At 49.9% G+C, this 113,576-nt stretch overlaps 3 protein-coding genes across 13 annotated transcripts; 2 read left to right on the forward strand and 1 right to left on the reverse strand.

Moving 5' to 3' along the window:
* Nucleotides 1–13,284: 13,284 nt before the first annotated feature.
* RAB37 (RAB37, member RAS oncogene family) lies at nt 13,285–91,946 on the forward strand. 5 transcript variants are annotated; one of them, XM_005584864.5, is made up of 11 exons: nt 13,285–13,813; nt 73,442–73,552; nt 84,436–84,546; nt 86,565–86,606; nt 87,436–87,502; nt 87,596–87,648; nt 88,621–88,686; nt 89,200–89,256; nt 89,334–89,410; nt 89,618–90,746; nt 91,050–91,946. In XM_005584864.5, the coding sequence occupies exons 1-10, from the start codon at nt 13,742–13,744 to the stop codon at nt 89,721–89,723; spliced, it is 762 nt and encodes a 253-aa protein (XP_005584921.2). In that variant the 5' UTR covers nt 13,285–13,741; the 3' UTR covers nt 89,724–90,746; nt 91,050–91,946. The 5 variants fall into 5 exon arrangements, with proteins under 5 accessions (XP_005584921.2, XP_005584924.2, XP_073876474.1 ...); XM_005584867.5 differs by lacking the exon at nt 84,436–84,546; XM_005584866.5 differs by lacking the exons at nt 13,285–13,813; nt 73,442–73,552 and adding an exon at nt 80,926–81,068.
* On the reverse strand, nt 36,999–56,951 carry LOC102132100 (CMRF35-like molecule 1). Of its 7 annotated transcripts, none has more exons than XR_012426116.1 (7): nt 56,801–56,951; nt 47,432–47,770; nt 45,677–46,512; nt 41,048–41,160; nt 38,878–38,900; nt 38,411–38,548; nt 36,999–37,938 (listed from the first exon to the last, which is right to left on the reverse strand). XR_012426116.1 is itself a non-coding variant. In XM_005584872.5 (7 exons), exons 1-7 carry the CDS (start codon nt 56,841–56,843, stop codon nt 37,783–37,785), a joined length of 876 nt encoding a protein of 291 aa, XP_005584929.3. In that variant the 5' UTR covers nt 56,844–56,951; the 3' UTR covers nt 36,999–37,782. The 7 variants fall into 7 exon arrangements, 4 of the variants coding, with proteins under 4 accessions (XP_005584929.3, XP_005584927.3, XP_065388018.1 ...); XM_005584872.5 differs by having other exon boundaries at nt 45,677–45,740; XM_005584870.5 differs by having other exon boundaries at nt 45,677–45,785.
* A 1,600-nt stretch (nt 91,947–93,546) lies between the features above and the next one.
* NHERF1 (NHERF family PDZ scaffold protein 1) lies at nt 93,547–112,643 on the forward strand. The gene is made up of 6 exons (XM_045376748.2): nt 93,547–94,206; nt 105,385–105,546; nt 106,712–106,865; nt 110,224–110,264; nt 111,438–111,527; nt 111,759–112,643. Exons 1-6 carry the CDS (start codon nt 93,766–93,768, stop codon nt 111,945–111,947), a joined length of 1,077 nt encoding a protein of 358 aa, XP_045232683.1. The 5' UTR covers nt 93,547–93,765; the 3' UTR covers nt 111,948–112,643.
* The last annotated feature ends 933 nt before the right edge of the window (nt 112,644–113,576 follow it).

Raw genomic sequence — 113,576 nt, forward strand, 5'->3', positions numbered from 1 at the left:
CTATGGAGCTAAAAGCACCAAACAAACCTCCACAGTCCCCTCCTGAGCCACAGCTCTCGGCTGATGATTCTACCAGCAGAAGGCAGCTGCAGGATGGCGGAAAGTGTATCAACATGGGGCCAGACCACTAGGGACTGAATCTTGGCTCTGTCTGCCATCTGCAGGATCTTGGTGATTAACTTACTGTCCCAGAGGCTCGCTTTCATGATCTATAAAATGGGAAGAATTAGAGCCTCCTCCAGGGGAGAATTGGATAAGATTAAGTAGATAATGCTTGCAAAAGAGTCTATGACATCATGTGACACATTGATGTCACAATAAAGGTTCACTTGTTCGTCATGCATCCTTGTATCTCCCAGAAAGCACCCAATGGTGCAAACAACATGGCAGCAGAAAACTGGCATCATGGGCAGGGCCTGGGCAGCCTTACAGAGGCTCTCTCTTATTAGAGGCTGCTTTTCAATGGTCAAAAATGTGGCTCCTTGGGGTGCTGGGACAGGAGAAGGTATCACTGGGGGACTTTTCTAGGGAAGGAAATGTTGGTGCCTAGCGGCCACTTCCTGGGTGAAGCCCTGCCCAAGTCCCACCTTCCTCCTCACCTCCAGGCAGAGCAAGTGGTCATCCTCTCCTGCAGACTTCTGGCACGCTCAGCCCGTATTATTCACAATGACAGCTCCTATATTGAGCACTCAGTATATACCAGGCACTTACCGTGCACTCTTTTTTTTTTTTTTCTTTTTTTAGAGACAGGGTCTCGCTCTGTCACCCAGACTGAAGTGCAGTAGAGCAGTCTCGGTTCACTGAAGCCCCTGACTCCAGGGTTTAAGCGATTATCATGCCTCAGCCACCCAAGTAGCTGGGATTACAAACGCACACCACCACGTCCGGCTCATTTTTGTATTTTTGGTAGAGATGAGGTTTATCATGTTGGCCAGGCTGGTCTCGAACTCTGGACCTCAGGTGATCCACCTGCCTCAGCCTCCCAAAGGGCTGGGATTACAGACTTAAGCCATCGGGCCCAGCCGCATTCTTTCATTTAATCCTCATAATGACACTTTGAAAGAGGAAAGTGAACATTAGCAACATGAAATAATAAACAAAGCTGCACACATGGCACGCAGTGGAGTCAGGATGCAACCCGAGTCTGCTGGATCCGAGCTTGAGCTTTCAGCCACTGCACTGCACTGCCTCCCTCATGCACCATCATGACCCTTATCCCATGATATGATCTTTCTGCACCCGTTAGCCACAAGTGGTAGACTGTCAGTTGTTTAGAGTCAGGAACTGTAGCTCTTTTGTCTATTTATCCTGAGTGCCTAGCACAGTACCTGGCTAAGAATGAATGAATGGATCAATGAATGAATGAATGAATGAAGAATAAATGAACAGATCTTCTCCAAAGCCCCAAGGAAGGAGACAGCACCATTGTTCCTCCTAGGTCAATACAACTCAAAACCTCCATCCCCATCCAAGCATGCCAGAGGGGGAGGGGACAGGTGGCTGCATATGGAGGCTGCCTCCCCTGCAGTGCACCCCTCACCCATTCCAACACCCCAGAGCATAATCATGGGAGAAATGTTGCTTTGAGCTGAGATTGCGCCACTACACGGGCAACCGAGCAAGACTCTGTCTCAAAAAAAGAAAAAAGAAAGACTACAATAGTATTGTATTGTATTGTATTGTATTGTATTGTATTGTATTGTATTGTATTGTATTGTATTCTTTCTAAGATTACAATATAACGTACTGTATTTAATATATTGTATTTAGGAAAAAATATTATATACTATACTATAAGAAAAAGAAAGTTATCTAAATACAAAGAAGCCATCCTATGTAATATTATATATTAATATATAATATAGTTTTCTCAAATATAATATAGTTCAGCCTTAGAAATAAATGAAATTCTGACACATGCTACAACATGGATGAACCTTGAGAACATTATGCTAAGTGAAATTAGGTAGTTACAAGAAGAAAAATGCTGTGTGATTCCACTCGTATAAGATACCTATATTTCCTATGATATTCCACTCCTATGAGATACCTAGATTAGCCAAATGCATATAGACACTGAGAGTAGAATAGTGGTTGCCAGAGGCTGGTTGGAAGGGGAATAAGGAGATGTTGTTTAATGGGTATAGAGCGTTAGTTTCACAAAACAAAAAGAATTCTGGAGATGAGTTGTAAAACAATGTAAATGCACTTAACACTACTGAACTGTAGACTTTAAAATGGTTAAAATGGTATATTTTATATTACGTATATTTTACCACAATTTTTTAAAATGTAAATGAGAACAAATATATATATGTGTGTGTGTGTGTGTGTGTGTGTGTGTGTTTTGTTTTTTTTGGGTTTTTTTTTTTCTGAGACAGAGTCTCACTCTGTCTCCCAGGCTGGAGTGCAGTGGCGTGATCTCGGCTCACTGCAACCTCCACCTCCCAGGTTCAAGCGATTTTCCTGCCCCAGCCTCCCAAGTAGTTACAATTACAGGCACACTCCACCACACTTGGTTAATTTTTGTATTTTTAGTAGGGACAGGGTTTCACCATGTTGGCCAGGCTGGTCTGGAACTCCTGACCTCAAGTGATCTGCCCACCTCAGCGTCCCAAAGTGCTGGGATTAGGCATGAGCCACCGCACCTGGGAAACAAAAATATAATTCTTGGAAACTGAAAAGAATTTTGCTAAAAAGTAATACATTGTAAGGATTTTAAAGATGAGAGTAAGGAAATATCCTAGTTCATAGTGCAAAAAAGACAAAGAGATGGAAAATGATAATATCTGACTACTTGGGAACTTCAGAAAATAGTAGTAACAATTAAGGGGAGAAAAAAATTAAAGGAAGAGAATTTCCCAGAGAGGAAAGGAGACACACATCTTCAAATTGAAAGGGTAGACTGAGTACCCAGCACAATAGATGTAAATAGGCGTATGGTTATATAAATTCATGCAGAATATCAGAAAACCATAGATTAAGAAAAGATTTTAGAGGCCAGGAGCAGTGGCTCATGCCTGTAATATGAGAACTTTGGGAGGCTGAGGCGAGGGGATCACCTGAGGTCAGGAGTTCAAGACCATCCTGGCTAACATGGTGAAACCCCATCTCTACTAAAAATACAAAAATTAGCCAGGCATAGTGGCATGCGTCTGTAATCCCAACTACTACTTGGGAGGCTGAGGCAGGAGAATCGCTTGAACCTGGGAGGCGAAGGTTGCAGTGAGCCGAGGTCATACTACTGCACTCCGGCAAAAAGAGAGAAGCAGGAAAGAAAGAAAAAGAGAGAAAGAGAGAGAGAGGGAGGGAGGGAGGAAAGAAGGAAGGAAGGAAGGAAGGAAGGAAGGAAGGAAGGAAGGAAGGAAGGAAGGAAGGAAGGAAGGAAGGAAGGAAATGAAGGAAGAGAGAGAAAGAGAAAGAAAAAAAGAAAGAAAGAAAAGAAAGAAAGAAAGAGGAGAGAGAAAGAAGAGACAGAGAGGAAAGAAAGAGAGAAAGAAAGAAAGAAAGAAAGAAAGAAAGAAAGAAAGAAAGAAAGAAAGAAAGAAGAGAAGCGAAGCAAAGCGAAGCAAAAAGAATAGAAAAGCAAAGCTTCTAAAACAAAAAAATAAATACTAAAATAGACCATCCCCAAAGGCAGAGGAATTAATCTGGCAAAAGACTTTCTGTGAGCAGCACTTCAATCAGCAATGTTAGCTCCTAAGAGTACCCAGGAAGACAATGCAGTGATGTCTTCAAACCCTCGAGAAGGAGCTTTCAACCTGGAATTCCAAATCCAGCCAAAATTGAGTAGGAGCAGAGCAAACACATTTTCAGATATGTAAAGAGTCAGGAAGTTCACCTCCCATGCTCCCTTTCTTAAGCAATTATTTACGTAAATTCTTAAGTCACTTCTTTGAATACTTATTCATGAGGAATAAAGCAAGAAAAGTAAACCAAGTTCATGAGAGAGTAGACCAATAAAGCAGAATTAATGAGCCACAGAAATACTGAATCTGTGTAAGAATAGAACTAAAGGAAAATGTCAGAGCTATAGCTACGCAGCAGGCCCGGAAAACAACCAGTTCTCAGAATAAACAGATAGAACACTGTGTCAGAGAGGTTTGTGAGATGATGTAGATGAGAGCTTAGAAAACGAGCCTTGAGCATCTGTTGAAGGCCCTGAATTCAATGTTTAAAAACAAATTAGAGCCAGGAACAGTGGCTCATGCCTGTAATCTCAGCACTTTGGGAGGCCAAAGGAAGATGATTGTTTGAGCTCAAGAGTTCAAGACCAGCCTGGGCAACATGGTGAAACTCCATTTCTACAAAAAAATTAGCTGGGCGTGGTGGCTCATGTCTGTGGTCCCAGGTATTCAGGAGGCTGAGGTCGGAGAATCTCTTGAGCCTGGGAGGTCAACGGTGCAGTAAGCCATGTTCGCACCATTGTACTCCAGCCTTGATGACAAGGTGAGACCCTGTCTCAAAAAATAAAAACAAAAATAAAAAATTTGAAAAGTAAATTAGAAACTCAGGGGGAAGAAGTAAAACAAAGTCATTATCTAAATACAAAGAAGCCAATCCATATCAGAACATGAAGTCACTGAGATTCAAGAAAATAATGGAATGCATACCAAAGAGTGGAAAGCTGGAAGATATGAGGAACACAATAAAGAAGACATGCATTTTCTTTCTCAACAAGCAAAAAGAGAGGCAATCATAAACTTAAGAGAAAACAGTAAGTATATATTTAAAAAAGTGCAGATTAAAACGATGCCATGATTTTGAGCAATGGATGTATTATTAAAAAAGAGTGAGTGTAATGTGATACCTTAAATTAGATCCTGGATCAGAATTAGGAAATTGGGTAAAAACTAAGGAAAGGCAAGGGAAAAATAGACTTCCGTAATAGTGTATCAGTATTGGTTCATAGCTGTGACAAAGACACCATAATAATGTAAGATATTCCTAGCAGGAGAAACTGGGTGTGGGATACACAGGAGCTCTCTGTACTAACTTTGCAACTCTTCTACCAACAAAATAATTCTCAAATTAAAAAAAAAAAATTAAAAAGTCAGGCACGGTGGCTCACGCCTGTAATCCCAGCACCCTGGGAAGCCGAGATGGGCGGATACCTGAGTTCAGGAGTTCAAGACCAGCCTGGCCAACATGGTGAAACCCTGTCTCTACTAAAAATACAAAAATTAGCGAGGTATGGCAGTGGGTGCCTATAATCCCAGCTACTCGGGAGGCTGAGGCAGGAGAATCGTTTGAACCCGGGAGGTGGAGGTGGCAGTGAGCTGAGATCGTGCCGCTGCACTCCAGCCTGGGTGACAAGAGTGAGACATTGTGTCAAAAATTAATTAATTAATTAATTAATTAAATTTAATAAAACTTGGTTTTTTAAAAAAGTATATCTGAAAGAGGTTGGGAAATGACAGGGGAAAGAAGTGAAAAGAAGGATAGGAATGCTAATGCTTCATCTTAGACCTTGGCAACTCCAAAAATACAATCTACGGTTCACAAAGCAAGGAATGGAGGTTGGAGTCTGTTGTGTGAAATTGCAGAGTCGACTGGTGGAAGAACAGAAAATGATGGCATAACTATATTGAAAAGAATGTGCAGAGGAAACATAAGGGTACTAGTCAACAATGTTTGTAACTGGTAGACAAAAAAAATGGTGTTATAGGAACAAAAACAGACAGAGCTAAAAAAAAAAAAAAAAAAAGGAGCAGGGGCAGGGAGAAGTTTCCTTGGAGGAGAAGGACTGGGGGTAGGGATAAGAGAGATGTCTAAGACCTTCCACACCATTTAAATTTTTGACAATATGCATTTGTTACTTTTATTAAAATTTTCAAAATGAAACAAACAAAAAAATTTACCTATCCAGTTTACATCATGACAGATATGGAAACAGAATCCATCATAGCGATGATGATTCTCAAAGGGCTGAAACTTTCTGTATTAACATGTAAAGGAGCACTCTTGGCAGGCACAGTAGCACATGCCCGTAATCCCAGCACTTTGGATCACCTGAGGTCAGGAGTTCAAGACTAGCCTGGCCAACATGGTGAAATCCCTGTCTCGACTAAAAGTACAAAAACTAGCTGAGCATAGTGGCACATGCCTAGAGTCCCAGCAACTCAGGAGGCTGAGGCAGGAGAATCACTTGAACCAGGAGGCGGAGGTTGCTGAGTCGAGATTGCACCATTGCACTGCAACCTGGGCAAAAATAATGAAACTCCATCTCAAAAAAAAAAAAAGAAAGAAAGAAAGAAAAAGAAAGAAAGGAAAAGAAAAGAAAAGAAAAAGGGAGCACTATTGAGAATCTCACATATCAGGGAGATACTGATAGAGACTAATTTATCAGGGAGGGCAAAAACTACTATTAAAATGGAAATGTGGACTATAAACCACAGACGTAAGAAGGAAACTGTCAACTGAACCATGTAACTCCAAACTGCTGATCCCTGGGCTGCAGTTATGCAGGAATGGAGCATACAAACAAAGAAGGGGAGGCCAGGTGTGGTGGTTCACACCTGTAATCCCAGCATTTTGGGAGGCCGAGGCGGGCGAATCACGAGGTCAGGAGTTTGAGACCGGCCTGGCCAACATGGTGAAACCCCGTCTCTACTAAAAATACAAAAAAGTAGCTGGGCATGGTGGCGGGCACCTGTAATACCAGCTACTCGGGAGGCTGAGGCAGGAGAATCGCTTAAACCCAGGAGGCAGAGGTTGCAGTGAGCCAAGATCATGCCACTGCACTCCAGCCCAGGAGACAGTGTGAGGCTCTGTCTCAAAAAACAAACAAACAAAGAAGAGGAACTGAACACAGGAAAGTCAATATTCACACCCTGATAACTAGGACTGGAAGAGGAAACTTAGAGACACACCTTAGGACTCCATATGCAGAAACATCTCCCAGGCAGAGGGAGCTGAGGCAAGAGGCAGCTACAGGAGAGGGGAGTTAACAGCTGGCAAGAAAGCTGCCCCTCCCTGTTTGGGGGAACATGCATGAGACAGTCCTTATCCATACAAATGACCTCCCTAGCACATGGAGACAGGATTAGAAAATGTCACTTCTAAAGCTTTTAGATCAGAAGCCCTGCAGAATGAGCCACGCATCCTGAGAGATGGTCTGCAAATGTACTTACCAATGACACTTGAATGGCCCCAGATCTCAGAAAGATACCAATCCAAAATGTAATTACTATGAGAATAACTTGAATTTTAAAATTATTGTGTTAATTTAGAATGTCACAAAAAAATGGTCCAAAGGACATGAAGCAAAAAAAAAAAAAAAAATGATTAGAGCTTGAAAAAATTTTGGTATTTTTTCCCAGGAAAGATAATACTCTAATCCGAATGAAGGACTTTTAGTTGTAGCTTTGACAGGTGAAGAGCTAGAGGTCATCACCCCCACTCCTTACAATAGGAAAAAGCTGAACAAGCTCAAAATCAATGACTTTTCTTGGACCATCAGAGAACTGAGTTTGCAGGGAAACCTGCTCCTCTGAAATCTGGAGAGACAGGCGCATCCAGAAAGTCACAGCTGAGATCTACTTACCTGGAGCAGAAGCCACTGGAACCATGAGCTGGTAGGAACACTTATACGGTAATTTTGAGGAACTGTTGGAGGCTGAGTGTGGACTAATTTGAAAGTGAGAAATTCCTGGGGGTCGGTCTTAGGTGGATACCCACATTTTCATGGACTTTATCTCTAGGAACCCCACCAGGTTCTCATGGTGATGACTAGGAAAATCAAAGACAGAGAAAAATCTTGAAAGAACCCTAAGGAGGAAAAAGCAGTCTTCCTGTAGAGGGGCTAGAATGAAAATTATAGTAAACTGCTGGGCGCGGTGGCTCACGCCTGTAATCCCAGCACTTTGAGAAGCCGAGGCGGGCGGATCACCTGAGGTCGGGAGTTCGAGACCAGCCTGACCAACATGGAGAAATCCCATCCCTACTAAAAATACAAAGTTAGCCAGGTGTGGTGGCACATGCCTGTAATCCCGGCTACTCAGGAGGCTGAGGAGGAGAATCACTTGAACCTGGGAGACAAGGTTGCAGTGAGCCGAGATTGCACCATTGCACTCCATCCTGGGAAACAAGAACGAAACTCCGTCTCAAATTAAAAAAAAATTATAGTAAACTTCTCCTCAGAAAGTATGCAAGCATTGGTAGCAAAACAGGATGACTATAGTTAACAATAATTGAGTTTATATTTCAAAATAACTACAGGAGTGAAATTGGAATGTTCCTAACACAAAGAAATCATAAATGTTTAAGGTGATGGATAGCCCAGCTACTCTGATTTGCTCATTCACATTGTACACTTACATAAAAATATAGCATGTACCCCATGAATACGTGCAACTAGTATGTATCCATAAAAATTTTAAATTAGAGAAAAATAATTTAAAAAAGAAAGTATGCAAGCAAAAACACAGTAGTATAAAATATTTAAAGTGTTAGCGGGAAAAACCATCAACCTAGGATTCTATATCCAGGGAAATTATCCTTCAAAAATGAAGAAGCACTGGGCATGGTAGTGTGTGCCTGTAGTGTTAGCCCTTTGGGAAGCTGAGGTAGGAGGATCCTTTGAAGCCAGAAGTTCGAGACGAGCTTAGGCAACATAGCAAGAGCTCATGTCTATGAAAAACTTAAAACATTATCCAGGTATGGTACTATGCACTGGTAGTCCCAGCTACTTGAGAAGCTGAGGCAGAAGGATCACATGAGCTCAGGAATTGGGGGTTGCAGTGTACTATAATCCTACCTGTGAATAGCCACTTCACTCCAGCCTGGACAACATAGCAAGATACCATCTCTTAAAAAAAATGAAGAAGAAATAGATACTATAAGACAAACAACTGAGGAATTTGTCATCAGCTGACTTCCCTTGCAAGAAACGTTAAAAAAAATTTTTTCAAGCAGGACAGTAACACATATCAGAAACTTGGATCTATATGAAGCAAAGAAGGGTGTCAGAGAAGGTATAAATGAAGGTCAAATAAAAATCATATTTTTCCTATTCTTAATTGATCTAAAAGATAACTGTTTAAAGTAACAATAGTAGTCAGTATTTAATGATTATAGCATGTCGATAAATGACATAAATGATAGCAATGTCAGAAGGCTGGAAGGGAGGACTCAGGAATACTGTTTTTAAGGCACCTGCACTACACATGAAGCAGAAATAGTGTTATTTGAAGGTAGATTTAGTTTAGTTTTGAGAATATCCTGTAAACTCTAAAGAGAACTGCTTAAATTTTTTTTTTCAGATGAAGTTTCACTCTTGTTGCCCAGGCTGGAGTGCAATGAAGCAATCTTGGCTCACTGCAACCTCTGCCTCCCGGGTTCAAGTGATTCTCCTGCCTCAGCCTCCTGAGTAGCTGGGATTATAGGCACGCACCACCACACCCAGCTAATTTTTTTTTTTTTTTTTTTTTTTTTTTAGTAGAGACAGGGTTTCACTATGTTGGCCAGGCTGGTCTCAAACTCGTGACCTCAGGTGATCTACCCACCTTGGCCTCCCAAAGTGCTAGGATTACAGGTGCCTAGCCTAAAATTTTTTAAGAAGAATTTTTTACTGATATTCTGAGAGAAGATAGAATTTTTAAAAATCATATAAATTGCTCAGAGTGCAGAAGCAGTAGCATCTGTAAATGAATAAAAAGCAGTTACAAACATGGTCAATATTAATCCAAATATAGTAACAATCACTTTAAATATGAATGGCTTAATACACTAATTAAAGGACAGAGATTGTCAGAAGGGATAAAAGAAGAAGATCCAATTATATGCTGCCTACCAGAAATATACTTTAAATATAAAGACTCCAAAGTTTAAAAATAAAGGGATGGAAGAAGTTATACAATGCACTGATCAAAAGAAAACTGGAGTAGCGATGTTAATTCCAGACAAAGAAGACTTAGAACAAGGAAAATTGTTAGGAATAAACAGGAACGCTACCTAATGACAAAGGGAATTAGTTCTCCAAGAAATGTACATGCACCTGATAACACAGTGTCAAAATACATGAGGCAAAAACAAATAGAAATAAAAAGAGAAAAAGACAAATCCACTGTAGAGATGGAGAATTCAAAACCCTCTGTCAGTAACTGATAGATCTAGCAGGAATACAATACATAAAGGATATAGTTGATTTGAAGAACACTATCAATCAACTCGATCTGATTGGCATTTATAGAATACTCTACCCCATAATAACAAATACACATTCTTCTCAACCTCACCTAGAATGCTCACCAAGATAAGACCTCAAAACACATCTTAACAAATTTAAAAGAATAAGAACACACAACATATGTAATTCTAAATTAATAGTATTGTTACATAACGGACACATTCTCTAAAGAATATCTACTTTCCTTCACTTTTATTGTTTGCTCATGTGAAAGGAAAAATGAATCTTGGGACCCCAAAACCACTAAGCTAAAGGGAAAAGTCAAGCTGGGAACTGCTGAGGGCAAACCTGCCTCCCATTCTATTCAAAGTCATCCCTCTGCTCACTGAGATAGATACATATCTGATTGCTTCATTTGGAAAGACTAACCAGAAACTCAAAAGAATGCAAACATTTTTCTCTTATCTACCTTTGACCAAAAAGCCCCCTCCCCACTTCGAGTTGCCCTGCCTTTCTGGACCAAACCAGTGTACAGCTTACATATATTGATTGATGTCTCATGTCTCCCTAAAATATATAAAACCAAGCTGCCCCCAAACCACTTTGAGCATGCCATCAGGACCTCCTGAGGCTGTGTCATGGTGTGTGTCCCTAACTTTGGCAAAATAAACTTCCTAAATTGACTGAGCACTGTCTCAGATATTTAGGGCTCACACACAACAATATGCCTTCTGATGATCTCTTCTGCCTAGATAATGCCTGCTAATACTCAGCCCAAACTTAAAGATTAAAAACTTTAATACAGTATAATAAAAGCATAAACAAAGTTAATCATTGAAAAGTAATCTACAGCCAGGTGCAGTGGCTCACGCCTGTAATCCCACCAATTTGGGAGGCTGAGGCAGGCAGATTGTTTAAGCCCAGGAGTTCAAGCCTGGGCAATGTGGCAAAACCCTGTCTCTAAAAAGATACAAAAATTAGCAAGGCATGGTGGCACACACCTGTTGTCCCAGCTAGTCAGAGGGTTCAGGCAGGAGGATTGCTTGAGCCTGGGAGGTTGAGACTGCAGTGAGCTTTAATTGAGCCACTGCACTCTAGCCCGGGTGACAGAGTGAGACCATGTCTCAAAAAAAGCAAGAAAAAAAAGAAAAGAAATCTATGGAAAATAATGCAATATTTATGACATAAAGGATTAATGCCCATAATATAAAAATCAATTTTATAAATCAATAAAAGAGCACATTCATTCTTGACTTAACTTACTTTAAAGTAGTGTCTTTAAAACCCAAATCTAGCCATGCCATTTCCCTACTTGAAGTCCTTCAATGGTTTCACATTGATCTTAGAATGAAGTTCAAAAGCCTTAACAAGATCCACATGATCTGGTCCTTATCTATCTCTAGATTGGTCTCCCATTACCCTTCTCCTGTCTTTCTCAGGACTCTAGCCACACTGGTCTTTTCTCAGCTCTTCACACCTTAAAACCTTTGCATATACTGATTGCTTTGCCTGGAACCACCCCACCACCACCACCCTCTTCGACTAATGACCACTTTTCCTTCAGATCTCAGCTTAAACATCATTTCTCATGAAAGTCTTCCATCATCAATTCTGGATTGGTTCAGATCCTCTGCTATTTGCTCTATAAACCTGAACAAACAGAATAATGTTTCTGAACCTTCAGAACTCCAAACAAGACCCTGAGAAGTGAACCTTCCAAGGAATGTGAGGTTCCAGACAAAGCCTTTAGAATCTTCTTATCTATAGTAGTCAGTGTTGTTGAGGAAGCTCAGGAGAAAGTTAAGATGAGCAAGTCTAAGCTATTCATTCTGTACTTTTTTTGAGTATAAACAACTTTGAGAACTTAATAAAATCTATGGGATTCATTTCTTCTTCTGGAGATTTCTCCTCCCCCAGAAAAAGGCACAGAAGCAAAACTTTGTGTAACGTTATCAATGTTGCAAAGTTCCCCTAACATACATTCATCCATTTATTCACCTCACATTAAGAACTCCAACCATCGGATGGTATGTATTTGTCACAGGCTGAAAAAAAAATCAGCCCAGTGAGAATGTCATAAAACAAGCACATTGTTTCCCTAGCTTTGTTCATTTAATCATTGACTATCTACAGTATAGTGATTCCAGCAATAAAGCTTTATAAATGAAATTTGCTTTACAATTTAAAAGAAAATAAAGACTTTTCATATGCATTGTCTCACTCTTCCCCCAAACCCAATAAAGTGGGCATAGATTACTCTACCTATTTTGCAAATGAGAAAACATAAGTAATCCCAGGGAACACGAGTGATCTGGCTCACGCAACTCAGCCAAAAAGGAGTGAAACCCAGGAGTAAAATGTACTCTTTTAACCCTAAGCCTGGCTCTTTCCTTTCATGTTGATACTGACTCCAAGGTCCGGTGGGTGGTACTAGGACTTGTCCTTAGTAATCTGATAATAATCCCAGGAGCCACAGTCTCAGCCTCCAGTTCCCATGGTGGTCAGCCTCACGCTCTCATATTACAGGTGATGATGCAATTTTGCCAATCAATGGTCACAGCAGCAGGACTCCCCTAATGTTTAGGGGAAGTAGCCAGAGCTCTTCATCCCCTTTCCGGAGAGCGTAATAGCTCACATTTATTGAGTTCTTAGTACATGCCGGGCACTGTTCTAGGCTTTTTACATGAATTAACTCATTAAATCCTCAGAACAAAACCATGAGGCAGGTACTATTATAATATTATCTCCATTTTGTGGACACTTAGGAGAGATTAATTTGCCCGAGGTTACACAACTAATAATTTTCAGAGTCAAGATTTGAATCCTGGAGCCTGTGCTCCTAACCAAACCACCATCTGCCTCTCCTGGGCCCATTGTTCTTAACTTCTTGGGGTCAAGTATACTGGAGAGAATGTGATTAAAGCCCTGGACCTTCTCCCTAGGAAAATGCAGGTAAGCAGAATTTAGCATATTTCAGGGACTTTGGGGACACCTAAGACCCATCGTCTGTCGACCTCAGGCTTAGAATCTCTATTTATCTCATACATCCTGGAGAGAATCGTCCAGGGACAAAAACAGAAGCGCCGCCAGCGCCGCAGGACTTCGCCCCTGCAAACGTGTGAGGAGAGCTGCGCTGCGCTAAGCTGCGTGGTGACGGAGATGCCCGTTCTCTCGGAATCAGGAACGGTGAGCTCCCAGGACTGCAATGCCCTGAGAACGCAGCCGGGTCGCTGAGCCTCCGGAGTCCGGTAGCTGAATGAAATACGCAGGGATCACCAGCCGGACCCAAATCTTGCGTCCCTGCCAGCATCCTGGAGTCCTAAGAGGCAGGGATTGGAGCTGACAGGATCTCAGAACTCTGGTCCCAGGCGCACAACGGCGGAGTCGCTGTTCCTGGTGCTGAAACACTCTGTCCTGGAAGAGCGTGGCCGCCTGCCCGCCTGGTACCGCGCCGCGGCCGCTGCGGGGAACTGTCCAGTGCTGAAAACGGATGCGGCCCGTCCCGCAGGGCTCAGACCCGAGCCTGCCGCACCCAGCGGAACTCGGACCGAGCTCCTGGAAGCACTGACGCAGAGCGCAGGGAGAGTCGGAGTGGCGAGCTCCAAGTCGGGCATGGACCTGCAGAGACCCGATTCCTACCAGGGAGGAGCTGGCCCTGACTTCAACGAGCACGTCCTACATAAGGTAAATATCTCCTGTATTTCCCAACCTAACCGTTGGAACAGGCGCCAGCACCAGGAGTTTTCTCCACTCCCCTGACTTTGCTTTGGGACTTAATGAGAAACTAGCTTGTATCTATGAGTCTGGGGAGCCCTTTCTGTCTGATCCTGTTTCCTGCTCAAAATAGAGATGGGTGAGCTCTTGGGGAAGGGCTGCCTCCAGAGGCTCAGATGGTCAGAAGCTTCATTCATTCACTTAAATCATCTGTGTTCCTTTTTCACCCCTCCTTCTCCTTGCCTATTTATGCCCCTGTATGCCCCCTGGCACCTTTGCTCTCCTAACCCTTGTAGGAGACTGCATTTGTCCCTGTTACGTCTGCTAGCAGTGGCCAAACACCTGAATTTCTGGCCAATTTGTCTGAAATTAGAGAAATGGTCTGCAGCAGAGATGAACTGCCGTTTTCAAACCAGACTCCCTCATGGCTCCAGAAAGCTTCCCTCCAGCCATGACTCACTCACAGCCCCTGTAAGCATTTGCTTATTTCAAAGCACTAACACATCCATTGCTTCCTTCATTCAAGTTTCTTATGCAACTCAGTTTTCAGTAAAGCAGGTCTCCCCCTAAGACAGTTGGAGGGGAAAATAGTAGCCTCTCTCAGGATAACAGTTTTAATTCAAAATCCATCACTCTGAAAGAATCAAAGCCTTATATTTGCCATAATAAGTTATGGCTCACCTTCCCTTTCTCTGACTTTCCCATGCCCTCCTACTCCAGCCCTTATAATTTCTGCTTTGATAACGCCAGCTCACCTGTTAGTCCCTTGAAAGGCTGTATGTGATCCTGTAGGTGGAGTTTTTTAATCAAAACATCACTTTGAAGAGTCTATGAATGCAAGCTTTGAAATAACCTAACCCAACCTCCTCCTCTATCACACAGCTTTTATTTGAGGAAATTAAAACCCAGAGAGGAAAAATGACTTGTCCAAGAAAGCAAGTTGGTAAATGGCAGAGCTGATACTAAAAGCCAGAAATTACTACTCCACATGTAGTATTCTTTCCTCTATATCCTTACTAAACTTCTCATCAAAGTATTCAGTCCATGGACCAGCAGCATTGGCATTACCTGGGAACTTATTACAATAGAAAGCAGAATCTCAGCCCTGACCCTAGAGTGGCTGAATCTGAATCTGCATTTTAACAAGATCTCTAGGAATAAATATGCACAATAAAGTTTTAGGTGCATGGCTCTGTGCCATGCTGCCTGTTTCTGACACAAATGAAAGAAAATCAGCTACTGAAGGAAGCAGGTCTGTAGATCTGACAGTCCATGTATCTTCTCCCTCCAGGTCTCTAAATTACTAGGATATAGGGAAGGAGAAAAAAATGTATAACCACTACCCCAGTCTAGAAATTTTAAAGTCATCACAGTTTGAAGTAAACTAGAAGTTCTGTGCTATTTGATGTTGTAAAGTTAGCCCAGTAAAAAGTGCATGCGAGGCCGGGCATGGAGGCTCACACCTGTAATCTCAGAACTTTGGGAAGTTGAGGCTCACTTTGGATCACTTGAGGTCAAGGGTTCGAGACCAGCCTGGCCAACATGGTGAAACCCATCTCTCCTAAAAATACAAAAATTAGCTGGGCATGGTGGTATGCACATCTGATCCCAGCTACTCAGGAGGCTAAGGCAGGAGAATTGCTTGAGCCTGGGAGGCAGAGGCTGCAGTGAGCCAAAATCATGCCCCTGCACTCCACTCTAGCCTGGGCAACAAAGCAAGACTTTGTCTCAAAAAAAAAAAAAATGTTTATGCAAGCAGAGGAACATAATTACAAATCAATTACAAAATTGTCCTGGCAACTAGATAAGTGAGTCTCTCCAAGTTTATACCATCCTATAAACGTATAAATATTCATTTTGAAAGCTTTAAGATTGGGAGCTCAGATTATTCAAAATATTGATCAGATGTGGTATTTTCCATTTCAATTGCCCACACATGAGATGTAGGATGTAGTTCATGAAAACTTTTACTTCCTTTGAGTTTATTGATCACCAAATTGAGAGTGGGAACCCATTCCAACGAGTTCCAATATATTTAGAGGCAAGTGTCTATTTACTACTAGTAAAGGCTCAGTGTCATCAGCTTGGCTGTGTGAGCACCCTGAGAGTGGAAGCCAGCCTTAAGCCTTCTGTGGTGCCCAGCAGAGTGACATATGTATGTAAGGAAAGTTTTCCTTCCTATATAGTGCTGACAACCTCCTCCTAATACCACTTTATGATTGTACATGATGTTTTTTTTTTTGTTTTTTTTTTTTGTTTTTTTTTTGAGACGGAGTCTTGCTCTGTAGCCCGGGCTGGAGTACAGTGGCCGGATCTCAGCTCACTGCAAGCTCCGCCTCCCGGGTTTATGCCATTCTCCTGCCTCAGCCTCCGGAGTAGCTGGGACTACAGGCGCCCGCCACCTCGCCCGGCTAGTTTTTTGTATTTTTAGTAGAGACGGGGTTTCACGGTGTTAGCCAGGATGGTCTCCATCTCCTGACCTCGTGATCCACCCGTCTCGGCCTCCCAAAGTGCTGGGATTACAGACTTGAGCCACCGCGCCCGGCTTTTGTGCATGATGTTTTATTGTGATTCACTTAAAACGCTTTTTGTAAAGGGGCAGGGCATCAACTTATTTGTATTGTTTTAAAAATTACTATGTAGTAGAGTCCAAGGAGTTCCCACTGATTAATTAGTGTCTATTGTCCATGAGAAGCAGGGCTCCCCTCCAACATTAATTGCTAGGATAAATTTTTTTTTGAAGTGGGGTCTCACTCTGTCTCCCAGGCTGGAATGCAGTGGTGTGATCTCAGCTCACTGCAACCTCTGCCTCCCAGGCTCAAGTGATCCTCCCACCTCAGCCTCCTCAGTAGCTGGAACTGCAGGCATGTACCACCATGCCTGGCTAATTTTTTGGTTGTTATTGTTTTGTAGAGAGAGTTTCATGATGTTGGTCAGGCTGGTCTTGAACTCCTGGCCTCAAGAGATCCACTCACTCAGCCTCCCAAAGTGCTGGCATTATGGGTATGAGCCACCATGCCCAGTATGGAGAAATGATTTTTTAAATAGACTTGTTATTGACACATAACAAACACCACTTTGGGAAGCTGAGTCAGGCAGATCACCTGAGTTCAGGAGTTCAAGACCAGCCTGGCCAACATGGTGAAACTTTGTCTCTACTATAAATACAAAAATCAGCCAGGTGTGGTAACACACTCCTGTAATCTCAGCTACTAGGGAGGCTGAGACAGGAGAATCACTTGAACCCAGGAGGTGGAGACTGCAGTGAGCCAAGATCATGCCACTGCACTCCAGCTTCAGCGACAGAGCAAGACTCCATCTCAAAAAACAAAAACAAAAACAGAAACAAAAAAAAGAAAAGAAAAATGACAAACACCAAGCAATCCTGAATCTTATGTGTCTACCTTGGTGAATCATCACAAAGTGAACATACCTGTGTAACCACTATCAAGAGAAACAAATAGAGCCTTGTCAGCTTCCCAAGAGCCCCCCTCCCACATTCCATTTGCCACACGCCCTCCCCCAGAGATTATCATTATAGAGGAAGAAGTATCATCTTGCACTGTGACAGCGCAGCAGATGTTATGTAGGGTAGTCCTAGAAACTTGCCAGAGAGGAGACATTGTTGTATGATGAAACAAAACTCCAAGCTTGGAATAAGCCAAACCTTGATGTGACTTTGAGCAACATCTGTGAGTCTTACTTTTCTTAGCTATAAAATAGGAATGATAATACCTGCCTTATTATTTTTGAGCAAGGATGTTAGATAATATAATGTAAAGCATATATATAAAATATCTGGAATATAGGAAGCATTCAGTAAAAGTGGTTGTACTAGCTGGGCACAGTGGCTCCCAGCACTTTGGGAGGCCGAGGAGGGAGAATCATGAGGTCAGGAGATCGAGACCATCCTGGCCAACATGGTGAAACCCCGTTTCTACTAAAAATACAAAAATTAGTGGGTGTGGTGGCACACACCTGTAGTCCCAGCTACAGCTACTCGGGAGGCTAAGGCAGGAGAATCGCTTGAACCCGGGAAGCAGAGGTTGCAGTGAACCAAGATCACACCACTGCACTCCAGCCTGGTGACAGAGTGAGACTCTGTCTTAAATTTAAAAAAAAAGAAAAAAGTATTAGGGCATGCATCTTGGGTTCCAAAGCGGCTTCAATGGGTGTCACATTCAGTCTCACCTAAAATGATGAGCTTTGTGAGAAGAGCAGCAGCTTCATACACAGAGAACCTCAGAAACACACACACCACATATTTCACAGGCAGAAGTCTGAAGTCCATGGAAACAAACTCACACAACCCGCCTATACAAAAAGCGTGACTTCTATGCAAACATCCCAGTTCTGACTTCCTAAGTTGAATATCTTTTTTCTCTTGAAGGCAATGTATGGGACATGATGAAATTCATTTATATGAAAAACGTACGCCAAATATCATCACAGGCATTGTGTAGCTCTTGCACTTTAGCTGGTCCCGGTAGTTGGAGGCTAACCCAGGCAAGCCCAGGTAACTCTTAGAAGATTCCCGGAGGGTGGGCTGGAAACTGGGAACTGACTGAAAACATTGAGCTCATCCATCATGTGCCTGGAGTTTTTAAATAGAGTTGTTGCCACAAATCTGAATATTTGATGCGACGAAATAATTTAAAACAAATGAGCAACCTGGTTGCTCTTTTCCTCAGAGAACTCTCAGTTCTCTTTTGCCACCAGCTTCAAGAGCCATCCAGGGCAATGGTACGGGGTAGGGGCCCTACTGTGCCAGGGTCTGACCTTGAGTTCTGGGAAAATGAAAAGATTTTCATTTCATTTTCACAGAGAGGGCAAGCTTTTGCCCCAGATACCAGTGAATTAGGACAAAAGGGCTTCAGTTCAAGCACTTACTTCCTAATTCCCCATCACCAGGGCTCTAAGGAACACCCACATACCAGTCTAACTTCCAGAGGGACAAACAGTTCCTAGGACAAAGTCAGTCTCAGAAAGACCGCGGGCAGGGGGCAGAAAAACGAGAGCTGCTCATCCATTCATCCAGGGCTTGGTTCTCGTTGGGTGAAAAGGGATTACCAGGTCTCTGTCTTCCAAAGTATTTCCATTTCCTCCGACCGCTCTAACACCTCTTCTGGGTGAAAGGAAAGGCAAGCAGGTAATATCTGCCACTCTCCCCCATCTCTTGCACTTGTTCTTCACTTCCTTCTACTACCCATCTCATCATTTCTGTGTCCCTCAAAAGTCCGCGTGCCTCATCGATTCATTTAGCAAACATGCATTGGACATTTCCAAAGCGTAAAGAACTAGGCTGGTCATTATCGAGAACATAGATGCATATGATTCCCATCTTCACTAAGCTTATGGCCTAGAAGGCATGCACACAAATGGCTATACTTCTATATAATCCCAGAAGTGTCCTAAGATAGATACGGGTACCTGCAGGAGAATGACCCAGGAAGCAAAGGTCATGTCTGACTCCATTTGAAATGTCCTCTCTTATTTATGGCTTCTGATTAAAGTTAGCATCCAGGCTTGGTATGGTGGCTCACACCTGTAATCCCAGCACTTTGGGATGCTGAGGTGGGTGGATCATGAGGTCAGGAATTCGAGACCAGCTTGGCCAACATGGTGAAACCCTGTCTCTACTAAAACTACAAAAATTAGTCAGGCGTGGTGGTGCACACCTGTAATCCCAGTCACTCAGGAGGCTGAGGCAGGAGAATAGCTTGAACCCGGGAAGCAGAGGTTGCAGTAAGCCGAGATCACACCATTGCACTCCAGCCTGGGCGACAGAGCAAGACTCTGTCCGCCCCCACAAAAAATAATTAAAATTAAAAAATGAAAAATAAGTTAACATCCAGGAGATACAGAGTTCCACAAACGAACTAGCTCCCTCCCCATGGGACTGTCATCTATTAATCCTAGGGAAAGGTCTGGATACAACAGCATTGTCCTTCCCTGCCAGAAAATTGTACAAGGGAAAGACAAATAAAACAACGAAAGACCATACTCGCCATTCTGTGCTCCTCTCCCATTCTCTATCCCACAGGTGCCTCTTTTTTTTTTTCCAATGAAATAATGATAATGGTATGCAAATTTGTCCTCGAAGAATCCAAATCCACAGAAAAATCCATGCCCTGTAAGTGAAGACATTTTGTTTTCAAAGTGCACTAGCTCCTGTTCTCGAAAGATTTCTATTGTCAGCTCAGGAACAAACAAGAAAGCCAAGAAAAGCTAGCTGCTCCCTGTATAATATTTCCACTGACTTGTTTTCCTCTCTTGCTTGCTCTGAAGGCTTACAGATAAACAAATGAAGTGTATATTACATCACTGGCAATCTGGGACAGTCTGGGACTCCTTTGGCTAATAGGTCGGTCCTGCCCAGATCCCAGAGCAGGCAGCTGGTGTGGGGAGTGGTGCCTGCTAGTTCTCTTAGGATAACCTCAGCAGGAAATGATGGTGATTCAGTTCAATGCCTCAAAGTCGTTTTCCAAACTCTTCAGGCTTTCCTCTCCTAAACATCCTTCCCTTTAATTTGTGGTCCCTGGGGCCTTTTGTGAGAAAATGTCTAAGACTCACTCATGTTGCTGCCCTAATGTTTTCTCTCATAAGCTGTTCTGGGGAGGGACTTCCTTCAGTTTCAGGGCAGGAAACTCCGCCTGGCTGGGTAGAAGTAAACAGCCAGAGGTGAGCACCAGGCTGGAGAATTGCTGAACTGGGCATTTGAAGTGGATCTAAACTTATCCCAATAACGCTTCTTGCTTCCTTCCTCCTCTTCTCAGGCAAGAGAAACAGTCTCTAGAGACTGCGAGTGGGAATGGAGATCACAGCTCCTTGTTAACTCACTCAGGCAATGCAGTTCCCAGCTGGGAGTGGCCTTGGACCATCCTCCCATCCCTTAACCAGAGGAGGTTTTTCTGGGGCCAAGAGAGACAGCTCCAAGCAAACAGATCTGGAAAATCTTAACCCCTAACTGATGACACCAGCCCTCACCCTGCTCCTAAAGGGAGCAAGGCCTTGAGTGGTACAGTGAAAATAACTTGAGACATGCAGGGTTCAAGAATTCCCCTAGCACATGGTTCCTGACCTTGATGCCAAAGTCAACTCCCTCCCTTCTCATTTGCTTATTAGCACCTTCTCATTTGCTTATTAGCAGACAGTTTCTACCCATCAACATGAGGATGTTCTTTAATAATTTGTGCTTCTGCAAACGCACATGCTTGTAGGTATCTTAAACCAAGCTGTGTTTAAGTTCAAATTTTCTCTTGCTTGCTAGCCTTCTGCCCCTGGCCGCCACCACACACACACACACACACACACACACACAGGCACACACACACATGCACACATATGCACCCTTCCTCTCATGAGCTGCGGGCAGGGCCAGTGATCATCCGTTTTTGTTCTCTGTCTCCCCTTATCTTTTGTTATGAGCCTTTTAAAGGCAAAGCAGGCTGGGCGCAGTGGCTCAGGCCTGTAATCCCGGCACTTTGGGAGGCCAAGGCAGGCAGATCACCTGAGGTCAGGAGTTCGAGATCAGCCTGGCCAGCATGGGGAAACTCTGTCTCTAGTAAAAATACAAAAATTACCTGGGCATGGTGGCGGGAGCCTGTAACCCCAGCTACTTGGAAGGCTGAGGCAGGAGAATCTCTTGAACCCAGGAGGATGAGGTTGCAGTGAGGTTGCAGTGAGCCGAGGTTGCGTGACTGCACTCCAGCCTGGGCAACAAAGCAAGACTCTGTCTCAAAAAACAGACAAAGCAAACATTTCTCCTCCTCTTCTTCCTCCCTCTCCTGTTTGATTTTTGCATTCATACCATCTCCCAGCAACTCTGTTTATTAAAAATCGGAACTGTCGTTCATTAGAACAATAGCCGTAGGAGAGAGTCAGGAACTGGTAACACCTTCCCCAAGCTCATGTTAAGAAGCAGTGTAAGCTTTGGAAAAGAATAAAGCCTGGTACCCAGTCCACATGAGGCAGACACTCCCTTTCAGCCCCTGGAATCTCCCTCCTCACCTCCCCCTTGCCTTTACCCAGATCCTTCTTCCTTCTCTGGGTCCCACCTCGGGTTTCATTCAGTCATCAGGTGAGAAATATTAAAAATCATCTCTGCACTATAATCTACAGGGACCCAGTAAGACTAATAATTGTTCCCAATACATTATCCAAATAAGCATATGGTTTATTTGTGCAGCATTTTACCATTTACAAAACACTTTAATATATGCCAAGATATTTTGTACTTAACATATGCTTTTTTCCAGATGTTACTGTTAATTCCATATTAATAGGACGGGGAAACAAAGGCCAGATGGCCAGGCACAGTGGCTCACACCTGCAATCCCAGCACTTTGGGAGGCTGAGACGGGCAGACCACGAGGTCAGTAGTTTGAGACCAGCCTGGCCAACATGTTGAAACCCTGTCTCTACTAAAAATACAAAAACTAGCCAGGTGTGGTGGCACATGCCTGTAATCCCAGCTACTCAGGAGGCTGAGGCAGGAGAATTGCTTGAACCCTGGAGGCGGAGGTTGCAGTGAGCTGAGATTTCGACACTGCACTCCAGCCTGGGCGACACAGCAAGACTCTGTCCCAAAAAAAAAAAAACAAAAGAAAGAAAGAAAAAAAATGACTTGCTCAAGGTCACAGCCAGCATTGTGGAAGCCGGAATCATTACAGCAGATCCTTAGACAGCACTTGCATGCCAAGTAATATTCTAAGCACTTAACATCTCTTAACTCACTTAATCCTACAACAATCCTATTTTAATCTCATTTTACAGATGAGTAAACTGAGGCACAGAGACATTAAGAAATTTGCCTATAGTCGAATCCAAGCAAGGTAGACAGGCAGAGGGATAGAGTCAGGAGAGGACAAGCGGCTTCACCAAGAGGGTCACAGACGGTCACTACTTTAGGGCATTGACCGCAGTCCATTGTGTGGCCTTCAGCTATGTAGAGCTGGTTTTGCTCACTCACCCAAGAGTGGCTGCATCTCTCCAGTCAGGCTGATGTTAATCAGACTCACAAGACATGTATTGCCCTAGATGCCAAGCCACATTATAATCAGGAGATTGTTTGCTAAGCATGAAATCCAGGGGGGAAAATGGAACTTGGAGGATTCAAATGTTTAATTCTATCAGGCTGACATGATTTGGTAGCTGGCTACACTATAGGGACAGCCACAATCTACAACCCCACCAGCCCCTTCTACCCTTAGGTCCTCCCCCCGACCCCATCTCTGCCTCCCTCAGCTGTATATATTTAACTGCCTTGGGCTGGGCAGTCATTCTGTTCTCTCCAGGTCTGTATTTCCTGCAATCCTTTAAGAACCCCTTGCCTTTGAGCTTGAGAATTCCCTGGACTTGACCTGGTTATGATGAGGGAAAAGGAAGGGATGTTCCATCTTCAGAAACCTCTGTCAGTCATCGCGAGAAGTTGTCATTTCATACTTCTTCCTGCATCTCACTCAAGGCCTGTGTCAGAGCCTTATGGACTTGGGTTTCAGGGGCAAGAACCATGAAAGAGTAGAAAGGTGATTGGGGTCATTTCCTTATATCCCACCACCACCCATGTCCACGTGCTCCCCTTGAAATCTGATATTTCTGCCTGAGAATCCTGAGGATCAATTCACCAAACATTTACTGGGCACCACATGCCAGTCCCCAGGAACAAAACCCACTCTTCATTCCCCAAGGAGCTGAGTCCAGCAGGCTGGGTGGATCAGAGGGATGGCACAAAGAGAGATGGCTAAGGCCACATCTGACTGCAGCCCAATGTGCCACATGGACCTTGGTGCCCATGAAGGTCAAAGACCTCTAGTCTCATATGGTGGGAAGCTGGGCCCTTGGGGACCAGGTCAAATGCTTGCTGCTCTAAAGGCTGCCAACTTCTGGCTCCTGGCTGATTGACTGATCTGAGGGGCTATAAAGCCCAAAGTCACAGGATGGGGTCTCACCTCTGAAGGTCAGAGGGCTCTGAGCCCCCAACACAGGGATCCCTTCAAGCCCATGTCCAAGAAAGGAAGAGACTCCTGGTGCACTTCTGAGAAGTGCCCAGTGCAAAGATCCCTGTCCAAGCATGGCAGAGTCCAACACATAGAAACAAAGCTGGATCCCTTCCATGAACATCTCCAAAGACAGAAGCTGAAAAGCACTCAACTACACCCAAAACACCAGGATCCTAGCCCTTGGGATGGCAGCGTGGCACACAAAGAGAGGCTTGGGAAAGACAGAGGGAGAAGCCAGGTGAGCTCTGCAGGCATGTCCTCCAGGACCCACACTCTCCTTTCCCTGAAACCAGGTATCCTCCGGACGGCAGACACATGAGAACCAGGATAGCATAGGCCCTGGCCATCATCTGTCCTGACCACCACCTGTGCTGTCTACCACCTGTCCTGTTCACCACTGGTTCCATCCACCACCTGACGTGCCCCATCCATCACTTGTTCTGTCCACCACCTGTGCTGTCTACTGCCTTCCCTCTTCACCCTCATCCTGTTCACCACTGGCCCTGTCCACCACCTGTCCTGACCACCTTCTGCCCTGCTCACTGATTTTCTTAGAGTAGGAGGCAGCTCATTAGCAGAGAAAGAGAACTGGGCTTTCAGTACCAAAGAACCAAGCTTGAGCCCTGTCCCTGCTGTTAGCTAACTCTGCATCCTAGGTCATTCCATTCCAACAGCACTTTCCAACTTGCAGAAAACTTGCACATAAATCATCCCAGTTGATTTCCCCAGCACTGTGTGTAAAGAGAACAGGCGTTATTCTTGACTGCAAAAGGGGAAATCTTATGATCAGGACTCTTGATTTCCAGTGACAAAACCCAACTCAAATCGGCTTAAGCCGAAAAGAGAATTCACTGATTCCTGTACCAGAGAAACCTGGAAAGTGCAGCTGACATCGAGCTCAGCTGGATCCAGGGACTCTCAGTGACTTCAGCCTCACTCTCTGTCTCTCTCTCTCTCTCTCATTTTTCTCTCTGGCTTGGCTCCATTCACTGGCAGGCTTCTCCTCGTGAGGCCCCATCATTGACAGCAGCCCCAGGATCACATCCTCACAGCTCCCAGTTCCAGCCAAAGTCCTAGATCCAACACTTACAGGAGACTGAAATTGCCACATGCCCACCCCTGAACCAATAATATAGCCAGAGGGTAGAATACGATGGACAGCTTAAGCCCAGGTCACATGTCCACCCCGAAGATGGAGTCAATCCCACCCAATCCTGTGGATCAAGAGTGGAATAAAGTGGGCCAGTCGTGGTGGATCACGCCTATAATCCCAGCACTTTGGGAGGTCAAGGTGGGTTGATCACCTGAGGTCAGGAGTTCGAGACCAGCCTGACCAACATGGGGAAACCCTTTCTCTACTAAAAATACAGAATTAGCCAGGTGTGGTGGCACATGCCTATAATCCCAGCTACTTGGGAAGCTGAGGCAGGAGAACACTTGAAGCCGGGAGGCGGAGGTTGTGGTGAGCCTAGATCGCGCCATTGCACTCCAGCCTGGGCAACAAGAGCGAAACTCCGTCTCGGGAAAAAAAAAAAAAAACCGTGGAAGAAAATAGTTTCCAGGGAAAATGGGATGGTGTCATCTGGAGGCTAGCCATGCAAAAACAACAGATGTCCCATGGTAATCCCGGGCAAGGCTGGGTCCCAGCATTTTTAAATCTTTAATGAGAAGTGACTGAAAAGAAATGAACTGGACTTGTCACAGTCCCACCTGAACTGGGCTCTCGCTGCCTCCCACGTAGTGTCATTTAAGACTGAATAACTGGATTTGGATTATTAATGACTGGACTTGGGAAATAAACTGCTGTCACCCTATGAAGCGATCGGCTTATTGGGGCTGCAGAGCCAGACATCCCTCTATGGGTGGGACTAGAATTTTCTCTGAAGGAAATAGATGATCCAGCAGTGGACCATCCTGGGAAGAGGTTGATTGGAGAAGGGAATGAGGATTCAGGAAGCGGAGCTCAGGCAGGAATGAGGGGAAGTTCTTCCACCTCTCTTAAGGACCGTGGTTAGCTGCTATGGAGACGCCTGACTTTTTCCATTGCTGGGTAGGGCGTGTCAGCCCAAGGCTACATGAACACAGATGAGAAGTGAGGCAGAAAAGCACCAAACAAGGCCAGCTTTATGGGTATGCCACCTACAAAGTCACATAAGGCCCTGCACTTAGAAGGACCCTGCATTTGGCTTAACACTTTGCATTCGCCATCTTTAAAGTCTTAATAATATTTGTACAACGATCCCTGTATTTTTATTTTATGTAGCCATTCTTGCTGTCAGATAAAAACCCCTGCTGCAACGTCTGAGCCTGGCTCTGTGCGGTAGTTTTGAGCTATTCCCTGGGGCATCTCTGCCTTCTGATGGCCTCACACCACGCCTGGTTTTGGATGTGCCCCGAGTCACAAGGGAAGAGTCATCTTATGCTTTGGGTCAGATGGCAAAGGAGTAGGCAGCACCACAGTGGCATTCACTGTCGAGGGGTGGCTGCATCCCCAGGACAGCATCTGCGAGGGTCACAAGCAGCAGGAAGTGTGGCCTGGAAGGCAGATCAGACAGTCGCAGGGTGGATGGGCGGGCAAGTCCTCGGGGGTAAGTGGCTGTGATAGAGGCAGGGGAAGAAGCAGACAGGGGTCATGTTTGTGATCTGAGCATTGTGCTGAACAAACAATAAGGTTGTATTGGTGGCTGTTAGTGAATAATGAGAGTCATTATTTTATTTATTTATTAATTTATTAATTTATTTATTTATTTATTGAGACGTGTCTCTGTCACCCTGGAGTGCAGTGGCATGCACTCTGCCTCCTCTGCCTCCTCACTGCAACCTCTTCCTCCCAGGTTCAAGGGATCCTCCCACTTCAGCCTTCCAAGTAGCTAGGATCACAGGTGTATGCCATGAAGCCCTGCTAAATTTTTTCTTTTTCTTTTTCTTTTTTTTTGTATTTTTAGTAGAGATGGTATTGGCCAGGCTGGTCATGAACTCCTGACCTCAAGTGATCCACCTGCCTCAGCCTCCCAAAGTGCTAGGATTATAGGCGTGAGCCACCACACCCAGCCAAGAGAGTCATTATTATTAATATATTTAATTGCAAAATTAAAAACGTGAAAAACAAAGAAAAAATTTCCTGAGAATGCCACTGTTTCAAAATACATATCTTAAAAATAAAAACGGGCTGGGCATGGTGGCTCACACCTATAATCCCAGCACTTTCGGAGGCCGAGGTGGGTGGATCACTTGAGGTCAGGAGTTTGAGAACAGCCTGACCAACATGATGAAACCCCATCTCTACTAAAAATACTAAAAAGTTAGTCGGGCATGGTGGTGGGTGCCTGTAACCCCAACTACTCAGGAGGCTGAGGAAGGAGAATCACTTGAACCTGGGAGGCAGAGGTTGCAGTGAGCCAAGATTTTGCCACTGCACTCGGGCCTGGGTGACAGAGCAAGATTCTGTCTCAGAAAAGAAGAAAATGAAATTGCTGTGTAAAAAAATATATATGTGTTTATTTATACATACGTGTGAGATAGATAGATAGATAGATAGATAGATAGATAGATAGACAGACAGATAAATCCATCATAGGAATTTTGTTACACACATTCTTACCTTCATTCTTTTTCATCACTACATAGCATTCCATTGTATAGATAAATGAAAATTCATGGTTTGTTGTGAAATTTTGAAACTTCATAGAAAGGTACAAAGACTAGAAGAACAAAAAGAAAATGACACATGTACCTACCATCTACATTTACTAAATGCTAACATTTTGCCTCAAAAACAATAAAAAACAAAGGAGCCTCCTACAGGTAGCTGGGATCCACTTTGCGAGATAGCCATGGGACAGAAGGTTAATTTGGTTACTTTGTTTTTCTTTTTTTTTTTTTTTTTTTTTTTGAGACGGAGTCTCGCTCTGTCGCCCAGACTGGAGTGCAGTGGCGCGATCTCGGCTCACTGCAAGCTCCGCCTCCCGGGTTCACGCCATTCTCCTGCCTCAGCCTCCGGAGTAGCTGGGACTACAGGCGCCCGCCACCACGCCCGGCTAATTTCTTTTTGTATTTTTAGTAGAGACGGGGTTTCACCGTGTTAGCCAGGATGGTCTCGATCTCCTGACCTCGTGATCCGCCCGCCTCTGCCTCCCAAAGTGCTGGGATTACAGGCTTGAGCCACCGCGCCCGGCCTTGTTTTTCTTTTGATATGGAGTCTTGCTCTATCGCCCAGGCTAGAGTGCAGTGGCACGATCTCAGCTCACAGCAACCTCCGCCTCCCAGGTTCAAGCGATTCTCCCACCTCAGCATCCTAAGTAGCTGGGATTACAAGTGTGCACCACCACAACCAGCTAATTTTTTTGTGTTTTTAGTAGAGACTGGGTTTCACCATGTTGACCAGGCTGGTCTCGATCTCCTGACCTCAAGTGATCAGCCTGCCTTGGCCTCCCACAGTTTTGAGATTACAGGTTTGAGCCACTGTGCCCTGCCCTAGTTTGGCTACTTTGAAATCACAGCCTGGTGGGTCTGTGGCACTTTTTTAGTTATACTTCATTTTGTAGAAGAGAAAAGAGATCTGAAGGATATTCAGTGGTTGTTCAAGGGCACTCGGCAGGGAATAAAAGAGAAACCCTAACCCAAGCTTCAACTTCTGCTTATCCCTTCCTAGATTCCCAGGGTCCTTAGGCAAGGGAAGGCTTGGACTGGGAGCTCCCTCAAACCCCTTTATCACTGACCTCCAGAAATGCTAGTGAAGCCCAGGTGACAATCTCAGCCTGGCCCAGGATAAACACCAAAGCAAAATCAATGCCAATGGCAGACATTCATTCACAAAGTGGATTCAAGACCCTGCAGGCAGAGGTGCTCAGATGAAGCAGGCCCAAATGCAGTTAGTCACTGTTAATTGGGTCTTAGGTGTGGAAGAGCCAAATAACAGCATCCCCTGGGGATTTGCCTCCATCAACCCAACTGCAGGGTAAGAAGCCCAGGAAGGCAAGCCAAGCCTTGCGAGCACCAGCACTGCTCCTGGATGGACTCTTCTTCACTCTACCTCCACGTCCTCCACATACTCTCCCATCTACCCTCATATCTTATTATTTTTTTTTTTTCTTGAGGCAAAGTCTCACTCTGTCACCCAGGCTGGAGTGCAGTAGCACCATTTCGGCTCACTGCAACCTCTGCTTCCAGGTTCAAGCAATTCTCCTACCTCAGCACTTCGGGTAGCTGGGATTACAGGCACATGCCACCAAGCCTGGCTAATTTTTTGTATTTTTAGTAGAGATGGGGTTTCACCATGTTGGCCAGGCTGGTCTTGAACTCCTGAGCTCTGACAACCCACACACCTCAGCCTCCTAAAGTGCTGCGATTACAAATGTGGGACACCACGTCCAGCCTATTATTATTATTTTTGAGACAGAGTCTCGCTCTGTTGCCCAGGCTGGAGTACAGTGGCACCATCTCAGCTCACTGCAACCTCCACCTCCCGGGGTTCAAGTGATTCTCCTGCCTCAGCCTCCCGAGTAGCTGGAACTACAGGCACGCACCACTACACCTAGCTAATTTTTGTATTTTTTTTTTTAGTAGAGATGAGGTTTTGCCATGTTAGCCAGGCTGGTCTCTAACTCCTGACCTCAAATGACCCACCCGCCTAGGCCTCCCAAAGTGCTGGGATTACAGGCATGAGCCACACAACCAGCCTCTTATTGTATTTTAAACTGATATACTGTACCTACATCTCCACTGGTTCTTTCCCTTGCCACCTGCCAGACAGCTGGATGTTACAGTGCAGGGATGCAAGATCTCTGGGGAGCAGTCCTTCTTTGCTTATGATTAATTTTGCACAGGCTGTGTGAGGTTTTGAAATGAGTGCACCGTCTGAATTTCGCAACTCTTTCCACTGAACTGAGGGCAGGCACTGGGAAGTATAGCTGAGATCAGGGTCTGTGACCTGTTGCTTCTCTGTCGTGGAAACCCTCCATGTCATTGATAGAGGGCAGCATTCTGCATGTAAACGCCAACAAGTGCCAGTGCTCTGCTCTGCTCATAGCAGATTTCTACTATGCAAGGGTGCAGAATGTCGCTTCTGTATTTCTGACCTTGGGGGACAGTCTTTCCCCTCTCTTAATTCTGAGCCCCTCCTCAGAGGTATCTCCAGGAAAACAAATGAGTTTATTTTATTTGTTTATTTGTTTGTTTATTTATTTATTTATTTATTTATTTATTTTGAGATGGACTCTTGCTCTGTCTCCCAGGTTGGAGTGCAGTAGTGCAATCTTGGCTCACTGCAACCTTCATCCCCCAGGTTCAAGTGATTCTCCTGCCTCAGCCTCCCAAGTAGTTGGGATTACAGGCATGCGCCACCACACCCGGCTAATTTTTGTATTTTTAGTAGAGATGGGGTTTCGCCATGTTGGCCAGGCTGGTCTCAAACTCCTGACCTCAGGCGATCCGCCTGCCTCGGCCTCCCGAAGTGCTGGAATTACAGGCGTGAGCCACCACACCCAGCCAACACACCCTTTCTTGATGCAAGAGTTGCAGACCCTCAGGACAGGACCGTGTGAGGATGTGGTCACAGTGGACTACTTTGGGGAAGGGGCTTATGCTGGGGCAGGAGGAATCTGATTGCTTCAAGGGGCCCTTTCACAACTAATGAAGAGCTCTACAGCCCTCATGAGTGACAACCTTCATCAGCCTCCAAACAAAGAGGGTCACTAGAGGCCCTCAGGGGAAGACTCACTACACCAGCGGACAGAGACATGGTGGAGAGGATCCATGCCTGGAGAACAGTGTGAACCAGATCCATGGCTGCCAATTCTGAGTCCATACCTAAGTACCAGCCCCTGACCAAGTACCAATTGATGTGTAGGAAATGATACACACACACCAGTAGATGTTACCAACTGTCCTTTCTTAGGAAATACGATCATCTCGAGACTTGGGGTGCTCAAAGATCCTTTCTTTTATGAAGTTATGGTGACAATGGATTGTAGAAACTTTAAGCAACCCCTCACTTAACCAACTTATTAGGTCAACCAATACCTTCAATCTCTTACTGGAGCACACTGATTAAGCCTGAGACTGAGTGCGCACAGCTGGCGGGCTCTTCTCTGCTCTGATGGTTGCGGTACCTGGTTAACAAGAATGCGTTTGGGCCCATACTTGCTTATGCTGGTCGTATGTGTTAACTAGAATGATGTACTTGAATCAATTCACCCATAAACAAATGAATTGGCCGGGCATGGTGGCTCATGCCTGTAATCCCAGCACTTTGGGAGGCCAAAGCAGGGGGATTACCTGAGGTCAGGAGTTCGAGACCAGCCTGGCCATCATGGTGAAATCCCATCTCTACTAAAAATACAAAAAAATTAACCGAACATGGTGGCAGGTGCCTGTAATCCCAGTTACTTGGGAGGCTAAGGCAGGAGAATTGCTTGAACCTGGGAGGCTGAGGTTGCAGTGAGCTAAGATCGCGCCATTGTACTCCAGCCTGGGTGACAGAGTGAGACTATACCTCAAAAAATAAATAAATAAATAAAATAAAAAATAAAAGGAAAAGAAAAAACAAAGGAATTTAAACAGAAAGACTATTGACCAATAAAATAAGAGTTAAAAAAAAAAAGAGAACTGTTATCTCTACAAAAACTAAACTGAGTGCTTTGGAAAGACTGTAAAAGCCTGTCACTTTTTAAAATGCTATCAAATTAGGAATGAATGAGAGAACTGTAAAATATTGGAAAGAAATGCATAAAAATGAAGAAAGATTTTGCAGTCAGGTGGCTTCCTAAGTTTCTAGAATTTATTGCTTCATTTTAAAGAAACTGGAACTGAAACCCCAGGACCATGAGTGTGTGGTTTGTGCAAGAAAGGCAATGGGCCCCACTTTTCAGCAGACTTGTAAGCAAAGCAAAGGCTTTAGGTCTACATCAAAATACTTGCTAATAACTACACATTTAGATATTTTAAGTCAAAATAAAACATGTAGAGGAAAAATAGGCTGGGCACAGTGGCTCACACCTGTAATCCCGGCACTTTAGGAGGCTGGGGCAGGTGGATCACTTGAGGTCAGTTCAAGGCCAGCCTGGTCAACATGGTGAAATCCTGTCTCTACTAAAAATACAAAATTAGCCAGGTGTGGGCCGAGCATGGTGGCTGACTCACATCTGTAATCCTAGCACTTTGGGAGGCCGAGGCGGGCAGATCACCTGAGGTCAGAAGCCCAAGACCAGCCTGACCAACATAGTGAAACCCCATCTCTACTAAAAATACAAAAATTAGCCAGGCATGGTAGCACATGCCTGTAATTCCAGCTACTTGGGAGGCTGAGGCAAGAGAAACGCTTGAAGCCGGGAGGCAGAGGTTGTGATGAGCCAAGATTGTGCCACTGCACTCTAGCTGGGATAACAGAGCAAGACTGTGTCTGGAAAAAAAAAAGAAAAGAAAACATACAGTATATCTCTTTTATGAGTTCCTGGTTTAACAAACTTTTTCAATGAACTGGTCAATTACCAATTCCAGTGAAGTAAAATTGAATAAGAATTTACCTACTTGGTTCAGACATATTTGACTTTGGCAAAGAAAACTAAAAAGCAAAAAATAAAAAATAAAAATGTGCCTACTTGGTAGAATAAAAGGCTGATCACTGTATCTGTCCTTGCCAATCTAAAAATTTATTGGTACATGAAATCAACCAATTCCAGCAGTCTGCGCTTTCCAAGGCTAAGCAGTTGTGAGCTCTATTTTTTAAGATGTCAAGCAAAGGTAGCCTTTCACTTCACTTCAGTGCAAATTTATCTTACTGATGGATTTTAGAGGTTGCCAACTCAGTGTTTTTTTTTTCTCCCTCAATTGACTCTCAAACAGTGCTGTCTTCTGAAAGCCAATGATATGCACATAGTTCTCAAAAGGAGGCTGTCCAAACCTTACAGGCTTATCAAGAGGAATCTTTTTTGAGACAAGGCCTCACTCTGTCCCCGAGGCTGGCGTGCAGCGGTATGATCTCCGCTCACTTGCAGCCTCACCTTCCTATGTTCAAGCGATCCTACCCCTCAGCCTCTGGAGTAGCTGGGACCACAGCCATGCACAACCACGCCCAGCTGATTTTTTTATTTTTGGTGGAGATATCCTTTCTGCAGGCCTCCCTATGTTGCTCAGGCTGGTCTCAAACTCCTGGGCTCAATCTATCACCCACCTTGGCCTCCCAAAGTGCTGAGATTAGAAGCGTGAGCCACAATGCCTGGCCTGGAATCTTTAAATATTAATAATTCAAAAACCAGGAAGGGAAGCCCCAGCAACTTTAGACGGCTATAAATAATTAGGCATTCAATCAGGATTGAGTGCTTAGAAATCTTGGAGTTTGTTTTAACAGAATGTGCTTTCCTGGAAATCATACAGCAAGATAGTAAATGCTACCCTCACTCAGACCTGAGGAACCATATTTAAGATCTCTCTTTTGCAATAAACGTGCTAGCCAGCCACCCAAACTCTGCCTTAGCAAAGTCATGATGGGGCGCAGGAATACGACGGAGACTACACCCAGATACAAATCTGTAGACATTATGAAGCAATTTCCTTTCCTGACTCTTGTGTATATCTGCCTCCCTCCTCTTGCCCCAGCTACTTCTCTAGTGCGCTAAACTCTAGCTCAGGCTTGAGCAAACCGGGCTGGATTAGCAGCTGACTCCTACAGTCATAGCACCGCACAGAGAGAACCCAGACACTTCCTATCAGGACCATAAGGCAGAGATCTGCTCTGTCCAACTCTGGAATTGACTGGACTGGCTCATGACTATCAACCCATTTCTGAGAATATGAAAAGGTCCCTTTCAGACTGCCACCAATTCAGAGGGCTAAAACTTTAGATAAAAACAGTATATCCAGGGCCGGGCGCAGTGGCTCAAGCCTGTAATCCCAGCACTTTGGGAGGCCGAGACGGGTGGATCACGAGGTCAGGAGATCAAGACCATCCTGGCGAACACGGTGAAACCCCATCTCTACTAAAAAATACAAAAAACTAGCCGGGCGAGGTGGCGGGCGCCTGCAGTCCTAGCTACTCGGGAGGCTGAGGCAGGAGAATGGCGTGAACCCGGGAGGCGGAGCTTGCAGTGAGCTGAGATCCGGCCACTGCACTCCAGCCTCGGCGACAGAGCGAGACTCCGTCTCAAAAAAAAAAACAAAAAACAAACAAACAAACAAACAAAAACCAGTATATCCAGTAATCTATTCTCTCTTGTAGAAACTTCCTTGTTTTTTTGAGACAGGGTCTTGTTCTGTCACCCAAGCTGAAGTACAGTGGCATGATCACAGCTCACTGCCGCCTGGAACTCCTGGGCTCAACTGATCCACCTGCCTCAGCCTCCCAAGTAACTGGGACCACAGGCGCCTGGCTAATTTTTGTTTTGTTTTGTTTTTTTGTAGAGACAGAAATCCTCAAGCAATCCTCCCACCTCAGCCTCTCGAGTAGCTGGGACTACAGGCATGCGCCACCACACCCAGCTAATTAATTAATTATTGTATGTCTCCCTATGTTGCCCAGGCTGCTCTCGAACTCCTGGGCTCAATCAATCACCTGCCTTGGCCTTTCAAAGCACTGGGATTATAGACGTGAGCCACCATGCCCAACCTGTAGACACCTTTTTCCAAAGTTTGACTAAGGCAACTAAAATGGATCAGAATGGATCGGTCTTCCCATGCTGTTTCAAAACTCTTCAGCTCAGCCAGGTCACAACCTTCCTCCCAGCCCATGTCCACCATCCAGATGAAGGTAGAAGCAGCCCAATTCCTCCAACCAAGCCAAATTGAGCTAAATTCTAGTCTTCCCTGTGTGTCTAGCCTAATGTCAGAAGTTTCATGGCAATAATCTTTGCTGGGATCTATGATTGTATATTACCAGAAAAGATGAATTCCTTTCTATCCAACATAAGCATGTACTTATACGTTCTGGGTAGTGCTGGCTGCTTGAAATAAACTCTGAAATAAGTCCACTTCATGCACGATCGTTGAAATGGCACAGTGATGCTTTGGCCCCAAGGTCTTATATTATCACTTTTATTCTTATACCTTGACTTACTCTAATTTGGCTCTGTTTTGAGCTTTTCCATTTTAAGATCTCTCTGTGGGCGCTTCTTGCTCTGTAAATTTAAAACAGTCTATGTCAAAAACAGTCTCACTCTGACCTGACCAGCTTAGACGACTAGCTCAAGAATAGTTAAGCTTGCTTGGGTTCTGTGAAGTCCCCCAGGACAGAAAAGCCCTGGAGATTCCAGGGAATCATTTTTGAGGTCATGGGAGCAGGATCTCTCCACCAAGGTCACCAATGCCAGATATGTGCATAGCTATGAGGTGTCCATAGCTATGAGAAGTCAGGCAAACCCCAGGACACATTGATATGGACTGCTAAACATGCCCACAGCCTCCTACCCGCTGGGTCACCAGCCTGTGGTGCTCAGGCACAGCTCGTCGTCTCTTCCCAAGCCATGATGCCTTTCCCTGACACTTTATCCCCAACCCCTCCCTACAATCCACCTGTCCAACAAAATCAACCGAGGTGAAGCAATAGACATTTGTCCTCCAGCCAGGGAACATCGTAGTCCCTTATGTCTCCCCAGTTCTCAGGAGGGGAAAAAGGAGTCTTTCCACTTCACGCTTCTGGGCAGTCAATCCTGAAATTCCTTAGGCTGTTTGGCCCAGGACTTCCCTCCCAGAATGGTGAACACCGCTGCCTTTGCTCTGAGAGCTTGCCTTCTGCTCCAAATGCACTGCTTATTCATTGAGTCAACCAACAAACATTTGAGAACCCACCATGTGCCAGACAGTAACTAGGCATGGGGGATACAAGAGTGAATGAGACAAAGTCCCCACTTAAGGCAGCACACTGCCTAGTGGAGATGGGGAAAATGATAAACATAGACCCCACTAAGTAAGTCACTTCACCCAAGGAAATAAAGCAGAGCAACGAGACAGAGAGAAATTGGAGGTGGGCTGCAGGGACCACTGCCCCTTAAGTGGCCAAGGAAGGCCTCTTCTAAGAGGTAACATTTAAGCTGAGATGTGATGATAAAAAGGAGCTAACTATTCGCCAATCTGCGGGAAGAGCATTCTGGAAAGGAGGAATAGCAAGTGCCAAGGCCCTAAGAAGGGAGCAAGCCTTATCTTGTTAGAAGGACAGAATAAAAGCCGGTGTGCATGGAGCAGAGCCTGTGAGAGACAGGGTGGATGGAGATGGGGGTGAAGGGGCAGCCAGCAGCCCATGGATCCCCTGAGAACTTGCAGGCTGGGAGAGAAACCACCAGAAGGCTATAAGCAGGGAGTAATCACATCTGTGTTTGGAAAAGATCACTCTGGTTGCTGGGAGGAGAATGGACTCCACTGCAGAGAATGAAAGAGGAAGACCAGGCAGGGAATGGTTGCTTGGGCTAGGCTGGTAACCACAGAAATGATGAGACATAGTGGGGTTCAGGGTACTTTCTGGAAGGAAGACTGTCAGGTTGCTAGAATAAAGATAGTAAGTCCAGCCAGGTGTGGTGGCTCACACCTGTAATCCCAGCACTTTGGGAGGTCGAGATAGGCAGATCACTTGAGGCCAGGAGTTCGAGACCAGCCTGGCCAACATGGTGAAACCTCATCTCTACTAAAAACACGAAGATTAGCCAGGCATAATGGCAGGTGCCTGTAGTTTCAGCTACTTGAGAGACTGAAGCAGGAGAATTGCTTGAACCTAGGAAGTGGAGGTTGCAGTGAGCTGAGATCTCACCACTGCACTCCAGCCTGGGGGACAGAGTGAGACTCCATCTCAAAAAAAAAAAAAGAAGATAGTAAGTCCAGCATCTGTAAATGCTCATGATCCCATGTACACACACACACACACACACACACACACACACGTGCACATATACACTATCCTTCTTATACAAACAGTGCAGACTCCAGGCTCTGGTGTCAAATGTGCTCAAATTCCAACTCACCTGCTTACTTGCCATTAAACTTGGTTCAAGTCACTGAACCTCTCCATCCCTAGGGTTCCTCATCTGTAAAAAGGGGACAATAATAGAAGTGCCTCATGGTTGTTGTGAGGATTAAATTAGTTACTACATGGGAAGCATCTAGGGAAGGGCACCTGCCATGTACTGTATGAGTTTCCTGTTGCTGCTGTAACAAATTAGCACCAATTTCGTGGCTTATTAAAAACAACACAAATTTATTCTCCTGCAATTCTGGAGGCCAGAAGCTCAAGATCGGTTTCACTGGGCTCAAGTCAAGGCATGGGCAGGGCTGGTTTCTTTTGGAGGCTCCAGGCGGGGGAATCCGTTCCTTGCCTTTTCTGAAGGCTGCAGCATTCGTAGCCCCTGCTCACATCACACCCACGTCCACTTCCATCATCACATTGTCTCTTCCTCTTTGACCTTCTGGCCTCCTTCTTATGAGGACCCTTGTGGTGATATTTTGGGCCCACCCGAATCAGCAAGAATAACCTTCCTATCTCAAAGTCTTTAACTTACATACATCTGCACTGTCCCTTTCTGCCACAGAAGGTAGCAGTCACAGGTTCTAAGGATTAGGACACAGATATCTTTGGGGGCCATTATTCAGCCCATGACATGTGGTAGGCAATAAATAAAGGTTCATTGTATTATGATAATGATACTTTACAATAATAATGATAAAATAATGATAATATTTTTATCATTATCATCTTTATCATTCCCATGAAAGCCCCAGAGCATATCCCTAGTCCCCTCCTCAGTTATGTAGGAGAGGAGGGGATGTTTAGAGAACCCCAACTCCTAGAAACCCCCTGAGACTTGGCCCCAAGTCCAGGCCAGAGCTGGGGGCAATGCTGGCTGATCAGGCAGAGGCACAAGTCCCCGGGGTTGGTCCTGATGAGGGGAGCAGGGCACAGATGGTCGATGAGGCAGGAGTGTGCTCACAGCCTGGGGTCCAAGAAGGATCCTGGAGTGCAGGCTAAGGCCTCCTAATGATGCTGTATTCCGTGGGATCCTCAGGGCCTCCACTGGGGATGTGGCTACTGAGGGGGCCCATGTTGCAGTAGGTTGGCTCCTGATCCTCAGCAGCCAAGGTCAGAGATGCATAGGAAATGTCCTCCTTCGGGAAGGGAGCCTGCAGCAAAGGTGGGTGCCAGGTCAGAGAGGACAGCAGGAAGTGACAGTCACGGGGCAGAGGAGCCATTGGAGGAGGCTAGTGGGGGTGGACCTTTCAGGGCTTCTGATCCCTCTCAAGCCCTCCAGCTTCCCCCCGACTCTGCCAAGCACCCTGAGCTTCAACCACAACAGAACAGATTGTCCCCTAATGCTGCACCAGGGCAGCACATTTCCTGTGGAATCCCAAGTCATTCGGCCTGTCTGGGACTCTGCTGCCCAGCGTGGGGACCATGTTTAGCCAGTCCCTGGGTCCCTGGGGCCGACTTGCCTGGGGGAGCTCCTAGGCGAGTCCTGCAGTGACTATGTCTTTGCCCCACACCCACCTCTTCTATGCCCACGTGAGCGGGAGAAAGCCCACCCTCCAATGGGGCACAACAGCAGGCCTGTGCCCCCCTACCCCAGCCTCACAGCAGCCCCCACGGAGGACGCACCATGGCGACATATTCCACTTCCACCTGGTCAGCCTGGGCAGAGAAGGAGAGCTTCGTGGTAGCCTTTTGTGGGGAGGTTCTGGTCAGCTGCTGGGTCAGGTCTGCATAGCAGAGGTCGCCCTCCAGGGGCTGCGGTACCTGGGACAGGGAACACAGGCTGGGGAGTCACAAGATCTCTCTGTGGACACAGGTTCCTTTTCCGTGGTGGGACAAGAGGCTCTCTACTTCCCTGGGTGCCCCTCTCCCAGTTCCTTCTGTGTCCCCACTTCTCAGGCTCCCGTACCCCTCAGCCCTCGTCCCCCTGGCTGTTTCCAGGCCCTCAGCCCCCAGACCCTGCAGGGGGCCATGAGGACGGGATACTTTGGCACAGGACTTATCTGATATTTTGGACCTTCTGGGAGATGGAAAATGAGGAAGGGGAAAGAAGCTGCCTGGTCTCTCTGGTCCAACCTTGGGGAGTATCTTACCTGCTCTGGGGACATCCCAGCCGCTAAAAGACAAACAACAATGAACAATTAGAAAGCCCATTCCCCAGACTCACAAGAACCCCCAGGTCTAGCCAAGAGAAATATGGAAGAAAAGAGGTGAATAAGGTCCAGGCTCAAAGACAGGGACCTGGTTCTAATTCTGACTCCTCAGATGACACACTCTGTGACACTGGTCACGTCACCTCTCTGACCTTTCCCTTCTCCACCTGAAAAAGAAGGACATCCCAGCCCCCTGCTCCCCACATCATAGAACTGTGCACTCAGCTGATCAGGTGGCCCTGCCAGTCATCGGTCCCCAGGGAGTGAGTTTGCTTCTGCAGAATCCCGACTTGGCCTGGAATTCCACCATGTCTCTCTACCCGATTCATCCTTCAGGGGTCAATTCAAAGTCATGCCTGCCTTCCGCAGCTACCCAGGCTGTCTAATCCCCCTCCCGGGCCCCCGAGGGGGCATGTGCTTTATGTCTGTCTCATCATCTTTATCCCACTGAATTCTAGTTAGTCCTCAGGTGGGCTGTAAGCTGCAGGATGGCCGGGCCTGTCCCTTCCTTACAACCTGGGTGCTTGGCTGTGCTGGGCAGGTGGTGTTCCATCAGTAAAAGTTGTCTGCAGAGACAGGCTTGCACCAAGCTGCCCCCCAACCCCAAGTAGAATGTATGAGCTGGGTCGGCACAGTAGGGACGGATTTTGTTTGGTTTGGTTTGGTTTGTTTTGGTTTGGTTTGGTTTGGTGTGGTTTGGTTTTGAGATGGAGTTTCTCTCTTGTCGCCCATGCTGGAGTGCAATGGCACGATCTTGGCTCACTGCAACCTCCACCTTCTGGGTTCAAGTGATTCTCCTGCCTGAGCCTCACGAGTAGCTGGAACTACAGGCGCATGCCACCACATCTGGCCAATTTTTTGTATTTTTAGTAGAGAAGGAGTTTCACCACATTGGCCAGGCTGGTCTCTAACTCCTGATCTCAAGTGATCCACCCGCCTCGGCCTCCCTAAGTGCTGAGATTATAGGCCTGAGCCACTGCATCCGGCGATTGGATTGGATTGTTTTTCCACTGGGATCGATTTTCAAGTGGTTGCTGGTCACTGTCTTCTTTCTCCCCTCCTGGGCCACCGCCCCCACATCCCTGCTCTAGGGACAACAAAGAAGTGGGGGGTTTTCCCCTGGTTTCAAAAGTCTAGATGCTGAAGAACACAGAAAGCACTTAGACCTTAGGTCATGGGAGAAAAAGTGATGAATAAGAGTCAGGCTCTAATTTTTAAAAAGTGTCACAGAAAACAAACTAACTAACAGAGAGTCAGGCTCCCCTCTTCCCAGGCGAAAGATTTCCCAGGCTGTGGGGAGGGAGAAGTGTTGGAGAGAACCCCATGAGAGCCAGGACCCAGCTGTTCTAGAAGGGAAAGAGGTACAATTGTGTGAGAATGTGGAAGTGAAGCCAGACACAAAAGGGTTTAGCTGAGGCCAGGCCTCATGATCTGTGAGTGCAGGCTCCTGCGCCAAGAGGTTCCTCCCTGAAGGGCAAGTGCACACAGGGCAAGTTCACACTGGGAAAGTCCAGTGGGCAGGGGAGGGACAGGAGGAAAGGCCATTCCAATTTCCTGATCAGACTTGGAGGGCAGTGTGTGTGTGCGCGCGCATGTAATGTGAGGAGTGCACACGCACTGTGGGATCCATGCAGTGTGCGTGCCCGTGATGGGGCATGTGTGTGTGCATGCACTGGTGTGTTTGTGTCTGTTTCTCCCTCCCCATTCCATGTCAGCTCAGTACCTCCTTGACAACCACACAGACCCAACTCTAGCATCTAGTCTAGACACCCCAGACTGGACCACCCACCTAAGACCATCGACACTTCTGCCACCAAGAGCCAATCCAGGAAAGAGAGAGGGAGGTGGATCAGAGAGAAGAGAAGGGGAAGGACAGAGATGCAGGGCAGGCGGCAAATGCCAAAACCTCCTGGGGCTCCCCTACAAGCTCCAGAGTGCCCCCCAGCCGCCTCGCACTGCCAGCTGCCGAGGGCCTTTGGGACAGCACCCTTTCCAGATTGTGCGGGTAATTCGCTTGGACCAGATAGCTCCCAGATGCCAATGCTGGCCATTGGCCACACCCCCAGCCACCCGGCCCAGTCTCAGCCCAGCCTCACCCAGGTCCTCTCACCTTTCTGCTGGCACTTCATTATCCTCCAAGCCAAGAGCGAGGCAGCCACCAAAAGCAGCAGCAATATGGTGAAGATGAGGGGCAGGAGGACGCTGAGCTTCAGGAGGTTGTGCCTAGAAACAATGGCAAGTGTCCCCTGCACCCCAGGCTCTCCGTCTGCCTCTCAGCCCAATCCCTCCCACCCAGTAGCAGGGGAGGGCCGCACACCTGATGAGCTGCAGGCCTGTGGTTTGCAGCCCAGGAACCCTCACTCCTGGGGACCCTCAACGATGGGTTTACAATGAGTACACACAGACACAAAGAAGGGAACGGAACAAGAGACACCAGGGCCTACTTGAGGATGGAAGATGAGAGGAAGGAGAGAACCAAAAAACTACAAACTACCTGTTGGATACTATACCTATTACCTGGGTGACAAAATAATCTGTACACAAAATCCCAGTGACATGCAGTTTACCTATATAACAAACCTGTACATGTACCCCTAAAGCTAAAACAAAAGTTTAAAAATTTAAGAATTTTAGCAAAAGATAGTTGTTTTTATTTTTTGTTTGTTTTTGAGACAGAGTCTCACTCTGTCACCCAGGCTGAAGTGCAGTGGCACGATCTCAGCTCACTGCAACTTCCACCTCCCAGGTTCAAGAGATTCTCCTGCCTCAGCCTCCCAAGAAGCTGGGATTACAGGTGCCCACCACCATGCCTAGCTAATTTGTGTATTGTTAGTAGAGACAGGATTTCACCATGTAGACCAGGCTGGTCTCGAACTCCTGACCTCAAGTGATCCACCCGCCTCGGCCTCCCAAAGTGCTGGAATTACAGCCGTGAGCCGTGGCGTCCGGCCTTAACAAAAGATAGTTTTTAAAAAGAGAAAGGGGTTCCATGAGTGGTTTTAATGTGTCTAGAAGCCTAACAGAAAGTGTAGGGCAGCAGACTCCTGAAACACCTCCTGCTTCTACACCTGCCCTCTCTACTGGGTTGAATAGCGTCCTCTTCCCCTCCAAATTCACATCCACTCAGACCCATGAATGTGACCTATTTGTGGATGTAATCAAGTTAAGATGAGGTCATACTTGATTAGCATGGGCCCTGATCCAGCGACTGGTGTCCTTACAAGAGGGAAATTTGGACACATAAACACACAGGAAGAAGACCATGAGATGACAGAGACAGGGATCAGAGTGATGCCACCACAAGCCCGGAGGATCGCAGGCGCCCACCAGCAGCTGGAACAGAGGCATAAGACAGACGCTCCCTTTGAGCCCCAGGGCGGAAATGACCCTGGCAACACCTTAATTTCCAATTCCTGGCCTCCTTAGCTGTGAGAACGTATTTATTTTGCTTTGAGCCACTCGTAACGGCAGCCACAGGACACTGACAGGCCCTACTGTAGTGGATCATCGCCACAGCAGCCGGAGGAGCCTGTGAACCCAATGTCAGCACACGCCCCTCCCTTGCTCAAAATTCTGCAACAGGCCAGGCACGGTAGCTCATACCTGTAATCCCAGCACCTTAGAAGGCTGAAGTAGGCAGATCACTTGAGGTCAGGAGTTCGAGACCAGCCTGACCAACATGGTGAAACTCCGTCTCTACCAAAAAATACAAAAATTATCCGGGTGGGGTGGCATGTGTCTGTAGTCCCAGCTACTTGGGAGGCTGAGGTGGGAGAATTGCTTGAACCCAGGAGGCGGAGGTTGCAGTGAGCTGAGATCATGCCACTGCACTCCAGCCTGGTCGACAGAGCAAGACCGTGTCTCAAAAAACAAATAAACAAATAAATAAATTAAATTAAATTAAATAAATAAATCCAGTAACAGCCCCATTTCAGTCCATGAAAATGGCCAGGGCTGACAATGGCCTCCACTCCTGCCTACGTCTCACCCCTGCCTGCTTCACTCCAGCCTCACTTCCTGCTGCTCCTCAAATACTCCAGGCACACCCCCACCTTAAGGACCTTATTCCAGTAGCATTTTTCTCCAGGAACATACTCCCTCCAGAGCTCTGCTTGGCTCACTCTCTCACCTCTTCCAGTCTTTGCTCAAGAATCACTCTCTCGACCACGTGCAGTGGCTCACACCTGTATTCCCAGCACTTTGGGAGGCCGAGGCGGGCAGATCACATGAGGCCGGGAGTTCGAGACCAGCCTGGCCAACATGGCAAAACCCCGTCTCTACTAATAATACAAAATATTAGCCGGGCATGGTGGTGCGCATCTATAATCCCAGCTACTCCCAGCTGCTTGGGAGGCTGAGGCAGGAGAATCGCTTGAACCCAGGAGGCAGAGGTTGCAGTGAGCCGAGATCCTGACACTGCACTCCAGCATGGGTGACAAAGTGAGACTCCATCTCAAAACAAACAAACAACGACAAAAGAAAACTGTTGTGGGCTGGGCTGGATTGTACACCACCACCCCCAACCCCAATCCATATGTTGAAGTCCCACCCTCTAGTATCTCAGAATGTGATTGTATTTGAAAACAGGATCCTTAAAGAGGTGATTGAGGTTAAATGAGGTCACTGAGGTGGGCCCTAATCCATTATGACTGGTGTCATTAGAAGAGATCAGGACACAGACACGCGCAGAGGGACGACCATGTGAAGACATCGGAAGAAGACAGCCATCTACAAGCTGAGAGGGCTCAGAAGAAACCAACCTCGTGGACACCTTGATCTCAGACTTTTAGCCTCCAGAATTGTGAGAAAATAAATGTTTGTGATTTAAGCCCCCATTCTGTGGTATTTTGTTAGGGGCAACCCAAGCAAACTAATACAAGGACTGTCTCATTCATCACTGGATGTGCAGAAATTTGAAGAAGAAATTCATCAATCAATTAATTGTGTCAACCCTATGTGGTTACACTAATTAGCTCTAGATTGTAAGTACCTCGAGGGCAGGCATTTTGATTATTTGGTCCATTCTTGTACCATTTTTAATTCCCTTAAACAGTGACAGGCTAGAGTGAGTGCTCAAGAGTTATGTGTTCAATAAATGAGTGAATAAACCATGTCATGCTAATCAAAGGCCCTAATTGGGTACTTACATATGGCTTCAATTCATAAAATAATTTTTTTAAAAATCTTAACTATTACTTATTTGAAGCAGTTTGATAGAAAATAAACTTTCAAATCAGAGAGCATCCTGTATTGATTTGCTTAGGAAAAAGAAAAATAGGGACAAAGCGAGGTGGCTCATGCTTGTCATCTCAGCACTTTGGGAGGCTAAGGTGGGCATATCACTTGAGGACAGGAGTTGGAGACCAGCTTGGCCAACATAGCAAAACCCTATCGCTACTAAAAATTGGCTGGGCATGGTGGCTCACACCTGTAGTCCCAGCTACTCGGGAAGCTGAGGCACAAGAATCACATGAACCTGGGAGGCAGAGGTTGCAGTGAGCTGAGATCATACTACTGCATTCCAGCCTCGGCAACAGAGTGAGAATCAGTCTTAAAAAAAACCAATTAGCTGGGCGAGGTGGCAGGCAACTGTAGTCTCCGAGTTACTCAGGAGACTGAGGCATGAGAATCGCTTGAATATGAGAGGCAGAGGTTGCAGTGAGCCAAGATGGCACCATGCACTCATCTGAGCTACAAAGCAAGACTCTGTCTAAAAAGAAAAAAGAAAAAGAAAACCTTAAAAAGTTTAATTAAAAAAAAAAAAGAAAAAAAACAGAAGGCAATGGGAGAGGGGGAGTAGAAGGATCTCGGGTGGTCAGAATACCAGGGACCTCACACAGGGATTTTGTGGCAAGGTCCCAGCAATAGACCTTGACACTTGGTGGACCTAAAAACAAAGTCAAGAGGGCCAGGGAAAGTGAAAGGAGGAAATGAAAGGGGACGTTCCACTTCTAGAAAGCCCAGCTGACTGCAAGTGGTTGGCCAGGGCACTAAGAGGCGTGACCCGAGCTATGGTGTAGAGCCCAGAGACTTCCATCCAAGCGCCAGTGCCACTCGTCACTGAGGAAGGGACTGAGGCTCGGTTCCTTCTTCTGTAGAATGGGAACATTTATATCTGCCCCTTCTTCCACATGAGGTGGGTAGGAAAGGTCAAAGAAAACAAAATAAGGCACAGGAAAGCCTTTTGTGAACTGCCAGGTGCTCCAGAGATGTGAGAAACTATCGGCATCACTGTTCTTGCCATAACAGTAATCACAGGAAAATTAAGGGAAACAGGACTTCCCCAAGCCCTGCTTTCCTTGTCCTCCCAGAAGTTGGACCCAAGAGCCATCCCTGCAGCTCCATGACCCCATGGCCCACTCACATGAGCCACACCGTCCTCACTGACTGCCAACTCATCCGTCGCCCACACTAAGCTCTGCGCTCCACAGGGACCGTCCATGTCTGGGTCCCCTGAGCTCAGCACGGTGCAGCCAGGTCGAAGTTATTATAACACAGTAAAAGTGGGGTGAATGAATGAACCTACAAACAGCACTGAGCTGCAGAATGAAGGATGTGTGGAGACTGAAAGGACACCGTGTGGTCTGACAGCAAGTGGGAAGGGCTCCCAGCTTCCTCATCCTCACCAAGGAGCATGCAGGTCCCAGACAAAGCTCAGGCTGGAAACTGGGACTTTGAAGAGTTCTCCATTGGAGGAGTTTGGGCCAAGTAGTCCACAGGGGAACCAGAGTTGGTTTACCTCTTGTCCAAGTGGTGGCCAGTCAGAGTTGGGGAGTTGCTGGTTTCTTCCGGGGTGACTGGTGCTGTGAATGTAGTGGAGATAGACGTGGTGGGGGCAGCAGTTGACGCTGTAGGTGATGCTTGGTGTATAGACCAGATCACAGAAGACCCTGCCCATGAGCCCACCCACAGCTCTGCACGCGGCTCTGAGCCTGGGCGGGGGTCTGGACTGCTACTATGGGAAGGGGCTGCAGCCTGGACTGCTCATGTCTCCCTGGCTTCTAGGAGACTCCAGAGGCTCCTGGGGCTGGGCAGGGTCCAGGGAGGATGCTGAGCAGGCCCTGGGAGGGTTAGAGGGGGTTGGGAAGAGCCTAAGGGCAGCTGGAGATCAGCTGAACTTGAGCAACCCTGCTGCTTAGGACAGCGCCTTGGCCAATCTCCACCCCAGCCCTGTTTATCCATCAACAACAGGAGCAGAGTGGGAACTTGCACAGTGACCCTAGATTTGTGACATCAAAGATCAGGACCAGCCCTGAAAGAAATCATAATATTCAGGAAGAACCTTGACTTTGGGCAAGTTACAAAGCTTCAGTGATGGCGATGCCCCCTTCTGAGGGGTATTGTTAGGACTCATTGAGACAATGCACGTTCAGCACTTTGCAAACTAAAACATGCCCCAGAGGCTCCAGGTGCAGCATGGGGCCCTGAGGACTGTGGTGCTCCCTCCATGCCACAAGGGCCCTCGAGCTGGTGCTGCTCATCTTCTGAGGGACAGCAGAATAAGCCCAACAAATAAACGCATGCAAACCAAGGCACTGGGAACCCTGAGCCGACCCTCCCAGGAGTGTCTGCATTCTAGAAGGAAATAGGAAGAGAACATCATTAAGTCTACATGCACAAATGGCTCATGGTGAGATGTCAGGGACCAGAAATGCAGCTGTTTGACTGTGAAGACCTTTCTGGACTTGGGAATTAGACGCCAGCACCCCAACTATGCTGAGCCTCTTTTTCCCCCAAGTTAAATGTGGAATGGGAGGTGGCAACAGCAGCTGTGAAGCCCCAGCCCAGAACTCCACCAAAAGCAGGACACACCTGGGCACCAGAGGTCTCCAAAAAGCAATGGCAAGGATTGGGGTCACTGGGTACCATGGGAAGGCATCCCTTTGGCCCATGGGCTGAAACTGGGACCATCACCTTTTCCTCAGGCACTGAGCTGGGCAGAGGTAAAAAAATGTGCCTAGAAAGTCTTGACTCCCGGCCGGGCGCGGTGGCTCACGCCTGTAATCCCAGCACTTTGGGAGGCTGAGGCGGGCGGATCACGAGGTCAGGAGATCGAGACCATCCTGGCTAACACGGTGAAATCCCGTCTCTACTGAAAATACAAAAAAAAAAATTAGCCGGGCGAGGTGGCGGGCGCCTGTAGTCCCAGCTATTTGGGAGACTGAGGCAGGAGAATGGCGTGAACCCGGGAGGCGGAGCTTGCAGTGAGCAGAGATCAGGCCACTGCACTCCAGCCCGGGGAACAGAGCGAGACTCCGTCTCAAAAAAAAAAAAGAAAGTCTTAATTCCCATCGTGGAGGGAGCCCTGGGAGCCATGGGGGCATTGAAAAGAGGCCCTGCTCCCCCAATCCCAGGTGGTCAGTTAGGGTTCTATGAGAATCAGGACTCAAGTGATAGATCACTCAGTGACAATTAAGTCACTTGAGTAGGACCTCAGAGACCGGGACAGAGCAGGCCCTGAGAGACACACACACAGATATACTCTCCCTCTTACCTGGGTCAATGATCACTTGAACTGTGACCCCAAGGTCAGTTCCAGTTCTCTCAATTCCACACCAGTAAGTGTCAGCATCAGTTTGCATGAGATCCTCCATGGTCACAGTGAATGTGTGGTTTTTCTGATTGTCCTTGATGGACACCCGGTCCCTCTTCACCTCCTGCTCCGATCCAGTGGTTTTAACAAGGATCTTGCAGCCATACCAAGTAGCTCCTCGACACCACCACTTCAAGTAGGTCTCCCAGCCTGAGTTGTAAACACACTGCACCATCAACGAGCCCCGCTCCGGGCCATTCACTGTCATTGGACCACTGATGTCAGTGGCAATGGAGTAGCCTGGAAAACACAAATTCATGTGCTGTCACCTCTACCCCAAGGGCAGGGCCACAGCTTTCTGTTTAGGGAATAGTTCCCAAATCCAAAGTTTCACAGGTTAAATAACAGTCAAGGAAGAAATACACCTTCCACAGACAAAACTTTTGTCCTTCAGTTTTCCACTGGGTCAAAGTCACCAGGAAAATCACTGAATAGCACAACAACAGATCCCCAAAAAAATTAAAATATTGGCACTAAGCAATAATAGCTTCCTGCAGTTCACCCCTCTCTCCACCCTACAGCCAAGGTAATCTGTATATTTCAAGGAATATCCTTTTGCAGCCATCTTTGTGTTAGACCGGTCTGGTGGAGAGGAAATACCAGAAAACCCATTTCCACAGGGTCTTACCTTGACTCTTAGCACTGATGACCCTCATGAGGTGGAGCTGAGGCAGCCACATCAGATGGCTGTGGAGAGGCTATCCCGGTGGTCCTAATGATTTCTAGTGGTTTTGGAATAAACCAACCTGGATGAATGCCTTTGAAGTTGACCAAAACAGCAACGGCAACTGGTCTCCATGTGCTATGGGATCCATACAACACAGATCCCACTTTCTTCAATGAATTGCTTTGACCCCTTTGTCAAATTGCAAATTTATGGATTTCCCATTCTGTTCCACTGATCTATTTGCCTACCTTTCTGTCAATCCTACACTCTCCTGATTACTATCACCTTGTAGAAAGGCAAGTATTATAGACAGTAAAGCAGTGTTTGCTTTCTTTTTTTTTTTTTTTTTTTTTTTTTGAGACAGGCTCTCACTGTATCGCCCGGGCTGGAGTGCAGTGGCACAGTCATGGCTCAATTATGGCTCACTGAAGCCTTCACCTCCCAGGCTTAATTGATCCTCCCACTTCAGCCTCCCGAGTAGCTGGGACTACAGACACATGGCTCCACGCCTGGCTAATTTTTGTAGTTTTAGTAGAAACAGGATTTTGCCATGTTGTCCAGGCTGGTCTCGAACTCCTGGGCTCAAGCGATCCACCCATCTTAGCCTCACAAAGTGCTGGGATTACAGGCAGGAGCCACAATACCTGGCCTGCATTTTCTTAAAATATATGTTTTCCTTCAAAATCATGTCCTTTGCAGCAACATGGATGTGGCTGGAGGCCATTATCCTAAGTGAATTAACGCAGAAACAGAAAACCAAATACCACATGTCCTCACTTAGAAGTGGGAGCAGGCCGGGCGCGGTGGCTCAAGCCTGTAATCCCAGCACTTTGGGAGGCCGAGACGGGCGGATCACGAGGTCAGGAGATCGAGACCATCCTGGCTAACACGGTGAAACCCCATCTCTATTAAGAAATACAAAAAAAACTAGCCGGGCAAGGTGGCAGGCGCCTGTAGTCCCAGCTACTCGGGAGGCTGAGGCCGGAGAATGGCGTGAACCCGGGAGGCGGAGCTTGCAGTGAGCTGAGATCCGGCCACTGCACTCCAGCCTGGGTGACAGAGCGAGACTCCGTCTCAAAAACAAAAACAAAAACAAAAACAAAAAAAGAAGTGGGAGCAAAACATTGGTTACACATGGACATAAAGATGGGAACAACAGACAGAGGAGGGAAGCAGGCAAGAACAAAACAGAGGAGGGAAGGGAGCAAGCACTGGAAAAAACTACCGATTGGGTACTGTGTTCACTATCTGGGTGACAGGTTTGATTGAGGCTCAAACCTCAGCATCATGCAATATATCCAAACCTGCACAGATACCCCCTGAACCTAAAATTTAAAAATTGTTTAAAGGAAAAAAAAAAAAAAAATATATATATATATATAAAGAACATATATATATATATGTTCTTTTTGTTCTTTCTCTCATATTCTCACCTTTGAAAGATTCCAGATACAGGGAAATATTTCTTTTTTTTTTTTTTTTGAGACGGAGTCTTGCTCTGTCGCCCAGGCTGGAGTGCAGTGGCCGGATCTCAGCTCACTGCAAGCTCTGCCTCGCGGGTTCAAGCCATTCTCCTGCCTCAGCTTCCCGAGTAGCTGGGACTACAGGCGCCCGCCACCTCGCCCGGCTAGTTTTTTGTATTTTTTAGTAGAGACGGGGTTTCACCGTGTTAGGCAGGATGGTCTCGATCTCCTGACGTTGTGATCCACCCGTCTCAGCCTCCCAAAGTGCTGGGATTACAGGCTTGAGCCACCGCGCCCGGCGATACAGGGAAATATTTCTTTACTTAAAAAAAAAAAAAAGGCCCGGCTGGGTGGCTCACACCTGTAATCCCTGCACTTTGGAAAGCAGGCAGATTACCTGAGATTGGGAGTTCGAGACCAGCCTGACCAACATGGAGAAACGCCGTCTCTACTAAACATACAAAAATTAGCCAAGCGTGGGTGGCGCATGCCTGTAATCCCAGCTACTCGGGAGGCTGAGGCAAGAGAATTGCTTGAACCCAGGAGGTGGAGGTTGTAGTGAGTCAAGATGGCACCATTGCACTCCAGCCTGGGCAACAAGAGCAAAACTCTGTCTCAAAAAAATAATAAATAAATAAAACTAAACAAAACTAAACTAAACAAAAACCCAGCACTTCAAGCACAACAACAAATGCCGCCGACATAGGGCCTCAGTGTCAGAGAGACCCTGGGAAGGGGTGAGGACCACGGCAGCCTGGACTGGAGAGCAGAGGATCCATGGGAAGGCACAGCCCTCCTTCCACTCCAGCCTGGGTCCTGGGGAAAGAAGTGGGCTCTGTGACAAGAACACACAATGGGGAAAGGACAGTCTCTTCAATAAATGGTTCTGGGAAAACTGGAGATACACATGCAGAAGAATGAAGCCGGACCTTTATCTCACAACATATACAAAAATCAACTCACAATAGAGAAGACATAAATGTAAGACCTGAAACTTAAAGCTCTCAGAAAAAAACCTAAGGGAAAAGCTCCACAACATTGGTCTGGGCAATGATGTCTTGGAGAGGACGCCAAAAGCACAGGCAACAAAAGCAAAACTAGACAAATGGGATTCACAAAACCAAAGAGCTTCTGCACAGCAAAGGAAACAATCAAGAGAATGAAGCAACAGCCTACAGACCGAGAGAAAATATTTGCAAAACATACATCTGATGAAGAGCCAATATCCAAAATACATAAGGAACTCAAATCAATAACAAGAAAACAAATAATCTAATTAAAAACTGGGCAAGGAATCTGACCAGATATTTCTCAAAAGAAGAGCTATAAATGGGCAACAGATCTATTTTTAAATACTCAGCATCTCTAATCACCAGAAAAATACAAACTAAAACCAAAAGAGGGTCAGGCACAGTACTCACACCTGTAATTCCAGCACTTTGGGAGGCCAAGGTGGGTGGATCATCTGAAGTCAGGAGTTTGAGACCAGCCTAGGCAACATGGTGAAATGCTGTCTCTACTAAAAATACAAAAATTAACCAGGCGTGGTGGCGTGCACCTGTAATCCCAGCTACTCGGGAGGCTGAGGCGGGAGAATCACCTGAGAATCACCTGAACCTGGGAGGCAGAGGTTGCAGTGAGCCAAGATCGTGCCACTGCACTCCAGCCTGGGCAACAGAGTGAGACTCCATCTCAGAAAAAGAAAAAAAAAAGAATTAAAAGGGGTATGTGACTGTATATCCTGCACTTATTAAAAAGTTAATAAACCATGAATAAGATAAAAGGATATAATAATAAAAGGATATTTAAACAATGTTATGCCAATGGAATAAACAAATTCCTAGAAAAAAATTATACAGGCCAGGCACTGTGAGAGGCCAGGGCAGGTGGATCAACTGAAGTCAGGAGTTCAAGACCAGCCTGGCCAACATGGTGAAACTCTGTCTCTACTAAAAATACAAAAATTAGCCTGGCGTGGTGGCACACACCTGTAGCCCCAGATACTTGGGAGGCTGAGGCAGGAGAATTGCTTGAACCCAGGAGGTGGAGGTTGCAGTGAGCCAAGATCGCACCACTGCACTCCAGCCTGAGCAACAGAACAAGACTCCATCTCAAAAAAAAAGAAAAAAGAGAAAGAAAGAAAAGAAAAAAAAATACAATATGCTAAAATCGGCACAAAAGAAATAGAAAACCTGAATAATTCCACAGCTATTATATTTAAATAAGTCAAATCCCTTGTTTAAAACTTCTGCCAAAATAAAACTCCAGACCTATACAGCTTCAATGGAAATATTTATCAAACATGTAAGGAAGAATAATGTCTATTTTATAGATAATTTTGCAGAGCATAGAAAAAGAAGACGAAATCCCAAATCCATTTCACGAGACTAACATAATCTTGATGCCAAAACCTGACAAGGGCAGAGCAAGAAAGTATCGTAGGCAAATATCACTCATTAACATAAATGCAAAAGCCTGAAACAAAAACTCAGCATACGGAATCTGGTGATACATAAACAGGATGAAACATTATCACCAAGTTGGGTTTATGCCAAACACCCAAAATGGTTTTTAACATTAGAAAATCAATAAGGAGACAGGCGCGGTGGCTCATGCCTGTAATCCCAGCACTTTGGGAAGCCGAGGTGGGCAGATCATAGGTCAGGAGATCCAGACCATCCTGGCTAACACGGTGAAACGCCGTCTCTACTAAAAATACAAAAAAAATTAGCCCGGCGTGGTGGCAGGTGCCTGTAGTCCCAGCTACTCGGGAGGCTGAGGCAGGAGAATGGCATGAACCCAGGAGGTAGAGCTTGCGGTGAGCTGAGATCGTGCCACTGCACTCCAGCCTGGGCAACAGAGAGAGACTCCATCTCAAAAAAAAAAAAGAAAAGAAAAGAAAAAAGAAAATCAATAAGGAGGCTAGGCACGGTGGCTCACGCCTGCAATCCCAGCACTTTGGGAGTCTGAGGAGGGCAGATCACGAGGCCAAGAGATCAAGACCATCCTGGCTAACATGGTGAAACCCCGTCTCTACTAAAAATACATAAAATTAGCTGGGCGTAGTGTCATGCCCCTGTAGTCCTAGCTACTTGGGAGGCTGAGTGAGGCAAGAGAATCGCTTGAACCCAGGAGCCAGAGGTTGCAGTGAACCAAGATCACACCACTGCACTCCAGCCTGGAGACAGAGCAAGACTCTGTCTCAAGTAAAAAAAAAAGAAAGAAAGAAAAAAATCAATAAGGGTAATACGCCGTATTAACAGAGTCAAGGAGAAAAATCATGTGATCATCTTAGTAGATGCAGAGAAGTACCTGATAGGAATTGACACTCATTCATGATTTTTAAAAAACTCTTAGCAAACTGAGAGAACTACCTTTATCTGATAAAGATTGTCTATCAAAAACCTCAGCAAGCACCACACTTAGTGCGAGACATTCATATGTACTTTATAATAATTTGTTAACATGGATATTGATGTTTTATGCACTTTTTTGTACATTTGATTTTCTACAATTAAAAAGACTTTTAGGTCACCATAAACCAAGAGCCAAATTATTCTTTTTTTTTTTTTTTTTTGAGATGGAGTCTTGCTTTGTCACCCATCACCCAGGCTGGAGTGCAGTGGTATGAACATGGGTCACTGCAGCCTCAACCTCCTGGGCTCAAGTGATCCTCTTGCCATAACCTCTTCTGTAGCTGGGACGACAGGACCACAGGCGTGCACCACCATACCAGGTTAATTTTTTTTTTTTGGAGAGACAAGGTCTTACTTTGTTGTCCAGGCTGGTCTCAAACTCCTGGACTCAACCGTTCCACCTGCCTCAGACTCACAAAGTGCTGGGATTACAGGCGTGAACCATCATGCACCACCAGCCAAATTATTCTTAACAGTGAAATACTATAGGCATTCCTATTTAAATCATAAACAAAACATGAATTCCCAATATATATAATAACATGATTCCAGAAGTTCTTTTTTGTTTGTTTGTTTTTTTGAGATGGAGTCTCACTCTGTCGCCCAGGCTGGAGTGCAGTAGTGCAATCTCAGCTCACTGCAAGCTCCACCTCCTGGGTTCATGCCATTCTCCTGCCTCAGCCTCCTGAGTAGCTGGGACTACAGGCACCTGCCACCACGCCTGGCTAATTTTTTGTACTTTTGGTAGAGACGGGGTTTCACCATAGCCAGGATGGTTCGATCTCCTGACCTTGTGATCCACCTGCCTCAGCCTCCCAAAGTGCTGGGATTACAGGCGTAAACCACCACGCCCTGCCTGGAAGTTCTTTTTTTTTTTTTTTTTTTTTTTTTTGAGACGGAGTCTTGCTCTGTCGCCCAGGCTGGAGTGCAGTGGCCGGATCTCAGCTCACTGCAAGCTCCGCCTCCCAGGTTCACGCCATTCTCCTGCCTCAGCCTCCCGAGTAGCTGGGACTACAGGCGCCCACCACCTCGCCCGGCTAGTTTTTTGTATTTTTTATTAGAGACGGGGTTTCACCGTGTTAGCCAGGATGGTCTCGATCTCCTGACCTCGTGATCCACCTGTCTCAGCCTCCCAAAGTGCTGGGATTACAGGCTTGAGCCACCGCGCCCGGCAAGGAAGTTCTAATCAATATAGGAAGATAAGGAAAAACATAAAATTTATAATTATCAAAAGGGAAATGAAAAGTTAGAGAAAATTTTTAAATTTTAAATGAAAAAGTATTTTAACTCATAATTGAATTTAATGCAGTGGCTAAATAAACTATAAACATGTAAAAATCAATGGCTTTCCTATAAACCAGTAAGAAATAATTGGAAAATAAAGTAGAAAAGTGCTCATTTACATTAGCAATAAAAGTGTATTAAGTTCCTAGGAATAACTTTAACAGAAACAATAAAGACTTGTAGGAAAAAAGCACAATGAGGCCAGGTGCGGTGGCTCATGTCTGTAATCCCGACACTTTGGGAGGCCAAGGTGGGTGGATCACTTGAGGTCAGGAGTTCGAGACCAGCCTGATCAACATGGTAAAACCCCATCTCTACTAAAAATACAAAAAAAAAAAAAAAAATTAGCCAGGCATGGTGGTACACCTGTAATCCCAGCTACCTGGGAGACTGAGGCAGAAGAATCACTTGAATCCAGGAGGCAGAAGTTGCAGTGAGCCGAGATCACGCCACTGCACTCCAGCCTGGGTGACAGAGCGAGAGTCTGTCTCAAAAAAAAAAAAAATCTCTTCCTTGCCAGGCATGGTGGCCTATGCCTTTAATCCGAGCAACTCATGAGGCCGAGGCAGGAGGATCACTTGAGCCCAGGAGTTGAGGCTGCAGTGAGCTATGATCATGCCACCGTACTCCAGCATAGGCAACAGACTGAGACCGCAACTCAAAAAAACAAAAACAAAAACAAACCTTCTTTTCTCACAGAAAACGAACTTCCTGATGGGTATTTTTTTTTCTTGGGTGTTTTAAAACAACGAATTATTTAGAAGAGGTAAGCAGGGTAAGCGCACTTGCTAATTGTAGGTGGAAGTTCTGCGGGAGAGGCTGGCAAGAGCTGATGCACGAAGGCTCACAGCGGTATCTGGGCTCCGTGTTGGCGCCCACAGCTCAGTCTGCTGGCTTTTCTGCCCGCTTCAGACAGGTCCCAAACCACTCCTGCCCCCAACACGACTCTCACATCTGCTCGCTACCAAATTCTCCCATTTCCAGATGTCAGAAAAAAAGCAGCCACACCTGTCCTGGTCACTGTGCCAATGCATTTCATAACATCTCACCCAAAGTCTGCCTTCTCCACTTACACGCTGAGACTTGGGGTCAAGTGTCGATGAGCCACTCCCTGCTCTGCCTTTACCAGTCTAGCTGTCCTGGACAAGTCACTTTCTTCCCCAAGACCTTTTCTCCAATCTGCCCCACCAGGCTCTTCCGAAGCATGTGGCCAAGCCATGCTGACCTCCCTCTTCCTCAGACATGCCCAGGCCAAGCTCATTCCCACACAAGAGCCCTCGTATCTGCTGTTCCCTGTGCCTGGAAAACTGGTCCCGATCCTGTGTCTGATCCTTCTCCTCCTTCTTTTTCCAAGGTCTCGGCTCGGACAGACATCTGGGACCCTCTTCAGGGGGGTTGTTTCAGCCCACCTGACTTAAAGATCCCCCCACCTGGGTCCCACTGTAACAAATCATCTTGTTCTGTTTTTCTCACAGTACTTATCACTTCTCACTTCTTGAAATTATTTTTTTGTTTTATTTCTTTCTTTCTTTCTTTTTTTGAGACAGAGTCTCGCTTTGTCACCCAGGCTGGAAGGCAGTGGTGTGATTACAGCTCACTGCAGCCTCCAACTCCTGGGCTCAAGTGATCCTCATGCCCCAGCCTCCGGCCTCCCAAGTAGCTGAGACCACAGGCGCATGCCACCATGCCCGACTAACTTTTGTACTTTTTGTAGAGACAGAGTTTCGCCGTGTTACCCAAGCAGGTCTAGAATCCCTGAGCTCAAGCAATCAGCCTCCCAAAGTGCTGGGATTACAGGTATGAGCCTCCTTGCCTGGCCTCCTTTCATTTTTAATCAAAATTCTACACACCAACTTCAGGTATCTCCCACCCTCTGGCTCTGCCCACATCTCTGTCCCTCCTCTCCTCTACTTCCCTGCCTGGCTTATCTCCTCTCAACCTTTCCCGTCCCTCAGCAACTTCTACTATTTCCTTCTGCCCCAAATGCCTAGAACCACCACTCCCTCTCTGCCCAGCAAACTCCCTCTTCCCTCCTTTCAGAGCCCTCCAGCCTCACCTCTTCCTTGACGCCTGCCCTTGCTCAGAACACCTCCACGCAGGTGACGGACCACCCAGTCCAGGATCAGGCACTTGCCTGCTCTCCTGAGCAGCCTGTGTTCCTCCTCTGCTTTTCCCTGGCCAGCAGGGCCTACGGTCTGTCCATTTCACACCATCAGCCCCTGGGGGTCAGGAATTCTGCCTTACACTGGCTTCATTATGAAGGACATGCCCTGTATTCCTGCCTTGGCAACAGAAACGCTGGGTGAGTGGGTACGTGGAGGAGACGCACAAGGCTCATGCCATTAAGAACACCTCCTGGCCGGGTCCCTTCTTCCCTCTATCAGCCACCTCCTCCTGCTGGCTAAGCTTCTCACAAGAGGACAGACCCAGGCCCACTCACCTGAGAGCCAGAAAAGGAGGGGGTAGAGCATCAGCAGGGGCATCTTCTCTTCAGATGGGTCCCCCTTCCCCTCGGTGGAGCCTGGCAGCAGGAACAAGCTACAGACTGTGTTCCATCTCCCAGCCTTCTGCTGGCGTTCACTCTCGCCCTTGAACTTCCTCCTTCAGTCACTTCCCATGGGTAAATGAGACTAAAAGAGGAAGGAGGTGGTTGGTCGGGCACGGTGGCTCAGGCCTGTAATCCCAGCACTTTGGGAGGCCAAGGGGGGCGGATCACAAGGTAAGGAATTCAAGATCAGCCTGGTCAACATAGTGAAATCCCAACTCTACTAAAACTACAAAAATTAGCCAGGTGTGGTGGCACACACCTGTAGTCCCAGCTACTCGGGAGGCTGAGGCAGAAGAATCGCTTGAACCTGGGAGATGGAGGTTGCAGTGAGCCAAGACCACGTCACTGCACTCCAGCCTGGGCGACAGAGCAAGACTCTGTCTCAAAAAAAAAAAAAAAAAGAGGAAGGAGGTGGAAACTGTGAAATTTCGAGACAGTTAGCAATGCAAGGTGTCATAGCGATCATAAGCTTCTGAGAAATACCTCTCTGTCCACAGCCCCATGGGTTCTCTAAGAAGAGAATTTGGTGGCTCCTCTGTCACATGGAAACCTGCAGACATAGACCACTGGGTCTGGCCAGCCCTTATCCAATCCTCCAAACCTGGTGGGTTGGCTGGGGGCAGGGGCACGTGGCTCTACCAGAGAGCCACGGCTGATAGATACAATGTCCTAAACCTGGAGCTTCAAGTGTAGCCAGATGCTTGGGAGCCCAGAAGGCCAGAAGTTCAAGAGGATTGAGGGGCACTTGGGGCCAAAGTCAGAAAGCCAGAGGAGAGATTCCAGACCAAAGGTTGGAAGGCAGGTATGAGGAGACTGATTGGGTATCCAACCCTAGACTACAAGGCCAGGTGTGGTGGCTCACATCTGTAATCTCTGCACTTTAGGAGGCTGAGACAGAAAGATCACTTGAGGCTGGGAATTCAAGACCAGCCTGGCCAACGTGGCAAGGCTTCATCTACACACACACACACACACACACACACACACACACACACACACAAATGGCCAGGTGTGGTGGCTCATGCCTGTAATCCCAACACTTTGAGAGGCCAAGGTAGGCAGATCACTCCAAGTCAGGAGTTAGAGACCAGCCTGGCTAACATGGTGAAACCCCATCTCTACTAAAAAATACAAAAATTAGCTGGGCATGGTGGGACACACCTGTAATCCCAGTGACTCGGGAAGCTGAGGCAGGAGAATCACTAGAACCCAGGAGGCAGAGATTGCAGTGAACCAAGATCACACCACTGCACTCCAGCCTAGGCAACAGAGCAAGACTCTGTCTCAATAATAATAATAATAATAATAATAATAATAATTAGTTCTGCATAGTAACATACGCCTGTAGTCCAAGCAGTCTGGGAGGCTAAGGCCTGAGGATCACTTGAGCCCAAGAGGTCGAAGCTGCAGTGAGCTATGATTGAGCCACTGTACTGTACTCCAGCCTGGGCCAGGGATACCTGCATCTGCTGGAATCTCCCAGAAACCTGTCCATTGTACCAGGGGGTCTACCTGAGGAAACCAGTTCATTGCTCAGGACTATTACCCCCTCGCTCTACCCCCCACCTTATAACTATTTGTTGAAGGAAGGAAGGAAGGAAGGAAGGAAGGAAAGAAGGAAGGAAGGACCAGTTTTGTGCCTCACTCTCCTCCTTCTGACAATCATGCCCATCCCCCATCTCTCCTTTCCCAACAAGATCCCAGCAGGTCACTAGGGTGGGGACTGGGGATATAAAAGGATTAGGAAGGGCCAGGCTCAGTGGCTCACACTTGTAATCCCAGCACTTTAGGAGGCCGAGGCAGGTGGATCACCTGAGGTCAGGAGTTTGAGATCAGCCAACATGGCGAAACTCCGTCTCTACTAAAAATACAAAAATTAGCCGGGCGTGGTGGTGGGTACCTGTAATCCCAGCTACTCAGGAGGCTGAAGCAGGAGAATCACTGAACACAGGAGGTAGAAGTTGCAGTGAGCTGGGATCGTGCCACTGCCCTACAGCCTGGGCAACAAGAGTGAAACTCCGTCTCAAAATAAAGAAATAAATAAAAATAAATAAAAGGATTAGACCTTTCTCACCTTCTGCACCTGAAGCCACTTTTGCCGTGTGTCACATACACCCTGTGACATCTTGACAAGGGAGTGAGTCTCAAAGAGGGACGCAACCCCCTCACACCCTAATCAGGAATGAGTGGGTGTACAGGAGGGTTATTTGCACAGAAAACCACAGCAGCTGATAAACCATGACTTTTCCAGGACGTGGCCAGAGATGGCCTCTCGCTTTACATATCTGCAGACCATAAAGTAGGTCAAGAATTTGGGGTGAGGGCTCAGCCAGCACTTTGGTCCCTGCTGCATGTCAATAGGTCCTCTGCCTGGGGCACCATGCAGACACACAGAGAGCAATCAGCCTTCCGCAGTAGGGAAGCCATTGGCTTCCAGGAAAAAAGACCAGGAATTAAGCAGAATGGGGGAAGCCCTGAAAAGCAAGGGGCAGATGTATCGAGGGTCGTGGGGTAAGCTTTCCTCTCTTGGGCATGGGCAACAAGGAGGGAACAGCACTGTCTGTTAGAACTGCCTGTGGCCAGACCCTCTGATCCTGGCCTCTCCCAGACCTGGCCTCCCCAAGGAGGATTCCCCTTTGAATCAAGAACAGAGAATTCAGGCCAGGCACAGTGGCTTACACCTGTAATCCCAATCCCAACTCTTTGGGAGGCAGGAGGATCACCTGAGGTCAGGAGTTCAGGACCAGCCTGGCCAACATGTCAAAACCCCATCTCTACTAAAAAATACAAAAAATTAGCCAGGCATGGTGGTGGATGCCTGTAATTCCAGCTACCGAGGAGGCTGAGGCAAGAGAATTGCTTGAACCCAAGAGGCGGAGGTTGCAGTGAGCTGAGATCACAGCACTGCACTCCTCCAGCCTGGGTGACTGAGCAAGACTCTGTTTCAAAAAGAAAAAGCAGAGAATTCGCCAAGCGGTTCTGAGTAGCTGCTCCTCTAACCAAGTGCCTATGGGGAATACAGGAGAATCGGCTCTTTCGGAGGCCTTGTGTCCTCAAAAACTCATTTGAGCCCGTAATCCTGGTTTGGTCATTGACCTATACACAAGCCAGTTATCTCCCTGGGCTTCCCTGTCCCCATATGTGAAAGAAGGGATTAGACAGGTCATCTGAGATTCTCCCTGCTCTAAAGCACCTAGGTATGTATGTGTGTGTGTGTGTGCATGTATGTACGTGAATGGTTGTGCATGTACATGCATGTATGCACACGTGTGTTATGGATGCTCATGTTTGTGAGGGGGAGTTGTGTGTATACATGTGTTCATTGCACATGTGTGTGCTACTGGGGTGTATGTGAACGTGTGTTGTGTGGGCATGTGTATATTTGCACGCTGCAGTCCATGTGTGTACGTGTGTGTGTCTTGATGCCTTCATTGGGTTCTCCCAGTTACAAAGACAGAAATGTGCTGATGCAACTTCTCTTGGTCACTTTGGACTTGAAAACTGTAGACGATCTTTTCGGAACCCACCCTGTCCAGGTGGAAGAGCTCCTGGGTTGCAAGCGTCAGTTCCGCTGGGTCTCTCCTACTCTGCAACAGAAGTTCACAAGACGTTTGTTGCAAGGCCCACTTGAGAATTTGAAAAACCAAATGTCTGAACCAGGCAGAACTAAAAAAGTCCAGAGAACTAAGCCTCTCAGTAGAGGAAGTAACTGGAGGCTCACGCCTGTACTCCCAGCACTTTGGGAGGCTGAGGCTGGTGGATCACCTGAGGTCAGTAGTTCAAGACCAACCTGGCCAACATGGTGAAACCCTGTCTCTACTAAAAATACAAAAATTAGCCAGGCATGGTGGTGGGTACCTGTAATCCCAGTTACTTGGGAGGCTGAGGCAGGAGAATCACTTGAACCCGGGAGGCAGAAATTACAGTGAACTGAGATCACGCCATTGCACTTCAGCGTGGACAACAAGAGCGAAATTCCATCTCAAAAAAAAAAAAGAGAAAGAGAAAGAAAAGCAACAAGAAACAGCATTCAGCCAGACTTCATAGGGACCCAAGCAGAAAGTGGCTCAGACCGCAGGGCCAGAGAGGCATGACTGAGGGGCTCTGCCACTGGAATGATTGTGGCTGGGCTGTGCTCCTCTTCTCAGCTCCACTCAGAGGGGCTTGTAGGGATTGCCAGGAAGCCAATGGAGGCTAACCGTCTGAATCCCCAACTTCATCAGGCTCCTTTCAAGACCTTATACCCATTTTGTACTTCTAATTTAGACACCCTTTTTCTTCATAAGGACCTCCAGGATTGCATAAGCTTCGGGCTATGGTGGGTGGATGCAGGGTGCCTCCTTGCATACACACCGCTTGACCTCAGAGTTCTTTTTTTTTTCCCTCTTGAAACAGAGTCTCGCTCTGTAGTCCAGTGGAGTGCAGTGGTGTGATCTCAGTTCACTGCAACCTCCCTCTCCTGGGTTCCAGCGATTCTCCTGCCTCAGCCTCCCGGGTTGCTGGGAATACAAGCATGCACCACCACACCCGGCTAATTTTGTATTTTTAGTAGAGATGGGATTTCACCATGTTGGCCAGGCTAGTCTCGAACTCCTGACCTCAGGTGATCCGCCCACCTCGGCCTCCCAAAGTGCTAGGATTACAGGCATGAGCCACGATGCCCAACTGACCTCACAGTTCTTCTTGCTACAGAGACGAGTCTATTACCTAATCCCCTTGAGTCTGGGCCTGACCGATGACCTGGTTTGCTCAATAAAATATAGCAGAAGTGATGATGTGCCAGTCCAAACCCCAGCTGCAGGGTCTCCTGCGTTTCCTCTCTCTCTCATACCTCCACTTCTGCCACCCAGGCTGGCCTGCTGGAGAGAAGCCAGAGACATGGGACACAGTCAAGCTGCCCAGCCCATGGCCAGCGGATCCCAGACGCAAAAGGGGGCCCAGCTGAGACCAGAATGGCCACCCAGACTAAACTGCTGACCCACAATGTTGTGTGCCACCGGGCTTTGGGTAGCATTATTACGGTGATAGAAAATGAAAAGAAAAACTCACAAAACCTAGACCCAACCCAGGGCAGCTGCTTCACCCTCCACTCTGCACAGCGGTGACTGCCAGGTGGCTTCCACTCCCTTCCGTCTGTCCCTCGAAGCTCTTCACGATGGCCTGTCCTGCCTGTCCTGCTCCAGCCCCCATCCTCACAGGTGGCTCCCTCTGATGCTGTCAGATCATAGCAGGCCTTGGACCTAGAGAGCCATTTGCAGCTTGTGATTGAAAATAACAAGTATGGGCCAGGTGCGGTGGCTCACACCTGTGATCTCAGCACTGTGGGAGGCAGATCCCTTGAGATCGGGAGTTCGAGACCAGCCTGGCCAATACGGTAAAACCCCACCTCTACTAAAAATACAAAAATTAGCTGGGCATGGTGGTGCATGCCTGTAATCGCAGCTACGTGGGAGGCTGAGGCAGAAGAATTGCTTGAGCCTGGAAGGCAGAGGTTGCAGTGAGACGAGATCGCGCCACACACTCTAGCCTGTGTGACGCAGAGAGTCTCTGTCTCAAAAATAATAATAATAATGTTTGTCTGACTTACAAAAGCGACATGTGTTCATTTTAGGAAAATAAATTGTGAAATACAGACAAGGTTGTTTTGGGGGGTTTCTTTGGTTGTTGTTGTTTGTTTTCAGACACAGTCTTACTCATGTGTGAGTTTACCAACTGGACTACTACCTTTATTAGGGCATTTTAATACAGGAAAAATATAAAAACAAAGCATGGCAGTGGAGGGTGTTGATAATGGGGAAGGTTATACATGCATGGGGAAAAAGGGTCTGTGGGAAATCCCTGTATCTTCTGCCCAAGGTTAATGTGAACTTAGAAATTCTCTAAAAATTAAATCCTACTTTTTAAAAAAGAGAGACATGGCCAATAACGCCAGCTCTGAAATACCTCCAGTCAGTACTTTCTTTAAAAAGGTAAAATGCAGGCCAAGTGTGGTGGCTCACACCTGTAATCTCAGCACTTTGAGAGGCCAAGGTGGGTAGATTACTTGAGCCCAAGAGTTCGAGACCAGCCTGGGAAACATGGTGAAACCCCATCTCTACAAAAAATACAAAAAATTAACTGGGTACAGTGGCATATGCCTGTAGTCCCAGTTACTTGGGAGGCTGAGGTGGAAGAATTACCCGAGCCCAGAGAGGTCGAGGCTGCAGTGAGCCATCATCGTGAGCCACAGCACTCCAGACTGGGCAACATAGCACAAACTCATCTTAAAATAAAATAAAATAAAATAAAATAATTTGCTCACAATTGCTTTTCTTTTTCTTTTTCTTTTTCTTTTGAGATCGGTTCTCGGCCGGGCGCGGTGGCTCAAGCCTGTAATCCCAGCACTTTGGGAGGCCGAGACGGGCGGATCACGAGGTCAGGAGATCGAGACCATCCTGGCTAACACGGTGAAACCCCGTCTCTACTAAAAAATACAAAAAACTAGCCGGGCGAGGTGGCGGGCGCCTGTAGTCCCAGCTACTCGGGAGGCTGAGGCAGGAGAATGGCGTGAACCCAGGAGGCGGAGCTTGCAGTGAGCTGAGATCCGGCCACTGCACCCCAGCCTGGGCGACAGAGCAAGACTCCGTCTCAAAAAAAAAAAAAAAGAGAGATCGGTTCTCACTGTGTCACCAAGGCTAGAGTGCAGTGGTGCAACTACAGTTCACTGCAGCTGTAATTCTGGAAAAACTCCTGGGCTCAAGTGATCCACCTGCCTCAGCCTCCCCAGTAGCTAGGAATACAGGCATGCACCACCACGCCCAGCTTATTGTTTTATTTATTGTAGAGATAGGGTCTTCCTATGTTTTCAGGCTGATCTCGAACTCCTGGGCTCAAGTGATCCTCCTGCCTTGGGCCTCCTCAAGCACTGGGATTACAAGCGTGAGCCACTGGACCTGGCCAAGCAAATTATTTAAATAATTTTTTTTTAAACATAGAAAAAGATTAAATGAAAAGTAAAAGTCTTATCTCCATTTCCCACCTACCAGCCCCTGAACCTCAAAGGCAATCCTGTTGGCCTCTATTGCCTCCCTGAGAAAAGTTAATCATACTCCAGCAGATAAACCTAAGTAACATACACACACTCATCATACTATATACATCACTCTGCCCCTTGCTTTTGCTTAATAATGAACTTTCTCCCAAACAGTGAGACAGGAGAGTTCCCTTGACCCTTTTGCAGGTAGGAACTGGAAGGCACCAGCTCTGGGTCCAGTCGGCCACTTAGGCACCAGCAGGGATGAACTTTACTTGCTGGAACCCACTGGGTTCAGCCCATCATGAGAGGGAGCACACAGGCAAGTGGGTGCTGGGGCTGGGACGAGTACTTTTGGGCTCTGGCCCCACAGCAGCATGGAGGGGTGTGTTACAATTAAGGTTCTTTTAGGCCAGGCACGGTGGCTCACACCTGTAATCCCAGCACTTTGGGAGGCCAAGGTGGGTGGATCACCTGAGGCCAAGAGTTCAAGACCAACCTGGCCAACATGGTGAAACCCCATCTCTACTAAAAAAAAATACCCGGCCGGGCGCGGTGGCTCAAGCCTGTAATCCCAGCACTTTGGGAGGCCGAGACGGGCGGATCACGAGGTCAGGAGATCGAGACCATCCTGGCTAACACGGTGAAACCCCGTCTCTACTAAAAAATACAAAAAAAAACTAGCCGGGCGAGGTGGTGGGCGCCTGTGGTCCCAGCTACTTGGGAGGCTGAGGCAGGAGAATGGCGTGAACCCGGGAGGCGGAGCTTGCAGTGAGCCGAGATCGCGCCACTGCACTCCAGCCTAAGCGAGACTCCGTCTCAAAAAAAAAAAAAAAAAAAAAAAATACCAAAAGTTAGCAGGGTGTGGTGGCAGGTGCCTGTAATCCCAGCTACTTGGGAGGCTGAAGCAGGAGAATTGCTTGAACCCAGGAGGCGGAGGTTGCAGTGAGCCAAGATCCCGCCATTACACTCCAGCTTGTGTGACAGAGTGAGCCTCTGTCAAAAAGAAAGAAAGAAAGAAAGAGAGAGAGAGAGAGAGAGAGAGAGAGAGAGAGAGAGGGAGGGAGGGAAGGAAGGAAGGAAGGAAGAAAGAAAGGAGAAGAGAAGAGAGGAGAGGAGAAGAGAAGAGAAGAGAAGAGAAGAGAAGAGAAGAGAAGAGAAGAGAAGAGAAGAGAAGAGAAGAGAAGAGAAGAGAAAAGAAAAACGCAATTAATGCTCTTTTAGCAGTTGCCATCCACAGACAGCTAAGTTTTAACCAGCTCAGCGGAGAGTCAAGGTGACAGTCTTTTCACACCCTGCCCTCTTGGTACAGAGTTAAGTGTTAACCAGCTCAGTGGAGAGTCAGGGTGACAGCCATTTACACCCTGCTCTCTTGGCACCCGGGTTCTTGTTGGGTGTCCGGGAAGAATCAGGTCACATAGACTTGAAGGATGGTGAATGCAGAGATTTTATTAAGCAGAGGAAGTGGCTCTCAATGGTAGAGGAGCTGGGAAGGGGATGGTGTGGGAAGAAGGTGATCTTTCCCTGAAGCCTGGCCAGAGATAACCGGGCTCCTCTCTGAAGTCGTGCCATCTGAAGTTAAGCCGTGTCTATCCATATGCTCGATGCTCAGTTGCTTCTTCTCTCGACGTTCAGCTGCTTGTCTCTTCTCTCCTTCTCAGCCACACCTCTCTGGTCCTCTGCCAGTGGAGCTTGGGCTTTTTATGGGTACAGGGCTGGGGACATGGTGGGCCAGGGTGGTTTTGGAAAAGGCAACATTCAGGCAGGAAAACAGGAATGCATGTTCTCATTTAGGGCCGTAGGTCCAGGCTTGAAGGTGGAGCCATCGCCAGGACCTCGCCCTCTTTTACCCAGTATCTCCCTGCCGCCTGTCTGTATCAACAGTACATACATATCTTCCTCATCCTTTTACTGTTTTCACAGTACTGCACTGTATGTATATTCTAGAGTTTACTTCACCAGTCTCTACTGCTGAATTATTTGTTTTTGCAAACACTACAATGAGCATCCTTACACACATATCTTGGTTTACTTTTTTTTTTGGATGGAGTCTTGTTCTGTCACCCAGGCTGTACTACAATGGTATGATCTTGGCTCACTGTAACCTCTACCCCCCGGGTTCAAGTGATTCTCCTGCCTCAGCTTCCTGAGTAGCTGGCATCACAGGTATACGTCATCATGCCCTGCTATTTTTGTATTTTCAGTAGAGACAGGATTTCCCTATGTTGGCCAGGCTGGTCTCAAACTCCCAACCTCAAGTGATCTGCCTCAGCCTCCCAAAGTGCTGGGATTACAGGCGTGAGCCACCAAGCCTGGCCTTCTTGGTTTACTTTTGCAAGGAAAGCCATAGAGTTGCTGAGTCAAAGGAGTTTGTACTTGAAACCCTGATAGATATTGTCAATTGCTCTGCAAAATGGTTGCTCAATGTATACTCCCACTAATAGTGTATGTATGAGTGCCTGTTTCCCCAAATCTAAACCAGTACTGACCATTACCAAACTTTTATCAAGCCACTATACATTATATTGTCATTGTATCGGTTAGGGTTCCCCAGAGAAACAGAAACAGCAGGCTATATATAGAGAGAGAAAGAGAGATGTGTCCAAGAAATTGGCTTACATGACTGTGGGGGCTGGCAAGTCCAAAATCTGTAGGGCTGGCTCAAAGGCTGCAAATTTTCAGGCAAGAGTTGCTGCTACAAACACGAGGCAGAATTTCTGCTTCCTCAGGGAAACCTCAGTGTTGCTCTTAAAGTCTTTCAATTAATCAGGGGACACTCACCCAAATTACTGAAAACTTAAAGTCAGCTGCTTGGAGATGTTGACCACATCAACAAAGTTCCTTCACAGCCACATCTAGATTCGTGTTTAATTGAATAAGTAGGACTATAGTGCAGCCAAGCTGACACATAAAACTAACCATAGGTACACAAAAAAATATATCAACCTATTCACATCCTTTGTTCACTTTTCTATTGAAGTTGTCTTCTGAGAACTCTCCTTATATGAGGGATATTACCATTTGTCATATGTCTTGAAAATATCTTCCCTGTACCATTTCTCATTCGACTTTGTTTCTGGAATCTTCTGTCAACCAAAACATTTTTATTGAAGCAAATCTATTGATCTTTTCTTTATGGCATCTGAATTTCCTGTCTTGTTAAGAAGGTCACTCAGAGCCACTTTAGGAGCCATGGTAACCACCCCACTTATCAGGTTTTCTAAAAGCTGTCCCTGAATAATAAAGTCACAAAAAAGCAGCAATAGTGTACTTAGACAGCATTAGCCTGGCTCCCATCAAGAGGCCTGGATAAAGTATGATTTAACGTCATGCCCTGGGTTTATCAACAGTCGATACGGTGGCTTTAGAAAAAGCTTTGCATCTTCCACAAAATTGCAATTGCCCATTTTGTTATTCAGGGCCCCTTGCAGAAGAATCCACTTAACAGATTCCTTATAGCAGTGTACACCAGGAGAAAACACTCAATGGAAAGGACTCAGGCATACAATGTCAGACAAGTACCATACACCCCACCTGGTTTTCCACTTTGCCTTGACTGTCGGGAAACCTAGAACCAAACACAATGCTCAAACGCAGTAACAACCCAACCTCACTCTGGGGTGGAAGATTAGACCCAACCCACCCCACCCCTATACACACACCCCTATTCTTTGTATATTTTTTGAGACACTTTCTTGAACTGCCTTCTCATACTTGTGGGTTTGTTTGAAACCACCTATCCCCATTGGAAGTGAATGAGGCGCAAATACAGATATAAACAAAATGACTCAAGAAGAGAGAACAAAGACACTTGTCTGAATGGTGGCAAACTTGACCCAGAGGTTTCTGTCTGAACCACAATTAATTAACTTTTTTTTTTTGAGAGGGAGTCTCGCTCTGTCGCCCAGGCTGGAGTGCAGTGGCATGGCCTCAGCTCACCACAACCTCCGCCTCCCGGATTCAAGTGATTCTCCTGCCTCAGCTTCCCGAGTAACTGGGACTACAGGCACGCGCCACAATGCCTGGCTAATTTTTGTATTTTTAGTAGAGTCGGGGTTTCACTATGTTGGCCCGGCTGGTCTCGAACTCCTGACCTCATGATCCACTTGCCTTTGCCTCCCAAAGTGCTGGGATTACAGGCATCAGCCACCGCACCCAGCCATAACATTTTCATAAATGCTAAGAGAAGCACAAAGAGGGAAGGCATGGTGAAAAATCTGAACCCAAAGTTGACATTCAGCTTCTCCAAGCAGTGAAACTGGGAACCAACCTGGAGAAATTTAAGGAATTTTCGGCAACTGTTGAGTGGCGAGAGAAGCTCTGCTGTGTTATCTGTGAAATCAGAAAATCTGAGACAGGTCTCAGTTAATTTAGAAAGTTTATTTTGCCAAGGTTGAGGACATGCCCATGACACAGCCTTAGGAAGTCCTGATGATATGTGCCCAAGGTGGTCAGGGCACAGCTAGGCTTTATACATTTTAGGGAGACATGAGACATCGATCAAAATATGTAAGAAGTGCATTGGTTTGTTCTGGAAAGGTAGGACAACTCAGAAGCAAAGGCAGAAGACTAGAAACACAGAGAGAGCTTCCAGGTCACAGATAGTTGCATTCTTTTGAGTTTTTAATGAGCCTTTCCAAAGGAGGCAATCAGATATGCATCTATCTCAGTGAGCAGATGGGTGACTTTGAATAGATGGGAGGTAGGTTTGCCCTAAGCAGTTTCCAGCTTGAGCTTTCCTTAGTGATTCTGGGGGCCTAAGATATTTTCCTTTCACATATCTGTCTCACGTGTCCATGTGAAGAGACCACCAAACAGGCTTTGTGTGAGCAACAAGGCTGTTTATTTCACCTGAGTGCAGGCGGGCTGAGTCCAAAAAGACAATCAGCAAAGGGCGGTGGGATTATCATTAGTTCTTATAGGTTTTGGGATAGGCGATGGAGTTAGGAGCAATGTTTTGCGGGCAGGGGGTGGATCTCACAAAGTACATTCTCAAGGGTGGGGAGAATCACAAAGAACCTTCTTAAGGGTGGGGGAGATTACAAGGTACATTGATCAGTTAGGGTGGGGCAGAAACAAATCACAATGGTGGAATGTCATCAGTTAAGGCTATTTTCACTGCTTTTGTGGATCTTCAGTTGCTTCAGGCCATCTGGATGTATACAAGCAGGTCACAAGGGATATGATGGCTTAGCTTGGGCTCAGAGGCCTGACAATATCTAACGTAATGGATTTAGGCAGCTCCATTCCTAATATTCAGGGGCCAGGGCTAGAATACAAATGGAGGCCCACAGACCGTGTGTCTCAGTTTCTTAACATTCTAAAGCAAGCTCAAAAAGCCAACAAATCAAGTGTGTCTAATCTTCCCTCCTGAACAAAATACCTTCTTACCAACCTGGAAGCCAGGTTAGCATGTAGGATTCTCAGAAGTTCCACACTAAAATGTGGCAGCCTAGGGACAACCAACCTCCTGTCCCCAGCCCCCACCCATAAGCTCCTCTCCTTCTCCTCCCACCGTTGCACACCCAACCCCAAAGGCTCTCAGAAGAATGCACGAGGCTCCACATCCAAGCTCTGTCCACAGCCCCTGCAAACGGTCACCCCTTGACCATGCCACAGACCTAGGGATGTCACAGTAACAGTGACCTTGGGGCAAAGTGCAGTTAGTCTACAGGTGGAACAGGAGCCTTTGGCCATGTGGACACCTCACTTCATGGGGAGGAGCACAGAGGATGAGCAGGCCTAAGGGAGGGCCTAGGTTTAGGAAGAGATAATTCAACAATGCTTGTAAATAGACCAGCGCTGAGCTCTCCATCATGGCCTATGTAAAAAGCTCTTAGAGTCACTATCAGTAGCTTTTTGTTGTTGTTGTTGTTGAGATGGAGTTTTGCTCTGTCACCCAGGCTGGAGTGTAGTGGCACGATCGTGGCTCACCGCAACCTCCATCTCCCAGGTTTCAAGTGATTCTCCTGCCTCAGCCTCCCAAGTAGCTGGGATTACAGATGACCGCGATCATGCCTGACTCACTTTTGTATTTTTAGTAGAGACGGGGTTTCACCATGTTGGCCAGGCTGACCTCAAATTCCCGACCTCAGGTGATCTGCCCATCTTGGCCTCCCAAAGTGCTGGGATTACAGGCTTGAGCGACCATGCCCAGCCATTGTCAATAGATTTCTGAAGCTGATAAAAAGACCTGGCAGGGCACGGTGGCTCACACCTGTAATCCCAGCACTTTGGGAGGCCGAGACTGGTGGATCACAAGGTTAGGAGATCGAGACCATCCTGGCTAACACGGTGAAACCCCGTCTCTACTAAAAATACAAAAATTAGCCAGGTGTGGTGGCGGGCGCCTGTAGTCCCAGCTACTTGGGATGCTGAGGCAGAAGAATAGCTTGAATCCGGGAGGCAGAGGTTGTTTTGAGCCGAGACTGTGCCACTGCATTCCAGCCTGGGCAACAGAGCGCAACTCTTGTCTCAAAACAAAAAACAAAAAAAAACAAAGACCATGACCGATATGAGAGGATCATCCTGCCCCGCCCCGAGCCAAGGTTCAGCTGAATCTGACCTCGGTGAGCTGGAAAAGGTCCCAAGAAGACAGGACTGTTTCCTATGATGAACCTGTATGCACCCCTAGACCTCGGTGAGCCAGAAAAGGTCCTGAGAAGACAGGACTATTTCCTGTGATGAAAATTGATGGAAACTCCTCACCCTGGAAAGGAAAAGGATAAAAGCGAAAATAATTAGAATCTGTCATGTTCTTTAGGACGCGAATGAGGGGAACGTAGATGGACTACCCCTCACATTCTGGAATATTCTTTCTAGGAAACACTTCTTAAAGCCTGAGGAAGTTAGATTCTAGATGTAAATTGTTAAAACCACTGCATATAACAAACAAATGAGTTCTCTAACCCAGGAGGAAATAAAAGCTGGAGAGGTTCAAGAGGTGGGTGGGGGCACAGTCAGGGGACATCCAAAGTCAATGCCATGGACAAACATTGATATGCATTCCCTTCCATGCCATTGCCAGAGTTGAACAGTCACTGGTCCCGACTCAAGGAGGCCCAGCCAATCTCTATGCTTTTATGGTTTTGTTGTTTTAATGTCTTTATGTTTTTACAAGTCCAGCTAAAGTTTGCACCTCCTAGTCCTTTCAAACAGCCTTGATTCTTGTCATTGGAAGGAGGCCACTGTCCACATCCACTCACCAATTCATTCATCCATTCATTGAGGGTACCAGCCTCTGGGTGCATGTAGAGTTCTTCTCTTTTGTTTATGATTTTCTTTCAAACATTTCATCTGAACTTCCAAGCTAATTATCACCCCTACTCCCTCCCAGTTCAGACCTCCCAGAGGAAGGCGGCCTTCTCCCTCTTTTCCCAGAATCTGCTTCTCTTTGAAATGTTGTCTGCTCCTTGTTCTAAGGCCAAGTGTGCAAAGCACATTCCAGCCATCTGATTTTGTTTTATTCTGTAGACTGGTTTTTTGGGGCTCTCCACACAGGAGATCTATGGACATCGTGTTAGTCCTGGTCTTCCAAAGAGGAGATGTGAAAAGGGAATTAAATGTGCAAGGGTTTTACTGGGGGAAATGCCTATGAGAGAAATAGAGTAGGCACCAGCGAGGCCAGGGGAGCCTTCAGACCATGATGCAGGCTGGATCCCCGTGAAGGAAAGAGGGCAGAAAGGTTGTATGGAAGCATCCCAGACCATGTTGCAGTATCTGGAGGGTTGTGCAAGGCCATGAGAGAGTCCTTGAGCTAACTCAACTATTAGAGGGTCCTGTGTCTCCCAGGAACAGGCCTGCCGTGCTCCACCTTTGGCTGGTAATTGCCCGTAGGAAGCATGACCTCAGTGCAAACACGATGACGGCTTTCAAAGCACGGCAGTGGGGACCCTCGGTCATTGATGCGCCTGTGGTTGGAAGTCTGAGAGACACATTCACATGGTCACTTCAGATGCTTATTAACTTGGGTTGGAGGGAGATCTCCTCTGTGCCTTCACACCCCTTTCAGTGACTTCAATAGAAAATTGAGACTTTAGTGTGTTTGTGTGTCTAAGTGTATGTGTGCGTGTCTGTGTGCATGTGTATGTGTTTGTATGTGCGTGTCTGTGTTTGTGTTTATGTTTGTGTGTATATTTGTGCATGTGTGCATATTTGTGTGTATGCTACATGTCTGTGAATGTGTGTGTCTGTGTATTGGTGCCTGTGCATATGTGTCTGTGTGTATGTGTGTAAGTGCATATGTATGTGTATATGTGTTTGTGTTATACATGTCTCTGTGTGTGCATGTCTGTGTATGCATGTCTGTGTGTTTCTGAGTTCATGTGTGCATGTGTGTCTGTGTCTCTGTGCATGTCTGTGTATGTGTTTCTGTGTGCATGTGTGTGTGCACATGTGTCTATGTCTGTGTATATGCATTTCTGTGCGAATGTGTGTTTCTGTGTTACTGTGTGTTTGCATGTGTGCTTGTGTCTATATATGAATGCACATGTTGGTGTACATGTGTTTCCGCATGTGTCTGTGTGCATGTGTGCGCTCTCTGTGTAGGTACATGTGTGTTTGTGTGTACATGTGTGTTTATGTGTATTGCGTGTATGTGTGTTTCTGTGTGTAGATGTGTTTTTGTGTGTCTGTGTATGTGTATCTGTGTGCATGTGTGAGTTCTCTCTATGTGTGTGCATGTATGTTCTGTGTGTATGTGTTGTACAAGTGTGTCTGTGCCTGTGGATGTGGATGTGTGCGTGTATTTCTGTGTGTACACGTGTTTTTCTGCCTGTGTGTGCGCACATGTGTGTTTCTCTGTGTGTGCATGTGTTTGTGTGTGCATGTATGTTTCTGTGTCATGTGTGTTCTGTGTGTATGTGTTGTACATGTGTGCATGTGTATGTGTGTGCTTCTGTATGCATGTGTTTGTGTGTGCTCTGAGTACAAATATGTTTGTGTGTTCTGTGTGTACATGTGTTTTCTGTATGTGTGTCTGGTGCATGTGTGTTTCTGTATGTGTGTGCATGTGTGTGCATATGTTTGTGTGTGCATGTGTGTTCTGTGTATGTGTGTACATGTGTTTTTCTGTCTGCATCTGTATGTGGGTCTTGTGTTTCTGTGCTTCTGTGTATGCATGTGCATGTGTGTGCATATGTTTGTGTGCATGTGTGTTCTGTATGTGTGTTCATGTTTTTCTGTATCTGTATGTGTCTTTGCATGTATGTTTCTGTGTCATGTGTGTTCTGTGTGTATGTGTTGTATTTGTATATGTTTGTGCTTCTGTATGCATGTGTTTCTGTGTGCATGTGTGTACTTGTGTGTGCATATATGTGTGTGCATGTGTGTTCTGTGTATGTGTGTACATGTTTTTCTGTGTCTGTATGTGTGTGTCAGTGTCTTGTGCATGTGTGTTTGTGTGTGTATGCATGTTGTGCACATTCGTGCTTAGAAAGAACCCACTCCCACAGCCACAAGGACACCTCTGAGGCCAACTCACATCGCAGGCCCTCACCCCTCTCTCTATTGCTCCCTTCTAGACCATCCTGGTGGGCGACAGTGGTGTGGGAAAGACGTCTCTGCTGGTTCAGTTCGATCAGGGCAAGTTCATCCCCGGCTCCTTCTCGGCCACTGTGGGCATTGGATTCACGGTAAGCACTGGCCGACACTGCCAGCTTTGGGCCTGGGCTCAGGACTCCAGCGTGTTTTTGCTGAGCGCCAGCAGGAAACAGGTGGACACTCGCACTGGACCATTCAAGGAGGATTAAGGAGAAGACTGTTCCCCAAGGTGTAGGAGGGTGTTGGGTGACCAGGAGGGAGCGTGCACTGCCCCTGGGTAGTCCAGGAACTCCACCCACCTTTAACCTCAAGCGGGAAGGGAAGGCACCCTCACCAGAACCCAGGGACAAAGCGGGCTGCTGGGTGAGCTGCCTGGCAGGAGCTGTGTGGGACCTACAGTGGAGGGACACAGCAGCCCATGGGAGCCCCCGAGGGAGGCAGCCAGGAGAACAATCCCCTGTCCCACCTTGCTCTCCTCCTGCTCCCCATCTCCTTCTGGGGCTCCACACTGGATGAACGCAAGTGGAAACCAGAAAGCAAAAAATATTTTAATATGGGATAGCTCAGGTCAGCCCTCCAAGGCAAGAAGAATCTGGAGGGACAGAGGGACGACAAAGTTTTCAGCACAGTCCAAACTTAGCATTGTCACACGGGTCTCAGGGAGCTGGCAGGCCAAGGTTACAGTTCCGTGTTTACCCCTCAGTAAAATGGTAAAAGGGCAGCATGGGTTAAGGAATCCCAGCACCCTCTTTTTAGGAATCCCAGCAGCTTTTTCTGCCCACAGCCCCTCTGCGGGACAAGAGATCCCTCCTCTCTACCATACATCCCATCTCCCCGCATTGCCCCATGCCTGCGGCTGCAGCTGCCCTTGAATTCCTGGGAAGATCTTGGGAGAGGGTTCCACTCCTCTCTTGGACTGTGGCAGGAGGAGCAGGGCCCTCCCTTGGGACCCCAGAATCGTAGCATCTTGAGATGGGGAAGAGCAAACATCTCTTCTTGGATAACACGGATGTTTGGGAGCCTCTGGGACCGGAGCACAGGGCCTGCGAGGTCACATTCAAGGTCAGTACGCAGCAGTGCCACGCTGATGGGAACAGACAGAGGAAAACTCAGAAAAATGGGCTTTCCCACTGGGTCACAGCCAGGAAGTCAGGGGTTCAGAACGGTCATGGCTTCTGGGTGACCTTCCAGGAGGCAAAGCGGAAGTGAGTGCCTGACTCGGGTGTGTTCTCGGGCCTAGAATCGACCCTGAAACACCAGTGCCCAGGGCTCTCCCCCGCGATGGGACCAGCTGGGCTCTAGTAGTGCTAAATAGGGCAGGGCTGAGACCCAGGAGGCCAAGGCTGCCTGGCAATCCCCGAGGTCTTGGACCAGGCTGCCATGAAGCAAACCAGGATGACCTGGTGCCAGGCGTCACCCACCTCAGCCCAGGCCCAGTCTGCCCTCAGCAGCCAGGGCACACCCTGCCCTCAGGGTCACACCCACATCTCTTCACCCACCCTTCTGCCTGTCTGGTGAGGAAGGAAAGAGAGTGGGGTGGATGTGGCTGTGGACATGCAACGTCTGATTCACATTCCAGACCACAGAGGTGAGATCTCTGAATTTTGCTGCTAGCTTGGCAAGAAAATTGGGGCCAATTTCCTGTGAAGGAAAAAGAAAGTGCGTGGTCAAACTGTGTGCTCAAAGCTGCCTGAGATGGGACAAGCTGGACTTTCGCACTGACCTTAGGCTAGGGTGGGCCTCCTAGAGCCTGGGCTGCCTGCTTGGCACCAGCCAGCACCCAATGTCCTGGTGCATCTCAGGACAAACCTGTTGGTTGCTTACGCTGAGTGAGGGTCTGAGCCCCTGGCCAGAAACTCAGCCTGGGGACACCTGAGCAAAGAACTGGAGGACATCGGGGTCTCCTCCAGATATCAGCGGTCTGGGGGTCCCCGGAGAGCCAGGTTACCAGACACTTGTTCACCCATCTGTCCTTCACACTGAGGTTGGAGATATGACATGGATAAGGGCCCTGCTGCTGGCCTGGCTGTAGCCTGGAACTCCTGTGTGATGGGAAGGGAGGCAGAAGTTCCCACTGGCTCCACTCAAGAGGCTGAGTGCCGCCCAGGTGGCAGGGGAGGGACGGAGCCCCTGGTCTCCCACTTTGGAGGAGCCAGAGGTGAGCAGGGTGACTACCCCCGGCGTGCCTTCACCCATAAACTACCAGGCCCATTGCCTTCTGGAAGTGGGACCTGCCCAGGTCCTGTGTAGATGCCTCTCAGTCAAGACCTTCCCTAAATTCTCCACCACCAGCTTCATCAAACTGGCTGCGGCAGGTCCTGCTGATGGGGTTATGGGGTACTGACACCGATGGGGTTCACACAGCGGTCTTTCCAGTCAGCCCCTCCCACCACAGTTCAGGTCCTCCTTGTTACCTCTCTCCTCAGTTTCCCCCAAATTCCCTAGTCTTGCCTAAATACTGATGCAAAATTCCTCTTTCAAAACCCTTACTCAGGCCAGCCGTGGTGGCTCACACCTGTAATCCCAGCACTTTGGGAGGCTGAGGCAGGCGGATCACTGGAGGCCAGGAGTTCAAGACCGGCCTGGCCAACAAGGCAAAACCCCATCTCTACTAAAAATACAAAAAAAATTGCCAGGCGTGGTGGCACACGTCTGTAATCCCAGCTACTTGGGAGGCTGAGGCAAGAGGATCACTTGAACCTGGGAGGCAGAGGTTGCAGTGAGCCAAGATCACACCATTGCACTCCAGTCTGGGCAACAGAGTGAGACTCCATCTCAAAACAACAACAACTACAACAAAACCTCACTCTGCTCATCCCCCACCTGAACATTCATGGTTCACTATTGCCTTCCAAATAAAGTCTGAATCTCTCATCTGCTGGTCAAACTGTTGCACAGTTTAGACCAGTGGTTTTCAAACACTCCTTCAGCGTGCATAAAAGCCTCCAGGGAGAAGTTCATCTGAAAGGCAAATTCCAAGCTCCCTCATAGACATGCTGCTTTAGTAAAACCACGTGGGGGGCCCAGAATCTGGGGGCTCTGACCCAGGGGGGTCAGAGCTTGCGCCATGTTTTGCAAAACATGAGCTGAGGCCTTGTCCCTCTAGTCTCTGACCGGGTCTCCTTCCCACATCCCGACCCTGTGCTCTTTGGCTGTGCTGTTCTCCAGCTCTGGAGTTTTCTGCCATCCACCTCAGTAGCAGGGAGGCCCTTGCCCCTGCCCCCCAGAGCTCCAGGGCTGCACACAAGAGCCCCCCGTCTCTCAACAAGCACGAGGGCCTGTCTCACTGACACTTGGTACCTCCACTATCAGCAGGGCTGCATGACTATGAGGGTGTGATCTGTGAAAAGGAGGGCAGGGGTATCTATTTGGGGGTATTGTGGGGGTGTGCGTTTCAGATCTGGAGGCAGTAAGAGGTGTTGGCGGTAATTTACAGGCTGATATACACATTAGGTGATGGTGTGAGGCATGGGGTCCATTGGAGACGCAGGTGCTTGCAGAGTGATGTGGCATAGGCGTCGATGGTGTGAAATAAACTGTGCCTGGAGTTGCATTATGGTGACAGGAGTTGCATTATGCACAGGTGAAATAAACTGTGCCTGGAGTTGCATTATGTGTTTGGAGTAAAATGAGGTATGTGTGTTTGGGGGTCATGTAAGATATGTTGTAGGTGTGTGGTATGATAGTACGTGTGTTTGTTTGTAGTATGAGGTAGTTTGAGGCATAATATAAAGTTGTGTGTGGGGCATGTTATGAAGTGTGTGTTTGTGGTATAATATAGGGTGTGAGGCATGTGTATTTATGGTATGATGCGAGGCAGATGTGTGTGGCCTGATGTAGGGTGTGTGTGTATATATTTGTGGTGTGATTTGAGGGTGTGTGTGTGAGTTGTGGTATGAGGTGTGTGTGTAGGGCATGTGTGGTGTGATTTTGTGATTTAAGGTGTGTGTGTGGTATGAGGTGTGTGGTGTGATTTGAGGTGTGGGTGGTGAGGTGTGTGGTGTGATTTGAGGGATGAGGTGTGTGTAGTGTGAGGTGTGTGTGTGCATGTGGTGAGGTATATGTGTCTGTAGTGTGATTTGAGGGTGTGTGTGTGGTGTGTGTGTGTGGTGTGAGGTGTGTGTCTGGTGTGATTTGAGGGGGTGTGTGTGGTGTGAGGTGTATGTGGTGTGATTTGATGTGTGTGTGTATGTGGTGTGAGATGTGTGTGGTGTGATTTGAGGTGTGTGTGGTGAGGTGTGTGGTGTGATTTGGGGGTGTGTGCGGTGTGAGGTGTGTGGTGTAATTTGAGGTATGTTGATGAGGTGTGTGGTGAGATTTGAGGTGTGAAGTGTGTGGTGTGATTTGAGGTGTGTGTGGTTTGAGGTGTGTGGTGTGATCTGAGGTGTGTGTGGTGAGGTGTATGGTGTGATTTGAGGGGTGAGGTGTGTGTGGTCTGAGATGTGTGTGTGTGTGGTGAGGTGTGTGTCTGTGGTGTGTTGTGGGGTGGGTGTACACGTGTGAGTGTCTATGGTGTGTGTCTGGGGAGAGACACAGGCTACCACAGCACATGCACAGCCTCAGAGTGAACGTTAGGAGGCCCAGATTTCCTCCCCAGAGACCACACGGATCCCTTAGTGAGTGCTTGTTCTGCACAGCCCTTGTTCCCTGTTCTGAACATTCTTGACCCCAACCTGCTTCTGACTCACCCAAGGCTGCCCTTGAACACCCTACAGGACATTACAGTGGCCCTGGGGACAGTGTACACACCCTCCAAGCATAACATTACCCCCACACCGCAAACCCAGCAGGCCAGACAGGGACCGCCTGGAGGAGAGCCCAGAGCCCCTCTCCCCGTGTTCAAAGACTTCTTCCCTAGGTCAGATTCCTCCATCCAGTCTAGCGCAGCAACGCAGCAAGGAAGTGCTTCAGGTCACTGCTCCTTCTGGATGATTTGAGCTAATGTTCAACCTTCTGTATTCCAAACCCACCACAGGACAAAGAGGGCCTTGGAGCCAACAACACAAACCACAGCTGGAGGCTAGAAATCTGAACTCAGGGTACCAGCAGAGCCACACTCCCTCTGAAGGCCCCAGGGAAGGGTCATTCCTTCTCTTCCATGGCCCTGGTGGCTCCCAGGAGACCTTGGCATTCCTTGGCTTGCAGCCGCACTGTTCCCATCTCACCTCTGTCTTCACCTGGTTGTCTTTTCCCTGTCTCTTTCTTCTTATGACACCAGTCCTACTGAATTAATGGCCTGCCCTATGCCAGTGTAACCTCATCTTAATAGTGATATCTGCAATGACCACATTTCCAAGTAAGGGCACGATCTGAGGTACTGGTGGCTCAGACCTCAACCTTTCTTTGGGAGGACACAATTCAATCCATAACAGCATGGTTTAGATAGAAGGTGAGCATGAGGCATGCCCCTTCCCGTCTCTCATTCTGCCTCCACCATTTCCGTCCTGCAATGAAAACCCGCATCCTGGCTGGGCAAAGTGGCTCACATCTGTAATCCCAACACTTTGGGAGGCTAAGCCAGGCGGATCGCCTGAGGTCAGCAGTTCAAGACCAGAGTGTCCAACGTGGTGAAGCTTCATCTCTACTAAGAATACAAAAATTAGCCAGGCATGATGGCATGCACCTGTAGTCCCAGCTGCTCCAGAGGCTGAGGCAGGAGAATTGCTTGAACCTGGGAGGCAGAGGCTGCAATGAGCTGAGATCCCACCACTGCACTCCAGCCTGGGCGACAAAGTGAGACTTCGTCTCCAGGAGCCCACGGCATTGAGCAGACCTCGGCACTATTTGAAGCAAGAGCCTCTGGCATCCAAATAGCAACCAACACCACACCTCTGTAGTGTGCTGCACAGCCTCCACTCTCCAATCTGTGGCTCCCTGTTTGAGTCCCACCCTATGCCCAGCTGAGGTTATAGCACGCTCACCTCCAGAAGAGGTAACCCAAGCTCTTTACTCTACTGGAGATCACCTCTGTCCCCACTCTGAGCGCTTCTCCCAGCTGACAGAAAATACCTCCAGCTAATATCAAAAAATACAGGACTGGAGGCTGGCGTACAAAGTCAGTCCCCACAGGCCAATGGTGGCCCATAAGCCATGTCTCCCCCTGCCCTAGACCTCCACACCTAAATTAAGAATTGCAGGCCGGGCGCAGTGGCTCTAGCCTGTAATCCCAGCACTTTGGGAGGCCGAGGCGGGCGGATCGCCTGAGGTCAGGAAATTGAGACCAACTTGGCCAGCATGGGGAAACCCCATGTCTATTAAAAATACAAAAAGAAAAAATAGCCGGGCGTAGTGTCGCGCACCTGTAATCCCAATTACTCCGGGAGACTGAGGCAGGAGTATCGCTTGAACCCGGGAAGCAAAGGTTGCAGTGAGGCAAGATCGCACCACTGCACTCCAGACTGGGCGACAGAGTAAGACTTTGTCTCAAAAAAAAAAAAAAAAGAAAGAAAAAAGGTGCGGGTACCCGTCTCCAGGTACCCCTCTCCAGCTCTCCCCTCGCTACACACCCCTCAAACAGTCCCTCTGTAAATCACCCGTCCTATTCCTTGGTAACCTGAAGCTGCTTATAGAATGTGGAGATGGGGGTAATTGAAAGGTCGGCCCAGGCCACAGAGTCCCTAAGCTCTGCTACGGGCAATCCCAGCTGCACTCTCCACCTTCTGTCACCAGGAGCTGCCGGGCGCCTGGGATATCCTGGCAGCTCTGCTCAAAATGATCCACGACTTCATGAATTTATTTGGCTCCTCCTCGGGGCCAGGAGTGAGTGTCATGGGTAAATAAGGCCGGCCCCGCCTTCAGGAGCGGTCCACTAGGAGATGTGTGCTGTGCAGCCCTCTTGCGAAAGCTCTACCCTGGCGGGACATTCTGGGCACAGCCCAACAGGCAGGGGGAAACGAGAGGTGATCCATACTAAAGGGTCAAAGTCCCAGCACCAGACAGAGGTCCCAAAACACCGCAGCGCACATGTGCTGCAAGGCGAGTATGGGTTGGTAAACAAAACTATATTCAGATGAGCTCGGGCCGGGTGCCTTAGCAGAAGCGGAACTGTCTCGGCGCCATCCGCGGAGGCGCAGCCCAGGGGTCCTCAGCTCTCCGCCTCGCCACCTGGGGACCGCCCACGGCCCGGGACTCGGGCGCCGCCTGCTGTCGCGCCGCGCAGCGATTACGGGAACTTTTCCGCAGCAGACGGGGTCTCCGCAGCCTGCTCCCCCGGGGGCAACTAAGCGACCACAGGGGACCAGTCCCGGGGCTGGATGTGGCCCACGCCCTAAGCGCACGGAGCCGGGCCGGGGTTGCTCAGGGAGGCTGCCCGCCCCTTGGTGCGGACTCTGCGGCTGTGCGCGCCCTCAGGGAACAGCAAGCTCCGAGCCGGTGTCGTCGAGGGGGCGGCGGGACGGAGGGAGGAGCCTGCGGGGTCCGGGTCGAGGGAGGGGGGAGTGGGCGGGGCCGGGGCGGGTCGGTTCCTGAGCTCTCCTTCGCCTGCGGGCCGGCAGTGCTCACCTCTCGTCCAGGGACATGACGGGCACGCCAGGCGCCGCTGCCACCCGGGATGGCGAGGCCCCCGAGCGCTCCCCGCCCTGCAGTCCGAGCTTCGACCTCACGGGCAAGGTGGGTGGGCCTCTTCCGTGAGACCCCCGCCCTCCTCGGCGCTAGCCCCTTCCTGGCTGCGTCTGGGTTGGACTCAGCCCTTTCCCTCAGGCAGCTGGGTCTCCCAGAGGAGGGAGGGAGAGAGGGTCAGGACACAGCCCCTGGGGCCGTCCCAAGCTCCAGGGGTCTCTGCTGGCTCGGTGTGGGCGGGTCGCAGAAGATCGCAAAGACTGAGTCATCCCCCCGCCGGCCCCAACTCAGTTCTCTTCTGCCACACTGTGGCAAATATAAGTCCCCGGGAGCCCATGCTTCTTGGTGAGGGTTAAGCGCGCAACTCTGGGGACTCAGGCTGGGAAGTGCTGGGAGATGGGGACCGCCCGGAGACTCGGAGAGGACGTCCTCTGCTGGCGGAGAAACTGGTGTTAATGCCATTTTCCGAGCTAAGCTCTCAGTTGAGATCTGACATCCCGGTTTAAGGCCTGAGGTCCCCCAGCTGCTCCCCTCCCAGTGGCAGCTGGGAGGCACTGCCTCCCACTTTCCTCCCTGCAGTCGGAAGCCCCTCCTCCCAGAAGGATGTTGCGAACTGGCCTGCAGGCCACCTGGGAATTTTTCGAACCTGAGAAAGATCTCAGTGGTTGGTCTTTCGCATCCCGCACTTGAGAGAAATCCAAGGCTGCTCTCTGGGGCTTGCTCCCTCTACAGGGGGTGTCCTGTATGGAAACAGGTAGAGGCAGCAGTGGACTGGTCTGTCGCCTTCCATCTGTGTGCTTGGAGTGAGCGGGTACCAGAAACCGAAAGAATTGCTGAGGGAGCCTAGAGCTTCCATTCTTCCTCTGCAGGGTTGGGAATGGAATGAGGGCTGTCCTGCATTCCGCTGCATGGCCTTGAAGGAGACCTGCCTCTTTCTGGGCCTCGGTTTCCTCCCCGACACCAGGGCTCACCCATGCTGGGAGCCTCAGCCTCCACCCCCGTGTTTTGGGGGAGCCACCCTGCAAGTCATCCGCCCAGAGCCGTTGAGATAGGCGTCCTGTGTGGGCTTGCGGCAGGAAATGGGCCCCTGCACCCTCGGAGAGGGGGAGCTGCTGTTGGCCAGGCCCCAGGCTGAGGGGGACTGCCTGACCTTGTTGCCCTGCAAACCAGCTGGGTTGTTTGCCTAGGAGGTGGCCAGGCTAGGCAGCTGTTTGTGTTTGGTGGAATCACCGAGCTGGGTGGGTAGCTGGCATCGTTTGCTCAAGGCAGCTGTGATCTGTAAAGTACACAAAGACTGGCCCTGTCTCCCTCCTTCCTACTCTGGGGCTGGGACCCAGGAGCCAGGGAGGAGTGCAGGCTCCAGAGACCTCCTATCCCCCACCCCTTCATGTGTTCCCTGGCCAAGCAACATTGGCAGGAGAGTTGGTCCCCAGCCTCCCCGGGCCTGTCCCAGGGGACTGAGTCCAGGACCCTCTGAGAAAGCCTGGCAGGAACTCCTTGGACCAGACTAGGGGTAACGGGGCCCACAGGCGGACAGTTCCCACCCCTGGGCCACTCTTCCCTGGGTCTTAGGTGATTCACCACGATGATTGGCCCTAGCCATTAACAGACTCTAGAAAGACCTCAAAGAAAGTATCCCTCCTCCTTCTACCCACTATGGAAACCATGCCACAGAAAGGTTAAGGAATCTTCCTAAAGTCACACAGTAGGCCATTGACAAACCAAGACCCATCCTTCATACCCTTCTGCTCAGCCAACCCTGCCTCTCCACCAGAGTTAACCAATCCCAGTACCCCATACCACAGCAGGAATGCCTTTGGGCTCCACTGTCAAGTTCAGAACCTCAAAATAATTAAAACCTAGTCCCCACTCAACCCATTAGGCCATCTAACCAGCAGTTGGGAAAATTCCAGCATTGGATCTAGACCCCTGTTCTCCAAGACTGGAGAAGACGGGACAAAGCGCTCCTCTCCACCATTCCTGAGTGTCCCTGGGAAAGATGAGCAGAGCAGAGCAGAGCCAGACTGTAAAGGAGAGGGCCACACCCCCTTCATAGGTTCCCTCCTTGGTACTCCTGCTACCCACAGCAACCCCAGGATGCCAATCTGCAGCCACGCCTCCCATGTGGGAGGTTTCTGCTGAAAGAACTTCCGACTACATCTCCCCACTTTAGTATAAATTTCAACCTTCCCTAATTCATGCAACCTTTTTTTTTTTTTTTTTTTTTTTTTGAGACAGAGTCTCGCTCTGTCACCCAGGCTGGAGTGCAGTGACACAATCTCAGCTCCTGGGTTCAAGCTACTCTCCTGTCTCAGCCTCCCGAGTAACTGGGATACAGGTGTGTGCCCCCACTCCCAGCTGGTTTTTTGTATTTTTAGTAGAGATGGGATTTCTCCATGTTGGCCAGGCTGGTCTCAAACTCCCGACCTCAGGTGATCCTCCTACCTTGGGCTCCCGAAGTGCTGGAATTACACACATGAGCCACCACGCCCGGCCTTATGCAACCTTTTAATAAACATAAAATGTCATTAGAAACTTCCGGTTGGGCGGGGTGGCTCATGCCTGTAATCCCAGCACTTTGGGAGGCTGAGGCAGGGGGATCAGCTGAGGTCGGGAGTTCAAGACCAGCCTAACCAACATGGAGAAACCCCGTCTCTACTAAAAATACAAAATTAGCAAGGCGAGTGGCACACACCTCTAATCCCAGCTACTCAGGAGGCTGAGGCAGGAAAATCGTTTGAACCTGGGAGGCAGAGGTTGTGGTGAGCCAAGATCTCGCCATTGCACTCCAGCTTGGGCAACAAGAGCAAAACGAAGGAAGGGAGGAAGGGACGAAGGAAAGAAATTTTGTGATCCCCCCCCAAAAAAACCCCAAACAGTAGTCATTATAGAGTATGCAAATGACCATGCCCCACCCCCAGTAGATTTTGATAGACTCCTTTGGGTGGGATTCCTTGTCCAAGATATTGACACTTCCCTCTCCTGTCAGTGTAGCCCAGCCTATGCGTGTACTCATGAGTGGACAAGGGATGACACGAGTACACAGAGGGACGGAATCCCTGCATGGTGTGGCTATGAGCAAATGTGGCCAGTGTCTAGATTGTGCAAATGTGATGGTTCTCTGGGGCCACAGAGCACACTTGGGGACCTGTTCATGGTGAGGTCATAATTCGGGCCTCTAGGAACTTGAGTGAGGACAGGAGGGTCTAGAGGGAGAGCCTAGGAGGCTGAGCCAAGGAGCACAGAGAGGAGAGGCAGGGTGAAGGCGCTGGCAGGCTTTCTGGAAGCAGGTGCCCCTTGGTGCGGTCAGCATTCATGCCAGCCCCCTCTTCTTCTCTGATCCTCTCCATGTGTCTCTCCTGAAATGCCAGAAGCTACCCCTGACTCCCCATTAACTGCCTCTGCCCCTACCCCCTAGGTGATGCTTCTGGGAGACTCAGGCGTCGGCAAAACATGTTTCCTGATCCGATTCAAAGACGGGGCCTTCCTGTCCGGAGCCTTCATAGCCACCGTCGGCATAGACTTCAGGGTGAGGTGGTTGCAGGAGCCTGCTTGCAGCAGCGAGCCAGGGCTGTGGCTCAGGCACAGGGCGGTTGTCCCCCCTCCCTTGCTCACCCTGGCTCCCAGGGACTCCCGAGGCTCATGCCTGAAGGGCACACAACTCGCTCCCCCAGGACCACAGAGGTGGCTGGGTCAAAGTAGACTGGGCAAGGTTGGCTCCTTGCCCACCTATAGGATGCAAAAAATTAGACTGAGTCTTCGTTTCCACCTCCATTCCTGGGGAACTTCTCCCAAGCAAGGCAGCCGCAGGCATGGCATAAGCTGAATGTCTTGGCCCACAGAGGCCCTGCTCATTGCCCTCCTACCTGGGCCCCTTTGGCAAGACCTCAAAAGTCAATTAGCCTTTCTGGAGTTCCCGGGAAGCATAGCCCTGCACTGGGTTTAAGAGCTGGGCTTGGGCCGGGTGCGGTGGCTCACGCCTGTAATCCCAGCACTTTGGGAGGCCAAGGCGGGCGGATCACAAGGTCAGGAGTTCAAGACCAGCCTGGCCAACATGGTGAAACCCCATCTCTACTAAAAATACAAAAATTAGCCGGGTGTAGTGGCACGCTTCTGTAGTCCCAGCTACTCGGGAGGCTGAGGCAGGAGAATCATTTGAACCCAGGTGGTGGAGGTTGCAGTGAGCTGAGATCGTGCCACTGCACTCCAGCCTGGGTGACAGAGCGAGACTCCATCTCAAAAATAAAAGAAAAGAAGAAAAAAAAAGCTGGGCTTGATCAGGCACAGTGGCTCACACCTGTAATCCAAACACTTCGGGAGGTCGAAGCAGGAGGATCACCTGAGCTCAGGAGTTCGAGACCAGCCTGGTCAACATGGTGAAACCCTGTCTCTACCAAAAATACAAAAAAATTTGCCAGGCGTGATGGCGCATGCCTGTAATCCCAGCTACTGGGGAGGCTGAGGCAGGAGAATCTCTTGAACCTGGGAGGCAGAGGTTGCAGTGAGTCGAGATCGTGCCACTGCACTCCAGCCTGGGCAACAAGAGCAGAAACTCTGTCTCAAAAAAAAAAAAAAAAAAAAAAGAGCTGGGCTGGCCATGTGGGGAGACAGCAGCTCACCAGGGACCCTCCCTCTCACCTTGACGGCTCCATCTCACAAATCCGCGTCAGGGATGCTGGGCGCTGCACACCCAAAGTGTTCAACAGAGGAAAGGTCTCACCCTGGCAGGCGGGGCTCTACAGCTCCAAACAGGCAGAAAGCGAATGCTTCCTTCACCAGATAATTAGTGGGCAGCTAAAGAAAAGATGCTGCTGGCAGGGCGCGGTGGCTCAAGCCTGTAATCCCAGCACTTTGGGAGGCCGAGACGGGCGGATCACGAGGTCAGGAGATGGAGACCATCCTGGCTAACACAGTGAAACCCCGTCTCTACTAAAAAAATACAAAAAACTAGCCGGGCGAGGTGGCGGGCGCCTGTAGTCCCAGCTACTCGGGAGGCTGAGGTAGGAGAATGACGTAAACCCGGGAGGCGGAGCTTGCAGTGAGCTGAGATCCGGCCACTGTACTCCAGCCCCGGCGACAGAGTGAGACTCCGTCTCAAAAAAAAAAAAAAAAAAAAAGATGCTGCTGCAGATGTAGCCTCAGGTCCCCAGGATGCAGGCAAGCACCCCATCTCCAGGGGCTTGGTCATAATCCCAGGACCAGGCTCCAGGAGATGGAGACTGAAGTGGGGAAAAGGCAGGGCCTCCAGTAGCACCCAGCCCTCCAGCCCTGGGCTGCCTGATCCCTGGAGAGAGCCAGGAAGCTTCTCAGGCTCCTCTTAGCCTGCTGTTGTGAGAAGGGCAGATACAGTCCCCAGAAGAGACGACTCCACAGTGGAGGTGTCTGCAGATGGCATTCCTGCTGCCCTGATGGTATGATGTGGCTGGAGACAGTTCTGGGGCTCGCTGCACCCACTCTAGGCCTGGAGAGGGACGAAGACAGGATGTCTGCAGAGCTGAGGAGCCACGCGACTCCCACCCTCCCATCCTCTGCCTTTTTCTGTTTCAGAACAAGGTGGTGACCGTGGATGGCATGAGAGTGAAGCTGCAGGTGAGACCAGAGGCTGGAGTTGGGGAGGGAGGATGGAGGACCTGCCTTTCCTTCTCACCCTGAACCACAGGAGGCCTGCAGCCCTGCCCTCTGCCTGGGGCAATTTCCTGTGGGGCCCATGAGAGGAAATGGCTTTTGTTTATTTGATGTCTGCAGAAAAAGCAGTTCCCAGGCACCCTCTCATCTGTGAAAGGTAGCTCCAAATGCCTTCAGACAAGCTTAGCCTCCAACCATCTCCTCCCCAGCTGCCTGGGCTTTATCTGCTCTTAGGAGATTGGACATCCCCAACCCCTGGGCTAGGGGAGAGGAGAAGATTCCCTTTTTTTTTTTTTTTTTTGAGATGGAGTCTCACTCTGTCGCCCAGGCTGGAGTACAGTGGCGCAATCTTGGCTCACTGCAACCTCTGCCTCCTGGGTTCACGCCGTTCTCCTGCCTCAGCCTCCTGAGTAGCTGGGACTACAGGGAACAGGGGCCCACCACCACGCCTGGCTAATTTTTTGTATTTTTAGTAGAGATGGGTTTTCACCATGTTAGCCAGGATGGTCTCGATCTCCTGATCTCGTGATCCGCCCGCCTCGGCCTCCCACAGTGCTGGGATTACTGGTGTGAGCCGCCACGCTTGGCTGAGGAGATGATTCTGAAGGAGCTTGAGAACTCAGTAACTGCTACTGTCCAGGTCATTATATGCTCAAGAGCTCATGAGAATTTAAAGAAGGAAACAGCCCCACCTTCCCACAGATATCTCATACCACAAAGCAGGCCCTCTCCAACCAGTACATTCCTTGCACCTGCCTCCTTCTGACCATTTCTCCATCCCATCCCCTCCCAGATCTGGGACACCGCTGGGCAGGAACGGTTCCGAAGCGTCACCCATGCTTATTACAGAGACGCCCAGGGTAAGTCCCTCGCACCCTCCAGTCCCTACCCCAGCCCCTTGGTAGCTCCCATGCTGCTGCCTAAGTTCCCTCTGTGATCCTCTCCCCCTCCAGCCTTGCTTCTGCTGTACGACATCACCAGCAAATCTTCTTTTGACAGCATCAGGGTAGGTCCTCCCTTCCCCTGGCCGCTACCCATAAGCAGCCAAGGTAAGGTCTGTGCAGGCTGAGGTTGCTTCCTGTCCTGTGGAAAGGGGGTGGAGCATGGAATCCTGCTGCCTTCTGAAAAACACCTACTTGTGACTCAGAAGTCATATCTTCTGCCTTGTATTTGGTGGCCACGTGGGCATGAAGGCCAAGCAGACTGTTGTGACCCCGTGCCACCTTCTTAGCTCTCACTGTGATTCATGAGTGTGTTTTGTGACAAAGTGTTCAGAATGGCCCCCACTCCACCCTAGATAATTATCCACAGAGACCAAGGGAAAAACACAACCAGAAAAGTCCACACATACATCCAGGGCAAGTTGCAAGAAAGTGACTCAGTCAGACAGAGTGAGTGGCTGTATCCTCACAACAAAACTATTATGGAGACAAAAATTTGATAAATTCAAGCACCAGTTCTGTGCACGACATTGTATAGGTTTCATGAATTCCCTGACCTCAAGGACAGTTTGCTGACAAGCAAAGTAGGAGAATAAAACATTTATATAGAAAAAATATGGAAAATCCATGGCACTCATACTCCCACCTCCTACCCCATGCTTATGGCAGACATCACTAATCACTCACAGTACTTTTGATCACTGAAACCCTTATGTGGTCTTAGAATCTTCAACAGGGCACTCCAAGAAATCACTGGTGACAACCAACTGATTTGTGAGATAAGGTCTCCATGCATCTGGATCTTCCATAGAACTGATAGTTGAACAGCATAAAATGGGGAGGGTGGGGCCACTGTGGTTCGAGCCACCAAGGAAGGCCACCCAGGCCTGGATTGGCCAGAACAAAGGTACAGATAAGAGAATGCACAGGGCATCGTATTCAAGGCAGTAAGTAGCTGAGGACAGTCAAACCGAGCAGAAGAAGAAAGGGGCAGCGGGAGGAGGAGAATGCCAGTCTCAGCACACCCTTTCCCACAGGCCTGGCTCACTGAGATTCATGAGTATGCCCAGAGGGACGTGGTGATCATGCTGCTAGGCAACAAGGTGAGTGGCTCCGGGGCAGGGTCAGCCCAGCCCTGCACTTCCTCAGCCCTAGCCAGCCCCATAACCACCCAAGAACAGTTATCTAGGCATCCTTCCTGAAAAGGACTCTGCAGGCTCCAGCTCAGGAGTCAGACGTATCTGGAGGCTTCTGCCTATCCCACGTGCCCCTTCCAAGGAAAAATCCAAGCTGTTGCCTGAGAAATCAAGGGCTGCCCAGTGCTCAGCCCCCATTAGAACAGAGTGAACAGGGTCTCAGGTCAGGGGCTAAGACTGCAAAGGGTTAGCCCCAACTGCTGTCCCCTTCCAAGACTGAGTCATCACACCCTTTACCAAAGGTGAGATCCCAGGATTAGGAGCTACACTGGGCAAAAATCCTGGCCCCAGGCCAATCACACCTGCTTGCAGTCCCTTGGGCCACCAGCAGAGGGCAGGCAGTGCCTGCTTCTGGGGTAAAATATGGGCCCGCTGGGGCGGAGGCCTCCTTCCCCAGAGTGACCCTTTTGGGCTTGACAGGCGGATATGAGCAGCGAAAGAGTGATCCGTTCCGAAGACGGAGAGACCCTGGCCAGGGTAAGTGATTTCTGTGGGACAGGGTGAAGGGTGGGGGCAGCCCGAGGCTGGCCCTGAGGACACTCTCTCCCGGGCAGGAGTACGGCGTTCCCTTCCTGGAGACCAGCGCCAAGACAGGCATGAATGTGGAGTTAGCCTTTCTGGCCATCGCCAAGTGAGAGCTGGACAGGGAAGGGAAGTGTGCGGGGCGGGGCGGCACCCTCCAGGAATCCAGTAGGGCCCGGCCCCTGGCCCAGCCCCTGGACACACCTGCATTCTGCAGGCTGAGGTCCATTTGCTCTGGGCCACTGGGAGGTGGGAGGGGACTGCTCAGCTCCTCACCCCAGCCCACCCCAGCCCAGCCCATTGCCTCTTCTTCAAGGGAGCTGAAATACCGGGCCGGGCAGCAGGCGAATGAGCCCAGCTTCCAGATCCGAGACTATGTGGAGTCCCAGAAGAAGCGCTCCAGCTGCTGCTCCTTCATGTGAATCCCAAGGGGCAGAGAGGAGGCTCTGGAGGCCCACGGGATGCAGCCGTTCCCCCCAGGCCTGGCTTATTCCAAGCGGCTGAGCCAATGGGGAGAAAGATGGAGGACCCAGTGCACAGCCTCTTCCTACTAGGGAGCTGTACTCCAGCTCCTACTTGAGTTCCTGCGGTCTCCCCGCATCCACGGGGAGGGTAAAACACTTAGCTTTTATTTGAATAGTACATAATTTAATACCAAAAAAAAAGGCACCTGGATGCCCAAAAAACCGAGGCTGGGCCCTAGTAACCCTTTTGCTTTCTAGGACTTGGGGGGCTGGCCTTCCCTCCTAAGCATAACAAAGGTGGTGTTGCTCCAGCTCAGCCCCAGGGGACACAGATGCACTTTGGGGGTGAGGGCAGGTAATGACTCCATCGCACCCTCAGTTCAGCTGGAGAGAGGCTGAGCTGACCCCAGCCTTCACTGTCTCCTGCTCTCCAGGAGCTTATCTTCACCCCATCCCCCAAATAAGTGGGCCCTTGTGCTGTGAGGGAGACCAAAGCCTCAGGGAAGATAAGAGATAAGGAGATGGGAGGTGGAGGACACGGGGCAGAGAGTAGGGTCGGGCTGGCTACCTCTGGCCTTACTAACACCCCCTTGGAGGCATGCCCCTTTTCTCCAGCACACAACACATTGGGGCACCTGGAAATATTGGTTCCCGGCTCCTGTTCTCTGGACCTCAGATCCTGGGGGAGACCCTCCCCATGGAATCCCTGGCTTAGCTACCTTCCTGCCTGTGCACCTAAAAACCTCAGGTCAGAACCAGGAAAATAGTTTTGTTTTTTATTTTTTTGAGATGGAGTCTCGCTCTGTTGCCCAGGCTGGGGTGCAGTGGTGCAATCTCCGCTTACTGCAACCTCCATCCCCTGGGGCTCAAGCGATCCTCCCACCTCAGCCCCCCCAAGTAGCTGGGACTACAGGTGTGCACCACCACACCTGGCTAATTTTTGTATTTTTTGTAGACACAGGGTTTCGCCATGTTACCCAGGCTGGTCTTTTTTTTTTTGAGACGGAGTCTCGCTCTGTCGCCCAGGCCGGAGTGCAGTGGCCAGATCTCAGCTCACTGCAAGCTCCGCCTCCCGGGTTCACACCATTCTCCTGCCTCAGCCTCCCAAGTAGCTGGGACTACAGGCGCCCGCCACCTCGCCCAGCTAGTTTTTTGTACTTTTCAGTAGAGACGGGGTTTCACCGTATTAACCAGGATGGTCTCGATCTCCTGACCTCGTGATTCGCCCGTCTCGGCCTCCCAAAGTGCTGGGATTACAGGCTTGAGCCACCACACCCGGCCCAGGCTGGTCTTAAACTCCTGAGCTCAAGCGACCTGCCGGCCTCGGCCTCCCAAAGTACTGGGATTACAGGCAGGAGGCACCACGCCCAGCCGAGATGTGTCTTATCCCAATCCTTTGGCAGGCATGCAGCTCCACAGGCAATTTCTTCAAGCAGCTGAAGTGTTTAGCTCTCCCGGGTTAAGAGCCAGATAAGGAGAAATCCCTTTCCTAGGTTTGGAATGTGTTGTGAAAAAGAAATCCCTGGCTCCTGGAGCTGGTGGGAGACAAGATTAAGCAAACCTCCCTCCACGTGTATCCCTTTGACCCCAAGCTCTGCCTCCTCCCTGACCACCCATGCCCTTTCCTTTAACTTCTCAAATAGATACCAGGGCCTAAACTGCTTTACCTCCCTACCTACTCTGTCAGGTTAGGGGGTGGGAGGTCACCCATTTCTGAATTAAACCAATGCAATGTGAGTAAAACAAGGTCATGCGGGTATGTCGGGGGTAGAGAGAGGGGTAGCAAGTTCATGTGGCCTCTTTGGTCACATGTCTCCCAAAGCTCTGACCCCTGCCATTGGAACTGGACAGGAGACATGAGGTCATGACCTGCAGGCACCTTTACTGCAGCTCTGCAGGCCTGGGTGGGGATGGGGGGGAGGAAGAAGTATGCACTGCACATTTCTGAGCCTACAGCATTTGCTTTCAAGGCAGAAATCTTGCTCTGAGCAGTCAGCGGCTCCAGTTTGGGCCCGATGAGGAAGCTCTCCGTGGCCTCTCCCAGGCAGAGCAGGGAGGAGGCTGACATTGCCAGTCTCTTCTGGGGCCCAAGGCAGGTTGCAGGAGCTCCAATCCCGTAGACAGCTCTGGGCCTCTTGCATTTGAGTTTTTCAGAATTAAACTGCAGTATTTTGGAAAGCACATCCTGTCCACTGTTTGAAGTAAGCGTGGCAGGGGGGTCCTGTTGAAGGAATTGTCATTCACTGCCAAAATCATTCCATCCTCCTTCCTCAGTGTCTGTCCTCAGATGGCCAGCTACCCTCCTAAGAGATTGTCTCCCCGCCTCTGTGACCAGCCTCTCTTTGGCAAGAGTGAGCTAGAAGGCTTTACGGTCCTAATCATTTTTCTCTGTTGAAAAAAAAAAAACCAAGGCCTTTCCCTGTGGAGCGTACCCAGAGGTTGATTACCTGAGTCTGTCCTGCCTCTCCCCACCCCACCTCCCTAGTCAAACGCTGCGCCAAAGCCCACGCCATTGGCCTAGATGGCCTGTCTTCAGTGGGCTGCCCCTCGGGGTCCCAGGCTCTCCTTCGCTGAGCCCTCATCTTCCCAGCAGGGATCAGAACCTGCACTCCTCTATGCAAGTCCTGGGACAGCACAAAGTGGATTAGGGTTAGGGTTCCCACAAACGGAAAAATGTTATTCTTTTTTTGTTTTTTTTTTTTTTTTGGGACGGAGTCTCACGCTGTTGCCCAGGCTGGAGTGCAGTGGCGCGATCTCGGCTCACTGCAAGCTCCGCCTCCTGGGTTCACGCCATTCTCCTGCCTCAGCCTCCTGAGTAGCTAGGACTACAGGCGCCCGCCACCGCGCCCGGCTAATTTTTTGTATTTTTTTTAGTAGAGACGGGGTTTCACTGTGGTCTCGATCTCCTGACCTTGTGATCCGCCCGCCTCGGCCTCCCAAAGTGCTGGGATTACAGGCTTGAGCCACCGCGCCCGGCCGGAAAAATGTTATTCAAACAACTCTGTAGGTTCCCAGGAGGCCCTCCGTCTTAATTCTCGAGACCGCTAGGCCCTCACTGCCCCGAGCGCGGGAGTGGTTGCCACGGCAACAGCCTCTCCCTCTCAATTGGAGCTGCACCCAGGCTTTGGCTAAAGGCTGTTAAAACGTTGGCCAGGTGCGGTGGCTCACGCCTGTAATCCCAGGGCGGATCATCTGAAGTCAGAAGTTTGAAACCATCCTGGCCAACATGGCGAAATTCCGTCTCTACTAAAAATACAAAAATTAGCCCGGCGTGGTGGTGCGCGCCTGTAATCCCAGCTACTCGGGAGGCTGAGGCAGGAGAATCGCTTGAACCCAGGAGGCGGAGGTTGCAATGATCCGAGATCGCGCCACCGTACTCTAGCCTGGGCGACAGAGCGAGACTCCGTCTCAAAAACAAAAAAAAAAGTTAGAGCCCTTTATCCGAGGGCCAGCTCTCCTCACTCCCCGCCACAGGTAGGGGAAACCAGGCCTGAGCCAGCGGGCCCCACCGCCCAGAACCGGGAACTCGGCGGGCCACGCCCCTGCCACCCCAGCGCCGGCCGCTCGGTAACAAACACTTCCACTTCCTGAGCGCACTGTCTTCGCCCGCTGCGGGGCGCAGTGCCGAGCACAGGCCCCGCCCCGCGCGTTCCCATTGGCCGGCGCCGTTCACCCGGACGGAGCGCCCCGGCCCGCAGCACCCTATTGGCCCGCGGAGGTCCCCACCCTCAGCGCGGCCCCGCCCCCGGGGTAAGGAGCTGGGGCGGGCTCTGGGACGCTCAGACGCCGCGCGGGGCGGGGATTGGTCCGTGCAGTTCTTTCGGCTCCTCGCGGCCCGCGGCGGCCGGCGGTTCCTGGGACACCTGCTCGCTTCGCCCGTCCGGCGGCTCAGGGCTTCCCCGCTGCGCTCCCGGTTTGCCGGACAGGAAGAAGGGCTGGGCCGTCCCGTCCCATCCCCAACGGAACCCCAAGTCGCGCCGCTGACCCGTCGCAGGGCGAGATGAGCGCGGACGCGGCGGCTGGGGCGCCCCTGCCCCGGCTCTGCTGCCTGGAGAAGGGTCCGAACGGCTACGGCTTCCACCTGCACGGGGAGAAGGGCAAGTTGGGCCAGTACATCCGGCTGGTGGAGCCCGGCTCACCGGCCGAGAAGGCGGGGCTGCTGGCGGGGGACCGGCTGGTGGAGGTGAACGGCGAAAATGTGGAGAAGGAGACCCACCAGCAGGTGGTGAGCCGCATCCGCGCGGCACTCAACGCCGTGCGCCTGCTGGTGGTCGACCCCGAGACGGACGAGCAGCTGCAGAAGCTTGGCGTCCAGGTCCGAGAGGAGCTGCTGCGCGCCCAGGAAACGCCGGGGCAGGCCGAGCCGGCGGCCGCCGCCGAGGCGCAGGGGGCTGGCAATGAAAATGAGCCTCGCGAGGCCGACAAGAGCCACCCGGAGCAGGTAAGCTCGGCCCCGGCCGCGCAGGCTGGAATGGAGTGGGAGGGGGATCTAGAGAGACCCAGGTGCCCCGGCCGTCCAGCCCCGCGCCGGCCGTCGTTTTTCTGAAACTCGAGCTGCGAGGGGGAGACCGCTTCCGCCCGCCTACCAGGCGCTCTGGCACATCCTAGGCAGGCCTGGGGCTGCGTCCCGCGACCTCCTCTCCTTCCCAGGCTGTGCTGGGAGCCTGAGAGCCTTTGCCGCCTGCACCTCTTGTTCCCTGGCCTTTGGGAGGGCGGCGCAGGGGAACCCAGCCCCCCTTCCCTCGGGTCTGCGGGTGTCTGCTCCCCTTCCTCGGAATCCCCCAATCCTGCCCGTCCCCTGGCGCCCTCTCCTCGTTCACCCCAGTCCGCAGATGGGCCAGGGAGGAAGGGCTCTCCTCCCCAGAGGTGCCAGCTTCCCCCGCCACTCCTACGTCAAAAGCTAGAGAAATAGCATTACTCCTGTGTGGAGCCCCGGCGCAAGGAGGCCCTCCCCGCAGCCCGCCGGTGTGTGTCCTGAACTTCAGTCCTGCAGGACTTCATCCTCCCGGGACTTCTAAGGGAGAGGAAGCCCCACCATCTCAGGGCGGTGTGGGGGTTGCCTGGCGGGGAGGAGGAGCCAAGGCATCTCGGAGTGGTGGTTCTGCCACCTCAGAGGATTTACGATTCTCAGGAATGTGAGGAGTAAGCGCCTAGAGCTGTATCTGGGAGGGGAGGGGGAAGACCTTAGAAGAAGAGAAAGATGGCTAGGGGGAGGGGAGAGAGCTCCTGAGGCTCACGGCCCTGTGTGCGCCAGCGGAGCTCACGGTGAGCCGGTGGTCTTGCCCTGGCCTTGCCACGGTCACTCTGGTGCCCACACAGCCAGCAGGCCGGTTGCTTTTTGCCCATGTTTGGTGTTTGCCCATAGGATCCCAGTTTGGATCAGCTGCAGGAGGGGCAGCTGGCAAAACAGGAGTTGTGCTGAGCCTCCTGTCCCCAGAGAGTGGAGTGGTGTACTGTGTAGGGCAGGGCGTGAGCCTCCCAGGGCCCCTTCAGTTTGCACCAGCTCGCCCTGGTGGCAGTGTCTGATGGGAGTGTCCATGGGGACCAGGAGGATCCTTCTGGACAGAGAAAGGGTACAGTTTGGCATTAAGGGAGAAGGCAAAGCCCTAGAGGATCAACTGGCTTGGTGGAAGTGAGGTCACCAGAAGCCCTGTCCAGCCAGAGGTGGGTGCTGGGAATGCCAGGGCCACCAGGCTCCCACTTCCTGCCCCTGCCAACCTGGCATTGGCAAGGGGAGGGGGAAGGGACCTGAGCACCCGTAGCAAGGGGGTTGACACCAGGGAGTTGGGGCTGATGATCTCCAGTCCCAGGCAGAAATCCAGTGTGAACTTTATGCTGAGTCCATCGATCGATTTGACATTCTTTTTTTTTTTTTTTTGGACTTTGGAACCCACACAAATACTCACCCACCCCCACCCCCCACAAGTTACAGTCTCATTCAGCTCCTCCCTTTGCCCTTTTGGTTATGCCGCTGGGTGCCAGAGGGCCTGGGAGGCTAATGTGGAGGCCTGGCATAGCACATGTGCCCAAAGGCAGCAGCTTTGAGCTTCCTGGGTAAGCACAGAATCAGATTCCTGCATGTTTTGGAGGGACACCTACATTTGTGTGTACTTTGTTAGGCCAAGAGATGAGAGAAGAGCCACCAGCAAATCCTGGGGACACCATCACCAGCCAAGTCCCAGGACTTCTGAGCTTTGGTTCTCCCATCTGTGAGATGGAGGCATTGGGCGATGTGATGCCTGCCTTCTCTAGAATTGTAGAAATGACATGAAGTATCTGAGCCTCTTATTAAAGTTTTAAATGCTGAACCGCACTCCTTCATGCCCGGCGTTTGAATCCCAGATCCTTAAACTGACTCCTAGTCAACACCATTGAGTCCCTCTAGCAGAAAATCCCCGCAACCCTGTGTGTTGAGCATACAGATGGCCCGTGCGGTTATTGCAAAAAAATGTTAACAGACATTGTAAGAGTTCTTTTTTCTAAAACACACCCCTTTACTACTAAAGCATCAAATGGAGGTTTGCCAGTTCGTTTTAGTCTGAATTTGTGTGCAAAGTGGGGCTGTTTCCTTATCTTCATTAGCCCTCCACTTACTAAGTGAGGATCTCAGTGGAAAAGTGTGGCACAGAGAGTGGTTAACTGGGTGGCCTCTGGCTGGGAAGACCAGCCGTGTCCAGAACCACTCATGGCAGAGGCTGATGGGTGCCTGTAACACTGGCCGTCCCCGCTGGGATGTCTAGGCCTAAGGAGGTAGAAGTGGCTCTCCAGCTCTGCCCACCGGCTTTGCTTTGTGGATGGCCTTCCCCTCATCCCCCATGGGGACAGAGGGGCAGCAGCACCCGCCCTGCTGCTCCCCTGCTTAAAACCCTCCTCCCCCGATTCACCACCAGTCACAGGATGAGGCCTAAACCCTTGAGTCTGGGTTCAGAGTGCCGGCTGCGCAGAGCTGAGCCAGCTCAGCTGTACTAGCCAGGCTGTGCGGAGCCAAGTTACTTCACCTCTGTAAGCCTCCATTTCCTCTTGTGTAAGTTGTTGGGGGTGATGGCAGCTACCTCGGAATTGCACGAGGCTGTGTGTAAAGCAGGTAGCTCAGTGCCTGGCACTGAGTCCAGGCTCATCCAGCCTTTGCAGTTGGTATTGGAATGAATACATATTTCACAGTGATCATTGCACATCTATCATGGGGCAGCTAGCACTGGGTCAGCCTCTGCCTAGTTGGGCAAGTGCCACTGTGGCCAAGCCTGGCACCCAGTCAGTGCCCGATCAATGGTCACTGTGGGTTAAGAATGATATGTTGTGGCCAGGTGTGGTGGCTCACACCTGTAATCCCAGCACTTTGGGAGGCCAAAGTGGGAGGATAGGATCGCCTGAGCCCAGGAGTTCGAGACCAGCCTGGGCAACATGACAAGATCCTGTCTCTATTAAATTTTTGTTTCTTTTTTTTTTAAAGAGTGATATGCTGTTCCATGTCCCTTCTCCATCTGTCATCCTGTTCTCACCACTACCTCCCTATCCCCAAAACCACACCCAGGGTCCGAATTCGTCTCTAGCCTCTGAGCCTTCATACCCTGACCGTTCTGTCCCTTTCCAGGGAGCCTGTCCTTAATCCAGTAGGCAGAGTTAGCATTTCCTTTCCTTCATTTTTTTTTTTTTGAGACAGATTCCACCCAGGCTGGAGTGGTGTCACAACCTCTCCTCACTGCAGCCTCGACCTCCAGGGCTCAAGCGATCCTCCCACCTCATTCTCCCTAGTAGCTGGGACTACAGGCATGCACCACTACGCCCAGCTAATTTTAAAATTCTTTGTAGAGCTGGGGTTTCGCCATATTGCCCAGGCTGGTCTTGAACTTCTGGGCTCAGGCGATCTGCCCGCCTCGGCCTCCACCTCCTCTTTGTCCTCACATCTTTTATCGCTCTGAACACACAATATTTTAATCATCTGTTTGTGACCTTTTTCTCCACTACATGGTAAGCCCAAGGGCATCAACTGTGGCCTATTTGTGTTTCTATCCCCAGCCAGTCCTTGGCACACGGCAGGGAGGCTCTCAAAAACAGTTTTTGAATTAATGAATGAATATATAACAACAGTCAGGGACCTTTGTCCTCATTTAGCTCATCCCGCCCCACCCAGAGATTGGAATTCCAGATAGAACCTACCAACTCCTCTTTCTTGCCTGCTAGCAGCTTCCATTTGAAAACTAGAAAGCCAAAAGTCCAGGCTTTGGGGTCAGCCAGATCAATGTTGAATCCCAGCTCTGCTGTGTGCTGGCTCTGGGATCCTGGGAGTTCATTTTTCCCTGCAACCCTCAGCCTCCACCTCTGTGAAGGGCACTGCCCGCAGGGTTATTGGGAAGATCTGGTGACATGACAGGTGTGTAAATGAAAGTGCCCAGCTTGGGGTGTTTCCGGCCAGCCCTGACCCTGATCCCAGAGGCAGAGAGAGCAGGCACCCCAGGGAGCAAGATGGGTGGTGGGGCACAGTTAGCTGGAGGACCATCAACCTCTTTGCCAGGGTGGGCAGGCCATTTTACACCAACCAAGTTGGAGCTCTGGTAGGGGCAGAACAGAGTTCGAGCTGCTGGGTGTTTGGATTTCAGATGGACAGGGTATGTGATTGTGTGTTTGGATCTTTGCTGGCAAAACAGTGTAGCCCTGGTTCTTACCTTCAGGCTCCTGTTAACTCAGTAATTCTGGAGATGATTCTCTTGGAGATAGAGGGGGGCTTCTTGGCTGGATGCAGTGACTTGTGCCTGTAATCGCAGCACTTCGGGAGGCTGAGGCAGGAGGATTGCTTGAGCCCAGGAGTTTGAGACCAGCCTGGGCAGCACAGTGAGACCTCGTCTCTACCAAAAAAAAAAAGAGGGGCGGGGGTGAATGGGGGCTTCCTTCTCAAGGAACTCCGTATGTCTAGATGAGGTCCTTCTCCCCTTTCCCAGATGTCCCATCTCAGTGGTCCCTGGGAAAGTAGGGTGGGGAATTAAATAAGAAACTCAAGCTGGGCACGGTGGCTCACGCCCGTAATCCCAGCACTTTGGGAGGCTGAGGTGGGCAAATCAGTTGAGGTCAGGAGTTCACGATCAGCCTGACCAACATGGTAAAACCCCATCTCTACTAAAATACAAAAATTAGCCAGGCGTGGTGACAGGCTCCTGTAGTCCCAGCTACTTGGGAGACTGAGGCAGGAGAATGGCTTGAACCTGGAAGGTGGAGGTTGCAGTGAGTTGACATCGCGCCACTGCACTCCACCCTGGGTGACAGAGTGGGACTCGTCTCCAAAAATAAGACGAAATTCAGCCGAGGTCTTGTTGATGCTGCAGCGCTCTTTATAAGGAGAAACCAGAGCTCTAGACTCCAATAACAAGTGTTCCTCTGCTTTCGTTGCTCTAAGATAGAGTGGCCCTACCTGGAAGGAAACTTAGGTTTGTAATGTGCCTTTAGGCGCTCTACCTATGACATAAAGATGTTGATATGCATTTCTTTCTTTCTTTCTTTCTTTTTTTTCCCTGAGACAGAGGCTTGTTCTGTCACCCAGGCTGGAGTGCAGTGGTGTGGTCTCAGCTCACTGCAACCTCCGTCTCCCAGGTTCAAGCAATTCTCCTGCCTCAGCCTCCCATGTAGCCAGGATTACAGGCACCTGCCACCACACTGTGCTAATTTTTGTATTTTTAGTAGAGACAGGGTTTCACTACGTTGGCCAGGTTGGATGGCACCTGCCACCACACCCTGCTAATTTTTGTATTTTTAGTAGAGACGGGGTTTCACCACGTTGGCCAGCTGGTTTCAAACTCCTAACCTCAGGTAATCTACCTGCCTTGGCTCCCAAAGTGCTGGGATTATAGGCGTGAGCCACCGCGCCCAGCCGATATGCATTTCATTGTCCCCCAGACAAATTAGCTATTGTTTTCTCCATTTTGTAGGTTGACAGTAAGTGTTCAATACATAGTAGCTACTATTTGTGTTAGCAGTGTACTAAGTACTAACCCTCCCTGTCTCATTTAATCCATATGACCACCAGTGAGGCAGATATTGGCCCCATTCTCTGCCTATGGAGGCTGAGACTTGATCAGTTAAGGTGGCTATGGTGGGTCCCAGGACTCTCAGCTAGCAACTCCTCCCACACAGCGCAGGGGTGTGTCTGGGAACCCAGCCCTCTGACTCCAGTGCCTGCACAGCCATTTGGCCACACGAGTAGTCTGTGCTTGATGCCTGACTCTGCCAGGTGTTTCTGCCCATCATATTCTGAGCCACAGCTGGACTTATGTTCCACACATGGCTGGCATTATATATCTACTGGACAGTGCTCCTCTGGATCCGAGCTGAAATCCTGCCTTCGCCCATCAGCCATGTGTACTTGAGCAATTGACTCCAGCTTTTTGAAGCTGAGTTTCCTTTTCTGTGAAATGCTTGAAATAATACTTTCCTTGTAGGACTATGATTGGCTCCTAAGAAAATACACGTAAAGAGCTCGGTGCCTAACATATAGTAGGTGTTCAGTAACCAGCGGCTCCTATTTGTTACTTCAGTGTTGAGCCTCAATTTCACAAGCTCCTTGAAGGTTCTTAATAGCCCCTTGGGACAGCCCCTGGGGGTTAAATCCAGAGACTTCTGGGAGGAGGGTGAGGGATGAGGAGGGAGGCAGAAGGGAAGGCACGGGGCGGCCAGCCCTGAATGGTGTCCAGCCGGGCTGCAGCCCAGGTACCAGCCTGCTCCATCCCAGGCTTGCCCAGCCCTGGGGAGACCTGAGCCAGACTCTGCCCCCTCCCGCCCCCGTGGGAAGAAGAGGTTACTAGCCAGAAGGAGAACCTGGTTCAGACCTCTGAGTCCTGGGGGTATCTGTCAGACCAGCAGCCCTCACTTTAGTGTATGACTCCCTCCTGGTTCCCACCCTACCAGACTCCAGGGAAAGCTCTTCCCACTGAGAAACAGGAGGGAGGAGATCAAGGGCTAGGAGCAGTGAGTGACCTTTTTTTGCAAATGGAGGCATCCAACATTCCCCGCCGCCTGCACAGACCTGGAGGGATATGGAGGGTGGAAGGAGGTCCTGTAGGGTAAAATGAGGTGACATCAGGGCCACTCGGCAGGGCCAGTGACAGCCAAGCCCCCTGTACCTCACCTAGGATAAGGAGAAGACACCTTCTGCCTAGAGGTGTGGACACTGGCTGAGTGTCCGGAGTCCCTGGTCACTTCCCAGTGCCCCCAGGCTGCCTGTCACACAGCTCTCCAGGCAAGGCCAGCTGTCTCCATCCTGGCTTCCTTGAAGAGCCAGCACCAGAGACCCAGGCCTGTCTCCAGAATCTGGGGAACAAACTGAGCTGCCTCCCAGAGCAAACATGGCCCTTACCCCCAACATACTCTTGACACACACACCCCAGCCCCCCGAGAACAGCCAGGGCTCCCTCCTGCCCCCTTCCATCCTCTTGTTGGGTCTGATTTTCCTGTATTGGGCATCGTGACACTGGTCTTCTTTGCATAAACAAGAGCCCTGGGCCGGGGGAGGTGCAGTCTTGAGAAGTGGGGTTACCTCTGTTGTTCCCCTGGACCCGCAAGTGGTCTTCCTACTCCTCCAGCCGCTTTCCTCTGGGGTCCTGAGCTGGCTGGCTCGAAGGAAGCGGGCTGGCTATTTCTGTAGGGCCCATCACTATGGCATCAGCCAGGGAGGGGCTGGGCCCAATGGGGCGTTGGCCTCAGGCTCCCACAGCCTTCCCCGAAGGGAGGAAGGAGGAGCAGGGAGCGGCCCTGGGCCTGCTCCCCAGAGACGGTCACTGGGATTAGGGTATTGACTTTCCCCGGCTTTCCAGGTGACTGCTGGTGGCGCCTATTGAATTCCGTGCCCGCCATCCGCTCCCTGGACTGCGTGGGTGGAGGTGATGGGGCGGCCACTTGGGGTGGGGTGAAGCTCCCTGGGGGAAAGGACAGATGAAGGGAGGCAGCCTGAGGGTGGAGGAGGTCCTGGGAGAAGGGTGTGGGGTCAGCTCTCCCGGCAGGGTCTTTTCTGGAAAGCCAGCCAGCATTGTGTGAAAGTGAGAGTCTCCAGCCTGTCCAACCCTGGGTCACCCTGGCCCAGCTGCGCTGCCCATCGGCTGCGTGGCCTCATGTTCCCTCTTGTCAATTCTGGCTCTCTGCCAGTCTCCTCTCTGAGCAGATCCTGATTTTGTCTTGAACTTGGGTCTCCCGGGCTGTCGTCGTCACTGGAGATCCACTTTGCCCTCTGGAACTCACTGGGGCTATGTTCCTTTTTAGGTTCCTCCTCCCACCATGCTTTGGGCCCCTCTGTAGCTGGCTCCTCCTAAGCTCCTGAGGGCCACACACCAAGCCCAGCATGCCTGGACGTCACTCCCATTTGCCCCCTTCCCCAGAACCCAACCCTGCCCCAGCTTGAGGGTGAGGGTCCAAGAGCAATGGTGGCTGAGCTCGGCCAAGTACCCCACACCTCCCCATCTTCTCTCAGTGCTGGGCCTGGAGACCACAGGCCAGGCCCCACGGATCCCCAGGGGGGCTGCCCCAAGGGACTCCCCCTGCCAGCCCCAGCCTCCACCCAGGCTGGGATGGGCTGGCTTGATGGGCTGACTCAGCAGCTGGCACTGACACCTCCTGGAGACAGCTGGGAGGCTCCTGCTGGGGGAGGGGTGAGGAGGAACAAGGCTGGTCTCCCTTGGAGAGTGGGAACCCCCTTCCCGTGTGAGGGGAGGCAGTCTCTAGGGACTTGGGGAGGAGGCTCTACAGGTGCATTGGAGCTGTTTAAATGCCGGTGGGGCCTACCTGGGGCTTCCCATCTCCTTGTCCAGCCACCCCCTCAGGTCCTAGAGCCACCACAGAGCCACGTCTAGACAGAACAGTGGAGCAGTCCCAGTGCAGAGGAAGGGAACAAAGGGCACCTGAGCCCCTCAGTCTGGGTCCCCCGTTTCCCCTTGAACTGCATGACTTGGTGCTGGCAGAGCGGAGCAAGGCTCAAAGGAGGCCCTGGAGCTTTGGCACCATATGTCACTAGGCGAGGGGCACTGGGGTGAAGATCAGTGAGGGAAGCCCACAGCACAGAGACCAGGGCCAGAGGACGGGCATCCCAAAGGCAGCGAGCACAGCCCTGCCCTGCCAGCCGGGGGAGCGCCCAGAGCCACCTGCCCCCACTCCAGCCATGCCCCTGTCCCATCACCCACGCCAGGCTTCATCCCCCAGCTCAGGCCGTAGCTCCAGCTACGAGAGGCCCTGAGCACCTGGAAGGAAGGCTGTGGTTTCTTCAGCTCCCAGCCCGCCTCCAGCAGAGGCTGCAGCCTATGCCCTGGAGAGAGCTGCTGTCTGCCCGCCACTGCCTGACTCCTGTTGGGACCTCACCTCCCAGTGGATTGCCCCATTCTGGACTTGGATCCTTAAGGAGCACGCTGCAGTGTGGTGGAAGGAGGACAGGTTCCAAGTCAGAGACCAGGGTTGGAGTTCTGGCTGTGTGATGTCAGGCCGTGGGCTCAACATCTCTGAGCCTCAGTTTCCCCGTCTCAAAAACAGCTGACAAGCCCCAGCCAGCTTATGGGAAGGTTTTTGGGAGCGCGGGGACTGTGGAGAGAGGTTGGAGGAGGTCACTAGAGCTGCCCCCTGCCTGTCCTGAGATTTCACCCTCCCGACTTTCTCAGGGTGTCGGCCAGGTCCTGCAGCTCGGTCTGGCTGAAGCAGAAAGCTGCGCCTGTCCTGGTGACGGCAACTGGTCAGACTTGTTTCTACTCACCTAGGGCCTGGGGGAGGGCCTGGCTGGGAGCTTTGTGGAGGGATTAGCTCTAGGGGAGAAGAGCCTCACTTACTCCCGGAACAAGATCCCGTAGGGCTGTGGGAGTGCCGGGGGTGAGCCTGGGGCAGGTGACAGCTGAACAAGCGGGGAGTGGGCCCTGCAGTGAGGCAGGGGATGGGCCAGGGAGAACAAGGCGAGAGGCTTCATTCAGGGTTCCTAAGCCTTTGTGAGCCCCTCACTGTTTTACCACTCACTTAACCGTCTTTGTTGTTGGGGTGAGGGGCCCTCAAGCCTGGATTTGGGCATGAAACACAGGAAGAAAGACCTGCTCGAGCCTTTAAAGGAATGCAAAGTCATCCTCTAGCCACCCCCAGAGACCGAAAGGCTGGGGATTGAGTCTGCTGCAGATGGTGGCAGCCTCCCGGGGCTGGCAAGTTGGGACAGAGGCCCATACACCCTCCTGGGCACGCCTTCCCACTCCTCTCGGCCCTCTCCACTCCCAGCTGGGGATTTGGGTTTCAGAGCAGCCTGGCACACACACCCCCACCCCACCAGAATCTCACTCCCAGCTTCCTATGACTCTTCATTAGTATTCACAACAATGGGAAAGTCTGGGTGTGCACAGGGATTTTTTACAGTTAGAAAGTGTTTAAGGCAATGACCTCACTGGGCCTCAGCCACCCTGGGAGGCAGATGGCAGTCCGAATGATCCATAAATGACCTGCCCCAGGTCACACAGCTCCTAAACAGGGGAGCTGGAACCTGGCTCGGAGCCTTGACTATCCACTGCTCATTGCCTGATGTGCTGAGTGATAACGCAGGGCCAGCAGGTTGGACAGCAGCCAGTGGCTCTGCACCAGGCCTGGAGGAGGGGAGAGGGACAGGGACTCAGGCGTAGTCCTTGGGCACAGGCTTCAGCCACCCACACCCATATTCCCTCCATCATACTGTGTGTCCAGGCCTGCAGCTTCTAAGCTGAGCTGCTTACTTTGGACCAAGCACGTTGGAAACCGTTTTCAGCTGAGTCCGAGCACTCAAAAGAAATCTGCGTGTGCCCTTTTAGTAGGTCACACCCTCCAGGCCACAGCCACACTGGGCTCCCTTTAGCCCAGCCCTGCTTTTCCCAGTCCAGTCCCCTCCCCATTCAGCCTCCTTGGTTTCTGGGGTCTCTGTGCTTCCGTTGCCACCTCTACCCTCAGGCAGCGGTGTAGGGGGAGGAGGTCCTGGAACGCCTGAGGATGGCCCCCTGTCTTATCCAGGTCCCTTGCTGTGCCGCACAATAGGTTTTTGGTTATCTGCTCCTTCTGGCTCCCTTTTGGCTGGGCCATTTGGCTTGGTGGGGGTGAGAGAGAGTTCGAGTATATGGAGGAAGGCTTTACTGTAAACACACGGGTCAGCTTTCAGTAAACACCTGCCTCTTCCTCCCCTGATGCAGAGAACAGGGTACAAAGGGGCTGGGGGTCCTCAGCCGTATGCCCCAGGTCCCCAGCCAGGCTGACAGGGGTGCCACACTCTGCCCCCTCTCCAGGAGGGCCAGACTGAGCCACCAATGGGGAGGGATAGGGGCCCGATCAACACTGCATGCGATTCACCTTAGACTGTCAGAAGGGACAGGCATGTGAGAGCTAACCTGGTCCCACCCCTCATTTCCCAGAAGAGGAAACTGAGGCTTGGACAGAGCAGTGTTTTACCCACATCACCTAAGCAGGTTGCTGCGGTGCTGGGTGTCCACACAAGTCTTTTGAGTCCTGGGCCAGAACCCTCTCAAATTGCTGTGTAGGGATCTACGCAAATTTGCGTCCTCCCAAACCTTCCTTGTTTGGGGAGATGGGGCCAGGCAGAGGACAGGGAAGGCAGAACCTAGGGCATTGTGGAATAGCCATGGACCCTCCCCTGTCTCCGCAGCGCAAGCTTCGGCCTCGGCTCTGTACCATGAAGAAGGGCCCCAGTGGCTATGGCTTCAACCTGCACAGCGACAAGTCCAAGCCAGGCCAGTTCATCCGGTCAGTGGACCCAGACTCCCCAGCTGAAGCTTCAGGTCTCCGGGCCCAGGATCGCATTGTGGAGGTGATGCTTCTTGCCCTCTTCCTATCTGACTGCCCCGCTCCCTGCAGATCAGCAGCACCTGGGGCAACCATCATACCTTCCTGGGCTTGATTAGCCCATGGGCATAGCCAGCCTGGAGCAGCTGGATGGATGGGTGGATGGGAGGGAGACAGGGAATGGTGGTGATGGATAGATGGAAAGATAGATGAACTGACTGACGGATTCCTTTCTTACCTCTACTCTCCCCTGAACTCCTCCTTGCCAAGCAGATATACTGGGCAGCCTGTGATTCACCCATCGATCAGGCAGATGTCTGGGGACATCTCCAGAGCTTCCCTGCTGCCAGGCACACAGAGGCGGGTGGCAGTAACAAAACCCCTCTCCTGAGTTAGCCTTTTATTTTATATATATATATATATATATTTTTTTTTTTTTTTTTTTTTTTTTTGAGACGGAGTCTCGCTTTGTTGCCCAGGCTGGGCTGGAGTGCAGTGGCACAATCTCAGCTCACTACAACCTCTGCCCCCCGGGTTCAAGCGATTCTCCTGCCTCAACCTCCTGAGTAGCTGGGATTACAGTTGGCCAGGCTGGTCTCAAACTCCTGACCTCAAGTGATCCTCCTGCCTCAGCCTCCCAAAGTGCTGGGATTCCAGGCGGGAGCCACCTCGCCCAGCCCCGAGTTAAGCTTTTAGACTCGCTCATTCAGTGCCCTGGCTCTGGTGTATGCTCCTGGGAGGTGAAACGTGAACCAAATGCTCAGGCAGGTCCCAGAATCACAGTCTTAGAACCTTAGAGCTAGAGATCAGCTCTCCCAAGACTTCTCATTTTACACGTGAGAAAACCAAGGTCCAGAGAGGGAAGTCGGACAGCAAGTCCTTACCCAGGCTGGGCCCCACCCCGGCCTCCCAGCTCGCTCCCATCCCATCTCTCCCAGCTGTGTTTGTTTAGTCTCGTCTGGATATTTTCGTTGGCCCTTCCCATGTATCCTGCCTCCCCAGCTGACTGTCCACGGGAGGACCCCTGGCCTAGTTCAGGACTCTGCAGAAATGGGGGTCAGTATCCCCAAGTTGTGAACTGCAAACTGGCTGAGAACCAAGGTGGCCGCCCCCGCCCCCAGCCCTCCTCCACCTACCTGCCCCAGAACCAAGGCCTGTGTCCGTAACGCCTCCCCAACCCCGCCCTGCAGGTGAACGGGGTCTGCATGGAGGGGAAGCAGCATGGGGACGTGGTGTCCGCCATCAGGGCTGGCGGGGACGAGACCAAGCTGCTTGTGGTGGACAGGGAAACTGACGAGTTCTTCAAGAAATGCAAAGTGACCCCATCTCAGGAGCACCTGAATGGTAAGCCGGGTGGGGCCGCTGGCCGTCCTGGGGCTGGAGGCCCCCAAGTCAGGAATGTGAGCCAGGGCTAAGACTTTGCTGGGTCCCAGGCGAGGGGTGGGCAGCTTTCCGGCGTGGGTGCTCCCTCCTTCTCCTTCATGGGAGGCCCAGAGGTGTGGGCTGGGGGAGTGGGGGCCTAGTGTAGGGAGTGGCAGTGGGTTTCCGAGGACGGCTTGTGATGGGGTCAGCTGGCATGAGGTCGCTGAGAGAAATGGACAGATCTTCTGACTCCCGGCCAAAGCTGCAGCCCCAAAGGAGGCCTGAGCCCCCAGTCCTGTCCCCACCAGCAAACTTTCAGGGCAGTGTCGACGTGAGGAAAGGGTTAACTCCGGGGAGGCCTCCAGCCTTTGCTTGGTCAGATCAGAGTCCAGTGGCAGGGCCCAGTGCCTCCCCTCCCTCCGCTCAGGTTGTCTTGGAAACTCAGCCTTGCTGGCTCTAGAGAGTAGTGGGTCCTCCTTCAAGCCCTGGGCCCCTGCCCTCCCCATCCCCCAGCATCACCCTGCCAAGCCTGGCGCCTCCCCCTGCCCAGGCCCGAGCCAAACAGGGCAGGGCTGCTGCATGGGGCAGGGAGGGGTTAAGCAGTGCTCTGCTCCTTGGTCTGGACTTTCTCCCTGGGAAGATGGCTCCCTGGAGCGGGCAGGGGTGCTCACTGGGCCATACTGAGGGTGGAACCTCTTGGGACTTTGCAGTGGGTGGGGCCTCCTGGAGACTCAAGGTTGTATGTGTAAAAGGGGATTCACACAAAGGTCTTGCTGCAGACTCCCATCCCCAGTTGGAAGGGACAACTGGGGAGGCCCTGTCCCCTTCTGGCGCAATCCAAGGCCTGGAGACTCCTAGAAAAGAGGATGGCCCCTGGAAGTCCCTAGCTGGCTCTGGGCATGGGAGATGGGGTACCACCTTACCCTTATCTCCCAAGTTCATGGAAACCAGGTAACTCAGATAATCCCCTTCTCCACTGATGGGGAGACTAAGGCCCAGAGAAGCCCCAGCCTTCCTCCTAGGGATCTGATATGAGGAAGACACAGCTGGAATCTGGATTCCACTCAGCTCCTGGGATAGTCCCCTGCTTCCCCCACCCCTTCGCCCTGCAGGTAATTGGCTCCCTCAGACATTCCTGCCTCTTCTGCCTGTCTCTCGGGCTAGAGGGGCTGCAGCCTCTGGCCAAAGGACCTGAAGAGGGAGAGGCCTGGGGACAGTCTCCTCCCCGGAGTCCCTCCAGGATGGCATCCTCACTCTTTCCATAGAGAGGAATGCCCCCCTGTCCAGCAGCCAGGGTTTCACTCTGACCACTGTGAGCTGATGGGGAGGGGACAGTGAGTGTCCCTGGTGTCCCAGCAAGGCTGTGGGTGTCAGAGGGGAGGAGAAGATGAGAGTCAGGTATCTCTGGCTGTGTCCTGGACTGGGGACAGGGAAAAGATGACCAGGAATTTTAAGCTAAGAGTTCAGAAGAAGCCTGCCTACGCTGACCAGTCCCTGGAGATGGCACAGCCACCCCTGAAGCCATGTGGGACCCCTACCCTGAGTGAGCCCAGTGAAGGTGACCCCAGACCTGTCTTCTCTCCCTCTGACCCCTCCAGGTTTCCCACTGGCTTGGGGAGGGGATACCCAGGACACACCCCTTGAGCCTTCTTGTCCCCCCTCATTTCCTGATTGGCAAATAGGAGTTGGAATTATTTTCTCTTTTTTTTTCTTTTGTTTGGAGACAGAGTCTTGCTCTGTCACCCAGGCTGGAGTGCGGTGGTGCAATCTCAGCTGACTGCAACGTCTGCCTCCTAGGTTCAAGTCATTCTCCTGCCTCAGTCTCCTGAGTAGCTGGGACTACAGGCACGCGGCACCATGCCCAGCAAATTTTTATATTTTTAGTAGAGATGGGGTTTCACTATATGGCCAGGATGGTCTCGATTTCTTGACCTTGCGATCCACCCACCTCGGCCTCCCAAAGTGCTGGGATTATAGGTGTGAGCCACTTTGCCTGGCCTTTTTCTTTTTTTCTTCTTTCAGACACAGTCTCACTCCGTCGCCCAGGCTAGATTGCGGTGGCACGATCTCGGCTCACTGCAACCTCCGCCTCCTGGGTTCAAGCAATTCTCCTGCCTCAACCTCCTGAGTAGCTGGGATTACAGGCGCACGCCACCACACCCGGCTAATTTTTGTATTGTTAGTAGGGATAGGGTTTCACCATGTTGGCCAAGCTGGTCTCGAACTCCTGACTTCAGGTGATCCACCTGCCTCGGCCTCCCAAAGTGCTGGGATGACAGGCATGAGCCACCGAGCCCGGACTATTTTCTCTTTCAGTTGAGGCAGATACTAACTGTAGTCTGGGGTGTGGTTCCAATTTCGGTGTCGTCATCATCACCTGGGAAGCGTTTGGAAAATGCTGATTCCTAGGCCTGCCCACTAAACCAGAATCTGTGCTGCCAAGGTCCAGGAATCTATACTTTAACAAGCTTCCCATGTAGGAGTTCCCAGATAGGAATTAGGCAGCCATCCTGTAATTTCATCTCCATCTGGGACGATGCATTTTTTAAACACCTTGTGACCCACCAGTGCCTCATAAGATCATTTTGGTAGATAGAGACCAGCAGGGTTTGTTTGTTTGTTTGTTTGTTTTGCCGGAGTCTTGCTATGTTGCCCAGGTTGGAGTGTAGTGGCACGATCTTGGTTCACTGCAACCTCCACCTTCTGGGTTCAAACGATTCTCCTGCTTCAGCCTCCCAAGTAGCTAGGATTACAGGCGTGTGCCACCATGCCCAGCGAATTTTCTTTTTGTCCTTTTTAGTAGAGACAGGGTTTCACCATGTTGGCCAGGCTGGTCTCGAACTCCTGACCTCAAGTGATCCAGCTGCCTCGGCCTCCCAAATTGCTGGTGTGAGCAACTACACCTGGCCCAGAAACTTTTTTGGTTTTTTTAATGACATGAAATTAAAAATATCAAAGAACACTGTAGTAAGGGTATTGCTTTGTGAAACTTTTGTTACACAAAATTTTTGTGTGTGCTGAGTCATCAAAATGCAAACATAGGCCAGACATTTGCTCACACCTGTAATCTCAATACTTCGGGAGGCCGAGGTGAGAGGATTGCTTGAGGCTAGGAGTTTGAGACCAGCCTGCACAACATGGCAAGGCCCCATCTCTATAAAAAAATTTTTTTTAATAAATAACAAGGCAAATGTACTCATGGTGGGTGGACATCAGAAAAGTTTGAGATGTTGACCCAGGGAACAAGATCTAATGATCTGCCCAACCCCAACTCCCGCCCCCTCTCCACGCTCTATTCCATCCCCATTCCGGACTCACCTCTGCTCTCTCCTTCGCCTAGGTCCCCTGCCTGAGCCCTTCACCAATGGCGAGATACAGAAGGTAAGGGCGGGTCCCCTGTTTCTCTGGATTTCAATCCTGGGGGTGCGGGAGACAGGTCAGAAGGTGCTATGGTTGGTAGGATAGCCATCTGGCTAAGGCCAAAACCTCAGGGTCCCCAGTTCCAGCTCCTTCTTTGGCTCCAAGCTATAGAACTGCCAGAACCCTCTTGGCCTCTGCCTGGGGCCAAAGCTGTTGGGAGGGAGAGGGCTGGCTGGGCCCCTCTGCAGCCCGCCATCCTGGGTGACAAGCCCCCGCCTCCAACTCCCCACCATACAGAAGGGGCCATTCTTCCCCCCAAGAACAGAGCTTCAGTGTCTGGCCACGGGCAGCCGGGCCCCTGCTACTTCCAGTCTGAGTTGGAAGAACAAAGCCCCTCCTCCCCCCTTCCCTGGGCAGAAGGGAAAGGGGGTGAGGCTGGGGAAGAGATGGTGGGGCTGGGCGCCAGCTGAAGCCATGGAAGAACCCAGGAAGGGGCTGGGTGCCAAGCTGATGCCCCAGCCAAAGCCTTCACTCTGGGACAGGCCGACTCAGTCAGGCCACAGAGTAGGAACTTTCTGCAGGGTCTGCTCAAAGGTTCCCCTTCCCTAGGAGCTCCTGCCAGGGTACTTGACAAGGGGGAGGGTCCTTGGACCCAGGCCTAAACCTTCTGTCACCTCATCTTTGGATCTAGAACGTTCCATCTACTTTCTTCCTTCAAGGCCCTCCTTTGCTGCTTCAGGGTTAGGGTTTCAGGATTCCTGGGGTCAAATCCAGGCAAACAGTCAGGTGGACCACAGGAGATTCAGGGAGCACCACATGGGTTCCCCATGCCAAGCAAAGAGGCCTCCAGTGTCCCCACATTCCAAGAAGCCCCTCCCTGGTCACTGGCTCAAAAGGCAAGTCAGTATCTAAAAGCCACATTGGAGCAGCCCAGGGGGAGGGAGCGCTAATCCCATGATATCTGTACCCCTCCCATCCCTCCAGCCTGAGCAGAACCAGCCTGCCCTCTGATCCTCGAAGGAATGTAAAAAGGAGCCCCAGCAGGCTCAGGCGGTGGGAACCCGGGGTGGGTGGCCAGGGCATCAGTGCTACCTCTTCTCAGTCTGGGGCCCCTACTTCCCCAGGAGCTCCCTCCTGCCTCAGGACTCCCTCACCCCATCCTGTGACAACCCACACCCCTCTTCTCTCTGCCAGGAGAACAGTCGTGAAGCCTTGGCAGAGGCAGCCTCAGAGAGCCCCAGGCCAACCCTGGTGAGATCCGCCTCCAGTGACACCAGCGAGGAGGTAGGCCAGCCATGCAGGGGGTAGCAACTGGGTTACAGGAAGCCGATTCCCAGGCCCCACTTGTTCCTGGCACACCAGCCTGCCTTTGAGGTCACATGCTGAGCCGCATTCTGTTCTTGTGACCTGGCTTCCCTGGGCACAGCCCCAAGGGAGCCACCTCACTGAGGCTGAGGACCAGGGAGCCTAATGAGGGACTGACTCCCAACTTCCTGCCCCCATTTCTCTTTACAGCTGAATTCCCAAGACAGCCCCCCAAAACAGGACTCCACAGCGCCCTCGTCTACCTCCTCCTCCGACCCCATCCTGGACTTCAACATCTCCCTGGCCATGGCCAAAGAGAGGGCCCACCAGAAGCGCAGCAGCAAACGGGCCCCGCAGATGGACTGGAGCAAGAAAAACGAACTCTTCAGCAACCTCTGAGCGCCCTGCTGCCAGCCACCCGGTGACTGGCAGGGCCGAGCCAGCCTTCCACCCCACCTTTTTCCTTCTCCCCAGTTACTCCCCTGAATCAACGTACAAATCAGCACCCACATGCCCTTTCTTGACAAATGATTTTTCTAGAGAACTATGTTCTTCCCTTACCTTAGGGAAGGTGAATGTGTTCCCGTCATCCTGCAATTAGAAAGGAGACTCTGCCTCCCTCCTCCTCACTGAGTGCCTCATCCTACCAGGTGTCCCTTTGCCACTCTGCCTGGGATATCGCTGGGACCTGCACCATGCCAGGATCGTGGGACCAGGCGAGAGGGCACCTTTCCTTCCTCCCCCGTGTGATAACTGGGTCCAGGGCTGATCATTGACTGCAGAACTGCCACTCTCAGTGGACAGGGCATCCGTTATCCTGAGAGCTGTGGCAGACACATCTTGCTTTCATTTGATTTTTGTTGTTAAGAGTGCAGTATTGCAGAGTCTAGAGGAATTTTTGTTTCCTTGATTAACATGATTTTCCTGGTTGTTGCATCCAGGGCATGGCAGTGGCCTCAGCCTTAAACTTTTGTTCCTACTCCCACCCTCAGAGAACTGGGCAGCACGGGGAGGGTTTGGCTACCCCTGCCCATCCCTGAACCAGGTACCACCATTGTAAGGAAACACTTCAGAAATTCAGCTGGTTCCTCCAAACCCTCCAGCCTCTGTGTCTTCCTTGGGAGTTTTGTCCTCTGGCCTTGGACCCCTTATAGGTAGAAAGTGAGAAATGGTAAGCCAGGGTGGTCTTTGGCTGGGAGGGTGGCGTACACTGGAGGGAGGGCCATCTAGGGCTCTCTGTGACCCCAAGCCTGAGTAGCTTTAGCTAGAGGGCCTAGCTGCGGAAGTCCTGTGGGAAGGAGGATGCATGTACCCAGCCGGTGTTGAGCGTGCCTGTGTCCCAGGCTGTAAGCACTGATGTGGGCTAGGGACCCCTCGACTAATAGGGACATTTACCAGAGGAAGTGGGAGCTCAGACATGCTCAGAGGACTCTGGGAGGTTCCTGTAATTCCAGAAGCGTGGAAAGTGTGTCCCAGGATGGAGCTGGGTTTGGAATGTAAGGACTTGGCTTTACTCTTTCTGCCTACAGCCAGTGGGTGCAGGATTCCCAGGGGCAGGCTGGGCTGGTGCCAGATCCTCTATCTTATCTGGCCATTGTGACCTGATTGGAGGGCAAGTGTCCAGTGCCAGGGGAAAACAAACCGGTCCACTGAGCCCTGGGACATGCTGTGTGGCTAGGTGGGGTGGAAGGGACTTTTCAAGGGCGAAATGCCCTATCCCCAACAAAAGACCCAGGTCCCTGATACCTTTGGCACCTGAAGCCTGATGTGGAGGTCTGGGAAGGTGGCCTGCAAGAGCTAGGCTGCAGGGCGGAGAAGTTCCAGGCAGGTGCTCAGAAGGAAGGTGCCCCCAGGCTAGTCTCCACCCAACCCAAAGGACACTTCTCAGAAGACAGGCTCTGGGCAGAGGGGAGTGAGTAAAGCAGGAAGATCTGGAATCAGGGAGTGGGCCGTGTCCGCAGACCAGTCACTATCTGGCCATCTGTTCCTTGTTAGAGGAACCATCCAAAACCCTTATCACAACAGCAC

This window comes from Macaca fascicularis, chromosome 16, assembly GCF_037993035.2.
Source record: "Macaca fascicularis isolate 582-1 chromosome 16, T2T-MFA8v1.1".
In the NCBI taxonomy this organism is placed as follows: Eukaryota; Metazoa; Chordata; class Mammalia; order Primates; family Cercopithecidae; genus Macaca; species Macaca fascicularis.

Excerpts from the sequence above, each read along its gene's own strand:
- RAB37 (XM_005584864.5), top strand. The coding sequence starts at position 13,742 with ATGGACCTGCAGAGACCCGATTCCTACCAGGGAGGAGCTGGCCCTGAC. Across the intron at positions 89,257-89,333 it reads ACGGAGAGACCCTGGCCAGG|GAGTACGGCGTTCCCTTCCT; the intron begins GTAAGTGATTTC and ends TCTCCCGGGCAG. Across the intron at positions 89,411-89,617 it reads GCCTTTCTGGCCATCGCCAA|GGAGCTGAAATACCGGGCCG; the intron begins GTGAGAGCTGGA and ends CTCTTCTTCAAG.
- LOC102132100 (XM_005584870.5), bottom strand. The coding sequence starts at position 56,843 with ATGCCCCTGCTGATGCTCTACCCCCTCCTTTTCTGGCTCTCAG. Across the intron at positions 47,771-56,800 it reads CCTCCTTTTCTGGCTCTCAG|GCTACTCCATTGCCACTGAC; the intron begins GTGAGTGGGCCT and ends TGTGTTTTCCAG. Across the intron at positions 38,549-38,877 it reads CTGGGATGTCCCCAGAGCAG|GTACCGCAGCCCCTGGAGGG; the intron begins GTAAGATACTCC and ends TCCCTGTCCCAG.
- NHERF1 (XM_045376748.2), top strand. The coding sequence starts at position 93,766 with ATGAGCGCGGACGCGGCGGCTGGGGCGCCCCTGCCCCGGCTCTGCTGC. Across the intron at positions 105,547-106,711 it reads CCCAGGATCGCATTGTGGAG|GTGAACGGGGTCTGCATGGA; the intron begins GTGATGCTTCTT and ends CCCGCCCTGCAG. Across the intron at positions 111,528-111,758 it reads CCAGTGACACCAGCGAGGAG|CTGAATTCCCAAGACAGCCC; the intron begins GTAGGCCAGCCA and ends TTCTCTTTACAG.